The following is a 102,346-nucleotide window of genomic DNA, read 5'->3' on the forward strand; positions in this document are numbered from 1 at the left end:
CGAACTCACGGACCGTGAGATCATGACCGGAGCCGAAGTCGGACGCTTAACCGACTGCGCCACCCAAGCGCCCCTCGGGTACTTTTCTAAGACTTTGGTTCTCATTCTTGCATGTCCCTATGTGGTAGCTACTATCATAATTCTCATCCTCATTTTATAGTTGAGGGAACTGAAGCACCAGTCAGCGAAATAACCTTGCCCAAGTTTACAAGGTTGAGCTGCCTTGAGCTCCGAGTCTGGGTCCTGTGAAACTCACACACGACTGCCATAGTACTGCCACTGGGTGTCAGCACACCAGAGTGAAGGAGCAGCAGTCTTTCAGGGGAAGTAAGGAAACAGCATTGACTGAGGGCCTTCTCAGTCTAGAAAACACTTATGCAGACATTTCCTAATTTAATCTGAGAGATGAATAAACTTTTTAGAGAACAGAGTATGCAATATTTAGTTAATGGAGTGACTGATTTGCATCAGAGGCGCTTTTGTCCATATTTTTTCAATTGAAAAAACAACACTAGACTTGGAAGTTAAGAGGCTCAGTCCCCAGATTCTTTGTTAACAAAGGGCTCTTTCCAGCTATACGCACCTTATCACACAATGAAACCATTATTAGAAGCACTTCAGGGATGAATGTGTTCTGGATGCTCTCTCCCTCTGCAAAAATCAGCCAGAGACAAGCATTTGCTATAAAATGATCTGGTTTAATCGCTATCAACATCAGAACTGTACTGCATTAGAGTACAAAACCTGTATGTACAATTACACATACAAAAAAATGTTCTTTGTGAGGAGCAATTTTCAGCAAATCTGACAAACAGCAAGAGTCATTCCTATTTTGGGTTTGAAAAGAGAACTGGAAGCTTCCAAGATGTTCCCCGCCTCCCTCTGGCTCCCATGACCCTGCGAACATCAATCCGCAGAGGCCCGAGGTAGGAAGGGCGGGGTTAACACTATCAGGCACACGTTCTCCTCTCTCAGGGAAGGGGTGCATTTTTAGGAAACATCCCCCATCATTTATTATACTGATGTTCCATCCATCTGCATCACTAGGTTCAGCGGTTACCATGACAATATGATGCCTATAGCAATCTAACTTGATAGCCAGATGCCAGAATGTGAAAAAATAGGACCAGCTAAGAAAGTGAGAGAAATATAATTAATCTGAAGCACATAAAAATGTGCACAAAACTAGGACCAAGAGGGAAACTGCTGAAATGTCACTGTGGAGGGAATTATGACAGGAAGCAATAATCAAGTTTCAGTATAAAAGCTCTGCTAACTAGAGGCACGAATCGGTCCATAACTAAGACTGAGGAACCAAAGTTAGTTGCGAATATTGCTCTGAGAGCCTCCCCCAAATAATTTCCTGCCTCAGAGCCCAGTGGGTTCTCATTGATTCCAGCCAAGGGGTTCTTAAGCTTGACTTTCCTGAAGATCTGAAGCCACCATCTTGAATCTCCCCCATGGCATTCTGCTCACCTCCGGTCTGCTATTCTACCCGACTACTCTCCATCATTCTGAAGCCAATGTTAAGAGACTGGACTGAGCTGTGTCCTAGAAGACCCTGTCCTCTTGCCTTCTTCGTGACAGGGGAGGCAATAGGCCAGCACAACCCTCTTGGGGACCCCAATATGGCAGAGGGGCTGGAGATCAAGGAAGGAGACCAGCTTGGAACGGGTGTGGTTTTCATCACGGCTGGGTTGGATAGCGGCGCTGGGCTAGGCGATTCGGCCGGTTCAAGCTAGTAGCTATGGAGAGCTGGAAAGGAATAAACGTCACATGAGATTATAGCCCCAAGCAGGACTCCATCCAGGGCTGGCTAGCAGGACTGAGCTAGGGGATCCTGAACACGCGAGCTGTATGTGGCTTCCTTTTGTCATAATCTAATTAGTTACTTTCACCCAACATCTCTTGGATGTGGCAGAAGAAATTCAATTTTATGAAGGGGGGAGGCCAACTCGGCACATTAGAGGGTCGGTCTTCCCCAGGTCCCTGAAGAGCAGGAAGTTTAGCTTCTCTCAAAGGTTGCAATGATCCCCTCACCCCCCCCCATTGGAGTAATGGTATTTCCATACCACTGGTACCAACACCAATGTGTCTCTCAAAGTCTCAAGACCTGTGAAAGGTCAAGAGTCGTATCACTAATAACTAACGACACTGATTGACCATTCTCTGTGTGCGGTCCTTCACATACATGCTCCCATTTAATCCTCACACCTACCCTGCAAGGTAGCTACTACCAACCCCACTTTATAGATGCAGAAACTGAGGCTTACAGAGGGCAAGTAAGGCATTGCCCAAGAACTCACACATAGTAAGAGGCAAACTAGGATTATAAACCTGGATCACCTTCATCCAAAATTTGTGCTCCTAACCCGTCTCCTTCTGGGCTTCCTTACCTGGGGCACCTGAGATGGGTTGTAGAGAGGAACACCTCCTTTCAAGGGGGGTGGGGGGAGCAGGACACCAGGGTTGTAGAAAAACTCAGAGGAAACACCCTGTGATGGAAATCAATAGAAAATCCTATCAATCACCATTTCTGATTCCAGAAAATCAAGGGCTTCCCTGCACATCAACTTTGGTCAAGAGATGCAGATAGAAAGGGATTCTTGCTAGAACTCAGGTAATTCAAGCAAACAGCCATCACCCACGTGGGCACAGCCAACCCTGGATGTAATGTCATATTCTCTGAGAGGCCTAAAATACTACAAGAGTGCTCTAACCCAACCACAGGAAATAAAAATGGTTTCCTGGCAATTAGCATGAAATTTGTACCGTGTGCAAGATTTATCAAGAATTTACAGCCCTCATTAAAAAAAAAAAAAAAAAAAAAAAAAAGCAGGGGGTGGGGGAGCACCTGGATGGCTCAGTCAGTTAACCATCCAACTTCAGCTCAGGTCATGATCTTGTGGTTCGTGGGTTTGAGCCCTGCATCGAGCTCTGTGCTGACAGCTCAGAGCCTGGATCCTGCTTTGGATTCTGTGTCTCCCTCTTTCTCTTCCCCTCGCTTGCTCGGGTTCAGCCTCTCTCTCTCTCTCTCTCTCTCAAAAATAAACATTAAAAAAAAAAAGAATTGTGTACAGCCCTTGCCAAAGACACTAATGAGCTCTGGGGAAGGGAAAGAGGCAGTTCTCTAGATCTCACCTGAGGAAGTTGATATGGGAAGTTGATATTGCGTCCCCCTGAAACTTCGTGTGTTGAAATTCTAACCCTCCCAGTACTTCAGAATGTATTTGGAAGCACTGTCTTTTTTTTTTTTTTTTTTTAGGTTTATTTGTTTACTTTGAGAGAGACAGAGTCCAAGTGCAGGAGGGGCAGAGAGAGAAAAATCCCAAGCAGGCTCCACGTGTCAACACAGAGCCCCCAACAAGGGGCTCAAACCCACAAAACTATGAGATCGTGACCTGAGCCGAAATCAAGAATCAGACGCTTAGCTGACTGAGCTACCCAGGTGCCCTGAGGTAGTGTCTTTAAAGAGGTGATTAAGGGAGTGCCTGGCTGGCTCAGGTGGTAGATCATCTGACTCTTGATCTTGGGGTTGTGGGTTCAAGCCCCACCATGGGTGTAGAGATTATTTAAAAATAAAACCTTTAAAGGGGACCTGGGTGGCTCATTGGTTAAGCGTCTGACCTCCGTTCAGGTCATGATCTCATGGCTCGTGAGTTCGAGCCTTCCATCAGGCTCTGTGCTGACAGCTCAGAGCCTGGAGCCTGCTTCAGATTCTGTGTCTCCCTCTCTCTCTGCCCCTCCCCCACTCACATTCTGTTTCTCTCTCTCTCAAAAATAAATAAACATTAACTTTTTTTTTAAATAAATCTTTAAAGGGGCACCTGGGTGGCTCAGTCGGTTAAGTGTCTGCCTTCAGCTCAGGTCATGATCTCACAGTTCATGGGTTCGTGGGTTCGTGGAGCCTGCTAAGGATTCTGTGTGTCTGCCTCGCTCTCTGCCCCTTCCCCACTCATGCTCTGTGTCTGTCTCAAAAATTAAGAAACATTAAAAAAAGTCTAATAAAACCTTTAAAAAATTAAAAATAAAATTAAAAAATAGGTGATTAAGGTAAGATGAGGTCATTAGGGTGGGCCCTGAGTCAGTATGATGGGTGTCCTTATAAGAAGAGAAAATCTGGACACCAACACACACAGAAGAGCCACCATGTGAAACCACTGCCATCTAACAAGCTGAGAAAGAGGTCTCCGGAGAAACCACCTCTGCCCACACCTCCATCTCAGACTTGCAGCCTCCAGAACCGTGAGGAAGTAACTGTTTAAGCTGCTCAGTCCGGGACATTTGTTACGGTGGCCCTAGCAAACTGGTGCAGAAGTTCTCTCTGATTCCCCAAGTCAGACCCTCACAAGATGGCGCCTCCAGCCCACCCCGAGTGTGCAGTCCTCACGCAGGCATCTGGTGGGGCCCCAGGCTCCAGCCCCAAGACGGCTCACCTCAGGCCCAGACCAGCCTCCACTGCCCGTGCCCTCGGCCGCTCCCTCACCGGACGCGGGTCCTTGCACTCCGCCCTCGCCTAGAAGACAACGAGTGGGAGCTGTGTCCACTGCCCAGGGCTGAGGAGTCCCTCTGCCAGAGGCACCCCCAATGGCCAAGGAGCGCAGAGAGCCCACAGACAGCCCAGAGGGCATGCGGTTGGCGGTACCTGTGGCCCCAGAGAAGGGGCCTCCTGGCAGAGACTGGGGCTCAGGGAGAGATGTCAGTGAGAGGCCAGGCCCGGCCTGAGGGGGAGAAGATTCTCCGGAGGTCTCCTGTTTAGTGGAGAAAGAAAGGCAGTGTTGGTGATGCCAGTGGTTAACAAATTCATGCCGGTGGCTGTATCCCCGCCATGCCCTCAACAGCGGCCTCAACCTGTGACCTGCGGCCGGGCACTCACCCCAAAACTCCACTTTCTTCCTGCCACTGCTCTGTTCAATGATCAGACAACCACTGGCCCCCTAAAGTTAATATTCTTCGTCCTAATTTTTAAGACCCTTCATCATCTGCCTTTGCCAATTGCCAGATGAGACCTCCGGGCCTCAGAGGTTCTGAGGAAACTTCCTCCAAAGGGCAGAAGCGTCCCTGCCCTCACACCCTCATGCTCACCTCAGAGTCGGGACTGTCGGACGAGTCTTCTCCAGAAGGGGATGCGTTGCTTCTGGGCTTCGAGCGAAACCAGCTGAACCAGCCAAACCCTGAGCTCTGGAAGGGAAGGGGGGAGATTTAAGGCCTGTGGTGCGCTCCTCCAGCCGAATAGATTAGCCGACCCCAGTCTGATGGTGGGTTGTCAGAGGCCCGGCCAAAGCCCAGATTCCCAGCCCTGCCCCCCAGTTGGGGGTGGGGGGAATGATGGCAACAGGACAAGACCGCCACCTTTGTGTTCTCTTTCACATCTCCTAGCTTTTCTGTCTGTGCTGGATTTGGGGAGGATTTTTTATCTGCCTCATCGGAGGATTCCTCCTCATCCTCCTTGGCTGAAACGGTGGAACTCTCAGAAACGTTTCGTGATCTGGGAATCAGCGGCACCTAGAATTAAAGAAGATAAGAACTAATATTTTCATAGCACTTGACAGGCTACAAAGGCAAATCACCAGCCCCGCTCAGTACATCAGCAGGCAGGCCTTCCAGGATCACACCTGACTGATGAGGACACACACAGGGCTGAGAAATGGTTTGCGGAAGGTCTTAGGACAAGGCCAGAGCCCAATCCCAGTCCCCGTGATGTCCCTAACTGGACGGGCTTTTGGTGGCCATGCTACCTCCCCACATCAGATTCCCACAACGATGCCGAGGCCTGGAGCAGAAGATATGGAATGCTACCGCTGGAGATGAAGAGAACAGGAAACCCCCCGTGGGGACCCACACACCCAAGAGGACAGAGACTGTAATACATTGGCCCTAACTCATCCTAGAGCTCATTCCTGGCAGACTTGCTCAAGATCAACCGTGAACAAATGCACCAGAGGGCAGCAAAACGTGTCCATGCGCCTTTCTATTTGTGTGCGTGGTAAAATATAAAATATACACAGCATGAAGTTTACCAATTTAAGTCTTTTTAAGCATACAATTCAGTGACGTTAGTACATTCACACAATGTTGGCTAGCCACCACCAATAGCCATTTCCAGAACATCGGATCAACCTCAACAGAAACTCTGTGCCCATTAAACACTCCTCACTCTCTCCTCCCCCAATCCGCTAATAGCCTCTACTCTTTTTGTCCATTAATTTGCTTGTTCTAAGTACCTCATGTAAGTAGAACCATATGATGTTTGTCCCTTTGTGTTATATTTACATTTCGTATTCAAAAAAAGGCATAGCTGGTACAACCTTTGGAAAATGCTTTGGCAAATCTAGAAAAAGCTTCATTTTTTAATTCTGAATATAGAATTTACTGTGTAGTAAATACTGTTTCTAAGCACTTTACATACAGTGATTCATTTAATCCTTACAATTGTCCCACGAGGTGGGTACTATTGTTATCATCCCCTTTATATAGGAGAAAACTAAGACACAGAAAGATTAAGCAACCTAAGGCCACAGAGCTAGCAATTTGCAGAGCAAGGATTCCAACCTAAGCAGCCTCTCTTTTTAGAAATTTCTCCTGACTGAATAATTCAAGAAATAGACCAGGCTTACACGTCCATCACTAGAATGTCCACCGCTCTGTTTGATATGTGAAGGGAAGGGAAGGGAAGGCAATATGCCGTGAGAGAGAGAGGAGGAAAGAAAGAAAAGGAAGAGACACACACTTGAAATGTTTAACAATGCGGGAGTGGTGAGCGAAACTTGGGGCTCCTTCCTGTGGCCTGCAAAGCCGTGTTGGTCTGGCCTCTATTGCCCTGGCCTTGCTTCTCAGCCCCTTGCTCCTCACTGTCTACACACAGTGAGTCCCTTGCTCCTTCCTTCACCTACCAAGCGAGTCCCATTTGACTTGCTACTCCCTCTTCCTTGAAGGATCATTCCCTAGACACCTCCCTGGCTCAGGTCGGCCCCCCATTCTGACCTGCTCCAGGCCTCCCCAGAGGTACCCTTGCTGGACACCCCATCTCAGGTAAAATCCATTACGCATACAGCGTTCATCTGCAGTCACCTCCACTAAACTGAAAGTAGGATTTGTCTGGTTCCCTGCGTCTCCCCAACCCTGTGATAGTGCTACAGATACGACAGGATCTCGGGATTTGTGAACAAAGGAACCAATGAACGACGGTGCTTTCACACAATGGACTTTATCATACCAATATTAGAAATCATTTATGGGTGCTTGAGTTGGTTAAGCATCCGACTCTTGATTTTGGCTCAGGTTATGATCCATGAACCATGAGTTCAAGCCCTGCATCAGGCTCTCTGCTGACATTGTGGAGCCTGCTTGAGATTCTCTCTCCCTCTCTCTCAATCCCTCCCTCACTCATACTTTCCCTCTCTCTCAAAATAAATAAATAAATAAAACTTTAAAAATTATTTATGAATGACATGGAAAACCTCATTTTATAGTATTAAATAACAAATAGGAAATAAAACTTCATATACACATTTAAGAACACATGAGCGATATTTGGTTATTTGTATGATACTTTCTCTTTATTTTTCAAGTTTTCTGTAACAATAATGTACTACTTTTTCAGTCAGGAAAAAAAAAGTAAAGCATAGAAGTTTTTCAGTCCTGTGGCCAAGTACCTAGTTGAGACATTTTTAGGTATAACCACTACGTATATGCTCAAACGTATACAATGTAAGCCTCCAACCAGGCAAAGCTGAAGAACATCTTAAGTTTGGGACCAGCCATGGCCATTGTTGGGGGAAGGGCACATTCGACAGCTAGATAGACATGGCCACCTCCAAGACCTCCCAGCCTAACTGAAGAGAAAAGACACAGCTGACAAAGGTCCCTCTTGGGGAAAAAAGCAAGGTAAACATTATAATAAAGAAATAAACATCAGGGGCGCCTGGGTGGCTCAGTCAGTTGAGTGTCCAACTTCCGCTCAGGTCATGATCTCACAGTCTTTGAGTTTGAGCCCCGCATCGGACTCTGTGCTGACAGCTCGGAGCCTGGAGCCTGCTTTGGATTCTGTGTCTCCTTCTCTCTCTGCCCCTAACCCACCCCACTCGCATTCTGTCTCTGTCCCTCTCAAAAATAAATAAACATTAAAAAAAAAATTTAAAGAAATAAGCATCAGAGTCTCCCATGACAGGGCAGGGCGTGGTGAGTGTGTGGTGGGACAGTGAGGGAGGTGTCAGAGATCTCAGAGGCCAAAACTAAACTCAGCCCTGCCACCCCTCCCCCCCGTGGACACCGGTTGGCAGGATTGAACAGAAACAAGAACACGGCCCTCCTTCCCACCGCTAGGATTTGGTATAGCAAGAAACAAGGAGAAACAAGTTGCATTGTGGAAGGGAGAGCTGGGGCCAGGCAGAAGAAGGAGTTTGCACATGGCTAAGAAATCTGGGCAAATGGAAAAAACCTGAAGCATTAGAAGCATTAGAGGAGGGAGGCGTCAGCATCTCCTGTGCTTTGTCCTCTCACCTGGGGTTTGGAAACAGCCTTTTGACCATCCAGATGCTGGAAACTTCCTTGAGATACTATATTCTCTGTCATGGCACAAAACACAAACATAGTGATGTGAACTTGTACTTTTCCCATCTAATCTGAAGAAGGAACGTGGCTGCTGTCGGCTTTTCTAACTGCAAAGCAGCTGGAGGTCCCAGCCTATCCAGTCCAAACCAATTGGACCGCGTAAATGCGAATCCACGGGCACAACCCTCTTCCAGCTGCCCCAGGACATGCTGGTCACCTGACCTCTACCCCGAACCAAGGCTGTTCCTTAGGAATCCTGGAAACCTGGGTCACGTGGAGCTAGCTCACAGGGTTCCTCCCTGACCTTCCCCTCCGTTTGAGTCTCCTGTTTTGGACAGGACCTTATCTTAGAAGGTCTACGATGTAATCCCCCTGTCTGGCTGCCAGCATTCGCTTGGTGGCTCAGCACTGCTCACCACGCTTGGGTGCAAGTGGCATTTTCCTCCCTTCTCCACCCTGCAGCCTCTCTCTTAGGAACTCTGCATCCAAGGGGAGGGCAGGAGTGACCGCTGTGAGCCTCACTATGCTTGTCCAGTGGAGAAGCAGGCTGCAATGGAAGGGCAAGCCCTCGGAGGCAGGCAGAGTCCCAGCCCCAGGGCTACCACAGAGCAGGCCCTCAGTCAGGTGCACACCCACCCTTCAGGGCTTGATCAGCTCTGACCCCACCTCTGACCCCGCCCACCTCCATCATCTGCTTCCTCCCCTTCGACACTCCTCACCCCAGGCCTCCAGCCTGGCCGGCAGGTCTTACCAGGAGGTGGATATATCTGCTGGGTTTCTTCCCAGGCTTCTCCTCCAGGAGGGCCTGTCACGGCCATACAGCCACCAGTCCCTGGCAGACAGACCTCAGGAACCGAGTAAAGAGGCACGGGGACCCCCATCTGCCCCACACCTCCTCCTGCTGGACAGGAACTGGGCTGGTGGGGAATGGGGTGTTGTGAGCTGGGCTGGCCTGGCCCCATCTGCTCCGGTGTTGGCCACAAGGCTCTGCGGTCCCCAAGGGCTTCTGAGTGGCTCTGACGTCCTAAAAGATCATGGTAGAAAGTGTTTCCTAAGGACATAGGGCAAAGAAGAAGGACTGAGACCTGCAATGTGACATTAGCATGGACCCATCACACCAGGGTCATTCCTGCCATGTCCTCTTTGGAAAGCAGTCACAAGGACAGGCCGCTTGATGTGGCTGCCATTAATGTGATGACAAATACAACACAGCAGTGATTGTAACACCTGTCACTGCTTGTGACTTAGAGTTTACAAAATTATTTCCCTCACTGCCTTGTATGATCTCTGAGCCTTGAACCAGCACATCAGGAGGATAGAAATTACCTTCCTTGTTTCACTCCACACTTTTTTATTTGGGGGTAAACTTTCTCCTTTAAGGATTTCCTAATGGACTTGGGTGTTTGAAGCTTAGAAAGTTTCCATTAAAACCCAAATCAGAACCACAGAAATGAACCAGAGCATCGGTCCCGGAAGCGAGTGTGGGGGGATTCCTTCTGGCTCTCCCACTTTGCTAATGAGATGGGCTGTGGTGTGGATGACTGGCTGATGGTCACGGGGCCAGTGGGGCTGCTGACCCACATGCTCAATTGGGTGACAAGGGACAGGGCTGCTTGGCGGCGGAAGCAGCACTCAAGAAGCCCTGGCCTGGTTCCCCTCCAGGCCTCTGCCTGGAAGGTGCTGGAATACAGCAGCAAAGCTGAGAAACAGAAAGCAGGGCCCGCTTTCCTCGCCTTCCCCCAGGTCATCCTCTGTGAGGAAGACGCCCGCGGGTGGGAAACGGCTGGAAATCAAGAGATGACACCCTGTCCTGACCCCACCACAGGGCGGAGGGCTGTGGTCACTTGGGGAAAGGGCCCAGAGCTAACTGGGGGTAATAATGCTGGCTGGACCCAGCCCTCAGGGGCATCCTGAGGGGAAAGGAGGGATGTGCTGGCAACATTTTGAAACATTTGTCACATGTCTATAGCAATTGTTAGCTCAAAAATCAAAACCGATAGCTCAAAAAAATCTTCCTATGTTTCCAACACCTACATGAAACACAGACAGTCCACCCTCCCTGGCCTCAAGAAACTCATCAGCTGGGGAGAAGGTACGGAGGCAGGTGAAACTATGAGATCACGATACAACATGGTGAGTATTAAAACCTGAATGTGAGGCAGGAACTCTAAACATGTGGGAACTTAAAAGTGTCAGGATGGCTGTGGCCAGACAGAGCTGTGGGGACAAGGTCAGATTTGTACAGGCAAGGAAGTACCCCCCAGGAAGGGCCAGGCGAATATTTTCTAAGTTCTGTTATCTCTACGATCAGGCCCAGAGAGTCAGCCATTTGCACTCAGGTCATCAGCGAGGATACCTGTTGGTCCTCCGACTCCAGAAGCATCTGAGTGAGCAGGACAAAGATCCCCAGTGTCTCCTGTGACCTTCTGCTATTAAACACAAAGTAAAATCTTTTTAAACTACACAAAGAAAAGCAAGAACAGGGAACAATGGTTTAAAATTAAGTCAAGGGGCTCCTGGGTGGCTCAGTCCGTTAAACGTCCAACTTTGGCTCAGGTTTGTGAGTTTGAGCCCCACATTGGGCTCTGTGCTGACAGCACAGAGACTGGAGCCTGTTTCAAATACTGTGTCTCCCTCTCTCTCTCTCTCTCTCTCTCTCTCTCTCTGCCCCTCCCCTGCTCACTCTCTGTCTCTCAAAAATAAATATTTAAAAAAATTTTTTAAATAAAAAAATAAAAATTAAGTCAAAAAGAAACTTCAGAGGGAGTGACGAGGTGTGAGAATCTGGACCGGATGCTGAGGGCTGATGGGGGAGGGGCAAGGGCAAGGCCTCAGCCCTGCATCTCTCCTGGGTGTGCTCAGAGCAGGCGGGGACCAGGAGACCAGCATCTCCCAGCGTCTCCCCACAGAAGGGGCAACGGGAAGGGCCCCAGGGCCCCGTGCGTGCAGCCCATGGGAGTCAGGGCTGTGTGTGCCTTGAAAAATCCACCCTCTCCCGTCGTTATAGAGATTGGAAGAAAGAAAATGGAGGCAGCCCTGTTCGAATTACTGGTACAATTACTACCAGCAGCTTCTGCAGTTGTCAGAACAAAAAGGAAAGGTCCGGAAATCTTTTAAGCAATTGCCCTACATTACATGAAAGTGACACGAGTCCACTGTGATCCATTGTTCCTAACAGAGAGATGAAAGCTTTAATGCTCATAAATGTAGCTTCTAGGACCAAAGACAAGGGTGATTGGCAAGAGGGCCTCAGGGCCTCACAGGCAAACCCAGGAGACCATCTCTGCCCGAGGGACAGGCAACAGCTGGGGGGCTGAGCGCCACCCCCTCCCAGGTCAACCTGTGTCTCGCGGATGGCCCTCCGTGGGGTCGGGGACTTGTCAAGGTCAGTGCTCTGTTCCAGGGGAACGGAGAGAGAAACAGAGGTCTCACCACCGTCCCGGCTCCAACCCCGCTCACCGCCAGCTCCTTGAGCCGCCTCCGAAGCTGCACCAGCCAGTCTGGCTCCAGGTCCCGGTCTCTGCGTCTGTCTACAACCAAGGGATCTGACAGCTTCAGTTTCTCCGCTAGCTGTGCCCGGTTCCCAGCCGGGTCGGGGGCGAAGGTAAGAGAGGGGAAAGCGGACATAGATGATGGGGAAAGAGGCAACAGGGGAATAGGAGAAAGACAGTCTTAACTCCCTTGCAAATTAGATTACCAAGAATAATTGATTAGCAAATCCAGCAGATACCTTCCTGAAGCTGCAACATAAATGAACAATTAACCCATCTTGGTGTTAGATATGCAATAAAATATAAGAAGAAACTGTTACCCAGCTTTGTGTCTCTGCAAAGTTGTCTCCTCTAGTACTGCTTCTCAAGTACTGCACTTGGGTGCTCCTAGGAATCACCTGGACTGTTGCTAAAATGCTAATTCCAATCCCAGAATTCCATGGGGTGGGGCCAGCACCTCCATTCTGAGTCCCTGAGCGCCCTACATTTTTCAGGGGCAGGGGGCTCAGCACCACGGATTTTATTGGCTGCTGAATCCAACAGTTGGACCTTGTCTAAAGCAAAGCAAAAATTGACAACTGGGTGTCTTTTTACTCTCCAGCTAATGGATTTTTCTTCAATTAATTGGCACTATTTGCCCGATCATTTTCTTCCCCTGGAACTAAACGTTGATATGTTATGTTGTCGTTTTTAAACGTACCCCACATGTGATAAAGTATTCCATGCATTTAAGAGCATTTTAATAAGGCTCATTTCCTGTTTTAATCACTAAAATATATACTCTAAGTCCAGCATTTATAATTAGAACGGCTGACCGGAACATGTGGTTTTACTGTCCCAGAAAAGCGGATGCAAGAATAAATTCCTGGCACAGCACACGCCTGCTTTCCAGCCCCCCCGATCCCACAACCCCCGCCCACTGCCTGCTTCTTTGTGTGGTGTCAGGACTCTGCTTATCATGCCTGGGCATGCGTACGTGGTCCAAGACAGCCATGGGCTCCAATTTTCCAGCATGTTCAAAGGAGATGGGCTGTGGAGTCGAAGCTGCTTTCACAATAGCTTTCTCTGAACACCGAAGATAAAACACCTGCAGAGAACCCTTTGAGAAACTCACCTTGATGAGTTCCACTAATAGCACAGGGTGATCGCTCTCTCCTTGGCTAAGGAGGGCCGTGCCAATGGCTTCGCAGTAATGCAAGGCCGGGGACGCAAGGCCATAATCTGCCAGACGGGAAGCATAAAGGAGCTTATACACCTGTGGAGAGAGCGGGGCCAGTGACTAGTCCATCTGGGCAGGATAGAAGGAGAGACATGTAGATAAAAGTCAGCTGACTGCCAGCTTCCGCTAACTCTGCCATCCAAAATATCAAGGAGGGCCTCGTGCCATTTGGTTTACTCTGTCTGCCTAGGGGCACAGTTGCAAATCCAGCCTGCAGGTCACACATCGCTGAGAAAGGGATGGGAGTCACATCAGTTCAGTCTCTGGAGACCGAGTCACCACGGGAATGCACCAGACTAGTTACTTCCGATAAGCAAGCCCACGTAATCTGGAAAGCCTGGCATTTGTGGAGCATAGGACCAGGCACCGGGGGAGACATAGGAAAGAAGAAGAAATGACTCTGACGCAGGCAGACAGCTATTTACAGAAGCATGAGGGGCACAGCAAGGTAGAGCCATGAGGGTTTGGAAATCAGACAGGCCCAACTTCAAATACCAGCTCTACACTGGGGGCGCCACATTGCGCTGGTTACCGCACCTCCCTGTGCCTCAGTTTCCTCACTACAGCACGGGGACAATACTGTTCACCCCTTGGTTGTTGTAAAGATTAAACGAGACAATCCATGTGAAGTTCTCAGAACAAATGGCAGGCAAGAGCTAGGAGCCCACAGCATGTGACTCCTCTCTTCAGTTTCCGGTTTGGCAAAAGGAAGGGAGTCATGCCCACCTCGCGGGGTTAGAAACAATAACTCAAAGCACAACAGCGCCCTGCTGGCACATAGAACACACGCGCTAAAGCTAACTTCCTTCCTGTCTGCCCAAAGGTGACTGAAAGGTGGGATGAGCAAAGAAGAGAGAGAGAGAGAGAGAGAGAAGAGAGACCTGTTCCCAAAGGAGCTCATCTGCTGGGCTTTGCTGGGGAGGGAGAGTCTTCGGAAAAACAATGAAGGAAGCTGCTATACATGAAGGCGGTCATTTTTGAGCATTTTTGTGCTTTTTGTGTTGTGGGCTGTGAGTGTGCGTGCGCGTGTTGTGTTGCCAGGCACACTCTCCACATGGGCACTGAAGGAGTCCTGATGAATTGGAGGTGTAACATCAGGTCATCAAGCAGAGAAGCTGAGAGAAGAGTAGAACCTGCAGGGCCCTCGCCCGACCCCCCCCCCCCACCACAGCGGAAGCCCCCGAGGGGAAGACAGAAGGGTGAGGGCAGGGACGGAGCGGGAAGGAACTTGCGCAGCTAGGAGACTCAAAGAGATGGGAGGAGCACGTCGGAAGGAGGGAGCAGGCTGGGCAAACCCCCCTGGGCTGGGCCTTCCCGCTCCCCGCCCCCCCCCCCCAACAGGCCGCATGGCCAGAGGGGAGGAGGAGAAGGGAGAGCTGTTTGCAGAGAGCGGAGAGCGGCACTTGCTGCGGAGCAGGTGCGACAGGACGCGGGCCAATTTCCATTTGTTCGGGGCAAGGCAGGAGCCTCCAGCAACAGGGGCTGCTGCATTGATTTGCTTTCGTATCTTGAAATGCAGACTTTTAGGGGACCTAGAAAGAAATCCTAACTCCTCCCACGCTCAAGCTAACGAGGAAAAGTGCTGTAGATGACTTCGCCCAGCTACCCTGTGCCAAACAGCAACTCTGGAAACCCAGCCGCTCGCGGCCATGTGACGCAGCTAAGGCGGTGCCCTCGGGTGGGTTCAGTTACCTGGAAAGAAGGGATGAAGGATTTGGGGCGGCCCAGCATCTGACAATACTCGAAGATTTCCGTCCTCTGGATAGCCTCAGTTGTTGCAAATTTCAAAAACTCTTGACTACAGCCAGGGAATAACAATAAAAGAAATTGAGGGGGGATTGGGAGGGAGGAACTTAAATCCTAGTAGACAAGCACCAGCTGCATCCGAACAAGGTAGATAGAGTTCCTGCCCTGGGCTGATCCCTGGGGCGACTCCAAGACGAGAAGAGACTGGGGACCTCCGGAGTGAATGTTTTGCCTCCTCTTTCTCCTCCTTCTTGGGGCTGGGGAAGGAACAGAGCAGAGCCCTGCACCAGAAGTGCAGAAAGGGGGGTCCTCCACCTTCTTTGCTGGAGGGTCACCTAAGGCAAACTGACCTTCCTCCTCCTCAGAAGGGCACTAGGCGCTGCTCTTTAACATGCTGAGAGCTCACCTTAGTACCCTGAAGGCCTAGAATGTGCATCTATGCAAGGCCACTCCTGGCCCCAACAAAACAGCATAAGAGGGTGCTCTCGAGAGCACCCAGAAAAGAAGGCATGGCCAAGAATGGGGACAACAGCTGAGCCAAAAATCAAAGGACAGTCCCTATGCTGGGTGTTCATTCAGCCAATGAGGCAGTGAGGAAGTGGGCTGGCCAAATGTGATCCCAGGGGCTACCAGACCCCTCCACGGGCCCTGACGGCTTGGCGTGCTTCTTAATCTTGATCACCATAGGTTATCTCCAGAAATGTCCTTGTACCATATAAACATAGGAGGGAGACGAATTAACCCGTGCACATGTATTGTCACATTTGGCACAGGTGGTCTTCTCTGACAAGCCCACTACATGCTGTCAGAGACCACGACCCAGAGAGAGCTGGCCACGGCTGTACATTTCCACAGAGGTAGGCAGTTTTGCCCGACAGTTGAAAGGACTTCACAGCCTCACAGCCTGGATTCCAAGTCCCACGTGACCGCACACTAGCTGTGCTATCTTAGATAAGTTATTTAACCTCTCTGTGCCTTGGTTTCCCTCCTGTATAAAGTTAAGATTAAACATATACTTTATTCATAGGATAAATTTGTACTGATTAAAGGAAATAGTGCAAATAAAATGACTGGCACAATGTAAGAGCTTAGGGTATGTTAAGTATTACGGTGGGGGCGTGGCGGGGGGGGGTGGAGATCCAGAACATGGAGAACTGCTGGGAAGCAAACCGATCTTTTTTGTCCATTTACTCATTGTCTACAGGCTTATTAAGATCCTTCCGTGTGAAAGGGAGTCTGGGAGGCTCAGCTGGTTAAGCGTCCAACTCTTATTTCAGCTCAGGTCATGATCTCGCAATTCCCTGAGTTCGAGCCTTGCATCGGGCTCTGCGTTGATGGTGCGGAGCCTGCTTGAGACGCTCCCTTTCTCTCTGCCCCTCCCCCACTCGCACTCTGTCTCTCTCAAAATAAATAAATAAACTTAAAAAAAAAAAAAGATCCGTCTGTGTGAAAACGCTAACGTTATGGCCAACGAAGAATAAGTAACAGGCTCGACTTTGAGTAGCTTGTGCACCGTCAGTGTAGGGGTGTAAGGAGTAAACATAAACTTCTTGCAATTTCCAATTCTGCCCAGGGCTGACTCTGAGACAAGCCCAGGGCTGCCTAATACAGAACCTCAAGCCACCCCGATCGATCGCACTGACAGTTCTTAAGAGATGATGTCTGGTCATGGAGCCAGGGCGCCACCAAGTGGTCAGAAGGGGGCAATACACCGCAAAGATCCACACGCAGTTTTGGGGAGCAGGGCTGGGGCCTGAGGCCCCCTGGAGATGTGATGCGGCTCCCACCGGGCACACCTCCCTGCCCAGATCTGTGCAGAACAGCCCCAGAGGAGGGGAGCAGCACTAGGTGAACTGCATACAAGAAAATGGAAAGTAGAGCCATGAGACCCAACAAGGCCTCCCTCAAACAATTCCCTGGAAACCGTCCTTCCCGTTCCCTTTCCCCCAGGAGACCCTACCTGTGGCTACTGCCAAGCAAGGCCAGATGATCTGTCTTCACGGTGTAGTGGCCGAAGGGCACGTGAGCCACGAGGTAGCAGAAGTGGGCTGCCTCCACCAGCCCCTTCCCAGCTGCAGGAGGAGGAGAGCAAGGCCCAGTTACGGAACATGGCTGTGTGGGGACCCACCACCGGGGTGGGTGGGAGAGAGATGGCAGAGGGGGCTCGGGGTCCGAGGGGAGAATCCTAGGGGGAGGGAAGGCCAGAGTCGCTGGCCCTAAACCACACTGTCCCCTCCCACCAGCATTTTTGGCTTCGGACATTACATTTCAATTCTTTTCAGCCAGAATACATCACTGATTCGTGTTTTCCTAGTATATTCGTGATTAGGAATTTTCTAAGCATTTTAAGTCCTTCCTGAGGGTGAAAAGAGAGCAGATGCCTACACCTGAGCAAAGAAGTAGCTGTTTTTAAATTAGACTCCTCGGGGGCACTAATGCTTCCTCTGCTAAAATCAAACAATAGAAAACTTTTCGCAGGGCTCATAAAAACTACCAATAATGACCAGCCTGTTCCCATTTTCAGAATGTTCTCCCATACATTTTCCATTACCTCAAAATTGAATTAATTCAAGTAGGTGACATACTCAGCACAGGGCCAGGTGCCCAGGAAGGACTAAACAAAACCCGCCTCCCTTTCTAACCATCGGCCGCTGACCCACCTGCCGTCTGACTTGGTGCTACCTTGCACATCGCTCTTTTCCGTGTAACAGAGCAATATTTCACAAAGTTAACAAAGAGTATCATGATTTCTAGGCATTCAGCCCCTTGACCAAATTTGAGAACCTCCGGTCTGGAACATTCTGTAACCCTTAGTGTTTATAAGGCAACGTTCACTGAGAGATAATAAAGGTAAAGCCTACACAATTACTCAGGGTAGCTCAGGCAAAAACAGAAGTTCCTCTCCGGCTGAGCTGGGTCGCCGTGCGGCTAACCATAACAAGAGGCGAGGTTCCCTGTGTGTTAGCTCCATCCTGGGGGGATTCTGACCAGGGATAGAAAACCAGCTGCTGAGGGGAGCCTCCGCAGCAGCCCAGCCCGAGTCTCAGGGGCCTGGACTGCATTGCAGCAGAAAATCTGGGAAACGGAGAGACAAGAACGACACTCCTTTCTCTGGAGTTTCCGACCCCCAAACACTGAGGCCCCTGGGTCAGAGGAAAGCCTGAGGCACAGCCGCAGGCCCTGCCCAGAACCTAAAAGCCTGAGGATAGACGTGTAAAGTGGCCTGGACACAGCCTAGAGGAGAGGAGGGGGCAGGGCTGGCTTCTGCTTACCCAGAGTGTCCCCCATGGTGACAATTGTGCGCTGATGCAGCTCCAGGTCCCCGCTCTGATTTGACAGAATCACGGCCAAGTGAGGCCTCCAGTCTCCCCACTGCTTGTCCCCACAGCACTGGAAGGCAGCAGACAAAATGGAAGATTTACTGGCTGAAGGATCACGGGCCACAACGTGGATGGAGAGCGTTGTTGTCTGTCTCCTGGTTTCGAGGAGTTCGGGGAAGGCCGGCTTCCGCCACCTGCATTGCTGCCAGTCACTGATTTCCAGATCTCCTTTTAAAAAGCAAGACTTGGGGCTCCTGGGTGGCTCAGTCGGTTAAGCATCTGACTCCTGACGTCAGCTCAGGTCATGATCTCACGGTTCATGAGTTCAAACCCTGCTTGGGTTCTGCACTCACAGGGCAGAGCCTGCTTGGGATTCTCTCTCCCTCTCTCTCTCTCTGCCCCTCCTCTGCTCTCTCTCAAAATAAATAAATAAGTAAACTTAAAACAAACAAACAAACAAACAAAAAGACAAGACTGCTGGAAGGATGGGCAGGCAGACAGACACGGACGCATACATGCATTCGTAGGAACCTTAGGCGATAGGTAAATAAAATGACACTTTTGATCACTTACTGATTTTCATATTTCTTCCTGGTACCCCTGACCCCAACAGCTAGGGACAAATCCAGAAAAAGAAAACAAAACAAACCCTGATGTTTCAGTGGGAGAAGGAAGACCAAACATCCTTGGCTCATATGAAGAATCCACATTAGCCTGTTAGAAGTCAGGGCAACACTAGGCCCCTTAATACCTTACCAAATGGCTTGTGTTTTCTGGTTTTACAAAGGCCTTTCACACACATGACCTCAGTTAATTTTCACAACCCTATTAAGTTGAATTCCCATGGCTGGAGAAAAGCAGGCCAAGTGGCCCAGCCCCACACGCAGTCCCTGTTCATCTTGCTCCCAGCTGTGGGCTCTGCCCGCTCCCTCTGGTGACAATGCAGGGGCAGCAGAGCTCCACCAGGGGGCAGCAGGGTGCACACAGAACCCTGGAAGTGGGGAAATGCCCCACACAAATGGTGGGGCTTGGGCTTCCCTTCTCCCGAATGAAGGGAATTTTAGGACAGGAAATATCTATAAAGAAGCAATATAACATCACAGAAACAACCCAGGCCCTGGATTCAACTGGCATCCCACCTTTTTACTAGCTGTGTGACCTTGAGCACGTTTCTCAAAACCTTTTTTCCTCATCTCTTAAGTGGAGATCATAATATGAGTTATATTCTACATAACAGTTATTGTTGATAATGAAATAAGATAGCTAGGTAAAGCACATAGCATAGTGCTTTGCACTTTGTTTGCCCTTTATAAATTATACATAGGTGCATATACACAGATGTACACACACACACACACACACACACACACACACACACGGAAGCCCAGCAAAAGGAAGGAGGTGATTTGTAGACCAGTCCATCTTCCAGTTTGTTATTGGAATGGGTAGAGCAAGAGATTGATAGTAAGAGCTAAGATTTGGAAGTCAAAACAATCCCTAATTATTTGGTCTTTGTAGTTATCCCCAGGAACAAAAGATGCTTTATCCAACTCCATTTTATAGTTACTCTTTGTTTATCTGGGCGATGCAGTGTGAATGAGGGTGATGATGATGATAAATCACAAGAAGAGCAGTTCTTACTCACTGCACTCTGGCCGTGAACCATACCCGCTGCTAGGCGTTTCTCCTAGAACGGTCACACGCATTGGGTACTATTATTATCCCCGCATAAGCCAGGCCCTTTCTCGCTCTAACGAAAGGAACGCGCAAAAGAAAAATCCTTGCTGAAAAGAACAAACATTTAGAAGTCATTCTTCTATCTCTTCCCTAGGTGATTTGAAAAAAATCACTGTAAAGCAGACGTATGGAGAGAAAGAGTGTGCAAGAGAGAGCATACACCTGACTAACTTCAATGGGTCAAGCATGGTCGTTGATCTGTTCAGATATCCTCTCTCCTTTACTCTTCACAATAACTCTCTTGGTTAGGCATCAAAATGCCCACAAAGAGGAAAACCTGAGGCTCTGAGATTAGGTAACAAAGCCAAGCTCACAGAGCAGCAAGGAGCAGGCTCTGGTTAGACTTGTGATAGAAGCCTACATCTGGGTTTTCTGGCTGCCGTGTCTTTTCCACTCATTCCAAGTAACTAACAGCCAGCCTTTTCCTGGGTGCCAGATGCTAGGTCACTCTCAAACACTGAGATCAAATACCGCCTTGGCACATCACCTCCTGCTCCTCGGTTTTCTCACCTAAACACAGGGAACATTTAGTTAACTCTACCACTGCAGTGAGACCCAGTGGACCATACGCTGATTACATAATTTCCTGCATTTAGTGCTTTGTGACATGATGCACCGTCATGGCGGTGCGTGGCATTCCGCTGAACTGTGAGCACTCCATGTTCCAGTATAGCCAGTGGGTTTGATGATGGGGCATGAAAGTCATCATCTCTCTTTTCCTTTCTAGGAATCGTCCCCAAGCAATAAGAAGAACAGAAAAGCAAAAATGTGAAGTCCATTTTCATTAAAACTGGGTGACAGCAAAAACCCAAACTTCAAAATATAAGAAAAGGCTGCCAAAGGTAGTGGAAATTGAACAGAGTGCAGGAGGGAGCAGAGAGAGAATTCCAGAAGGAGAGGATCCCACAGCCATCTCTGCCAATTTAGGAGAAGGAAAGGCTACACAGATACCCACAGAAAACTCCAGATCGTGTGGGAAATGCCAGATAGCTTGCAATGTGGCCCTGGCCCCTCCCCAGCACAAACCTACCAGAAACTACTGGCCCAGGGAAGACTCAACTCCTGTCAAGGAACAAGCACAAAATCTGTACAAATACACTGTAAAGATAGAAGGAAGGAAGTAATATGAAAAACTAATGGACGGTAGAAAGGACATTCACTGGGAAAATGTTACCACAAAACAAAGAGATATCACCAAACATTTCATCACGAATTTAAGTAAAATCACGAAACAATTTCTTCTATGAAGCAAGGGCATTATCACTAATGCTAAGTGATAAGAGCTCAGGAAGAAGACAATGAACAACAGGAAGAGGCCAATGTGACCCGCAGAGCTCAGGGAAGAAGTGAGAGAAAAATCAGAGACATCAAGGTAAAACTCGCACCAAAATTAAGAGACAGTGTCTCTTTCATCAATATGGAAACACAGGAAGGGACACATAGGATGGCAATGAGAAGAGCAAAAAAAAAAAAAAAAAAAAGAAGAAGAAGAAGAGGAGGAAGAAGAAAAAGAAGAAAAGGAAGGAAGGATGGAAAGAAAGAAAGAAATTTTAATTAAAGAGAATATAATCTGTACATGTATATGTATATAGTTCGTATCTATATGAAATGTGCACATATGGAATTCCTGAAAAAAAAATAATAATGGAACAAAACAAATATCGAAGGATATAACGCAAGAAAACTTCCTTGAACGGTAAAATATGAATACACGTATTAAAACAGTATGCTGTGTCCCAAGAAAAAAAAACAAAACAAAACTGCCCTGACAGCACCAATACATCCTGGTAAAGTTACTAGACTTCAAAGGTAAAGAAGGATACTTTGGGGGAAAAAAGATATTTCATAGGGAACTATCAAGCTGGCCTCAGACTTGAGCCATCTCCAACTCTAGACAGCATGTAAGACCAAATATGTCCAACTTTGCAGGATGGATGTGCAGTGGGGGGAAAGAACGGTGGCCTTACTGCAGGAAGCCTGGGGACAGTCTGGCTCTCTCGCTATTCACGCACACTGAGCAGGCAGCTATGGTATTGTGAAAATGACAAGGTTTTTGGAATCAGACAGACGGAGCCAATCCTGGCTCCACTGCTCCTCGCTCAGTGATCTATGGTCATATGACACCTTTGCACCTTAGTTCCCACCTCTGTAAAACGGGGGTAGGAATTCCTTCCTCTGTGTATTAAATGAAATCATATGAATGAATTGGGCCAGGTGCAATTACCACTTATTTTTAATCTTTAAAGTCATCACCTCGTTCCTGAGCTGTCCCCACCGCCCCCCCCCAACCCTTAGGACACTGGGGTATTGAAGGAGGTCTGTCACAAAGAATACCGTGGCTGCCTGTGGGATCCTCCCCGACATGAACTGGAAGAGGGTCTGCAGTGGGTCATTGGACGCCAGCGTGCTGGTAAAGCTGCGGAGAGAGACGACCGTTAGTGGGGACCAAGCCGAGAGAGCCTTTGACCCATTGCCAGCGGGGCAAACCCCCCGTAGATCTCTATTTGACTTCAGCAGCCTCTTTCGGAACATGAACTTCTCTTTGCTTTTCTGCCGCGCCTCTGCTTGGCTCCCACTTTGGGGGGATCGTCAGGATCTTGATTCCACCCCAGATGGGGCTCTCTGTTGGGGGGTATTTTCTGCACTTTGGCACTGATGCCCCAACTCTCCAGTAACCATTTCTATGGGTCTTCTTTGTCACGGAAATGCCCCACATCTCAGAGATCCCTAGAGAGCCCCAGCAGTTAACCCGAACATCTTCTCTGCGGGCCCCTCCTACCCAGTCACCCTCAACTTCCAGTCCCCTGGAGCAGTTCCCCTGGTGCCACGCCCACAGCCTCCAGGGCTGGTTTTCTGGCTCGTGACTAGCCTGGGTCTTTTACTCACATGCACTAAATAGCCCTTTTCAGTAACCAAAGAGGCGTAGAACAGGGACCAGAAATGATCTTCCTGATGACAAACCGTGGGATATGCTTAACAAGGATATAATAAGCTCTAGAGCTGATTTGAGATTTAAGCATACTCAGTAAGAGATATTTTTCACAATTCACTGGGCCCCATCAAAAATCAATGGCCCAAGGCAAAAATCTGTCGCAGAGATGTATGCTACAATGTGGGATTGTGGGATGTTCATTTCCAAAACCCAGAGGAAAATCGTCCCTCGGAACAGGCTTTATAGGACGGGGGAAGAACGCGGTCTTTTATTTAATAGCACCCTTGCCTCGGGAGCTCAGAGCGCTTATCATAATAAAACTCCAGGGTTCCTCACCATCCTGAACATAATGAAGTGCACAGAGGTGTTACCAGTCCCTGGGAAGACTGAGGGTTAGAGTAGAAGAGAGACTCCACGGAGGCCGTGGTGGAGAAGGGTAGTGTGGCAGCCTTGAAGGGAGGTACCATCTTCTCAGCCATCTGCCCGACAGCCAATTTACGGCCAATTTAAACTTAAGTCAAGCTGAGAGGCTCACAGCTTCACAGCTTCGGCTAACACAGGAAGATGAACATTTTGAGGGAGCATCCTTCTCACGGTCTGATCCAAGCCTGCCCCTTATGGGAGGGCCCCCCGGCCCTCCCCACCCCTACCACATGTCTATCCCTGCCAACCCACAGATCTGGCTGCAGCTGGAGGGGCTTACTCAGGAACCCTTCTCCAGCACCCCCCCCCCCCATTTATTCCCCTCATTCCAAACTCCTGGCTATGTGGTCAGCCTCCATTCCTGTCTCATCCTGGTTTGGGCATTCTTCCCGGTCTCGGTGTGCTGGCATGATCTCTGACTAAACACATTCCTTCAGTCTCGTCATGTCCCCTGCCCTAGATGAAGACTTCTGCTTGTAATCCCCCGTCCTATAAAGCCTGTTCCTAGCACAGCTCCTGCTCCCCCATATCCCGACCTTCCTCTCAGCGCCCACATCCCCCACTGCAAGACTCAGTGGTAGACAGCTACTAACTCTCAGACCCAAAGCTCTGTCAGTTAACCCTAAGTGGTCACCTATTCCCTCACTGATGGAACTATCTAGAACAGCCCCTCCCAAAGAGAACTACCGGATTGCAGAAACCCATGCAATTTTTGGAAACTCAGACCCTGAGAAATATTACTAAACTGAATATTTAACATAGCAGGTATAAAGAATGTGTCCATGTCTAGGTTGTAAGAATCTGGAAAAGTGATAATGCTAGGTCCAGGTCAGAAGAGAAAAACTGGAAGGATGCTTGATGCGTGGGGCTTCCCAGCACATCCTGCATTTGCCTCCCAACACTCCCTCCCTTGGCGGGCCTCTCTCTGCTCTCTGCTCCTTAGGTCTTCTTTGCCAGTGGCCTGCTCACCCACTCATAACCCAGCTGTAGGTCCTTGGGTCCATCTTGCTGGCGAGGAACAAAGCGTGGCCCCACAAGTGGTTCTTCATGGCCCACTCCAAGGCTTCCTGAAAACAAAAGCACGTCACAGTCAGCATGGCCCTATTCACCTTCCTACAAACAACAAATGTCGATGGTTGGGTACTGCTGCCCTTGAGCTGTACAAGCTGGGCTCCCAGGAAGGCTCGGAGCCTCATCTGTGAGAGGGACAAAGGAAGAGCGGGTGCCTATTTCTCTCTAAGATGACCCTTCTCCAGCCTTCACTTTATCAAATACATTCTGCTATTTCATCATCTGCCCCTCAAACGTAGCTTCCAGTCAGCCTTAGCTCTTTAGCAGAAGTCACATGATACTTTTACGAACCTAAGCACCGAACACGAGAGAAGCACCGCACCCCAAGGACTGAGTCTCAAAGTACAGGTAGCAAGATGACATTCATGGGGGCGTGTTACAGGAACGGTTTCTTTTTTAACAACTGTGGCAGAGACTGTTAGCTCCCCGCCAAAAGCCATTGCCCCCTTCCTGGGCAAAGAACTGCACCGCATTTTCCCGCCTCCCATGCACCTAGAAGTGACTGAGTTCCAGGCTCTACAATGGCAACAGAAATGGTTATATTGCATCCAGATCTGGTGCATAGAAGTCCTGTGCCCGGTCCCCCATGCCCTTTTCCCCATCTGGCTGGCTGGAATGAAGATTGGCTTCTCATTCCACATGGACTATATGCTCAGATGGTACAGCCTCCTCCATGCCTTGAACTACTTTGGGAAGAAGGGCTGACCCACCGTTCTGCTCACCTGCCCAGGATGCCCACATGAATAGAAAGTAGCTGCTACCATGTTTGAGCCAGTTTGCATAGCAGTCGACCTGCCCCACCTAATATTATAACTAATTGCTCGTTAACTGTCAAGTGCTTGTTATCTATCAACTTCATGTGCCAAATTAATGACACCGTTAACTTGGTGAGATGGGTTAGAGGCTGTAAGTTTTAACACACACACACTCACACTCATCTTTTCATTCAATTTTCAGAATTATATACTTGAGGTTTTGACCTGGTATTAATAATTTCTTTAGTGCCCTCAAATAATGCGATTTTTTGGACAGGAAGTCACTAATGAGGTAACTCCACTTCCAAGCACAAATTTCCTTGATCATCCTGACATCTCCCATGCTATCTTATTTGAAAAGGGAGAGAACAAATTTAAACAACCACCATTAGGAAATTCAACTTCACGTCCACTACAAGCAAAAATGACATGAGTTACTCTTTACATAGGTTAAACTAATTCACAACAGTATTTTTTTTTATAAATATAGCTTTTCTATTTTTTCAATTTATTTTTGAGAGAGAGAAAGTGTGAGTGAGCAAGGGGCAGAGGGAAAGAGAGAGGATCCCACAAGGGGCAGAGAGAGGGAGAGAGAAGGAGAGACAGAACATCCCCAAAGAGGGCTCCAGCTCACCCAATATGGGACTCGAACTCACAAACTGTGAGACCATGACCTGAGCTGAAGTCGGATACTCAACCTACTGAGCCACCAGGTGCCCCCACAACAGTATTTTTTTAAGGGAATTACTAATAATTGGTTGGGAATCACCACTTTGCTCAAAAATTTGCATCTCCCGAAATATAATTTAGGAATAAGTGGACTGAGAACTTACATTGAGGATATTAATCTGACACAGTGCCAGAAATGAGACCCCAGTCAATATTAATACAGGTTTTAAAGACATTTTGGTCTCCAGTTCCTCATGAACCACTCTGAGCCTCCAGAGTACTCCTTCTATCCCCTGCTCACCTCTGGGGCTATAGGTATGGCAGGTGGTGCAGTGGATGGTCAGAAGCCCAAGTTCAGACATCAGGCTGCCTAGATCTGAACCCTGGTTTTGTTACTTACTAACTCTCCTCATTTGTCAGTACATAAAACAAGAATAGAACGTAACCCACAGGGCTTCTATGAAGATAAATGAGACAATGCATGTAAGATGTTAAGTAAGTGCCTGGTACATAGAAAGTATTTTTTAAATACTTGCTTTTGGGGCGCCTGGGTGGCTCAGTCAGTTAAGTGTCCGACTTCGGCTCAGGTCACAATCTCGCGGTTTGTGGGTTTGAGCCCCGCGTCGGGCTCTGTGCTGACAGCTCAGAGCCGGGAGCCTGCTTCGGATTCTGTGTCTCCCTCTCTTTCTGCCCTTCCCCCATTCACACTCTGTCTCTCTCTCTCAAAAATGAATAAACATTAACAAATAATAATGATAAATAAATAAATAAATATTTGCTTTTGTTATTGTTATTGCTATGGTCATTACTTAATCTTTCTTAAGGAAAGAGATTTTTACTGATTTATTTCTGTATCCCCCACAGGATTCAATGCCTTAGAAGTTGTGGCTGTTTGACAAATGTTTACCGAATAAATAAATTGTGAAACTCCAGCTCCCTACTATATAGTGAACAGGGGGATGGTTATCATATGATCCCACTAATTTTCACTGAATATCATGTCTACCACTCATTTAAAATATAATATCACATGAATGCAGGGTATTATATGTATAAGTGATTAATTACTGGGTTCTTTTCCTGAAGCCAATATTACACTGAATGCTAACTGACTAGAATTAAAAAAATTTTTTTTCAACGTTTATTTATTTTTGGGACAGAGAGAGACAGAGCATGAACGGGGGAGGGGCAGAGAGAGAGGGAGACACAGAATCGGAAACAGGCTCCAGGCTCCGAGCCATCAGCCCAGAGCCTGACGCGGGGCTCGAACTCACGGACTGCGAGATCGTGACCTGGCTGAAGTCGGACGCTTAACCGACTGCGCCACCCAGGCGCCCCAAGAATTTAAATAAAATTTTGGAAAAAATAAAATAAAATATAACATCATATACAGATAAACAGAGATTAAAGATTCAAATGTAAAGGTGAAGTCACAAAAGTATTTGAACCTTATTTTCATAAATTAGTTTTAAAGTAGGAAAGCCTTTCTAAATATCACCCCACAAAAGTAATTTTGTACAGAAAGTCCTTAAAAAGTAAAGAGCTCTTACAAATCAATAAATAGAGATCAAACACCCAACAGAACAACGTAGAAGATCCATGACAAAATAATTCACAGATTAGGGGCACCTGGGTGGCTCAGCCAGTTAAGTGGTTAAGCGTCCGACTTCAGCTCAGGTCATGATCTCACAGTTCATGGGTTTGGGTCCCCCATCAGGGTCTGTGCTGACAGCTCAGAACCTGGATCCTGCTTCAGATTCTGTGTCTCTGTCTCTCTCTGCCCCTCCCCCACTCACACGCACGTGCATACTCTCTCTCTCTCCAAAATAAATAAATATTTAAAAAATTTTTAATTCACAGATTAAAACATATTCAACTTCATTTATTTTTTTTTAATTTTTTTTTCAACGTTTATTTATTTTTGGGACAGAGAGAGACAGAGCATGAACGGGGGAGGGGCAGAGAGAGAGGGAGACACAGAATCGGAAACAGGCTCCAGGCTCCGAGCCATCAGCCCAGAGCCCGACGCGGGGCTCGAACTCACGGACCGCGAGATCGTGACCTGGCTGAAGTCGGGCGCTTAACCGACTGCGCCACCCAGGCGCCCCTCAACTTCATTTATAACAAGAGAAAAGGAACAACTCCACTAAATTTTATATATGTGTATATATATATATATGTATATATTTTTTTTTTTAACCTTTCAGATTGGCACATATGAAAAGCTTAGAAACACTAAATTGGTAAGAGTAGAGAAACAGGAACTCTCATATATTGTTCATTGAGTAATTGGTACAACCTCTAAAAAAGGCAATTTGTTGATATTTCTCAAAATTTCCAGCCATGTACCCTTTGACTCAACACTTCCATTTCCAGAAGCTATTCTAGAAATCATATGTATATTCTCCTACACGGCAAACGACATTGGTCCTTATCACAGTGCTATTTGTAGTAGCAAAAGACTGTTAATAATCTGTCAATCTATCGGGGTTTTATTAAATAAATTATGATTTATCTTTAGAAATCTATGCAGCCATAAAAATAAGGAGGAAGACATTTATATATTATAAAGAACAGGGTTCAGAAAAATGTGACCTGAAGGCCAAATTCAGCCCACTGCCCATTTTGGTACAGCCCACAAACTAAGAATAACTTTTCACATTTTTAAATGATTGGTAAAAAATTAAAGAAATGATAACACTGGGGCACTTGGATGGCTCAGTCAGTTAAGCGTCAGATTCTTGATTTCGGATCAGGTCATGATCTCACGGTTGGTAAGTTGAGCCCCCCGCCCCCCCATTAGCACAGAGCCTGCTTACGATTCTCTTCCTCTCCCTCTCTCTCTGCCCCTCCCCCATGTGCCCTCTCTCTCTCTCTCTCTCTCTCTCTCTGAAGATAAACTTAAAAAAAAAAAGGATAACACCTCATTACACATGAAAATTATGTATAACTCAAATGTCTATGTATATAAATAAAGCACAGCCACACCCATTCATTTACATATTGTCTGTGGCTGCTTTTATCAGACAATAGCAGATATGAGTAGTGGCAACAGAGACCCCATGGCCTGCAAAACCTAATATACTTACTGTCTGTCCTTTTACAGAAAACAACTGCAACCATGTTATAGAGTGTTTTCTAGGATATTTTGTTAAATGGAAAAAGGAAGGTGAAGAAATGGTATACGGGAGCGCCTGGCTGGTTCAGTCACTAGAGTGTTTGACTCTTGATCTCAGGATTGTTAAGTGTGAGCCCCATGCTGGGAGTAGAGCTTACTTAAAATAAACTCTTTATTTTTTTATTTTTTAAACTAAAATATTAAAAAAAAGAAATAATATATGGTAAGCTATAAGGAACAAAAGGAGAACATAATCTTACATGCAGAAAACATCTCTGGATATTTTAGAGACAGCCTGTTTTAGAGACAGGCTGAGAGGGTGGGGGCATCATCTCTTCTCTTACATGCCTTTTATCTTTTGAGTTTTGAATCATAGTGATTCAAATTGATTTCAATTATATATTCCAGTATTTAAACTCTCTTTAAGACTTCTGTAAAATGTGAGTTCAGCTTCAAAATTAAACAAGGCATAAAAAAATAGGTAAGTATATGAGGTGATTAATGTTATTCACTCCATGGGGAAAATCGTTTTACAATGTATTTGTACATCAAATCATCGCATTGTGCACTTTAAATATCTTGCAATTTTGTCACATATACCTCAATTAAATTTTTTGAATAAATAACATAAGAATAAAAATCATCTAATTTACATATCAAAAAAACAAGGCATCTCTTCATCTGTTGAATTAAAGTATTCAATATTGGGAGGCATACCTGAGATATAGCTGGTGAGGATAACGTTTATAAACAGACTTTCTGGAAACTAATTTAGTGTATATGTGAAGAAGCTTTTAAAAGTGCGTACCCTTTAACTTATAGTTCCATTCTAGGAATCTATCCTAAAAAAATAAGAAGATAATCCAAAGATTTATATAACAAGATGTTCAAATTGTGTAATTTATAATGGGTGACAAAATTATAAATAGCCTATATATTCAAAAACAGTGAATTAGATCAAAAAAATATTTAAAATTCATATCATAGAATATTGTCCATTTGTTAAAATGGTATGTTTTAATACCAGGGGAATATTATACCATATAATCTTAACTGAAAAAGTAGAAATAATGCATATGTAATTTAATTCTATCTTTAATATATGTGCATAGAAAAATGCTAGAATTAAGTATATCAAGATGTTAACAGACTTTTTTTTTTTAATGTTTATTTACTTTTGAGAGAGAGCAAGGGAGGGGCAGGGAGAGAGGGGGACAGAGGATCCAAAGCAGGCTCTGTGCTGAGAGCAGACAGCCAGATGTGGGGCTTGAACTCATGACCTGTGAGATCATGACCTGAGCCGAAGTCGACCACTTAACCAACTGAGCCACCCAGGCGCCCCCAGATGTTAGCTTTTAATGGTAAGGCTATATAATTTTTTTCTTTGCACCTTTCTGAGCTTCTTAGGTGCTATAAAATGAGTATAAATTACTCCTATGATTGGAGGAGGGGTGAGTGATGGGGGCGTAGTTACTTTTTAAAAACAAGCATGGAGGGACACCTGGGTGGCGCAGTCGGTTAAGCGTCCGACTTCAGCCAGGTCACGATCTCGCGGTCTGTGAGTTCGAGCCCCGCGTCAGGCTCTGGGATGATGGCTCAGAGCCTGGAGCCTGTTTCCGATTCTGTGTCTCCCTCTCTCTCTGCCCCTCCCCCGTTCATGCTCTGTCTCTCTCTGTCCCAAAAATAAATAAACGTTGAAAAAAAAAAATTAAAAAAAAAAAAAAAACAAACAAGCATGGAAGGGCCACACCTGCCTTCTTCCTGCCGTAGTAGAGCAGTTTAGTGAATTTCTCTACGATCTGTGCAGGCGTCTCCACGCTGGGGGGAATCTCCCCGGTGAGCAGGTTCGGGGTCCCTGAGCTCAGCACCGGCCAGTCCTCGTCGGTCAGGTTGATGAGGTTGGCCACTGGCGGCTGCCTCTTGTACTTCTCCAGCTTCTTACAGTCTTGCATCAGCAGCTCCGCGATGTCAGATCCCACCATGGACTGCGAGGCAAAGAGGGTCATCCTGAGGGAGAAGCCTATTGTCCTCGGGCCGGCAGCCCCTGCTGAAGAAGGAGGGCACCAGAGCACCTGCCGTCTTCATGAGGAGGTCAACTTCCAAACACAAGACAGCCCTTTCTTGGACTATTGTATTTCACACTTCAGCTTCACTCTCTCATGGTGATTTTCTGCCTGTCAGAGCCACCAAGATTACCAGAAATAGGCCCACTCTTACAGTTGTATTATGTGGTTGGTGCAGTAACCCCAGGCCAGGGAGAAGGGCAGAGAAAAGACCATCTTTAGCAAACTGCGTTGACATCTGAGCAATTTTTTCCCACTTAGGGCCATTTGTTGCTTCTTTAATATTATCTTTTATAATCATGTCATAAGCCGAATCCTCTCTATCCCTGAAAGACTTAAATTTCAATCCGGCCTGCACCTGCTCACCCGTCGGAGTGATAATACTTTACCCCATTCTGTCGACAAAGGAGAACCAACAACTGCCACAGTAGAGCTGAGTCTCTGCTCCTCTGTGTCTCAGATTTTCGGCTCTGAGCTGCTTTCTGCTGGCAAAATGTCATGATGTCCACCTTGTGTACGTCTTCCCTATGGAGAGATTTCAGGGAGCAAAGGGTGAGGGGCAGACTCTTTCGCTGCACAGCACTGCAGGCTCCTTGTAGGAGGGAGGGTGCTAGCAGAGGGTGGGGGGACTGAGATAGAAGCCTGACAACCCAGGGTTGGGGTACTGAGTCCGTAGTTTCCTTGATGAACAGAAAGGGACTTCAGAAATTCTCTCACACACCCTCCCCATTTTACAGATGAGGAAACTGAGGCCCACAGGGTACCTGCCCAGGGTAGCAGGCAAGGGCACAGACTTTGGAGTCAGACCACCTTGCGTTTAAATCTAGCCTGCCACGTCTCACCTTATAAAACTACCTCCATATAAAAGGAATTAACAACGTATATTAAGTGCTCAATAAATGGGCAATGTTATTTGCTGCAGGTCGTCCAAATAAAATCAATCAAATTGGGACCAGCACCCCCAGTGTCCACACAGCCAGCTCAACGTTCTATCCCCCATCTGTATACCTGTGTGTAAGAAATAGATTTGACACTCACTTTTACTTGAAGGAACCGTCAAAATACTGTGGGCTTTTCTTGGAGGGGGAAGCTTCAGGATAAGTTTATAGAATAGCGATGATGATACATAAAGGGCTTCCATATGCATTATCTCACTTGTGTCTCAAAGCCACCACTTAAAGTAGGCACAACCAGTGTTACATCATTTCCGAAAGAGAAAACTAAGGCTCAAAGAAGATTAGCTGATCTGTCTGCCTGAGACCTCTAGTTAGTAGGATGCGTGGGCCAAGGACCCAGCTCCTCTTGACTCCAGCCAGGACTCTCTCCACCAGAGTGCCCTAAATATTTATCAGAAACTTGACTAAGAATTTAAAAGCAGTTCTAGCTCAGTCCTGCAGAGGGCAGACTTGCACACTGTCCAATAACTCAACACAGACTATGCTAGTCCTCTCTAGAAAAAGGCAAGAATTTTTTTTTCCACTGTGATCCACTTGTCTATGATTTCCCAGGCTGTGCTCCACTTTTCTGCCAGTACCTGTTAAGTGCGGAGAATGTTAAAACCTCCTACCACGTAGCTCCTGCAAAATAGAACTGTTTTCAGATTTTTAATCTTAATTTTTCTTTCTGCCCTTCAGCTAGCAAATTGTTTGTCAAAATGGCCCAGGCCACATTTGTCTCAATCTTGTTGCACAGAGTATTCTACTCCAAGGGGGATAGGCATTTTCTTTTAAGGAAGCCAAGAACAAATCCCCCAAGTGCTGATCTGGGCAGGCAGATTTTGTAAGTTCAAAAGCCCTACTTGGCAGCTCATAAGATAATTTACCTGATCAGGGGTCCTGAGAAAGTCCTCATCTCTTCTTGTTCTTCAGAGTCACTAAGAATAATCTGGAACAAAAAAAAAATCCTATTTGGTGTCCCAGACTATATCCACCCAAAGCCCCTGTCAGTCAAGTCCAATATCAGAACCCAAGGCTATGGCCCTGGGCTGTGGCTCAGTGCCTTGTAGAGAACACAGGAGGACAAAAGCGAGTTCTCCAGTTGTCGAAAATGAGCCAATAGCATCTCAGGAAAAACACAAATCTCGCATCACTCCTTTGAGAGAAGATCCCTACCTTTCTTTCACAAAACCACGGAATGCCTGATTCAGTTCCCCACAAGGGCACCCCATTCCTGGAGATGTCCAGACTCAGGTCAAGGAAAGCAGAAGGCAGAATGCCAGCTTTCCGGGACACAGAATCTCGTTTACCTCCATGCTGTGCAGTTCAACAAGGGCCGTCTGTCCATCACTGGGAGAGCTGGGACCCACGCGCACCAGCTGACCTCCTGGCCCAAAGCTCACAGGCACATGAGAGATGTAGAACTTCATGGGTGCCTTGGGACCAGCTGCTGAGACAGCCTCTGACCGACAAACACAGGTGGACACTGTTAGCATTACTGCTGCTGCTTTACTTTAGAAGTACACCACCGACTTATTTCTCTCCAAATTCCACCTGGGCCAGGATAAGACTCAGGGCAGGTGACATAATTAGAAGAAGCCCAGGCGGGGGCATCTGGGTGGCTCAGTCAGTTGAGCGTCCGACTTCAGCTCAGGTCATGATCTCATAGGTCATGAGTTCAAGCCCTGCATAAAGCTGTCTGCTGTCAGCACAGAGCCTGCTTTGGATCCTCTGTCTCTCTCTCTCTCTCTCTCTCTCTCTCTCTGCCCCTCCCTACTCACACTCTCTTTCAAAAATGAATAAACATTTACTTAAGAAGAAGAAGAAGAAGAAGAAGCCCATGCTACAAGTCAGATTTAAGCCTCTCAGAATATGTCAGAATATAATGTAAAAATCTGCTGGTTTGGTCCAAATGGCAAAACACCAGGCCCCGACTCCCAGCGATGGCGAGAGGCTGGGGACTCTGGCTCTCATAGTCGAATACTCATGACATGTATCCTACATCCAGACAAAGCAACTATGCTTTGTGGCCTGCCCTTGCTTTACCAAACTGACTCTTGCCTTCACTTTCTTCACGTGTTATACAAAAGTACATCTGGGCGCCTCCCCACCCAGCCTGATCCTGATGCCTTTAAGCCGGGTTCCCTTCCAAGAATCAGCTATGATGCAATCTCCAGTACAAGAGAAAAGGTGAGAAATGGAGCCACAGTGGCCTCTCTGCCCAGGAGAAACTACATAAGTAAACGGGGCAGCCGCAGTCCACTCTTGGAAGTACAGGGGAAGGGTGACTTTCCAAGAGGTTGTCACCCAGCCCTCTTCTCACAAGACTCAACCAGTTGCTTAGATCATGGCAGTACCCACCAGCCTGAATTGGACTCCAAGCTGCCGACGCCACGGGATCGTAGGGCTCCGAGTCAGCTCCCATGTACTGACTGAGTTCGTAGGCGCTAGAGCTGAGACCAGACTCATGCTGCCGGAGAAGGCTGGACTCATTGGCCAGCGATGGCTGGAAGTTAAAGATAATAAAAACACACAGGAAGGATCAGAAGCACTTTCAGAGAAATGGTCCTCTCGAGTGTTCCTTCAAAGCAACAAAATTGAAACTTTCAAATAAATACACCGCATGGTGGATGTGTTGAAAGGAAAAAAAAGTGATCATTTAATTGACAGGTGTTGGCTAAAAAAAATGAATTAAGGCCTAGTGGGAAGAGTGTAGGCCCTGAGGCCACGGGACCTGAATTCAAATCTCAGTTTTGTCGGGACGCCTGGCTGGTTCAGTTGGTAGAGCATAAGACTCCTGATCTTGGGGTTGTGAATTCAAGCCGCACTCTGCATGTGTCTAGATTACTTAAAAATAAAAAAATAGGGGTGCCTGGGTGGCTTGGTTGGTTAAGCGTCCGACTTCGGCTCAGGTCAAGATCTCACGGTCCGTGAGTTCGAGCCCCGCGTCGGGCTCTGTGCTGACTGCTCAGAGCCTGGAGCCTGTTTCAGATTCTGTGTCTCCCTCTCTCTCTGACCCTCCCCCATTCATGCTCTGTCTCTGTCTCAAAAATAAATAAACGTTAAAAAAAATTCTTTAAAAAAAATAAATAAAAAATAAAAAAATAAATCTTCAAATCCGTTTTATCGATACCTAGCTGCTGTGACCTTGGACAAATGATTTAGGCTCTCTGATGATACCATGGGCATATATCACATAGGCTGTACCCTGCACTGGTAAGCCTTAGGTATACAGGAGAAAATGTTCTCAAAAATCATACATATCTAATCGTGGAAAAAAAATTGATATAAGACTGTCAAAAATCAATAGCTTGTCTCTGCAGTATCTTTGCAACTTTTCCAAAAATCTAAAATTATTCTAAAATTAAAAGTTTGTTTTTAAAATATATAAGAACGCCATTGTGTGGCCCAGCTGGTATAGGCAGTAAGATTTCAGAAGCGAGCCCTGGAAGAGTCAAGAGAGGTTTCAAGCTCTGCTTTTCAGACCGGAATTCGGAGAGTCTAGCAACTCCCCACTTGCTGGGTAAACCAAATTGCCAGTCCACTGGGGTACCGGTGACAGCCTCTCCTCTTTGCCAGCACCTCAAAGTGACCTGGGTGACATTTCCTGATCCAGCCACACACACACACACACACACACACACACACACACACGCCAAAGGGTCAGATCAGGGCCCCAGGAAGGCAAGGAAAGGAGGAGGTATGAGTGGAGGCTCCGTAGAGAGGGGACGATGTCACCGCTCAGACCTCTGGCCACTGGCCACCCCCACTCCCAAGGGCCCTGCCCTGCCCCTATTTCATTGTCTGGTATGATGCACTGTCACAGTCCACCAGCCCCCGTGTCCCTTCAGATTACCTCATTCTTCTGCGTTCCCGTTAGCAGACTCTCCGGAAACAGGTCCCCAGGCCTCTCCGGCCTAGTGTTAGAAGCAGGACTGTCTTTATGGGAGTTCCGACTCTTGGATCTACAGAAAATCACAGGAGCAGGTGAGGGGGGTCCTGGGCAAGCCAGCCAGAGTGAGCTACAGACTTCGGCTGCAGAGCGTGGGCAGTGTCAGGTGGCCTGTGTGCCATAGGGAAGAGCATTGTCCTCCCTCGGCCACCCCAATCTATCAATACCAGAGAAACGGGAGCTCCTGGGTTCCACAGGGCAGTTACTGGAAGTAACCCAAACGCTGTGGAGAAGGGCTGGCCTCTGCAGCCTGACACCCTGCAATGACTCAAAGCAGAGCAGCTGGGTTGGTGAGTTGGTCAGACACGGTCAAGGCACCGGGCCGAAGGACACCAGAACAGGTGTTTGTGTAAAATGCTCTTCTCTGCTCACTCCTTCCCAGGGGCTATCCCATTCTCCGCGCACAGGAGTGGGCAGAGGAGAAACAGCCCAGCCTCGGGCAGGACCCGATTTTGCAAACTTCGGCCAAGCCGCATCTGTTCTGAGGCCAATAAGGAATCCAGCCTCTCGTGTAGGGTGGACCTCAAGTAACCTCGCAGGACTCAGCTGACCCCAAGTTTGGGAGCTGCCTCTCAGAATTAAGACTCCACTGACAGCTGGCCTGGGCCACCCTGGGCTACTCCCACAACCCCGTGGCCAGAGTAGAAGCAGACGGGGGTTCTGGAGACGGAGACGAGCACCCGATTCCATAGACTTGCCTAACATAGTGTGAGTTTGGCTGGATCGTGTTGAGCTGGCCTCTCCTTTCACACTTACAGACTATTCTGGTTTTCGTGATGATGCTCACTGAGGTACTTTTGATCTCGGTGATCTTCCTGCCACATGTAAGGACTCTCTCGCCTTGGCACTGCACCCTCAGAGAAAACAAGATCAAGACAGGTCATTTCCCATTCCTAAAAGTTTAGGAAGACAGCAGCGAGCTGTGAGGCTGAGTCACCGGAGCACCAGAGACATAAAAACACGTTTGCCAAATTGAATAAAATTGAGACGTGAGCGCTAACACTGGGAGTCAACAGAACGCTCCTCAGTCCTTCCTGAATCAACCACCTTGGCTCCATACAATTGTATCATCGTGGGGATCATGTGTGCGCGTTTTCAGTTTTGAAACAGATTTCTCTTTGCAGGCAGGTCAGAAGCTGCCATCGACACATACCTAAAGCCTCAGTATCGGCAGAGTATAAATTCCTGTGGGTGCATATCGGCCACCCTCAAGGTAAATGACGGTCAGACTCATCCCAGCCCAGCCACACACTTGACAACGTCATTGTTAAGAACTGACTTCACTGTTACTTGGTCAGAGACTGTAATCGTGGCTGTAACGAGGAGTGGAGGAAAAAACGCGGACGAAGTACAAACTAGCCATAATACTGGTAACGTAATGATAGTTTCAGGGCTATCACTGACACATACAAAGGAAAATGACTCCTTTCTGTCTCTTCCCCTCAAGACATCTAGCAGTAGTGTCTTTGCTGGGGCCTCATCTGGCCAAGGAAGAAGTGGGTGAGGACAGGGGTTCTACCTCAGCCAAGTAGGATGGCCAAGACTAGCCTCTGAGCACGCTCTGTCTACCAGATCAGCTGCACCACCCCAAAGGCTCTTCGGAGATTATTCCATACCTCTTTCTTCCTGTAGCTGCTGCGGGGGTCTGTGGTAGTAATAATCTCCGTAAGCATATTCTTCCCTCAGGGTTGGAGAATGATAGCTCTGATACGGATCCTCAATGCCTGGCCTAAAATATCACAAAGGTCAGTCATTCAAGGATGAGTGTGGTAAAAAGAGAAACCAATGGAGGACTTGACAAACTAAATAACTTCAGAGGACAAATCTGTGACCTCAGTCTAGAACCCGCTTTAAAATGGCAGTTAATTCTAGATCCTATAAACAGAAGATCCAGCATCAGCAGGAGGAGGGCCTTTATTTCAGAACAAGGCTGGGATTTTTAGAGCAAAATCAAGTGTCTCATTCTCTTTGATTTCCCCTACTCCTCAAATACATACATCCAACAATACATGATGTTATTTTAGAAAACCCTGCCCTGAAATTATCTTAGAATACCCCTTCCTGCGGCACCTGGGTGGCTCAGTCAGTTAAGCCTCTGACTCTTGATTTTTGCTTGGGTCACAACCTCGCGGTTCCTGAGTTCGAGCCCCATGTCAGGCTCTGTGCTGTCAGTGTGGAGCCTGCTTGGGATTCTGTCTCTCTCCCTCCCTCTCTCCACCCCTCCCCCATGTGTTCTCTCTCTCTCTCTCTCTGTCCCTCTATATATCTGTCTCTGTCTCTTTCTCTCTCTCTCAAAATAAATAAATATGCTTTAAAAGAAAAAAAGAATATCCTTTCCTGAGATGACTGTGTAGGTACCCAACACACCATTGTAAGTCCCATGCATATTACAGATGGAAATGAGATGAAGAAGTCACATTGGACTCTCTTAAATCTGACTGCTTTCATTGCCTCTGTCCTCGACATACCTTCTTTGAGAAGTCAACAATACAAAACAGATTGAGGAAAGAATGTCACATTGTTAGTCTTTTTATTAACTAATAATTCTTTAATATTTCATGGAGCAAAGGCTTACAGTAATCGTCATAATTTCAACCCGAAATCTGTAGGCAGGTAAATACCACTCCACCTGGAAAAGCTGAAGTAAAAGATACATGACTTCCAATATTCCATAAAATATTAAATCCTATGTTATCAATCAGGATTCACGAACAGGAATTCCAGATTCTCCTAGCATTACCTCACGGGGACCTCTTCATTCTGAACTTGGAGACTACAAGCTTCTACCTGCTTTCTCTCAGGTCAATTTCATTTTTTAAAATGTTCCCATTTATTCATCCCATGCATATTTTTTCTGTATGCCAGTCACACCCTGAGTACTGCTCTAGGCACTGAGTCTCTTCTTGGTGCTGGTGGTGTCAGTGCAAACAACACTGAGAAGTGTTTACAAGGAACTCTAAGACGAACTTTTCCATAATCTACCAATATTGCCTTTTGCCATCCCCGAGTCAAAGGGTCTCATCTGCTATCTTGGATCCACGATTCTCTCTACTTTCAGCCCTGGCCCCAACACCCAGTCACGCTGTGATTGCCTCTTTAAGAAGCCCCACCAGAGAACAAAAAGGAGGGAAGTACTATTTCCAGTTACCTAAATCCAATTTGGGAGGGGAAAGTGTTTGGCAAAGTCAATGTAACAGGGTGGAGAAGGAAAAAGAAGAAAAAGAGGAAGAGTAAAAGGAAAAGGAAGAAGGAAGAGAACGATCTACTGAGAAGCACGTAGGAGAGCTGGGTGAACTCCAAGCGTGAGAGCCATACCTTGAATACAACTGACGGGGATAACCACCTTCATAATAGTCAACTCCCAAAACAGGCTGACGCCTTTCCCCAGGCCTGGATGCATAATGGGGCTGCTGGTGGTCCGTCCTGGGGTCCTGCTGCGGCTGGGGGCTCCTGTGCGTGTCTTGCCACTGATGGTACCTCTCTCCATTGTACCAAGAGCAAGGAACGGGCCGATGGTTTCCATCTCTCTGAAGCCCTCGGTCTGGATCCTTTGATGGTGCTGTGGGCCTCCCCCATGGCTGAGGTGGCCACTGAGGAGCCCAAAATTCCATCCTTGACCCTCAGAATTTCCCTCGTGTTTTTATTCAGTTATGTAATTATTTTCTGTTCCTGCAGACAAAAAAAAAAAAAAAATCATCATTTTAGGCTTATATCCAAACATGATGATTGATTAGGTTTTCTGAATAAAGCATCTACAGTCCTCAAAATCTTTTATCTGAAACAAAACACCTGGGCAGTGATATAGAGATATCTGGGGGAAAATCTCAAGCAGACACATGAAATAAATAACAGGCTAGACAATTATACTGATGTTGCTTTAAAAATTAAAAAGAGGGGCGCCTGGGTGGCTCAGTCGGTTGGGCGTCCGACTTCAGCTCAGGTCACAATCTCGCGGTCCGTGAGTTCGAGCCCCGCGTCGGGCTCTGGGCTGATGGCTCAGAGCCTGGAACCTGTTTCCGATTCTGTGTCTCCCTCTGTCTCTGCCCCTCCCCCGTTCATGCTCTGTCTCTCTCTGTCCCAAAAATAAATAAAAACGTTAAAAAAATTTTTTTTAATAATAAAAAAATAAAAATTAAAAAGAATATTTGGAGCAACAAGAGGTGTAGGAGGCAGGAGAGACAGAGAACAGTCATAGATAAAGCTCCAAAACATCATCAAAGTATCCCAACTAAATACATGTTTGTTCATTTATCCCCACCAGCAATTATTCATTCAACAATTACCGTGGAGGTCCCCTGCTATCAGAGAAATGAGTGCGCATAGAGACAGGCCAGAGTTTAAATCCTAACTCTGCCACCTATTAGCTAGTTCATTTTTTTCAAGCTTCAGTTTCCTTGAGAAATGGAATGGGGACCGTAACGACTCATTTGCAGGGTTACTGTCAGAGTCAGTGACAACTTATGAAAAGTACCCAACACACTGCCTCGTATACAGTAATTGTTCAATGAAACAAGTAGCTAGTGTCTGGTATCAGAGATAACATTAGGGCAGTATGAATGGATGCAGACATTTCCTAAACAAAAAGAAGCTTAAAGGGATCTCAAGAGACATCTTTTCCGAATCCTTAAATTAACCTCTTAGAAGAACTGGGCCCTATGATATGGCCCTGCCTGCCCTTCCTCTCAGGGAGACGAGTTTGGGATTGCTTTCATGGCAAGCCAGAAAGCCATGTCTCAGTGATCTTCCTGGCTGGAGACTTTTAAATCTGGAGGTCTCCTAGCATCAAACTAATTTTCCCAACTTATCCTTCAAAATGAGAAATGGCTCTGAAGACATACTGCCTTCCAAGTTCCTCCACCCCGTGTCACGGAGAAGAACCTGTATCCAGCTGCCTCCAAAGAGAAAGCACGTGTCAGCCCTTACTGGTGACTTGGGGATTCTCTTATGGAAGGAGGATATATTACCTCAATCAGACCTCATTTTTTCTCTCCTGGGAACTGTTTTAGGTTGAAAGACTTGGATCAAATATGGTTAATTTGCTCCCACTCCTGAAACTCCCAGCCTAATATAAAAAAAAAAAAAATCATATCGGAACAAAAGGTCAAAGGGTATATGTTGAAATCAAGATATCGCTCTGCTTGAATGCCATGGAGCCAGGGTCCACAGCTCTGAGCCAAGAGCTGTAAGCAGAACATACCAGAAGAGCAAGGCACAGAAGTGCCTTCCACCTCAGACCTATCACAGCTCAGAAAAACTCCCACCTTCCTTCCTAAAGTGTCAGCCCCCTCCCTTGAAAACAGTCAGGTGCAATGAAAGCTTTTTCCAAAAAATCCCAGCAAAATCCAAGTGTCCCAACACAGTGAAAGGGCACCTGGGTCCTCCCTGAAGGTTTATAGAACTCAATACTATTTGGACACAAGTAAACTCGACAAGAGGAAAGCCTCTTTCGCCTGTCTTGTCCCCAGATATTTTCACTAGACAGCCCTTCTCCAACCACGAAGGCACAAAACCCAATCTCTTCACTGAAATCACATCATTCTATTATTGAGGTATCAACTCCCATAGGTTAGACCTCAGGTTATAATTATGGACACCAAATGAGGGGCGCCTGGGTGGCTCAGTCAGTTGGGCATCTGACTCTGACTCAGGTCATGATCTCACAGTTCGTGGGTTCGAACCCCGCTTCAGGCTCTGTGCTGACAGCTCAGAGCCTGGAGCCTGCTTCGGATTCTGTGTCTCCCTCCCTCTCTTTCTGCCCCTCCCCTGCTCACGCTCTCTCTTTCTCAAAAATAAAATAAACATTAAAAAAAAAAAAAAACAAAGGACTCCAAATGAAAGGCACCCAAGGTTCTCAAAGTGAAGGCATCACATCTCCAGTGACAAGCCACACTTCCACATTCACATAAGTGACCCTCCTGGCCCCAGTAAGGGTGATATTGACTTTCCCATTCTGACAGTACAGCTGAGCCAAGAGAAAGAAAGCAAGGGAGCGAGCATCCCCACACACCTGCTCAGACGGCTTCCCACCTTCCGTCAGCGTGGCTTCCTTCAGCTCTCTCCAGGCCCGCAAGTGTCTCTCTCCTCTTGGAGAATGTCAAAGTCCAGGCGCCACATCTACCAAGACTTACCTGGCCTTCAGACCTACAGCCAGTCAGTTATCTGTTGCAACCACCTGGCCTCCATGGAGCTGATTCACTAGGGCAAAGTACAGCCCGGATACCCCAGCCTAGGACAGGCCTGACTTGGCGTATTTGCTCGGAACCCTGTCGGAGGCTGGTGCTTCTGTTTGCCTGGTCATGGGCTGAGCCAGACTGACTTACATCCAAATCCCAGAGCAAACAAGGAACCGAGAAAGCAGGGAGAGGAAATCCAGAAAGCCTGAGGGCGCCTGGCCTGTGAGAAGAGCACCACCTTTGGGGCATTGACTCATGGCGCTGCAACTGTCGGCCCTAATGCTCGACCTCTCGGAGTCTCAGTTTCTTCCTCTCTAAAAGGGAAATAACCATACTTAGCTTGTGGGAGTCACTATGAGGATTAAATATTAGTAAAGTGGCACCTGATAGAGAAATATATATGCTTTATCAATGAGTATGATCTTTTCCTTCCAAAACACATGAGCTGGGGTACCCGGGTGGCTCAGTCAGTTGAGTGTCGAGTCTTGATTTTGACTCAGGCCACGATCCCAGGGTTGTGGGGTGGAGCCCCACGTTGGGCTCTGTGCTGAGCGTGGAACCCGTTTACGATTCTCTCTCTCTTCCTCTCCCACTCGTGGTCTCTCACTCTCTCTCCAAAATTAAAAAACAAAAATTTTTTTAATGAAAAAAATAAGCTAATTCCACTGGTTGAGGCAGGCAGACACTCACTGGTGGGTAGTAAACAGCTGGTTTGTCTGGTTTGGGTTTTTCTCATTCATGTTTCTCCCTGTCGGGTTCTGCTTGTGTAATCACTTGTGTTGTCCGATGGAAGGAAAATGCATCGAACTGAAGGCACCGGTCAGTTTTCTATTACAAAAAGAAAACAATTTTTTGTCTTTAAAAAATGCATTTCTTGGGGCGCCTGGGTGGCGCAGTCGGTTAAGCGTCCGACTTCAGCCAGGTCACGATCTCGCGGTCCGTGAGTTCGAGCCCCGCGTCGGCCTCTGGGCTGATGGCTCAGAGCCTGGAGCCTGTTTCCCATTCTGTGTCTCCCTCTCTCTCTGCCCCTCCCCCATTCATGCTCTGTCTCTCTCTGTCCCAAAAATAAATAAACGTTGAAAAAAAAATTAAAAAAAAAAAAAAAGAAAAGAAAAAAAAATGCATTTCTTCAGGCAGACACGGAGAAGCTCACATCCACTTGTGAATTACTATTTTATTTATTTATTTATTTTTTAATTTTTTTTTTCAACATTTATTTATTTTTGGGAGAGACAGAGCATGAACGGGGGAGGGGCAGAGAGAGAGGGAGACACAGAATCGGAAACAGGCTCCAGGCTCTGAGCCATCAGCCCAGAGCCCGACGCGGGGCTCGAACTCACGGACCGCGAGATCGTGACCTGGCTGAAGTCGGACGCTTAACCGACTGCGCCACCCAGGCGCCCCAAGTGAATTACTATTTTAAAATTCAGCAAATCATCATGTTATACACCTTAAGGTTACATAGTGTTATATTTCAATTACGTCTCAATAAAGCTGGGGAAAAATTTTTAAAAATTCAGAATTTGTTCTAAAAGCCTCAAATCTCTTATTCTTTCTTTCAACAAATACTTACTGGGGCCCTGTTATGTACCAGGACTTGAGACACTTAACTACGAAACACACAGGCCTTGACTTCAAAAAGCAAGAGCAGGTTAACCTCTCCTGTTGTTAGTCTAGGGAAGACCACCTGGGTGGATCTCACGGTCAGATAAGGCAATCAATGTCCCTAAACTATACGATTTTGTCCCAGACCCTCAGCCGACTCCTAGGGCCTGCCGACGAACTGGGTGTAGAATTCTCTGACCCTGGTAATGGTTTCTTACTCCCACTGGTGAGCTGTTGTCTGTACTGCCATTTTTAACCCTCCTAAAAAGAAATACTAGCGAAGGACATACACATTAACAGCAGGAAGCGGAAGAGGTTTGATTATGACACAGACCCAGGTATCAAATTATGTGTTCCAGCACATCACAATAGCATTCATGAAAATCTGATGTAACTCTTTTGGCTTATGACACGATGGTAGTCCTACCTTTAACACCAGCTACATTACTGGAATGCCAACTCTGGAAGGGACCTTGAGGTTATTTTAGTGACTTCACTTTACTGATAATAAAACTAAGATCCTGAGAAGTGAACTGATTTACCCAAGATCACAAAGCTAACTGGACTGCTCGGTCAGGATTACAATGGTCTGTTGGGCGTTCCCTTGCACCAGGCTTCCAAGAGCTGATTCTTAAATATTCAGGAATTGTGTGAGCCAGTAGTTAAACCGTTGGTAATCTGGAGTCCACCCTGGTGGGAAGTTTTACACAGAAACCCCCAAATGCTACAAAGCAAGGTGGTTGCTGTTGATTTCAGAGAGCCAGTTTAACAGCGTACGGAGAACAGCCCCCAAGTCCTCCTTCCTGATTCAGTGTTCTTCCAACCACAGAATTATCATTCTGTTACTAGTTTTCATTGCACATCTCTGGTTTAAACATCTAGCCCAGTTATTCCAAATGCTCCTTTTGTGACATCCCAAAGCATCTCTAATTATCTCAAGAGTTATTATGAAACTCTTCAAACACTCACCAACCAAAATTAATTTTAATTAGCTTTAATTATTTTATATCGACATATGGCACATAACAGCTATATGGGTCATAGAATGAAATAGATCATAGAATGAAATAGATCTCACCGCTCCAAAGGTTTGGGATTTATCAATCCCTGCTTTTACCAGCCCCACATATCTACAGTTACTAAGTCTCTCAACCTGGCTGCTCAATTCCTCCTGGTTTCTAACCAGATTTGTCCAGCTTGACAGTACATTAGCATCTCGTCCCCACCAGGAGGTGGGCTAAAATTAGTCCTGACACCCCAAGTCCTTGGCAACGCCCTTGCATCATCCCGTAGTCTTCCTCATGCTGGAACAGCTACAGATTTCACATTACCCCTTCCCCACATGTCCTGTCCTCATGTCTGATTCCTGCTCTTCATTCCTACTATCCACTGGAATTGGAGCCCGGGCTGCTTGCTAATTTATGTGAATTTCCTTTCCCAGTCTCTGTTCCCCATTCCAAATGCCAGACCACTGATGAAAATCTTGCTTTTCACAGGAATAACTACCCTGGTTTGACATCTAACAAAAGTATCATCACTGCTAATAATGCTGTTAATCTCTACCCACCAGATTAGTGCTGATGGATGTCAACACCCACCTAGATCCAGGTCAGGTTTGCCACGAAGCTGTGTACACTATGATTTAATTACTGCTTACTCTTGCACGGGACAACTCAGTGGCTGAGACATGCCTCAGGCTTGACCCAATTTCTTTACTCAAAGTGAAAATTTAGAAAACAAACTGAGAGGTCCTATGTCAACAGATTAACAGTAACTGTTTGTCTGGATAATGGAATTGTGGATGATGTTCTTTTTCTCTTCTAACTTTTCTACAATAAACATGCTATTTTTAAGGAAAAAAATCAACTAACATTATTTTTAATCAGTGCTATGCCCAAATGTGTCACTGTAATGTCAGCAATAATTATGCACCCCTATGCAACAGTTACACTAAAATGGGGCAGTGTCCAAGTTTGGTTAACTGTGCTCAGTCTTCTCTTCTGGAAAGAAAATTCCAGAAGTCATTCATTCACTACACAAATGTTTATTAAACATCCACTATATGTTCAGCATTGTCATATTCATAGGAGATAAAGGTAAATAACATACAATCCCTGCCCTATAGAAGCTTTCAGTTCAGTGGAGCAGTAGACATCCAAACATGGAGAAGAGGAGAGAAATACAATATATATACATATATATGTATTTATATTTATAAAATAGAATCAACATGAAATGATACTCTGTTGAACATATGAAATGAAGAAAGAGAAGTAAAGGACGATTCCAAGTTTCTAGGCCATAGAGAGGGGACCACACTGTCTTTTGGGGGGGGGATAATAATCTTGGAAGAGGAGCCAGCTTGGTAAGGAGATGATGACTTCAGTGTCGGACTTGCTAACTGAGGGGCCCGTGGGCAGAGGTAATCAGTGGTCAAGAACTAGTAGACACTAAGAGTCTAGAGCTCAAGAGAGAGGTCTGAGGAGGGAGACATGGTGATTGAAGCCATAGGCATGGGTAGTATTGCCTTAAAAATTCTTAGAATTAGAAGACAGGTCCTAGAAAGGAGCTCTGAGGAACACCAACCCCCACAGCTGGATACAGAAGAGGAGCCCATGAAGAAGAATAAGGAGGGTCAGAACGGTAGGCAGACAGCCAGGGGTAGATGGTGTCTCAGGAGCCAGGGGAGGGGATGGCTTCAAAAGTAGGAGAGCGGTCGACAATGCCAAACTTCAGGGAAATGTGGAAAAAGGCAACAGGCGGAAGTGTTCTTGGCATCAGTGGATTTAACCAGGAGATTTGATGATCATAACACGGCCAACTTCGGTAGAACTCTGGTCAAGGGAGTGAGGTATTCGACACAGAAGTCACTCATACAGAGAGTGGAGAGTAAGAAGAAGGAGACTGAAAGTCAAATCAGCGTATGTAGAAGACTGGATGCGAAGAAAAGGTGCAAAAGCTGGGGTTGCTGTGGGCACTCAGCTCTGAAGAGCTGTTGTAGTGTGGACAAGACCAAAGAGAGTTATATGCTGATTCCCATAGAGACAGAGAAAGGAAACACGCTTTCTAAAGGAATAAATCCCCAAAGAGGCTGCTCATATGGGATCCAGAGTATAGGAGCACAAAGTGAACTCGCTAAGAGGAAGGACACCTCTTCCTTGAGAAAGGGATAGGGGGGTGGAGATGGGCACACATGGGGAGAGGCTTGTGCATAAAGGCACCAGATATGGAGAATTCTCTGTGGAATGGACTGCCAAGTTCCATTGGCTGGAGATCAGGGAGGATTTGGTAACAGACTCGAGAAACATTAGGAGGGTTTGCATCAGCCAGTGTGGAAAGTGGGAGTGGGCTTTAACAGGGACATGGGCTCAGAGGAACAAGCGCATTGGAAATGCAGCTGTCATTAGACCTGAAGCTCCATGGGCATACCGACCAGCTGTGCTCCATTCCACGTGACAATCCACGTGCCTAGCATGGTGCCTGACACATGACACGAGCTCAGTCAAGAGTTTCTTTGTATATGAGTGGACACCTTAAACCGACGACAGCAGTAGTCTAACCATCAGATTCCACCCAGTAGTTTCCACCTCCTGAATAGAGGACTAAACTCTGGGACAGGCTTTCTAGAGAAAGGAAAAGAGAACGTTGAGGCAGTGAGTTAAGGGGACTGACCAGAGAGTGGTTAAAGGGCTGGCATGTGGGACACAAAGGAGACAGAAACCGATGCCAATCATCTGCACGCCTTGTTAAAATGAGGTCCCCGCAGATGCTTAAGAGACGTGCTCCAAGTGGGAGGTGGAAAAAAAAAAAGAAGAACATTAAATCACAATAATAAAAACAAACAAAAAACCCTCTTCGTAACAGCGGGAATAACTGGATAATGTCCACACCTGCATCCCCAACAACACCTAAGACGCCGAGGCTCTCCTCGCAGGCATCTCCTGGCTGTGACTCTAAGAATGAGTCCAGGGGCGAAGGTTGGACACAGAGCAGCCCCCTGACTGCGGCAAAGCTACCGCCTGGAGCCAGCCTTGGAGATGTGGGCCTCGTGGCCGCGGCCGGTCATTGGCTGCCAAGGCTTTGACCCCTTCCTTCAGCACAGCACGTGCCAGTCAGCAGTTCCAGTTACCAGGAAGGCCGCGTGCCAGGAAAGCGTGGTCCGAGGGCCAGAGACAATTAGCCTGGCACGGGCACCGTGAGCCACCTGCCAACCCCGGGACTGTTGCTGTTGCTCTTACCACAAGGGAAGTGAAGGTTTGGGCACAAAGCAGATTTCCTACAGGAGCGAGGAACACCGTGTACAAGAGCTCCTTTAAATGCCACCTGCCCGGCTGCCTGCAAACTGGCCCTCCCTACATCCACCTCCGCTGCCAAGAGCCAAGAAGTACATCACGCAAGAAAAAGAATGACTCCATTCTTCCCTATGAGCCTGGGCTGGCGGGGGTGGTCCACCTTCCCCTCTCTCCAACCCTCCACCCAGTTTTGTTGATGCCCCCAATCCCAGGGGGCAGATGGATCTGTGACTGCTGACCTCACACCAAGTGCCAACAGGCTGAGGTGACTCACACAGCCACTAACGAGAAGAAAGGGCTGTAATATGCTCAGGGTGTTCTCCGAGCCAGCAAGGCTAACAGGACCCGAATACCCCAGAGGAGCAGGACAACTTATTCCGGTGACCCCAGAATAACAAGCCTGCCTGGGAAGTGAATCTCAGCTCCAGCTCCCCTACCTCCTGGCTGCGTGAACTCAGCAAGTTATTCTGTCTCCTTTTCATCATTTGTGAGACGGGGATAATAACAGAAGCTATCTCACAGAGGTATTATAAGGGTTTGATGAGATTAAAACCTACAAAATGTTTGGCGTATAGTAAATGCTCAATAAATGTTATTTTCCTGGAAATGCTGTAAAGTGCCTAGGAACTGTTATGCACAAATCATTAGTAAGGGATTAACTGAGTATCTATTACCACTGGGAAATCTACAGGTTCTTAATCCAGTGCCCCCCCCCCCCATTGAGCCAGGAGATCAGGGGAAAATAGAGAAATGATGTCAAATACTGCATAGGACAAAAGGAATGAGTTAAAGCAAGATCATGAGAATTAGAAACTTCAACAATGTACAGCCCAGTGCTTCTCACACCGCAGCACAGTACTTGCAGCCCCAGCGACGGTGCAGGATGCCACAGGATAAGCACCAATTTAAAGTTATAAGCCATTTTAAAATATATCTTAGAGGCACCTGGGTGGCTCAGTCAGTTTCATCCGACTTCAGCTCAGATCACGATTTCACAGTTCGTGGGTTCGAGCCCTGCGTCTGGCTCTGTGCTGACAGCTCGGAGCCTGGAGGCTGCTTCGGATTCTGTGTCTCCCTCTCTCTCTCTCTGTACCTCCCTTGCTCGCGCTGTCTCTCTCTCTCTCTCAAAAATAAATAAACATTAAAAAAATGTTTTAATAAAATAAAGTGTATTTTTAAGTTTGAGCAAATACAAATATTGTATTATTGAATATCAAGGAATAAAACTCACATTTGTATTACTTTTTACTATGAAGCATGAGACTCCAAAGAAATTTCACACTTGCAGTAGGACAAATAGACACATGCACGCACGCTCACACATTTCCATGCACATGCCCTGCACCCCCAGATCGCTCCCTGCCATTTACTGGAAACGTTTGAGAGACACATTCTGAACAAGAACAGACATCCAGACACACACTGATGAGCTGGAAAGAATCTCTAGAAAGCATCCATCCCTGCAGGTGAAGCAGTATCCAAGTCCTCACTCACAGCGCAGACCCTTGGCCCCCCCAAGCTCCATGGCTGGATTCAGATTCTCTACCACATAAGACTCTATAGGGTGCCCAGGAGTTCCGTGACTCTCTCGGTTTACCTGGGGCAGGAAGAGTTGGCTCTCCCATGAAGGTGGGTCCTCAGGCTCCTTATGGAAACACACCCCCAATATTTCAGAGTCAAGATGCCCTTTCTGATGTAGAACACACATGTGTGATTCAAACTCTCCTTTGAACTCTTTGAACCAGGGAAAGCAGTCATGCCGCTCAGCCCCCTTCTCCCCTCCAGGTTACACAGCCCCAGTCCCACTGATGTTTCCTGATTAAATTTCCTTCCCTCAATCATTTTGAGTAGCAAAGGCCCAGCGGAAAGAAAATAGGAATTGAAATTTGGATTTAGGTTTAATTATGCCAGTTCCCAGCCATGTGTCTCAGGGGGGGAAAAATCACTGATTATCTATGAGACCCAGTTTCCTCATCTTTAAAATGAAGTCTAGAAAGTACATCACAGGGCTGTAATGTGCATGAAATGAAATGAACTATGGACAGACACCAAAGTGACTGTTAAAGGGGGAAGTGGGTTTTCAAAAGATCTTTGCCTTTCCCTTTTCCAGGTTCCTTACATTTGTTAAAGGTGTGACATGCCATGCTTATGACTATGGTGCAGTCAAGAGCCCAGGCTTTGTGGTCAGAGTTGGGTTTGAGTCCCAAAACCTCCATGACTCGCTGGAAGACGTCAAGCCAATTACTTAACCTCTCAGGCTAAGCATCCTCATTTGTTAAATGATTGCATAATAATAGATATCTTCACAAGGTTGTGGTGGACTAAATGAGATAATGTACAGTCCACTGTATGTCATAGGTGTTCAATTAATATTTGATGAATAAATACATGCATGATCTAGGAAAAGCACTTAGCGCAGCACCTACATGTATGAAGCGTTCAACAAATGCTTGTTGTTAATGTCATTGTTTCAGAGAGCACATCAGTAGAGTTAGTCTCTACGCTCTTCAGGGTATATGTTCTTACTGAGTCTTCATTACTGCAGTTCATATTTAGTTTTTTATCTTAATTGTTCTTTATTATTGGCTTAGAATCGAATCTGAGACTATTGGTTTCTATTTGTATTCCTCCCTCTCTCTCTCACCGTAATTACCCATTACATTCATAACGTGTTTTCCCCAGAGATGCCCATCTTTGGTTCATTGTTTTCATTACCCAGTGGCATCAGTAGAGAGTCTGTTGGTTTGAGGACAATAAAAGCAAAACCAGAAAGTGTAGGAGATTTCACCAAACTCACATAGTGTGAGCACATCATCAAGTGGAGGAAAATCAACCACAGGACTTCTAGTCAAAGTTTTGCTCGGGGAAGCATACTGGTTAGAGGGCGCCTGGGTGGCTCAGTTGGTCAAGAATCCAACTCTTGATTTCGGCTCAGGTTATGATCTCATGGTTTGTGGGTTCGAGGCCCACATCTGCACTGAGAGCGCAGAGCCTCTGCTTGGGATTCTGTCTCTCCCTCCCTCTCTTCCCCTCCCCTGTTCATTCTTGCTCATGCTCTCTCTCTAAATAAACAAATAAACATTTTTTTTAAATGAAAAGCATTCTGGTTAGGAACAGCCTTGTGACATATTTAACACAAAAATGCAATTATTCAGAAATCTATTCCATGGAAATACAATGATTACAATCTTCAAAGCTATCTATCCGTGTAAATAGGTTCATTCAACCTGTTATAGATATAGTCATAAAAATAAGAACTCAAAGATTAATTCCTGTATTTTCTCCTCGTCCCATTTGTTAGTCAGCAAAGGTGCATAACACTTTGCTGGTTCTCCTCCTCTGCCCACTGTTCCATGGACAGAAATAGCCTCTGCCTGTACAGAGCGTGAGTGCACGCACGTGTTTTGGTGGCGCTCATGTCCCTGTTCTCTCAGTTTGGAATAAGTGACTGCAGATACAGCAAAGATCCCCAGGAGTGCTGTTCTAATGCTCAATTTAGCACATCAGGGCAATTTCCAGAGGAGCCACTTATGATGCCAAAAAACAAAGTTCAAACTTCAGTTTCTGGAGGGCATTGAAGGGCATGTCAAGATGATGGAGAATTTTCTTTGCTAAGCATAAATGTCTGCAGGTATCACAAGGGAGATGGCCAAAGTTCATTATTTTCTGGGAGGATCCCATAAATGAGCATTAGAGAGTCTTGGCGTGCTGAGTAAATACTTACTGCCTTTCCCGACATTGTTTCTGTGATGTAGTTTCTGTACAAGCTTCCTGAGACTATTTCCTTTCTCACTAAAGATGCAAACACCATGACATTGACAGTATGACACCATGACCTCATGCTGGTCCCCGTGGCATTTGTTGAATGAATGATGTCATTAAATGAAACTGACTGGAGTATATAGCCTTACCCCTAGAGTGAAAATAATTATTTCCATCATTCAACAAATAATATGTGAGACAAATACGAGTTCATTATTTATTGTAATAAAAATGTTTTTTCCTATATCAGCCGACTCTACATAGTTTCTCTAATAAAACAGAAGGACTAGGCCAAAGGAACCCCAAAGAGTCCCTGCTCCTATTTAATAACCAGGAAATGGGTGAGAAACTGAGTACATTAGCCTGGAAGTAGGGGAAGGAGAGCAAGAGAGAATGTGTTCCCCACAGAAGGAGGGATATTAAAATGGCTCCGAGACAAAGGAGGGCCTGTGTCTTCAGCATATCATCGGTGGGTTTTATGTGTCGTGTGGTTGGAGCCTAGAATACAAAAATAAGTTGCTGGGGACTATGCCTGTGTCTTCCCAAAATTCGTATGTTGAAACCTAATCCCCAGTGAGATGGTATTAGGAGGTAGAGGCTTGGAGGTGATTAGGCCACAGGATAAAGCTCTCTTGACTGGGATTAGGATTCTTCTAAAAGAAGCCCCAGAGAGCTCCCTGGCCCCTTCTGCCATGTGAAGACACAGTGCACACAAAGACTCAGAGGACCCAGGTCGCCTATGAACCAGGAAACAGACCCTCACCAGACACCGAATCTGCCAGCACCTTGATCTTAGTTTTCCCAGCCTCCAAAACTGTGAGGAATAATTTCCCATTGTTCATAACCCACCCATATGTTTATAATCCGCCATCTAATGGTGGAGCAGACTAAGACAGCAGTAATACGAGCTGAGACTGAAGAGACTCTCTAAGCTGCCTCAGCCAGCCACATGGAGCAAAGTGTAGCCCCAGCTCTCCCCAATACCTAGACTGTCTGCACACAATATGGCGAACATGGGCTGTACCTGCCAAGCATCCTATCCTCTGGCTTCTGGTAATAAATCATCAGTTTTTCTGTGATGAACTTCCCTGCCTCTATCAGTTTATATAGCATGTATGGGACTGACCATATCCCTCTCTCTAACAATGAACAAAATTCATACCTAGATAGTAAGAGTCTTGCCTGCTCACCTGGCTACAGTGATTAATTCAGCAATTAGCACATGCCCAGGGACACATCCAAGAAGCATCCTCCCCAAACTTACACTTGGACTATTGAGAAAGAAATGTGTTTCCCATTGAGTTGACTGAGATAATAGAATATCAGCTTAAAGCCACAGACAGCCATCTGTCCACCATTCATTCATTCAATAATAGTTTACTGAAGAACAATTATGTGCCTCATGCTGTTGTAGGCATTAGGGATACAGAAATAAGACACAATTCTATTTCTTAGATTTCTACCGTCAACTGAACAGGCAAATGAAGTAAATTAATCACTTTAATAAAATATGATAATTGTTACAAAAGTTATTATATGATCCGGGAAAGACAGCCAACTCAGGCAAGGCTTCCTGAGATAGAAACACTCACGGAACCTTAATGGATAATTAGCACTTAACAGGGTGAATTGGGGCATGGGGGTGGTTCCAGAAGAGGAATCAGTAGGTACAAGGACATGGAGGGGATGTTCAGCTGGGCAGGCTCTGGTGACCCACCATATTCAATCGGACTAGAGGGTAATGCCTATTCAGGAAAATGGGAGAAAGGAGTCCGTATGGCCAAGCTGGGAATGAGTCATGAAGGTCTGGGATTTTTTGCTGAATAGTATGAGGAGCATTTTTAAAAAATCACACAAGTCACAATGTAAAGAATGGTTTGGGGAGCGCCAGACTGAAGGCAGGGTGAGCCTTAAGAGGCAGTTGCCAACATCCTTCTTTTTAAAGTCCATACAAGCCAAACTAAAGCGCTGGTGGAAAGGCATGTGTGAGCAGGGGTGGGTGTCAGATTCGAGAGAGAATGAGGAAGCAGAATAAATGAATTTTAGAGGTTAGTTGAATTTACACAGCTCTGGCTTGGTGATGTCCCTGATGAAGACTGAAATGTATTTAACTGGAAGAAGCAGGTTTTGGGTGGAAAGGAAAGTTGAGGTGGCCATGGCAAGTGGAGCTGCCCGCCGGACAATGTCCTCGAGGTGTTTCAGGCAGTGAATGAGTCAGGAGCTCCTGAGAGAAGTCTGCAGGAACTCACATTTGTGGTGGGTGAGATTTGTTTGTTTGTATGTTTCTTCTTTCCTAAAGATTTGTCTGTGCTTTGATTTAGGTGTTATCAGCACCCAAGTCATAATTAAAATCATGGATATGGATGAGATTGTTGAGGAAGAGCACAGATTTCAAATAATAATGATAATAATAATAATAATAATAATAATAATAATAATAACTTAAGGTAAAATCAGAGAAAAAGAAGTCCATGTGGACTGAGAAGATATAAGTTAGAACAGCATCAAGAAAATCAAGGAAGGATAGCATGTCAAGAAAGAGGAAGAGGTAAAGAGAAAAAATGCAGTAAGAGATCAAGTTCTATAAGAACTTGAAAGCATTCCCTGGATTCCATAGGGTGGGCAGAATGGTCTGAAAAGGGTAGACGGTGAGGAGAAACCCTGAGGGGTTGTTCACTGGGCTGATTGGTTGGATGGTTGGTATAAAATGGGAGACACTATAGTGGAAAGCCAATTAGACAAGAGACAGAAGAGATGGGGTAATAAAGGGAATGACTGATGGATGTGGTCCCCCAGGAGGCCAATGGGTATGGAGTTCATAGCCCAAGAGAAGGGATTACTCAGGGGTCAGGAAGTATACTTACGCCACTGAGGAGAGAGAGGGCAGTGAGGGACATAAGAATGAGCATGTGGCTAATTTTGTGAGTGAGGCTAGGCAAAGCTGATGGGGGCGGGGGGGGGGGAGTATGCATACTAATTATATCAAAGAAATTGATTTTTTAAAAAAAGAAATTGATGTTATCCATCATTCTATTAAAACATGCTAATGAAACTCCCACAACTTCCAAGGCCAAAACTGACTGAGCTGATGGTGATAGATTTCAGGAAGCCAAGGATGCACTGCATAGTCACCAATGGTGGATATTTTCTATTTTTTTCTTTCTTCTTTTTTTTTAATGGTATTTTTTCTATTTTATTTGAAACCACAGCCTGGCTTATTTTTCACTCAGTTTAATTTCTTTCAAGCTGTAGCCTGTGAATCACACCTATTTCAAGCAGTTTTCGTTTTCCTTCGTGTCAGGCTTTTGTGTCTTTTCCCCCTCAAAGATCAGCAGCAGTTGAAAAGGTAACCGGTCCCGATCAATAACCATTTGAAAATAGAAACTCAGATATTTAAGATGAATCTGTATGGAATTGCTACCTTTAGGACTTCTTTCTTGGAAGCAACCTTTCCTCCTACCAATATCACATCGTAAGTGGGCCCATCCAGGAGGCTCCTTCAAGTTTCTATTACATAACAATCACAATCTGATAAAGCCTGGTTGCTGATAAGTGAGGCCTGTTTCATAAATAAAGGCCCTCCCAGCCCTGTTCCCAAATTAGATGTGGAGCAAATTTAAGGCCGTGTGAAAATCTGTTCAGCAAGGGAAAACTCACACTAGGTGAGGAATCAGTTACTGAAGAGGTTATCCTTTCCAGCCCACTCATTTTATAGTGCACAAACTGAAGCCCAGAGTGCCATATGGTTAATTGGGATCGAGGCCAGGACCCGATTCCAGGTCTCCTGACTCCCCACCCACTATTCCTTTGTCCTCTCCTAACATCTGTTTCTCCTGCTGGGCAGCAAACTCCGCAGGGCCAGGAACCTCTTTCACATAGTTCACTTAGATATCCCCAACAGAGAGGTGACAAGCAAAACTGTGTTAGTCAGGTAGCCACACTCAGCGTGGATCGCTGTTGGTCATCTGTGAGATATGCAGAGGTCATGCAGAGATAAACGTCAGAGTAAAAGGTCTCAACAGAACAGAAAGAAAAAAAAAATCACCAACCCATAAACACATGGTTTATGAACTCTGCAAATACCAGAGATTCTGGACACGCCTTCCAGGGTGGAAGCCTTGGGAACAGCAACTGTAGAGCCACTCCTTGCTAAGGGGTCCATGCCAGGGTTTCATTTGTCATTGGGTTGGCAGACACCCCACCCCAAGTCATCTATAGAGCTTGAGAACAGAAGTTTCCACATTGCGTCCAAGTCAGCCCTAACCAACCTGAATCCTCCTTAAAATATTTAACAGGCTCCCTTCTCTGCCCCAAACACTGTAACTGCTGAGGGCTCCTTCCATCTTCCCACAATCAAACCTGCCTAAAACTTTTATGCAAGTTGAAATCCCGTGTTCTCTTTGCACATTAGCAATGCATGCCATCCCACAGGGGACAGCCCCTGCGGCAGTATGCAGGCACTTTAAGGAGTTTGAAAGCAGCGTTAGCCACAGTTGAAGTTTGTTTTGTAAGACAAGACCCTGTGAGGTTCTTCATTTTGCTGAAAACCATGTGCCAGCTTGATGCCTTTCTACTCTGGTTGAGACCAAATGCTTCTCAAATGAATCTGCCGGAAGAGTCTCTCGTGGGAATTGTATTCCCCCTTAGCATTCTTCAGTTTGAGTTTGGTTTGGTTAATGGTGAAAATAAGTACTTACATCTCTTGCCCCTAAACCAGGAGCGGCTGCTGTTGCTGCTTCTGCCATATCCCATCAAGACAGCCTGCTGTTACTCACAGCTGGCAGACAGTGTGAACTGATGCCACGTCAGCCGCCCAGAACCTTTCTGCTTCAGCAGCAGTTTCCCAACGGAATGATTTTCTATGTAGATCCTGAGGCTGGAAACATGATCTGACCACCATATTGAGAAGGTCTTCGTAAAAGACGCCACTACCTGAAATCAGAGAAAGTGCTCCTTCGTGCGTCTAAATATTAGGTTGACCTTCTAAACACTCGTGAAAGCGAGTTCATCACTGACAAAAAAAAAAAAAAAAAATCAGGATTAGAAACTGAAAAAGTAAAATTTAGAGACTTTGAATCAGTATTATAGAGTCTAGTTCGTTTAAACATCATGAGCTTGGAGTGAAGTGAATTTCATTTCAAAAAAATGAAAAAGTGAATGCTCATCAATAGGGAAATGGTTGAATATATGATGAAACACTTATGTCATGGCCTATTAGGATATCTAGTAACAAATAAGTTAGAGATACAGCAGTTGACTTGGAGGGGTTTCTATGGCATTTTAACCAAGCAAAAAAAAAGTATATATTATCCCATTTCGAGTTGTTATGACATCTTTGAGATGATATTATCCCATATGCTATCACTGAATCTCCCTTCCCGGGACCATATATATATATATATATATATATATATATATATATATATAAGTATTTGTGTATCTGCATAGATAAAAGTATATAAAAGACACATATTGGGCAGTTAAAACATTTCCTTTGCTTGAGGGAGAGAATTTGCATGGGCAATGGATGAGGGCGCAAGTAACTTTTTGCAAGCCTTCACAATAAACAGCATTTGTTACATCCCATTCCTATAAAATTATCTGTATGCGAATGGTGTGTGTGCTTAAAGAGAAGCACATGTTAAGTTTACGGAAGTGTTCATTAGATGTCTCCAGGTGCTGGAATGCCATCTGACTTTGATTTTTATTCTCCATCATTTTATGTATGCTTCAACTTTTTTCAAGGAAACATTTTTATTTACGTAACCAAAAGAAACAATAAAGCTGTTTCTATTATGTAAAAATTATTGACAAGTGGTGACTTGCCTGGACTGTTATGCTTCTGAACCCCTGTGCTGAATCTTAAACAGATTTTATTTTTTCCTCTGTGTGTTCCCAAAACACTTCAGAATTCTAAAGATGTTCTCGGGCTTATGTGGAACAGACAAGCCATGCCAAAGAGAAATGTAAAACACTTTTCAAGCCCAGACCTCACACAGCCCTCCTGTCCTTGAGGTTGGCGTCAGAGGCGGGTCACTTCTTCACCCTTCTGTGATGTGCAGAGGAAAGACCCCACAGCAATGTTGCCAAGAAGGCAGTAATCCATCGTGTCTCAGATGGCGACTGAGGGTGACCACAGATCACTTGGGGAAATGCCAATCGGGGAAAAGAGAGAAGTTGGAAGCCACCAACCAATCCCTACACTCCAGCAACAGAGCCTAAAATTGGGAAATTAGCTCTCATTGATCAGTGACCCAGTAACCAACACAATCTACATAATTAAAACACAGGAAAGGTCACTGTGTATTCCCTGACCACATTTTCTGAATTGAAATGAAGTGAGATAGATGAATACACTTGGACGTTAACTTATCTTAATTATGTAAACAACAAGATGGAAGTTTTTTTGAACTGGGGCAATCATAAAAAATTCACGACGTCCCATCACCATAAGGGCTGTGTATCAAGCAGATATGTGTATTAATCAGAAGGCATATATTGTATGTGTTTATTCATTACCCTGGAAGTGGGGAAGGTCCTGATTTTAAACTTAAATGAGGAAAAGGACTGATTAGGTAAAATTTCTGAATTATAGAACTGTCTTAAAAACAACTTTTTAAAAAGAAGTGTTGTTCTTTTAGTTGAAAAACTACAAAAATAATCCAAAGTAAAGTCCAAAATTTTTTAATTCTAAAAGGATTTTTAATTCAACCGATCATTTTAGATAGAAACAGAGATTTGGAGAGGTTAAAAAAAACTTGCCCAAAGACATACAGGTAGAATTTAGGGCTTTGGCTCTCAGAGACCATCCCACAACATTGTGCTGTAAATATTAAGAATAGATCCTGCGTGGGTGGCTCAGTTGGTTAAGCGTCTGACTTTGGCTCAGGTTCATGAGTTCAAGCCCCATGTCTGGAGCCTGCTTCAGATTCTGTGTCTCCCGTTCTCACTCTACCCCTCCCCTGCTCACACTCTGTCTCTCTCTCTCTCTCTCTTTCCAAAATAAATAAACACTAAAAAAAGATTTTAAAAAAGGATAGATCCTGCCTAATTGACTTGTAATAACTAGAAAAGACACTCCTAATGATGTTCTTGCTTTGTATGCAAAGATCACCTCCTTAGATTTATGCAAAGAATAGTTAAATATGAACTGCATTTGCTATCTTGCCTGATGATTAGTTTACTCTCTTTCATCTTGATAGTAATCACTCAACTAGACAAAATGAAGGATACATATAAACGTCCACAAAAAGCAGAATGTAAATAAATGCCAAATGCGGAATGCCAGTAATAAATGTTATAACAGATCAGGAGAGGAAGAGGCAAATATGGTAATTTTGAAAAATTACCATGGTAAAAGTGATGGAAGAAAATATTCAAAATACAAGCCTTCTTACTTGAGAATACTTATACTATTCAGGCTGTTATTGACAATATTGGGCCTTAACTGACATGGGACTCACGACCCTGATCTGAAGACAATCTTGTAGTCTCATTTTCCCTTACTTAAAAAAGACACGTTTGGAAAATGTGCGAAAAGCATACATCCATATATTCATAAACCTGCATTTTGCTTAGCTCAGACATCTTGGAGAAATTGGGGAAGTTCTAGACTTACCTGTATGTAACTAAACAACTAATAAAAAGTGGAAAATGCAAAGATTGTTAGGCTCCCGAATACAGACCTTCTGGCTCTCATAGGCACATTCATTCAAATATCATCAGCAGATTGGAGGTATTGGCTCAGTTTGCTGAGCCAAAATTCATGGCCAAAAACAAGTACAAATGTTTCTCCTTGAAAGAATTACAAGCTCCACCCCTTCAACGAAATTACTTACAAACAGCAGACCAAAATTCTCATGTTGACCCACCAGAAGACTGAGTCAAGTGATGGAAAAGCATCTTGAATTCCCCAAGAGACACACAGGGCAAAAAGACTGAGCAAAGGTGATATATCACAATGGTTATGTGTGTGGGCTCTGGGACCACACCACCAGGCTGGGGTCCTGGCTTGGCCATTCTCTGGATCCATTGATGTCAGATAAATCACTGAATCTCCCTTCCCTCGACTTCAGTTTCTATACCTGTAAAACAGAGGTAATAGTAACTACCTCTAGGATTGTCGTGAAGAGTACAGTAGGACTTTGAAGAACATGGATGGGGGTTGCAGCAACCACTCCCCAGCCCCCCATGTAGTCGAAAATCCCTGTGTAACTTTGGACTCCCCCAAAATACTTAACTACTAATAGCCTACCATTGACCAGAAACCTTACTGATAGCATAGTCAATTAACATGTATTCTGTATGGTATATGTATTGTATACTGTTCTCTTACAATAAAGTAAGCTAGAAAAAGAAACTCATAAGGAAAATACATTTATAGTACTATACTGTATTTATCTAAAAATCCACATACAAGTGAACTCATGCAGTTCAAACTCATGTTCAAGAGTCAACTGTAATTGAATCATTACAGGTAAAGCACTTAGAAGAGTGCTTCAGGCCATAGTTTATACCTGTACCCTAATAATATTTATTATTATTATTATTATTATTATTATTATTATTATTCCATGCCCTCTCCCTGTATGCCACTCTCCTTGTATCTCTACATGTTCACCAACCAAGAAGATCCTCTCCTCTTTACAAATAAGCAAACCAAAGCCCAGAGAGAGTGAGTGATGCACTTTAAACCTCACGGCTAGCAAGAGTCAAATCAGACACTTGTATGGCTCAGTTGGTTGAGTGTCTGACTTCGGCTCAGATCATGATCTCATAGTTCACGAGTTCGAGTCCCACATTGGGCTCACTGATCTCAGCACAGAGCCAGCTTTGGATCCTTTGTCTCATCTCTCTCTGCCTCTCCCCCACTCATGCTCTCTCTTGCTCTCTCACAAAACATGAAACATTAAAAAAAAAAAATACGCAACACAGACCTATCCCTTTGTTCATTCATTCATGCATTCATTCACTCATTCATTCACTGTCAGCTTACTGTGCACCAGGCACTGTACCTGGTGTTGGGGATTCAGATGCGAACTAGGCAGACCAGAAGGGAACTGCCTTCATAAAGCCTGCGTGCTTGTGGGGGAGACAGAGAAGCAAACAAAAATAAATCCATCACTTAATATCAGACTGTGGTAAGTGCTGTAAAGAAAATACGAAGGAATCAGAGGATGGAGTGTCAGGGTGGAGGTGGGAGGCGTATTTTAGGTAGATGAGTCAGGGAATACTCCCTGAGAAGCTAAGATAAATCCAGGGAGGGGTGTTCTATGGAAAGATCCAGGGAAAAGTGTGGAAGGCACAGCGAACTGTAAGTGCAAATGTCTTGAGACAGGAACAAGGTCAGCCTAAAGAAAGAGTGAGAAGGCTGGATACTGGAGGGAGCTGGTTTGGAGACAGAAGGTGCAAAAGAGCCTCTTCAAAACAGGGAAGCTGTTAACTAGGGAAATGAGGGCAGGGTTGCCGGGCAGCACTGAGAGTCCACTTGAGCTCTGAGTTCATAAAATTAAGACCAGGAAGCCTGCTGTGTATTGTTATCCAGCCGCTTTTGGAGGTTTGGTGCTTGGATGCAGACATGAGCAGGTGAGTAGAGAGTGTTGTCAGATCTGGGGACTCACCAGGTAAAGGCAGGAGAGGGGAGAGGGGCAAGGGAGCCTGCTCCATGGACTCAGGTGAGTGAGGTGGAAGGCAAGGCCCTTGAGGGCCATGATGGACAGTGACAAGGTACAGGGATGATGGCCTGGTGGACCTAGTGAAACCAAACAATGGCTGGAGTGGGGTTCCGGCGGGAGTGAGCCGGAAGTGAGAAGGTAGTGGCCACAGAGGGGTGCCAGAAATCGACAAGTATTAGTACAAGGGTTAATCATGAGGAACACAGCGTTACTGTTAGGCTAGTCGGCTGAGGTGGGAGAATGACCTGGGGAGCTATTAAAACATACACAAGCCTCCAATCCTCTCATTCAGGCTCCATGGGTTGGGAGAGTGGGGAAGGGTTAGAAGTGCCTGAGCTTTTTAAGTTTCCCAGGGGCACCTGGGTGGCTCAGTTGGCTGGGTATCCTACTCTTGATTTCAGCTCGGGCCATGATCTCATGGTTTGTGGGTTTGAGCCCCGTGTCAGAGGCTCTTCCCTGGTGGTACAGAGCCTGCTAAGGATTCTCTCTCTCCCTCTCTCTGTCCCTCCCCGACTTGTGCACTCTCTTTCTCTCTCTAAATAAACGTTTAAACATAAAAGTTTCCCAAATAATTTTATTTTTTAAATTTTTTAAAATGTTTATTTATTTTTGAGAGAGAAAGACAGACAGAACACGAGCGGGTGAGAGGCAGAGAGAGAGGGAGACACAGAATCTGACGCAGGCTCCAGGCTGAGCTGTCTGCACAGAGCCTGACCCAGAGCTCCAACTCATGAGCCATGAGATCATGCCCCGAGCCGGAAGTCAGAGGCTTAACTGACTGAGCCACCCAGGTGCCCCACCCCGAATAATTTTAAAGTGCAGCCAGGGCTGGGACTGACCGATCTAATCAGGCCAACCAGCAAGAGTGAGGACAGGAGAGGTGAAAAGCCGGGACGTGAGCCAGCAGGGTCCTGGGCTGCACTGGAGGAGTGACTGCTTGTCAGTGGCTGACCCAGCATGGGAGGTTTATGGAGAATGGATGGCCTGTCCTTCAGAGCTGCCGGGGAAGGGTCAGGGAGGAACAATGGGCTGAAAGTGGCCATGAGGAGCAAAGCAGACACCTACCCCACCATCAGGCCCTGGGGCTCTTGCAGGGTATCTCCATCCTCAGGAGTGAGTCAGGTATCAGAGCAGAATGGTGTGGAGGACATTTAGAGAAGTGGCTGAGGACAGAGGGTGGGAGATAAAGTCAAATATGGATAGGACAGCGCTGTGTGGAGGAGGAGGCCCAGGGGTGTTAAACTGAGGGAGTCACAAGAGTAATCACAAGGCATGATGGGATTAGTACCAAGGCCTTTCAGGGGAAGATGCGTAATTGATTGTAATTAAAGCCTCCCTTCTGTATTGTATTTAGACTCTAAGGCAGTGTGTTAGTTTCCTGAGGCTGCCATAACAACTTGTCACAAACTTGGTGGCTTAAAGTAACAGGAATTTACGGGGCGCCTGGGTGGCTCGGTCGGTTAAGCATCTGACTTCGGCTCAGGTCATGATCTTGTGGTCCGTGAGTTCGAGCCCCGTGTCAGGCTCTGTGCTGACAGCTCAGAGCCTGGAGCCTGTTTCAGATTCTGTGTCTCCCTCTCTCTGACCCTCCCCCATTCATGCTCTGTCTCTCTCTGTCTCAAAAATAAATAAACGTTAAAACAAAAAAAATTAAAAAAAAAAAGTAACAGGAGTTTATTTTCTCATAGTTCTGAAGGCTGCAGTCTGAAATCAAGTTGTCAGCAGGGCCACGCACCCTCTGAAGACTCTAGGGGAGAATCCTTCCCTGCCTTTTCCCAGGTCCTGGTGGCTCCCTCCATCCCAGGCGTCCTTTGGCTTGTGGCTGCATCAACCCAATTTCTGTGCCTGTCTTCACATGGCAATCCTCCTCTATGCCCAAATCTCTCTCTACTTATTAGGGTGACAGTCATTGGATTAGGGCCATCCTAATCCAGTCTGACCTCGTCTTAACTTGATTACATTTACAAAGACCCCAGCTCCAAATAAGGTCACAGTCGTGGGTACTGAAAGCTAGGATTTCAACATACCTTTTTGTTGGGGGAACACAACTCAACCCACAACCATTCATGGGGTAATCTGTGGAGGTGATGTGACAGCCAGGGCACTGTTGTCACCCAGAGAATACAGGCATTTGGGACTGCTATTAAATCTACTGAAAGCCAGTCACTGCAGAAGAAGGCAAGCTATAGGCCTGCTTTAGAGACCTCAGTTCCAGGACAGGGAAAGGGAGGTCTCACCAGGCACATAGTGGGCTGTCCTCAATCCTGCCTAAGTGAGAAAACAAAGCTGACTTAGTGGAAACCTATCCTCACAGTGGATAAGCAATTCAAATCAACTTTGTGTTCATGGCAGGTCAGCAATATCTTGAACACATGAATAGCACATATTTGATGAGAAGCTACAAATTGACAAGATAATGAAAGCCTAAAAGATTTCCTACTCTGTCACCATTAGCATTAGGCAGTGAAACTGGAGAGATAAAGACAAAGAAAATAACCTCTATTGTGCTACAGAACTCAAATTTAGTAAGATGGGTAATATACTCTATCAATCAATTATCAGGGATTAAGTGCCTAGTATTGAAACATTGACAAGAGAAAAATAAAAAGGCGCCATCCTGCAAAGAACCTACCCACCAGCTGAGGATTGAAAACACACATTAAAGACAAGGTATAGTTAACTGTTGAATTCTATAGTGTAGATAGAGTCAATAATACAGAAATCCAAAAATAGGAGAGATTAATGATTCCAGGATTACTAAAAATGGGCTTTCTGGAGTTTGATAAGTATTTCCTTGGGGCCTGCCTGTTCTGTGTACCACAGTCACTGAGCTGGGCCCGAAGCCTTCAACTTTCCCTCTATGAGATCATTAGCATCTGGGTTTTCCAGAGGAAGAAACCAAGGTCCACACACATAAAGTGACCTGCCCAAGGTCACTGGCTTGAAGGTTTCCAAGCTAGGAATTGAACCCAAGTCTTTTATCCTCAAGTCCATGGCTTTTTGTACAGTGCCTTGAAGGGTGAGTAGGGTTTGGATAGGCAAGGAAAAACAAGGAGAGTGTTTTATGTGTGGGAAATAGGATTAATATTTTATTATTACATTTAGCTAATTGGCTCCTGAGAGCCAGCCTATGTCCCCAGATGAGAGGCTGCTGTCAGTCCTCCAGCTCTTAAAATATCTGGGTCAGTGAGAAGAGGATCACAAGGTCTCCTTATGGTTATTTTTAACTTAAAAATAACCTTTAAAGAAAAGGAGAGGATAAAAATGAAAACATATCAGAAATTTTGCAAGCTGAAGTCAAAAGGGAACTATTCAATGGGAACAGCTAGGTTACTGACCCTCACTTGGAAGCTGGAAGCTGCAGCAAGGGGGTCCCCGGTGGACCACCGTGGTTCCTGACTCCATGAGAACCGAGAAAGGTGGCCTGAATCTACATCAGAGAGTGAGCCTAAGACGTGAGCAGAAACCGAAGACGGGAGACAAGGACGCGCGAGTGCTACTTCCCCACACCTGCCTTCAAAAAGACATCGCCCTTGATCCTTTCTTCAGAGAAGTAATGGAGAAAGAAACTCAGTAGACCTGGTCCAGCTTCCGCCACTGGCGTTTGCATATTGCAGAACAAAAGGAAAGGAAGAGGAATCTTTCAATCACCTGCAATGTGAAATTGGCACCGATTGACACGCGAATGCTGTTCTCAAGAGGAAAAAAAACATCCTGAGTATCGCTTTACGTTTTTTTGAGACAAATGAGCAGTAATCCAAACCCCCTGCACAGCTTTCCCATCAACTCGAGACACCAGGCATGAAGAAACTGCAATTACCAGAAAATATGTCTCCCAGGACCTCAAAAGGAGAGGTTCCTGCAAAGCGTTCCCACTGTGTCATGTGTCCAGAGCAGCAGATGAGAACAGCAAGATGGATGCTGTCCTACACCGGGTCCCCTGTCAGATATAGGCCCTGAGACTAAGGAACTTGTTCCCTAGTTGCATCTCTAACCCAAGGCCATGATCATAGCAAATGTTCACTAAATTGTTGAATGTCGTTGAAGGCTAAGCCTAATATATACAAATGCAACAGACGACTCTGCAAATCCATGGCTCTCTAAGGGCTGAACTGTGTGCTATGGGAATTCCTACGAGAGTGAGATCAATCCGAGCTGGTTTCACAGAGGAAATGAGCCTTCAGCGGGCCCTGAATGGATATAACTTGCACAGAAAAGGAATGACGGTGCTTGGTGCAGAGAAATTCACAATGCACACCCGGTTCCCGCATTCACAGAGCTCATTATCTAGCAATCCATCTCCTTAGAGTAGAAGGTACTAATGGGTCATGACAGAGGCCGACATTTATTTAGGGCCCATGAAGTGCCAGGCACTATGCTAAGTGCTTCACAAATATAACCTCATTTTGACCTCATTGCAACTCAAGGACAAGGGGGTTACTATTAGCACCATTTTATGGACTAGAAGCAGAGCCCACAGCTAATTAGTGCCGAGGCCACAATTCAAATCGTTGGCTGTCTTGGCTAGTGGACCATTCTCCTTTCACTCTTCTCCATGGGACATGAGGTCAGGGGAAGTTGTACGGTGGGGTGCTTGGAAGCCTGGCAAAGCCGTTCATATTTGCTATGGAGGAAATAAAAAGCTATTTGTCATCAGTCCTCTCTTCCTGCTGTTCCTGGATGTCCTCTGGTGAGGTTGGATTCCTTAGGGATACACGTCATATTCAGAGTGTGTCCAGGCAAGACACATTCTTTCCCTCCAGATCTCCATCGGCTTTCCAGCATAGCAAACTGCAGTGGCCATCTTGAAAGGAAATTTCAGTCATATTTTTGTCTCTCCCTTAAATCCCAAACCTATAGATGCCATTAAGAAACCAATCCCAGGGCGGCACCTGGGTGACTCAGTCGGTTAAGTGTCCAACTTCGGCTCAGGTCACGATCTCCCAGTCCATGGGTTCGAGCCCTGCATCGGGCTCTGTGCTGACAGTTCAGAGCCTGGAGCCTGCTTCGGATTCTGTGTCTCCCTCTCTTTCTGCCCTCTTCTGCTCGTGCTCTGTCTCTGTCTCTCTCTCTCTCAAAAATAAATAAACATTAAAAAAAAAAAAGAAAAAAACCAATCCCCGTGGTTTTTCCTCCTCCAGCCCTCTACCCACCTTTTTTAGTTTTCCTAAGATCTGTGAGAACCCTTGAAGTTGCCCAGAGACCAGAATACCCCAGGTTTTGGGTGGCATCTCATCACCCAAAACATCCAAAGAAGAGAGATGCTTTCAAAGTTCTTATCTTTTTTAAATAATGTTTGTTTGAGAGAGAGAGAGAGAGAGAGAGAGAGAGAGAGAGCGTGTTTGCGTGTGTGAGCAGGAGAGGGGCGGAGAGAGAATCCCAAGCAGCCTCCACATTCAGTGTGGAGCCCAACTCAGGGTGGATCCCATGACTGCAAGATCATGAGATCACAACCTGAGCTGATATCGAGAGTCAGATGCTAGGAGCACCTGGGTCGTTCAGTCAGTTAAGCATCTCTCTGCCCCTCCCCCCCCACCCTTCATTCTCTCTCTCTCTCTCTCTCTCTCAAAATAAATAAACATTAAAAAAAGACAGAGACAGAGTCGGACACTTAACTGACTGACCCAGGCACCCCTCTCCTTACCTCCTCACCTTTATTTCTCTACCTTCGCAAGGAAGAACAAGGGATGAAAGAAGAGACGTCTGCATTCTCTCTACCTCCCTCCCTAGAGGACCAGGGAGTGTCCCTATCCTCAGTGTTCTCCTTCATTTCTGAGCTGGCAAATATTGCTCTCCAGCAAGGCCAGGATCAGGAAGGACAAGGTGAAGGTCAACCCACCTAAAGGAAATAGAATTGGAAATGCAACAATAAAAGTGGCAATTCTCATGCTCCTACGGCTAAGATGTTTACCAACTACAAAACACTGCCACAGACATCCCTTCAGTTGAATCTCTTACAATAGTGCAGCAGGTTTTAATGTTGATATGACCTTTTTTTCTTCTTTTTGCAGATGAGGAAATGGAGGTACATAAAAAAGAAGTGATTCCCGGGGCGCCTGGGTGGCTCAGTTGGTTAAGCGTATGACTTCGGCTCAGGTCACAACCTCGCAGTTTGGGGGTTTGAGCCCCGCGAGCCCCGCGTCGGGCTCTGTGCTGACAGCTCAGAGCCTGGAGCCTGCTTCACATTCTGTGTCTCTCCATCTCTCAGCCCCTCCCCTGCTCATGCTCTATGTCTCTCTGTCTCTCAATAATAAATAAACGTTAAATAAATAAATAAATAAATAAATAAAAATAAATAAAGTAAATAAAAAGAAGTGATTCCCGAGAGTCACTTGCAGCCAGGCCCTCTGAGCTCAAATTCTGTGCTCTGTCGTCTCCGGCACATCCACTCGGGAATCTCGATCTGGACAAGGATGCCAGATGGAAACAGGAAAGCTTTATGGCCACTCTCCATGGTGCCACAGTCCAAAACTGGGGAGACTTACCCAAACTGTTTTTAATTTCATTTTATAATCCATGAATCTATCTTCCAGAAATACATGTCTTTCTCTTATAATATTTGATTTTGGTCCTAGCAATCTTTGAGAGTTGTAAGTTCCATGTGCTTAGTATTCCTGTGTAAAGAAGTACTATTTTTACTTTGCCCTAAAGCTATTTCTTTAAAATGATAAAGTTGTCCCTAGTTCTTGTGCTCTGGGATTTAATAGGTTCGTATTTTTATCCTATGATTTTCATTATTTTACAAATTTCAATCATATTCCCCTCTCAGCCTGTGTCTTTCCAGAATGAAGAGCCCCGATTCTTTCATCATCCCTCACAAAAGAACCCCCTCTGCCCTCTGGATCAATTTAGGTGTCCTTCTTTAGACCTTGTCTGGTTCTGTATGTCTTTGAGGTACGTCGGATCATGGGGCTGCCATCGCTTTGTCCATTATTCCGTATAAAAGAGCACAATGACTTCAGCTACAATAGAGTGTAGAAATACTTGAGAGACACTTTTAAAAATCAAACAATTCCTTTGCTCCATATCAGCCCAGCAGATGCCAAAAAAATACACATTTTTGCTCCACTCTGAAATGAACTTGAACCCACTGGTGCTAGACGACCTCATAATCTATTACGAAAACGACAATTAGAAAGTGCATTCACACATTATCATACATTATCTCATTTGACCCTCACAGGAACCACGCAAGGTAGAAAACACATATTATGATCTTCATTGTTTTACCTGAGAAAATTAAAAAGAGGAGTCTAGCCCAAGGCTGAACAGCTGGACTTAACAGCCCCAGTCGCTGGTCCTCTACTGAGAGAATGGTGCTTTATTCCCTGTGCAATACAGCCTTCCTGATAACCTCTTGTGGTTCATGTGAAATCACCAAACTATCCCTGTCCAAGTCTCTCTGTGTGGTCCACAGAGCAGTCACGATATTCTACAGTCCTACGGAGAGGAAAGATGTTTACAGTCAGTCTAGACCCTCTTCCCTTCTCTCTCCGTGCTGTCTCTACAATCTCATCACAGGTACCAATGGTACCTCCAAGCAAATGACGCCCAAATTCGTATCTCTAGTCCACACCTCTCTTCTGAGCATGAGACAGGTACAGAGAACTGCACAGCTCACATCTCCTGGATGTCTCAATATATGCACAACCTCACCTTGTGCACCTAACCCCATCATATCCCCTGCCACCACCAAAACTCGGTTCTCTTCTGATGTTCCTCCTCTCAAATACCTATCCAGGAAGCTAGGAGACATCTTGACATTTCCCTCCCTCCCCCTCCACCAACCCTGCCTGTTCTTTTGCTTTTACTTCCCGCAGAGCTCTCTGTCCTGTCGATTTCTCTCCCTTCCCATCATCACCACCTTAGTCCCAGATACCCTCCTCTCCCATTGGGATTTTCATGGACTCCTCGTTGTTCTGTTCATCTCTAAAACTTTCTCCCACTATAGCTAGGAGGATTCTTCCAAAAATGCTGTGCTGCTCATGCCGCCCCCCCCCCCCTCCCTAGAGCACCTCATGGCATCCCATCCTTTTAAGGTAAGGGCACAAACCATACCTGGCCCACAGGTCCTCGCCTAATCTGGGCCTGTCTGCAGCCTCATGTTACAACACCTGCCTCCATTGCTCCCCCTCCAGCCCTACTCCTCTTCTCTCAACCCCTCTCACTCACAGACTTTCATTTGCCATGGGGCCCTAGAACATTCCTCCCTTCCTTCCCGATTTAAATCCCTAGAATTCAATGTTCCAGAAGCCTCCATCTTCAGCGTTTCAAGGATCTCTCCTCAGGGAAACCTTTCCTGACCTGCCTGAGTTAGATCCCCCCATTATACTTTATGCGACACTAATTTGGCATGGTTTTGTGGTTTTAATTCACGTCCATCTCCCCCGCTAAATTTGTAAACTTCTGCCCACCATCGTGTATATTCCCTGTGCTGTGCTGAGCTTGTCACACAGAGGCACAGCCACGTGTATCACATCAAGGTGAATAAATGAATAAGCCCACTAATCCTAGCCACTAGACCACCAGGGAGCGGTGCAGAATAAGCCCACTAATAAGGAAGTGGTTGCATATGATACATATCCTCATTTTGGAGCACTAAACAGCTGTTAAAAAGAACGAGATGTCTATTTTACTAATATGGAATGATGTCTATGCCATACTGATTAAAAACAGTACAATACAGAACAGTGTGCATACTATGATCAATTAATTCGTTTATATATTTTGACAGAGAGCGTACGTGTGTGCATGAGCAGGGTGGGGGTGGCAGAGAGAGGGAGGGAGGGAGAGAATCCCAGGCAGGCCCCACACTCCAGCACAGAGCCCGTTGTGGGGCTCAAACTTACAAACTGGGAGATCATGGCCTGAGCTGAAACCAAGAGTCAGACACTTGACCGACTGAGCCACCCAGGTGCCCTGATGATCGGTTATTTTTAAAAACTATGTATGTCTTTATTTAAAAACAAAAACAAAAACAAAACCTCTGTGTGTATGCATCGTGTGTACGTGTTTAAAGGATCTACCAAAGCAGCACCAAACTGCTTACTGTGGTTTCCCTGGAGAAAGGGAGTAAGACAGGCAGGTTAGATGGGGCACCTGGGTGGCTCAGTTGGTTGAGCATCTGACTTCAGCTCAGGTCATGATCTCACAGTTCCTGACTTTAAGCCCCGCATCGGGCTCTGGGCTGACAGCTCAGAGCCTGGAGCCTGCTTCGGGTTCTGTGTCTCCCTCTCTCTCTGCCCCTCCCCTGCTCGCACTCTGTCTCTCTCTCTCTCTCTGTCTCTCAAAAATAAATAAGCATTAAAAAAAAAAAAAAAGGCAGGCAGGTTAGAGAAAAATAGGATAACAACTTCTACTCATAAACTTTTTGCTGCTTTGATTTTTTTCAATGATTGTTTTGTGATCATTTTAACAACACCGTTTTTAAAATAACGAGGCAATTCACTGAAGTTTAAGAAACTATTTCTACATACAGCGAACATTTTTTAAAAATAATCATCACTCTGTATAGGATTTCTCAACAATAGCAAAGTTCCAGAAGTCGGCATCCTTCCACCTCAGGGCTTCCATCTAGCAATAAGCTGTGACAAAGAAGCCAGGGGAAGAGAACAGTTAGACACGCCAGCATTTGTTTCATTTGGGCCTTCCCTTCCCGTGACTTTTATAAACAATAACTATTTTGAAAACTCACTGCTCTTTGGTTCACTTACACAATCCGAGAAGAAAAATGAAGTGGAAGAAATCATAGTGCAAATTTTTCTTCATTTATTTAATTTTGTTGTTGCTGTCGAACACAAGCGACGACGCGAGGACACCTATATTTCTCTTCGCTTGCTACGTAACACATCTTTCGCGGTCTTTGCCACAGCTGCAGAGGAAGGAGCGGGGACAAATATCCTGACGATGTAGAGACAAGGTTATCCCATAGCTAATACCTCACTTGAGTTGTTGAGAGAAGTGTGTGCAGGTGGACAGACCCACCGCTGGTGAAAAAGAAGAGGTAGGTGTGTGGGAGCGATTTCTCCGGCAGCCAGCCGGCGGGGAAGAGCTGGGGAAAATCTTGAATATCGAATAAATACGGTCACTCGGAGCTGCATTGATTCTTTTTTCAGGCTAATGGTTCAGACGCTGGGACGGCCAAACAGTGCCTAAAATATGAGTCAAATGCTTTCAAATCAAATCATCCCAAAGAAGCAGGAACACGGCGAACAGGGAGCAGGTCATTAGGGCTTCTAACCAATACTTGTTCAACCTGAAGAAACTCGCTCTCTTTAACGACTGCCTCTTTCAAGCTAAGTCATTTTGACGTGAGTGAGCTGAGGGCAATCGATCTTTATTACTGGTGACACCTACTGATCAGCTCTGAACAGAAGGAAAGGTAGCTCCCCGCTGGGCTTGCACACTTTTCCCAACCCTGATCTTTCGTGCTTCTCTCTGCCAAGCAAGTCTTTGATTATCCCAAAGGGTGACAGGAAATTTTTTTAATTAGCCTCAAAGTTGGTGTCTTGATATTTTTGAAGACCAACTGTCATTTAAATACAAACTAGCTCAGGTTAAGAAGTAAGGTTGGGAGCGCCTGGGTGGCTCAGTCAGTTGAGTGCCTGACTTGGGCTCAGGTTGTGATCTTTCGGTTTTGTGAGTTCTAGCCCCACATGGGGCTCCCTGCTGTCAGCACAGAGCCTGCTTCAGATCCTCTGTCCTGCCCCCCCCTCCCGCCCCTCCCCTGCTTGCAGGAAGAGGTGCAGCGTGGGCTCTGGCCCTCACAGAAGCACCACAAGGTCCCACAACAGACACAGGGGTGGCTTCCCTGACACCCGCCCCGCCCACCTTCTGGTACTTTCTCGGTTTTCAATTCTTTCCCCAAATGTTCACTCCCGATTTTTACAATTCAGTCCTTCCAAAAACCTTTTTAGGTGAGGAGATCCTGAGAAGATAGGTGTTTCCAAATGGCCTGAAGGACTTATCAGAAAACAAAGCCTCTTACCGCATTTATTGGAACAAATAAAAGTGCTTATTCTCCTCAAGAATGAGTAAAAGTACCCCCATCCCTGTGGTGTCAGGCGTCTGTTTTACCCCCACCCCACCACTCACTTTTTTGGGAATTATCACTCATGGAGTAGGATGAGTAGAGAACAAGAAACAAATGTAGAGGACCTCGCCCCGCAGACCGGCCATGGGCAGAGACTGGAGCTCACATCAACCTAAGCTGGGCACTCAACTCACACTCTGCTCTCTTCTCTGCATGGATTCACTTAGATGTGAGGTAATATGTTGTGGGGCTTTTTGTGGGTTTTTTTTTTTTTTTTTTACATTTTTTGTTGTAGTAAAACATACGTAACATAAAATTCATCATGGTAACCGTTTTTACATGTACGGTTCGGTGACATTATATTCTTCATTGTTGGGCAACCACCACCACTATCTATCCCTCAAACGTTTTCATCTTCCCAAACTGAAACTCTGTACTCACTAAACAATAACCCCCCCCCCAGTCTGTCCTCCCCCCAGCCCCTGGCAACCACCATTCTACTTCCTATCTCTATGAATTTGACTACCCTCGGTGCTTCCTAGGAGTGGGATCACACCATGTCTGTCCTCTTGTGACTGGCTTATGTCACTTAGCATAACGTCTTCAAGGTTCATCATGTGGCAGCATGGGTCGGAATTTCATTCCTTTTTAAGGCTGGATGATATTCCTGTTGTGTGTATACACCACATTTTTTCTACCCATTCATCTGTTGATGGACATTTGGTTTGTTTCCAGACTGGCGCATTTTTAACTTGCTCCCACAATTTAAGACTTGTAGACAATTTAAAATCAATTCCATGTATGGCGTATTTACTACTCATTGTGATAGGAATTGTGGGAGGTACAAAGGTGCATCAGACATGGTACCCGCTTTCAAAAAACTTATGCTACCTTGGGAAAGGAGGAAAGAAAGAAGTAAAAGTAACGAGCATTTGCTAATAGCTCACCACGCACCGGATAATTTGCCCAATTGCTGCATGTGTTGCCCACGACAACGTTGTGAGGTAGACATTGTAATATGAGAAAATGGAGGCTCACAGACCTTAAGTAACCACCTCCGAAGTGGTGAGACCAGGATGTGAACCCACATCTTAGATTCAGAATCCTGTGTTCATTCTACTAGACATGCTGCTCCCTCTGGTGCCAGGCAGAATGTGACAAATCCCAAGGCAAAAGCTACAGGAAGGTAGAAGGGAAGAAATGACCAGCCTCCTGAGGGGGCAGGCTCATGGCAGAGGTCGGTCTTGGAAGTCAGAAAGGTTCGGGTTTGACAGGGACAAGGGAGCAGAGGAAACTGCTTGAGCAGAGGAAAGGGGGGTTGGCAGGAAATCTAAGTACACGTGGAGGGACCGGAGGCGTTGTGTAACTTGAGGCTGCAGAGCAGAGCATGGCAAGGCCACGGACACAAAGAAACGCTAGCTTGAGGAGTCTGGACTCCACCATGTAGACCAAGGGGAGCCATTGCAGGTTTTCTGAGGAGACACAGTCACAGCTGTACTTTAGGAAGGTCACCATGGCAACAATGCATAACAGGGACGGAGGGGTGGGGGACGTTTAAAGGTTGCAAAGCCAGTCAGAAAGTTACTGGAATTAGCAGATGAAACATAATTGGTTGGAGTGGAAAAGAGGATACGGAGGTGAGAGAGATCTTGAGAGGTGGGGATGACAGAACCCGGCCACTGAGGCATTGTGAACAGAAGGGCCATACATCCTGCTTTGCCTGGGACACCTTGCTTGCCTGGTGTAATTACTAACAGCCTCCTTTCCCTCTCCAATACGGACAAACTAGGACCATACAGTATGTGTCACACTATTTACTAGGAATAAGAAAACAGAATCGAAGATGCCTCTAAACGATTCTGAACCTGGATTAATCAGGAAAGCGGTCACACCTTTAGAAACACTGGAGGTAAAGGAGGTTTTTTGGAAAGATGAGGAGCTTAGATTTGGACATGCTGAATTTGCTGCTGAGGTGAGGGTTTATTTCAGGGAGATAAGCACCTTGCCCATGGATTTGCGCTGTATCACATGAAGGAAGGCATCATTGACCTAAAAAAATTCAAAAATATATGGTCACGGTTGCATATTTCAATAAGCATTCTCTGGTAGGTCGAGTCTTAAAATAGCTAAAATATTAAGACGTATCTCCAATGAACTGTATACAACTAACTATGCAATACTAGCTGAACAATCACCATAAACTGAAAGGAAAATAATAATATTTAAGAATAACCCAACTTCAGAATTTTTCTGTCCAAACTAACAATTTTCAACGTCGTCAGATAAGTGACAGCAGGTAAAAAGTCCTCAGGCTGCTCCATACTCTATTGTAATATTTCTGTGTGTTCTAGCTCTTGAAAGAATGCAGCCACTGCCAGAAGAATCAATAGTTTAATATTTTACAATTTTTATCTTCTTAAAATTGTCCTGTTCCAGTGTAACCAAAATTGCAATCTATCTCAAATCCTATTTTTTTTAGAAGTACAAGGCTATAAAACATAAATTAAAAATCAGCCACAGTAATAAAAACAGTGCGATACTGGCGAGAGAATAAGTGCATCAACGGAACACACGAGAGCCCAAAACAGGCCCACACGAAGACAGTCAACTGAGCCTTAACAAAGGAGCAAAGCAAACTCAGTGCAGAGGGGACGGTCGTTTCAAGAAATGGCACGAGCGGGATGCCTGGGTGGCTCCGTCAGTTAAGCGTCCACCTTTGGCTCAGGTCATGATCTCGCGGTCCGTGGGACGAAGCCCCGCGTCGGGCTCTGTGCTGACAGTGCGGAGCCTACTTGGGATTTCCCTTCACTCTCCCTCTGCTACCCTCCCTCATGCTTGCTCTGTCTCTCTCTTCTTCTTCCTCTCAAAAATAAATAAACATTTAAAAAAATTAAGAAGAAGAAATGAGCTATCAAGCCACGAAAAGACATGGGAGAACATTAAATGCATATTGGGTTTTTTTTAAAAAATTTTTTAATGTTTATTTATTTTTGAGAGAGAGAGAGAGAGACAGAGTGTGAGTAGGGGTGGGGAGGGGCAGAGAGAGAGGAAGACACAGAACTCGAAGCAGGCTCCAGGCTCTGAGTTGTCAGCACAGAGCCAGACGCAGGGCTCGAACTCACGCACTGTGAGACCATGACCTGAACCAGAGTAGGATGCTTAACTGACTGAGTCACCCAGGCGCCCCTAAATGCATATTGTTAAGTAAGAGAAGCCAGTCTCAAAAGTCTGCATACTATATGATTCCAACCACATGACATTCTGTAAAAGCTAAAACTGTAGAGACAGTAAGAATATCCGTGGCTGTCAGGGGTTGGGGTTGGGAGCAGGGGTGACTACATGGAGCCCAGGGGATTCTTTAGAGCAGTGAAGCTGTTCTGTATGATACTGTAATGATGGATACATGACAGTATACATTCGTTTTGGTAAAACGTATAGACATGTACAGCACAAGAGTGATCCCTAATGTAAACCATGGACTTCAGTTAATAATAATGTATCAACATCGGCTTATCACTTGTAGCAAATGTACCACACCAATGCAATATGTTAATACTAGTGGAAACTGGGTGGTGGGAGAAGGAATATATGTGAATGCTACACACTTTCTGTGGAATTTTTCTGTAAACCTAAAACTGCTGAAAAAGTAAGTAAAGTCTACTGATTTTTAATAAAATAAATAACAAATGCACAAAATTAAAAGTGAAAAAAGCAAACAGTAGAAGATAATAGAAGTGTCATTATTTGCATAGAATGTAATAATCTACATAGAAAAGCTAATCAAAGCAACAGATAAGCAAATGAGAAAGGCCAGCATATTGTGAGATAGAGATCAGCTAACAAAAATTATTGACATCTGGGGCACCTGGGTGGTGCAGTCGGTTAAGCGTCCGACTTCAGCCAGGTCACGATCTCGCGGTCCGTGAGTTCGAGCCCCACGTCGGGCTCTGGGCTGATGGCTCAGAGCCTGGAGCCTGTTTCCGATTCTGTGTCTCCCTCTCTCTCTGCCCCTCCCCCGTTCATGCTCTGTCTCTCTCTGTCCCAAAAATAAATAAACGTTGAAAAAATTTAAAAAAAAAAAATTACTGACATCTATATAAAAAATAATCAAGTAGGAAATATAACAGAAATAAAATAGTGTTCTCAAAGGCAACAAAAGCAGTAAAGTACTTATAATTAACATAATTAAGAACGACCCACAGACTTTATGGAGAAAAACTTTGAAATCTATTTACAAACATGAAACATCTGAATAAATGGCAATATATCCCTCTTCACAAATGAGACAACATTGTAAAAACATCAGTACCTCTCCCAAATTAATCTATAATGTCGATGCAACTCCAATGTCAGTCAGATATTTTTCAGGAACTAAACAAATCTATTCCAAAATTTACCTAAAAGGATAAAGATTCACAAAGAATCTTTAGGAGTTTAAGAAAGAACAAAGGTTGGAATAGTGGCCCTTCAGATAGGAAAACATACTTCACAACTCTAAAGACAACAACAGTATGATACTGTTATAGGAACAGCTATCTGAACCAAGGGAATAGAAGAGAAAACAGAGTATATCTGGGAACTTGAAATAAGATGAAGGTAGCAACATAAATCAATGGAGAAACAATGAACTATTTGGTCTGGGAAAACTAGGTCACTGTAAGTAGAAAAATAAAAATTGCTTACCTAACGTATACCCAATACAGAGGTGACTTCAGATGGATTAAAAGCATGAAATAGTGTGAAATAAAAGTACAAAGTTAGTAGAGAAAAATAGAGAAGATCACTGTGACCCAGATATAACAAAGGACTTTTTAAATACGTCCCAAATAGCACTAACCCACAAGGCAAAATATTGATGTTTGATTACATTAAATCTAGACAAAGATGACAGAGCAATGACAAATTTGGAGAGACAGACTTCTGCAAAGTCTCAAATTAGCATCTAGAACCTTGCTACTCACAGGGTGGTTCAAGGACCTGAGGCTTCTGTATCATCTGGGAGCTTATTAGAAATGCACCATCTTGAGCCCTTTCCTACCTTGACTGAATCATAATCTGCATCTTAACAAGATCCCCAGGTGATTCATACTCACATTAAAATTTGAGAACTGCAGATTACGCAAGGAAATTTTGCAAATTAGTAAGAAAGAGACAGGAAGCCCTGCAGAAAATCGCATGAAGGGCTTAAAATGCTACTCAAAGAAGTGGAAACCTGAATGTTTACCAAATCTATAAAGAGATGCTTACATTGATTAGAAATCAGGGAGATGCAAATTAAAATAATAAGATGCCACTTTACACCCGTCAGTTTGGCAAAAATCAGAAAGTAGGACAATGCTACATATCAATGGGCTGGCGAAAGAAGAACCCACGTGCACTGCTGGCGAGGGCCTGAACCAGTTGAGTCATCCTGGAGAGCGGTTTGCTGTCATACATCCTATGACCCAACAACCCTACTCCTGGGAAAATGCTCCCAAAGCAACATTGCACAGTCCCGACTGTGAGACCGTGTGACTATGTATTATAGTGCTGATTATGGTGGCAGGGAATCAGGTCAAGGCCAGAGTGCATCACTAGGAAGCCGGTCTGTAAACTATGGCAGGTGCACACCGCTCTCTTCTAGGCAGCAGTGAGAAGCAATGAACCGGGTACAGCACCAGCAACATCGGTGGCGCTTAAAAAGACAGCACTGGGGCGCCTGGGTGGCGCAGTCGGTTAAGCGTCCGACTTCGGCCAGGTCACGATCTCGCGGTCCGTGAGTTCGAGCCCCGCGTCCGGCTCTGGGCTGATGGCTCAGAGCCTGGAGCCTGTTTCCGATTCTGTGTCTCCCTCTCTCTCTGCCCCTCCCCTGTTCATGCTCTGTCTGTCTCTGTCCCAAAAATAAATAAACGTTGAAAAAAAAAAATTAAACAAACAAACAAACAAAAAGACAGCACTGAGTGAAAAATGGAGAAATGGAACAAGGTCTACCGCACAACCTTATGCTGTTAGGTATTTGTGTCACTTGAAAATCAACTAACACACAAAAAATTGTATGTTTTACAAGGAAATATAATCCAAGCATACGTGTCAAACACATTATAGAGACTGACTCTGAGGAGGGAAACAAGAGTAGAGAACAGTAGTGGGCAACGAGAATAAAGGGAATAAGTAAATACAGATATCCAGAAATACACAGACCTAAAAGCAGAAGACGGCCCAACAATGAAAACGTGCTTTGATTTTTTTGGGATGAGCACTGGGTGTTGTATGTAAGCCAATTCGACAATAAGTCATATTCATTAAAAAAATAAAATGTAAAAAAAAATAAAAATAGTAATAAAAAGAAACTGGGCTTTGAAATGAGGAATATGAATATAGCCAACCTTCCCACGGAAACTCTTCCCAAAAAGCATAGAAAAAAATAAGCAGAAAAACAAATCAATCCATCAAACAAATCAATTCTCTGCAGCATGAAATCTCTGGTTTCAAAAACATCTGTCTTGCAGGGCTTTGTGCCTTACAGAGACCTTTCCAATCCACGTAAATTTAGACATACTCAAAGGAGGTAGAAAAGGTAGAAGAGGTCTAAGACACGTGTTTTGAAACATGCATCCCTGCCCTGTCGATCACTCAGAGGTACAGCTCCAGGCGACTTACAGCTGTATCTCACCGTCGGTTTGAAGCTGCCTGTTCCCGGAGATCTGTCTCAGCCCAAAGATAGGAAATACTCCGAAAGCAAGCACGATTCGAGATAGCGATACCTCTTTTACTGGCTCCCTAGAGAAATGAGGAATCTCCTACAGATTAATGTTGACATACAAAGAAAGTTGTCTGTTTAAGTTGTCCGTTTAAACAAGCTAAAGCTTGTTTTTAATCACTTGGCTTATGTATGTATGTATAGAACTGTAGCACATATTTACCTAACTTCTTTAAAAGATAATATTGGTGGGAAACACAAACTTTTTGTTCCGTGATTTGGGGATCTCATAATTTTGAACATCTGTGATTTTCCCTTCTGTTTTTCTGGGCTTCTATGTCCATTTGCCACTTCTGCTGTGATTGAAGCTACTTCTAAGAATAATCCAACTCTGTCTCCTTTCTACCTTCTGGTTTCTATCCAGGCAACCAGTGGTGTTCCGGACTGGATGCTCAGAGTGTGATAAGGCTCTGAGTGAGAAACTAAGAGGGAAAGTGCGTGGCATCAGACCAGACTCTTTTGATAGCTAATTCAGATGCCTGGGGACATTTTCCCTCTGTATTCTACAGGCTGCCCCCAGAGAGGGAGGCTGTTCCATACCGCTCCCTACATAGACACCCAGGCTGTTCCCAGAACCCTCCCTCGCACAGGGTGAAGCCATAATTAAATCTGTCTCTGGAGATATGCAACTCAGAATAATATGGGGGCAGGGTGAGGATATTGCTTTTGTCTTAGGTTCTGCTCTTAGAATTTTTAATTAGCTTATCAAGCACGAATAATCAAAATAAGCTATAGTTCCCTAAATATATCATGCTGATTCATACCTCCTTAGAATCCAGCTCTTTCCCCCTATTGTAACCCTGTCCTGAGATCTTCCCAACAAAACAAACGCCTAAAGTCTGTTTTTATTGACTGGCATACACACGGTACCCAGTGAATGCTGACGAAGAAAATAAACTCATGAGTGAATGACCATATCTAGGACTGAGTGGGATTGTTTTCAAAAGGTAAAAATGCTTAGTTGGTGATATGTCATCAGAGTTGCATTATACTCCTCATGTCATTGCTCTAATACATGTTCATCTGAATCATCTTTTAAAAGTCAGCCGATACATTTTACCAAAAAAGAGGTAGATGACAAATGAGCATGTGAAAACATACTCAAGATCAAGAGAGCAATGCAAATTACACCCACAGTCAGATACCACTATAAACCTACCGGGACGGCCACCATTAAAGAAAACAGGTGACAATACAAAGTTCTGGCAGATGGCAAACAACTAGACTCTCCCATATTGTTGGTGGGAATGCAAAAGAATACAACCATTCTCATAAACGGTTGGTCATTTATTAAAAGTTAAACATAGGGGAGCCTGGGTGGTGCAGTCAGTTAAGCATCTGACTTCGGTTCAGGTCACGATCTCACGGTTCGTGAGTTAGAGCCCCGTGTTGGGCTCTGTGCTGACAGCTCAGAGCCTGGAGGTTGCTTCGGATTCTGTGTCCCCCTCTCTCTCTGCCCCACTCCTGGTTGCACTCTGTCTCTCTCTGTCTCTCAAAAATGAATAAATGTTAAAAAAAATTTTTTTAAAACTTAAAGAGTAATTTAATTTTTATGAATATTCCACAGATATGGGGCACCTGGGTGGCTCAGTTGGTTAAGTGTAAAACTCTTGGTTTCAGCTCAGGTCATGCTCTCACAGTTCATGAGTTCGAGCCCCACATCACACGGGCGGTGTGGAGCCTGCTCAGGATTCTTTCTCTCTCCTTTTCGCTCTGGCCCTCCACTGCTCATGCTCTCTCTCTCACTCTCTCCCTCTCTCTCTCTCTCTCAAAATTAACAAATAATAAAAAAAAAAGAATATCCCACAGATAGGAGTGTCTGGGTGGCTCAGTCTGTTAAGCATCCAACTCTTGATCTCAGCTCAGGTCTTGATCTCAGGGTTGTGAGTTCAAGCCCCATGTTGGGATCTGTGCTGGGCATGAAAGTCTACCTTAAAATAAAAAAGAATATTCCACACATACACTCAGGAAACTTCAAGTAAACAATTTCTATCTATCAAATCTATTCATGTAGTAACCTCACCTGACCTTGGTATAATAATCAAGCTCAGATCTCCAGGGTTTACATATTGTCTAGTTGAGATGTGTGTGAGCTTCTCCCTACAGAACACAGACTTGGCACATCTAAATAAGGCCATCCTCTGAACAGATCACGGGACACATTCATGGCCCACCCATCACGGCACGGGTGCAACCCTTCAGCAAATAATACATCCTAGTTAAAATTCAAAATCTAAAGGCTGTGTCTCTAATCCTGCCCATGAAATGTCAACATATGTGTTACAGTTCATGGGACGTGAAAAAGTTCAACCCTAACCATTTTATGATGGCGAGGTATTTTGCCTTAAACAATATATTAAGAGTTTGCTATGTGCTTTTACACGTGTTATCTTATGTGATCTTCATAACCACCTTAGTATGTAGAGTATATTGCTGCCCCTATCACGCATGAGGAAACTAAGGCACAGAGATGTGAGTAATTTGCCCACAGGCAGTTAAGTGGTAGGGCCAGGATCTGAACTCAGGTGGTCTAACCCCATAGCCCCCTCCTCTCAGTCAGTCATTCAACAGATACATGAGTGCCTGCCAGAATCTGGAGACAAAGAGATGCATGGCCCCTGCCCACATGGAGTTCACAGTCTATAGGAATGACAAACACCGAGTAATTACGAGTAGATGAACAAAAAGCACAGAGGGCTACAGAAGTTCATACCCATGCCCACTAAAAAGACTATGGTACAAAGTATGTGGTCACATTAATATCAACTACCAAGGTCAAATCTATAAGCCCACATATTCAGGAGAAAACACAAACTAGGAAACACTAGCATCTCTGATATTACATGTGTATACTGGTGTATATGCGTACAGAGGTCATTTTCCAAGCCCAGACAGGTTCTGATAAGTTTTTTTCTAATACATTAACTGGTTTACATAAAAAATATTGCCCAGGCTTTACAGTTAAGTCAAATTAACAACATACATTCATTTAATCATCTTCATTTTAAAAGAATAAAACCTGAGTTCCTGGGTGGCTCAGTTGGTTCAATGTCTGACTCTTGGTTTCAGCTCAGGTGGTGATCTCCCAGTTTGTGGGATCGAGCCCTGATTTGGGCTCTGTGCTGACAGGGCAGAACCTGCTTGAGATTCTCTTTCTCCCTCTCTCTGCCTCTCCCCAACTCACATTCTTTCACTCTCTCTCAAAATAAATTTAAAAAGTAAATTAAATTAAATTAAAAAAAAAAAAAACCTAAAATCTATAAATTCCGGTACCGCTTGGAAAAATCCAAGATTCCTGGTTGTTTTAACTATAAGATAGCTCTTTCACATAATAATTCTCTGATAGATGAACAAACTTTATACTCTAGAATAGGTTTCTAAGAAGCAACTTCCTCGTTTGTATGAGGAAAGGGTCTGCCTTAGCCATAAGGAGCCCAGAATCTGGCTTCAAACCAACCTGGACTGGATTCCAGGTCTGTCACTTACTATATAATATCGAGCAGGTTTCTTAGCTCCTACAAGTCTTGATTTCTTCATCTGCAAAACGTGATAAAAATGGCTCACACGTCAAGGGAGCATCACAAAGATGAAATGAGAAAATACATGTAAAAGTGTTTAGCACCGTTCTTGACCCATAGTATACACCTAACCTACGGGAGCTGCCATTATTATATTATTACTGTCCCTCCATGTGGTTTGAATATTGAAAAAAAGAGACAGAGAAAGAGAAGAAATAGTACAGGGACGGTGTGTGAATGAAACGCTTGAAATTGTTAGGGAGAATGGTCTCAGAGGGCCCGGTGATAGCAGGAAGGTCAGCAGTGTGGGAAGAATCCGAAAAACCCTACACGCGGAGCCCTCATTGGAGAGGAGAGGACAAGCTGACAGGAGGGTAGTAATTAGATAGCCAATCTGTGTTTAAGGGAAGAGAGAACTTCGGGCACGTGGGGGGCTCAGTCAGTTAAGTGTCTGATTCTCAGTTTCAGTTCAGGTCACGATCTCAAGTTTTGTGGCTTCAAACCCCACATCCGGCTCTGTGCTGACAGTGCGGAGCCTGCTTGGGATTCTCTCTCTCTCCCCCTGTCTCTGCGCCTCCCCTGCTCGCTCTCTGTCTCTCTCAAAATAAATAAGTAAACTTTTAAAAAAGAGAGAACAGAGGGGCACGTGGGTGGCGCATTCGGTTAAGCATCTGACTTCAGCTCAGGTCATGATCGCACAGTTTGTGGGTTCGAGCCCCATGTCGAGCTCTGTGCCGACAACTTGGAGCCTGGAGCCTGCTTCAGATTCTGTGTCTCCCTCTCTGCCCCTTCCCCGCTAGCACTCTATCTCCCAAAAATAAGTAAACATTAAAAAAATTTTTTTTAATTAAAAAAAAGAACAGAGAGCTTCAGGGTGAGCGATTAAAACAACAATCCAACTCTGGTTTTCTCTCATGCCTGAGCAGCACTTAGAACACGTCAGTGGAGAGAAGAGACTGTTTAAACTAGCAAGTGTTTCCGTACCTGTCCTAACCGTCCTCATCTATCGACAGGTATACATGAGCTTTAGGTAAAGCCAACCTCGGTTCACAGGCACATGATAAAAGTCACAAGACGGAAGGGGACTCAGCAATTCTGGAAACTGGTGGTTTGCAAGTCTTTTAAGCCACAGAACCTTTTAACACAAGAAACAGATGAACAAAAAGGTAAAAATGTGCAGCTACTCAGACCCCAGCAGAGATGGGGTCCCAGAGGCCAGGCAGCTCGGGTCACCTGCCCACCCCCGCACACTGCCGCCCCTGAAGTACATAACCTGCTGCAGAGGCGTGGAGACTGATGGTCGGAGGGCAGAGGAGACTTCCACGAAGGAGTAACTGAAGGCACAGGTGGAAACGGAATCCGACCAGTTTTCCCGTGGCCAGTCAGGTTCTCTTTTTACCACCGAATGCTACCCTCTTGACTGACGTACCAAACAGGAGAAGAAGAAAGTAAACCATGTTTGAGAAGAATATGCCCCAGCATAGGAAAAAAATAAAAATAAAGATGGAAGGCTGGTGAGCAGTAAAGTCTGGCACTGACAGCTTGGGCTCAACTAATCCGCACGGGAACAAAACGCTGCCCCATCCAGGGCCGACTCAAGCTACCAAAACAGTTTTTTGAATGTTGAAACAAATTAAGCCAAAAAAAAAAAAAAAAAGGAAAAGAAAAGGCTTCGCAGTGAATTCACAGTGAATACCTAACAGATTCACATTTACAACTATATTGCATATGCATGCACACAATTACAGGGGAGGAAGTCTAAGCCACATTAATGGGACTGAGGGGGAATGAAAGAAGGGAGTGAACAGCCAACAAAATTAACTACAGTGACTAATGGATGAATTACAGTCTTATGATGCTGGGCATGATACAGTGTTTTGTTCTCAGAACCTCGGCTTAGATCATCTGGTTGTACTTTAAAGCGTCTGTATGCTAAAATCAAAGGTCAAGTTAAATGCTTGCTTCTTAGACTTGTAAGTTGTGGAGTTCAGAGTTCATTTAAACACGGGTAAATGATTTTCTAAAGCACCATCACTTCCCCCTGTTTAAGAAACCCATGACATACATACAGTCTCAATATCCAGCTTCTTCATGGCCTGCGCAAATTCGGTTTCCCAGGTGGCTCACTAGGCCCGAAGCTACGGCCGTACAAACCAGAAGACAGGGAGAAATCCTGTGGCCCTGCAGCCCGTGAGACTCCATTATTCTGCATTGCATTTTCACCTTTTCATTGCATAAAAGGAGGATTTATGGGCTCCAGAGAGAAACTACCCAGTCGTTCGACACAGATTATGGGCTGGCATTAGGCACATCACATCCCTTAAAAGCATCTCACCTCCTCCAGCTTAAAAACCGCTCCGATGTGTGGCTGGATGCGCCCTTGCTGGCAGTACTGAAGAGCAGAGGACAGGATTCTGGAGAAGACGGGAAAGTTCTGCTCTTTGTATCGGCCCCAGTACAGCCCCATAGCAGAGACATTCTTCAGGAGCAGAAGGTTGGCCGGCACAGAAGCAATGGTTCCTCCAGCAAAACCCACCACCACAATCCTGCCCTCCCAGGCCAGGCTGAGGGAAGAAAAGAGAAGAAGAAGAAATTATACAAAGCAATGTATATTCACATTCATTGGAATGGCTACTATAAACAACAACAACAACAACAACAGGAAATAACAAGTGTTAGCAAGGATGTCGAGAAACTGGAACCCTCATGTACTGTGGGTGGGACTGTGAAATGGTTCAAGTGGAAAACAGTATGGAGGTTCCTCAGATACCTAAAAATGGAACTTACCATACAATCAGGCAATGCCATTCTGGGTCTCTATCCAAAATAACCGAAAACAGGGTCTTTTTCTTAAACGTTTTTTTAAAGTTTAGTTATTTACTAGAGAGAAAGAGAGAGCACAAGCGGGGGAGGGACAGAGAGAGGGAGACGCAGAATCTAAAACAGGCTCTAGGCTCTAAGCTGTCAGCACAGAGCCCGACGCGGGGCTTGAACTCACGAAATCCGAGATCATGACCTGAATCGAACTTGGACACTTAAATGACTGAGCCACCAGGCACCTTGAAAATAGGATCTTGAAGAGATAGTTTTACTCCCACATTCATAGCAGCACTATCTACAATAGCCAAGAGGTAGAAACAACCCAAATGTCCCTGAACTGATGGATGGATAAACAAAATGTGTTATATACATACAATAGAATAGTATTCAGCTTTAAAAAGGAAGGAAATCCTGGGGCACCTGGGTGGCTCAGTCGGTTGGGTGTCCAACTTCGGCTCAGGTCACGATCTCGTAGTTTGTGAGTTCGAGCCCCACGTCGGGCTCTGTGCTGACAGCTCAGAGCCTGGAGCCTGCTTTCGATTCTGTGTCTCCCTCTCTCTCTGCCCCTCCCCTACTCACACTCTGTCTCTCTCTTTCTTTCTCTCTCTCAAAAATAAATAAACATTAAAAAAATTAAAAAAAAAAAAAAGGAAGGAAATCCTGTCACATGCTATGTCATAGATGAACCTTGAGGACATCATGCTAAATGAGATAAGCGAGTTACAGAAAGACAAATACTGTAGGCTTCCACTATTTTGAGGGATCTAAAGTAGTCAAAGTCATAAAAACAGAAAATAAAGTGGTGGTTACCAGGGGCTGGGTGGAGGGAGAAATAGGAATTGTTTAATGGGTAAAGAATTTCAGATTTGCAAGATGAAAAAAATTGTGGAGATCTACCTCGCAACAATATAAATATACTTTACGCTATGGGACTATATACTTAAAAATGGTTAATATAAAAAACATCTACTATAGCAAATTTTATGTTATGTATTTTTTTTTAGCCACAGTAAAAAGTGTAGAATGAAAAAAACAAGCAATCTACATTAATTCATAGAGATAAAAAGTAGAAGTTATCAGGGAGGTGGGGGGAGGGGGAGAAGGGCAGTTATTATTTAACAGGTATAGAGTATTAGTTGGGGACAGTTACACAACATTGGGAGCATACTTAATGTCACTGAATTGTACATTTACAAGTGTTTAAAATGATAAGTACTAAGTTCTGTATATTTTACCACAACTTAAAAAAGCAGCATGCATTAAACCCCCAGCTAGGAATTCCTCTTAACTTTACAAACTGGCAGAGGTGACCCGCCCTGTATCACTCTGCATTCTTCAGTAGAAACCATAAAAATAAGTCATAAGCAAGACAGTAGGAGGCCAGAGGAATGAGCCAGTTTTATAAGAGGACCAACTTTAGAATTAAGGCTAGGGGAGCATATAGGTGGCTCAGTCAGTTGAGGGTCTGACTTCAGCTCAGGTCATGATCTCACAGTTCCTGGGTTCGAGCCTTACGTCGGGCCCTGTGCTGATAGTTTGGAGCCTGGAGCCTGCTTCTGATTCTGTGTTTCCCTCTCTTTCTGTCCCTCCCCTGCTCATCCTCTAACTCTCAAAAAAAAAAAAAAAATTAAAAAAAAAAAAAGAATTAAGGCTATCTATTTAACTACTCCTCTACTTCATAGAAGGAAACATTCTATATGCTATACTTCAAGACAACTCAGGGATGTCTGGGTGGCTCAGTCAGTTAAGCGTCTGACTCTTGATTTCTGCTCAGGTCACGATCTCACAGTTCATGGGATCGAGTCCCACCTCTGGCTCTACACTGTCAGCATAGAGCCTGCTGGGGATTCTCTCTCTCCCTCCCTCTCTACCTCTTCCCTGCTTGCTTGCTTTCTCTCAAATAAAAATAAATAAATTAATTAATAATAATAAAAAATAAAAAAGACAACTCAGTTTGAAGATTTTGAACTTAAGAACAGGAATAAAAAGATAGGTACCTTAATGAAACATCATTCATTTGCTTTGTAAAAAAGAAAACTTACTTTAGGAGTCCTTTAAGTTATGTGCTTCTCTAGAGAATTTTGAATAATCTATAAAAATTCACACAAGTTTTCTGCAGCCCATTCTGAGAAGCACGATACAGTTTCACACTAAGCAAGAAGTTATAAAAATGCATTTTATAAACATCTTTGATCCAAAATGCATATATATTTGTTTGGCTTTTGCTTTTTGCTTTTCTTCATTAGAGGGAAGTAAGAAGTCATTGGCACAACACTTTTACCCATTACCTAGAAGGCAAGAGAAAGGTAAGAGTTAGGAGCTCTCTGTCCTGGCTCTCCATTGAGTCAACACACCCCTGCCTTTGCTTCTGTAAGCACAGTACCCAGCACAGTGCAGTGATGCTCAGGGGCTATAGAACCAACTGGTTCCCTTCTGCGGGTAAGGTATTCTCTCTGCTTCTGTTTCCTCAACTTTAAAATGAGATAAACCAGGCCCGGGTGCCTCAGTTAGTTGAGCGTCCAACTTAGGCTCAGGTCGTGATCTCACAGTCCGTGAGTTCGAGCCCAGCATCGGGTTCTGTGCTGACAGCTCAGAGCCTAAAGCCTGCTTTGGATTCTGTGTCTCCCTCTCTCTCTGTCCCTCCCCTGCTCACACTCTGTCTCTCTCTCTCAAAATTAAACATTAAAATAATAATAATAATAAAATAAATAAAAACAGAAGGACAATTGGTGTGGATACAACAGTCCCACTTTAACTCCAATGATTTTCTTTTAATAAAACAAGCCAAGGGGCGCCTGGGTGGCTTGGTCGGTTAAGCGGCTGACTTCAGCTCAGGTCATGATCTCGCGGTCCGTGAGTTGGAGCCCCGCGTTGGGCTCTGTGCTGACAGCTCAGAGCCTGGAGCCTGTTTCAGATTCTGTGTCTCCCTCTCTCTCTGCCTCTCCCCTGTTCATGCTCTGTCTCTCTCTGTCTCAAAAACAAAAACAAAAACAAAAACAACAAAAAAAAGAAGTTTAAAAAAAAACAGAAAAACAAGCCAAGGAGACACCTAAACTGCTGGCTGCTTCTGAAACCAGTGAGATCAAAAGTGTCTACACTTGGGTGCACAGATAGCTAGGGAACGGCCACGCCAGTCATTCTAACATCTGAATGATGATCTCAAGAATTACCCACACTATGTATATAAAGTAGTTAATGGGGGCCGGCATAGCTGAATTTAACACATGAATAATTTCTAAAGCATTCGATATTGCTAACTAGAGAGTCTACAGTCATTTTTTGGATATTTTCCAGTTGGATATCTTGTTTTTCTATATTTAAGCATTTCCTGATTTTCCCTCTGCTTCTATTGCTTTTCACCCTCCCACTCAGCTGTTCTCGTTGATGCCAATGCCTATAGGAAAAGTGAGCAGCAAAAATGGAAGAGAAGCAAGGCCAGAAGGAAGACGGGTCTAGAAAGGTTTCAGCAGATCCCCAGGTCCAGCCCCCTCTGGGAAGACCACTACATGCACCTGCGGAGAGCCTCCAGGAAGACATCTCCTCCCACAGCGTCGATGACCACGTTCACCCCATCACTGCCCACCAGCTTCCTCACTGCCTCCTTCAGGCTGCCCTGACTATAGTTCACGATGGACTGTGCACCCTTCCGCATCGCCAGCCTGCACTTCTCGTCACTTCCGGCTGCAGCTATTACCTGCAGAAAGAATACAAAGCTTTCGACGATCCAGAATATGTATCAAAAGGGGTTCACCCCACCCACCCAGCCTCCAACCACAAAGAGTACTAAACAAGGAAGCCAACGTCACCTTGCTACGCTAGCATCAGCCTCAATCCCACACGTCAGGGCCAACAGACAGCACCATCACACTGGCCCCTCTGTCCCCCCCACCCCCACTGGCCATGGGATCCACATTTCGGGGAATCCTGGAACGCCAATGAGTCTGGCTAGGAGACGGTTCAGGGGACACTCAGAAAGTCTTACCCAATGGGGCGCCTGGGTGGCTCAGTAGGTTAAGCGTCCAACTCTTGATTTCAGCTCAGGTCACGATCTCACGGTTCATGAGTTGCAGCCCCATATCGGACTCATGCAGACAGTGCGGACCCTTCTTGGGATTCTCTCTCTCCCTCCCTCTCTCTCCCCACCCGCCCTCACGTGCTCTATCTCAAAAAAAAAAAAAAAGTCTGAAAGTCTTCTCCAAATATGAATTAAACCACCTTTTAATGAATACCTACTATGAGTCAAGTAATAAAGATACCCAAGCTTAGAGTCAAGGTAGCAAGATAAAGCAGTATGATGATGGGAAAGTACAGACAGCTTCAGAAGTGCAGAGGAGAGGTATCCAATCTAGATCTAGATCACGAAAGGCTTCCCAGAGAGTAAAACATGACTCAGTGGAAAGATCTTGAAGTTGGAAAGACCTGAATTCAAATCCTGACTCTGCTACTAACTAGCAGTGTTACCTAAGACAAATTACTTAGCAAGAAATAATACTTACTTAATGTTACTATGTGCCAGGTACTATCCTAAACGCTTTATGTATATTAATAACTCACTTAGTCTTATCTTAATAGCCCAATGATACACACGCTATTAGCACCCCCATTTTAGAGATAAAGAAACAAAGGCAAAAGAAGTTCAGTAACTTGCCCAAGGTCACAGAGTTAATGGGAGGCAGAACTGGAATCCAACCCCAAGTAATCCATCTCCAGAGTTCATGCTTTTAACCTCTATTCTGTCCACCAGCTTCCCTAAACTTACCCCATCTATAAAACAAGATTTATTTTTAAAATCAAATGGGGGGCATCCGAGTGGCTCAGTCGGTTAAGGGTCCGACTTCGGCTCAGGTCATGATCTCACGGCTCAGGCCATGATCTCACGACTCGTGAGTTTGAGCCCCACGTCAGGCTCTGCGCTGACAGCTCAGAGCCTGGAGCCTGTTTCAAGTTCTGTTGTCTCCCTCTCTCTCTCTGCCCCTCCCCTGCTCATGCTCTGTCTCTCTCTCAAAAATAAATAAACATTAAAAAGAGTTTTTAATCAAATGGAATACTGTACATAAAGCACTTGGAAAACAAAGTGTTAGATAAATTGACTCTATTGTTACACATACACAATCACTTATTCTATTTAAACCTCATAAGAACATTACGGGGGAGGTATAATTCCTCCCATTCTATAGATGGAGACCCAGATCTAGAGGTTGAGTAATTAACCCAGAATTAGCCAGGCGGTTAAGTGGTAGAACAATTATGCAAACCCAATGCTGCCTGCCTCCAAAGCCCACGCTTTTCCACTCCACCACTCTGGGAGAAAGCCATGCTGAAAGCCTGGCAAAGATGGCCATGGGCCACACTGTGAGGAGGCTGGGGTTTGAAAGTCTCCAGAAGTACTTCTAACACGTAAGTACTGCCTAAAAGTGCCTCATCACTGGATAGCACCCACCAGCCTGAGCAGTTTGGCCCCAAGGTGACATCCAGAACATGCATTCAAACACACAAGGACATCAATGCCCTTAAGATATTTCACACTCGCCCATGACTCTTTGAAACTAAAAGCTACGCTCAGATACTCCCCAGGGGAACTCTCAAGTAGCTGCAAATTCACTGACGGTCATCAGCACACAGTGCCACAGAGGGCTGACACCAGCCTAGGGTCTGGGACTTGAGGCCAATCTCGCTTCTCACAAGGTGCCAGGGAGGCCTGACACGAATCATGGTCTCCCCTGGTGGCTCACCTTCTTTATCTGTGAAATAGGGGTAATAAACACATTACCCATCTCCCAGGGGTGTGTTAGGATCCAAGGAAAGATAATTGGTGTGGAGGCACTTTGAAAGCAACATGAAATGCTGTGAATGGAAGGTGTTCTCAAAACAACCCGTTAGAAGTAGGTGGCCTGACGAGATTTCTAAAGTTGTTTTTATTATTTTGCTGTTGTTTGCATTTGCTTAAAACAGTTATGGCTGCTAAAGAAAATACAGCTTGGGTTAATTTTAATATCTGAATCAAAATGAGTTTTTCTCTCTACTTAACCTACTATAATGATCTAAAACAAATGGTGCAATTTTACCTTCCAAGAAATGTTAAATAGTCAGTGGTTCTAGACAATGAGACTAATTTTGGTCTCCCCACTGAGAGGTGCTAAAAGCCCTAGCTTTGACATGAAATGTGTTAATATTCCATGGAGAGCCTCCTGGTACCTAAGATTGCTTTCAGAACTCACATGTGCTTCCCCAAAAGAACTTAATGCGAGAAAGGAGAGGGGCGACCAGAAGAAATTCCAAGGCAATCCAGTTATCTCCAAACCTGTGTATCTTGGTGCCCTCTGGATACCCCAACTGCACGTTCCACAGAAACCTCACACTTAATGCCTCCAAACCTGAGCTCACCAGTTCCTCCTGTCTTCTCAACTGCAATAAATGGCAAATCCACACGTTAACCTAGTTTGCTCCTTCCCACTCAATGTCTAATAATAACCGGATCCCTTTTTAAGAGATTCTCACCGACATGCCGTGCCCTCTAATAGGCGTGCTGCACGTGTAATTTCAATATTCCCACAACGACCCTATGAGGAAAGCTTTATTTTACCAATGAGGAAACTGAAGCAATTAAGCGAGAGGCAGAGTTGGAATTTGAACCTAGGTCAGACTAATTTCAAAGTCCTTGTTCCCTCAACTGTATTAGGGAATGCTCTCCCGGCATCAAACTCTATTCTTTTCTACTTCAATATCTCTAAACTCATTGCTTCCAGTGCCTCGGTTCCAGTATCATCACCTGTGGCTTGGATCACCCCCAAGAGGCTGCTCTACATGCCTCCAGACCACCCCTGACTTTGCCGCATTCCTCATCCCCCCTGCTACCAGAATGAACTTTGCAAAATGCAAATACAATCATGGTACTTCCTAGTTCAAAGTCTTTAATAGCTCTCGATGGCTTCCAATAAATGTTCAAATTCTTCAGCGGTGCATGATCTGGTCTCTGCCCACCTCCCTGGAGTCACCTCCCACCATTCCCCACACAGACCCTTTGTTCCACAGATGCTACCAGCAATTCCCTGAATGCGACATGTGACATTCCATGTCTCTGTCCTCTGATCTGCCCTTCCACCACTAAAATGGTCCTCACTTCCCTTCTTCCTCCGTTCAACTGCTTACCAGTCCTTCAAAAGTCAGCTTAAATGTCTACTCTCTCCAAGAAATCCTCCTTATCTGATACCCACAGCCTCAGAGTGATACCCCTACAGGGACTTGGGTCTTTCTTTCCTTTGTTTATTCTTTCATTTAAGAAATAGTTATTCGGGGCGCCTGGGTGGCTCAGTTGGTTACGTGGCTGACTCTCCATTTCAGCGCAGGTCTTGATCTCAAGGTGGTAAGATCAAGTGTGTCAGGCTCAGTGCTAAGCGTAAAGCCTGCTTAATATTCTCTCTCTCCCTCTCTCTCTCTGACCCTTCCATGTGCACTCATGTGGTCACTTGCTCTCTCTCAAAAAAAAAATTATAGGGGCGCCTGGGTGGCTCGTTCGGTTAAGCGTCCAACTTTGGCTCAGGTCATGATCTCACGGTCCATGAGTTCGAGCCTGGTGTCGGGCTCTGTGCTGACCGCTCAGAGACTGGAGCCTGTTTCAGATTCTGTGTCTCCCTCTCTCTCTGACCCTCCCCCATTCATGCCCTGTCTCTCTCTGTCTCAAAAATAAACGTTAAAAAAAAATTTTTTTTTTAAATATGTAAGAAATAGCTATTGAGTGCCTGCTATGGTCTAGGTACCATGCCAGGTGCTAGGACTACAATAATGAGCCAAAAAGACACTATTCCTGCCTTCATGGGGATTACAGTCAAGTAGGAAGGAGGCACTAATCCAAAAATGACAAAAGTAAAGGCTAGACCACACACTGAGTGTACCATGAAAGAGACGTACAGGATGCTATGAGACCATATACAAACAGCCAGGGGCTGGGATGTGGGGACAGATTACCATCTCCTGAGGGACAAAGAATACTTCCCTGAAAATATGACATCTGAGTTTAAATTTGAAGTGCGGGGGCAGACAGTTCAGAAGAGCATTACAGGTAGAGGAAATGGAATCTGTAGAAGCCACGAAGCAAGTCAGGCCTTGCCAGGTTTTGGTAACCAGAAGGAAGAGTGATCTACTCCAAGGTCCCCTCATCAGTCTGCAGGCAAACAGATGGCAAGACCCTAATCTGGGTTACTTTATCTCCTCAGTGCCTTGCGCGTGATACTCATGAATGAACGAATGAATAGATTCTATCTAGGTTTGAAAACTGGAGGAATGATTTTTTTTTTTTTTAAGTTTATTCATTTCTCGAGAGAGAGCGTGGAAGCAGGAGAGTGGCAGAGAGAGAGGGAGACACAGAGTCGGAAGCAGGCTCCGGGCTCTGAGCTGTCAGCCCAGAGCCCGACGCGGGGCTCAAACTCACGGACCGCGAGATCGTGACCTGAGTGGAAGTTGGACACTTAACCCACTGAGCCACCCAGGCGCCCCAGGGATGACTTTTTTTTTTTTTTTAACAGAGAATCTAACATGCAAATACCTTAGCCTGAAGAACGTTTGTTGCCACATCTATCACTGCAAGGCCTGTGGCTCCAGCTGCTGCTGTCACTAAAACAGTTTCTCTGCCAGAGAAAGATGAATATTACTTCGGAAAGCTTCAAAAATCATGCAACCGTATGATTTCATGAACATTTTAGAGCCAGAAGAGAACTTCGAGGCCATTTCACTCAACCCTTCACGGACACCCACTCTCCAGACTTTGGAGACGGGTTATGTATGTGACTGCTTGACCTGTGCGAATTTGGTCTGGTTGAAGGCTTCCCAGGAAAAATATTCCTTAATCTCTCTAGAGGTTTCTGCTCCAGAAATTCTGCCCTAGAATCATTCTCACGTTAAACGTTGCTGAATGTTAGAAGGCGTCGATCATGTAATGGTCACTGCTCAATTCAATGCTCAGGCTCTCTAAAAAGGGCAAGAGGCATATTATTTCAGGTAAAGTGAAATAAATTCTGTACGTTTGAGTCTGAAATACCCCAGGTAGGCACACACAACCAAGCTTCACAGAAACAAATGCCACAGGACTCTGTTAAAACCAGACTGGAGCGAGTTTACATAAACCAACTCTAAAATTTAAGGTTTGCTAGGAGGTGATCTCAAGTGGCCAGGTTTGAAAGACAGATCTCTCCCAATTCCTATTGGCCAAGTTCACAGTCTACCATTCCATCTCAGACAAAAGGATATCCCCACTACCAACAGACCCTTCTCTTGGGTCACTACCTTCCTTTGGCCCTTCCTCACATAGACTGGACAGGGAGCAGAGAGGAAGGGGCAAGGCCTTGGTGGGCACTTCTCACATCAGACAGAGACACCACCTAGCCCTCTGTTGTCTACGTAGTCTCTTACCCAGGCCGAGTACAGGCCCGATGCTCCAAGGCCAAAATAGCAGTGACATAAGATACAGGCAAGGTAGCAGCTTCTCGGAGGGGGACCCCTTCTGGAATCTGCCACAGTGTCTATAAAAAGAGATAACAGTAACTTAGGGATTAAGCACATGTACCTGTTCACAGAGGCTTCTCAGTAAATATTATGATCTGATTGGCTGACTGATTTGCAAGGAAACCAAGCTTGTCAGGAACCATGCCCAGGGTAGAAGTTAAAACCAAGCAAGCTGCGACAGAGTTCAGAACTTGGGTGTACGAGTCTTCAAAGATCCTAAGGCTGGCATCTGGCTCAGGAAGGAACCCACTTTCAAAGAATGGAACCACACTGTCATGGGGATGAACTGGAAGGTTCTATACAAATTTTACCTGAATAAAGCTGTGAAAAAAAGTGTATGCTATTCACCACTAGGGGCCACCGTTCCCATCCTGTACAACCCTACCCCTCCACCCTGGCTGGCTCCATGCCCAGGACTCTTTCACAAGCTTCACGCAGGGGAGAAAGCTATTGTATCAAGCTCAATGCCTCAAACCAGTTTTTCTACCCAAACTACCTATGGTCCGATTGGACAGCCAACCAGCTGCTCCAGGCAGGCCTCAGAAAACAAAATGCCCCTCTTCCTTACACCACTCCACACAAACAAAACTCTGTGCAAGGGTTGTCACACCAATATAGAAAATGGGTTTAGCATTTGAAAGAAAGAAGTGCTTGGCTGAGAAACAAATACAAATACAAAAGAGAATACAAATATAAAAAAGAGGGAAAGAAGGCCAACAAGAAATGAGAGCTAGGTGGAAATTAAAGAGAAGAAAGGAGGAAAAAAATCTCCAAACATGAATATTGAGAGGTGCGGATACCTTGTGATCAATGATGCATTCTTCAGCCATACCATTAAAGCGACTCACGCCAATAACTCGATCTCCCTGAAGAGAAAATACCATTAAGGGTGCGTTCAAATGCACGGCCTTGCCATTACCTCTTCCCAAATGCACCAAAACAAAAAAGAAAATCTTTCTTTCTGACCCCATAAGACACAGATTTGCCTTAATCATCTATTCAGAGTTAATGTTTAGTAAATAATTCAGCCACCTCCTCAATATCCCCACTAGGATGCCGAGACAATAGGAGCACATTTTGAACAATGACAGGACAGTGTAAGGAAAAAGTTGATAGGAATTAGCATCCCAGGGTTATTTTCTTTTTTTTTTTTTCCACAAGAGGCTGAAACTTGAGAATTTTCTCTCCTCTCAGTAACTGAAGCCTGAGGTGCTGCCTTCTTTAGTAATAAAAAGTTTTACGAAGCCAGGAACTTCCACTGGCTTCCTGCCTCCAATTCAGAATTCGCTTCTTCCCCCTCCATCTCATTTTCGCTTTGGTGTCTGTTGGCAAAGGCCAAGAGAAGCAAGACCCTTCAGCTACAAATGAGGTTAGCACGTTTCTCACAGCTACACACACATCAATTCCCTGGATTTCAACTTATTTACCTCTTTCACTGTGCTGACATCTGTGCCTGTCTCCAATACTGTCCCCGAAAACTCCATTCCTAAGACAAATTGTTTAAACACTAGGTTATCTATAAAGCCTGGCACCATGGAGATGAAAAAAACGTGATCAACAGGCCATCCTGTCAGCTTTCTAGAGCTGAGAGGGCTTAAGTGTTCCCCCACCACCCAGGCTACAGGGGAAGAGCTTCATACCCAAGGCACAGGAAAGTGAACTTAAGATTTCATGATCACAACCTGAAAAGCTATGGCAGTCCTATTCTTACCAGACACAAACGAAAATTTCAAGAATGGGCAAAAGCACAGAGAATCACAGGTACACAAGTACTTTTTTTCTTTTTAACATTTAGGGGCATCTAGTGGCTCAGTCGGTTAAGCGTTTTCTTCGGCTCAGGTCATGATCTTGCGGTTTGTGAGCTCAAGCCCCGCGCCGGGCTCTGTGCTGACACCTCGGAGCCTGGAGCCAGCTTTGGAATCTGTGACCCCCTCTCTCTCTGCCCCTCCCTGGCTAATGCTCTGTCTCTGTCTCTCAAAAAACAAATAAACCTTAAAAAATTTTTTTTTAACATTTATTCGTTTTTTGAGAGACAGAGTGAGTGGGGGAGGGGCAGAGCGAGAGGGAGACACAGCATGTAAAGCAGGCTCCAGGCTCTGAGCTGTCAGCACAGAACCTGACACGGGGCTCGAAACCATGAACTGTGAGATCATGACCTGAGCTGAAGTCGGACACCTAACCGACTGAGCCACCCAGGTGCCTCTAGCACACAAGAACTTTTGATCCTGCTCACTGGGGCTTTGGGCTCCCTACAGCACCCCCCTTACAATGTTCATCAGATTGTATTTATCTGTTTCCAGTTCTCCTCTTGAGGGCGATGAGGACATGAACTATATTTATTCATAAGTACTTGGCTCAATTTGGATGAACTGATGTAGTCTGCTCTTTCCTCTTCCACCTCCAAAATTTCTGAATTTAATGATCACATATTTCCCACTTGAGCTTCAAGAGGAATAACTCAGTTGAGTATGACATTCCCCACCCCCATCCAGCATGTCAGCAAATGCAAACAGAGGGAAATGGTTCCAAATGTTGAGACACAACCAAACACCCCAAGGCCAAAACACAGCAACTATTTTGCAATCGCTGTATCCTTAACAGTATATGTCTATATAAAATATACATGTACTCTATACACAGTGAGTTATACTTCTATCTCTTTAAATAAATTTCAACAACAAAAAGCAGTCATTTGTCCACATATTCAGGATCTAAATGTAATCAGATTGGGCGTAATTAAAATCAGACAGTGGACTGCTAGAAATGTATAAACTCTTTTTCTTATTTCCGATTCTTTGATACTAGATTTCTTTAGGAATGTGTTTGTGAGGACTGAGAGCTTTAGCTGCAAACAGATGTTTATGATCCTTCAGTGAAAAAACAGACGCACTAACAAGGAATGAAAGGGAATGATGAGGGCCAGTGAGGATTCTGATCAGAATTCTGGTGGACATGGTATGTAAAACCTCATTTGTTCATTTTTTCATTTTTAACTTTTTTATTGAGGATCTACAATGAGCCAGGCACAATGCTAAAAACAGGGATATGGGGCACCTGGGTGGCTCAGTCGGTTAAGCATCCGACTTCGGCTCAGGTCATGATCTCGCGGTCCGTGAGTTCGAGCCCCGCGTCAGGCTCTGTGCTGACAGCTCGGAGCCTGGAGCCTGTTTCGGATTCTGTGTCTCCCTCTCTCTCTGACCCTCCCCCATTCATGCTCTGTCTCTCCCTGTCTCAAAAATAAATAAATATTAAAAAAAATAAAAAAATAAAAAATAAAAAATAAAAATAAATAAATAAATAAAAACAGGGATATAACTGGGGGGCAAAACAGGTATAGAACCTTCCCTCAAGGAGCTCACTATCCAGAGCTCCTTTTTTTTTTTTTTTTAATGTTTATTTATTTTTGAGAGAGAGAGAGAGCACATGCACTGGAGGGGCAGAGAGAGAGGGACAGAGGATCTGACAGCGCAGAGCCCGATGAGGGGCTCAAACTCACAAAATGAGGTCATGGCCTGAGCCAAAGTCAGATAATTAACCGTCTGAGGCACCCAGGTGCCCCCAGAGCTTCTTAATTAGTGGTGAGGCTGACATATCAGAGGCATCACTGCCGTCAGGCAAGCACCACCGGGGGTCGTACCCGAGATGAAGCACATGGTTCTGAAAACTCTGTATCTTCTTTCCCAACCGGTCACTTGGTCCCTTCAGACTCACCAGGTGTGAAGGGAAGTTGAGGCTTTTCCTGATACTGACCACGGCAGACCAAAATATCAGCAAAATTAACTCCACAGAAATGGACGTCCACTCTGACCTACAAAGGAAACGCAGCGGCAAAGTGGAGCGGTGTGCATCCATGGAGACAGAGTTCGGTCAATTACACCAAAATATCTTCAGAATGTCTACTGTATGCCAAGAATATATGCGAAGTGCCAGTGTGCAATCATGAGACAACCCGGACAAGGGTCTTGCCTTCGTGGAGCTAGGAGTATGGTAGAGAAGACAGATATCAAACAAATAATTGTGATGATTTATTTGCTAAATTACAACTCCTAGAAAAAAAATGTTATAGAAACATATGGTGCTATGAAAATGCATCATGGTGTGGTTTGACCTTTTGGAGACGTCAGGAAAAACATCTCTGAGTAAGTAACGCTGGAACTAGGAACAGCTAAGAGTTAACCATTCAAAAGAGGAGAGGGAAAGCCTGACACGACCAAAAGCGACGGCATGTGCAAAGGCCCTGTGATGGGAACAAAAGAAAAACCAGTGAGCTTAGAGCACAAAGAAGAGACAGAGATGGGGCTACAGAGCAGGGACCACACACACCATCCAAGGGTCCACAGTCTTTACTGAGGATCTTAGTCTTCACAGTAGGAGCAGTGGGCAGCCATTAAAGGATTTGAAGCGGAAGGATAACATGACCAGCTGTTGTGGGGATCAGCAATGACCCTGGAGGCTGGTTCTAGATCCCCAGCTTCTGTGTTTCATGACCGTGCTAGAGCAGAGGCAGGCCTGAAGCAGTGTAGCCCACACTCTTGTAAGCCGGCGGTTCTCCAAGTCTGGTTCCGGAACCACCAGCTTTACTGCTACCTGGGAACTTCGAAATTCAAATTCTCAAGCCTCACCCCAACCTAGGGAATCAGCAACTCTGGGGACAAAGCCTAGCAATCTGCTTTAACAAGTCCCAGGTGATTTTGACACCGGCTGAAGTTAGAGAACAGGGCCAAGAAACAGGAGGAAACGAAGGCTGTGAGACAGAATCGCTGACATCCGTCTACATGCTTGCTTCCATTTCCAGTTTAGTGCAGAGGTGGCCATGTTGGTGAGAAGGCGTCTCTATGGGCAAAATGCATCCATTCAACAATGTGTTGAGCGCCTGCCGTGTGCCAGGCACCATTCCAGAGTATGAGGATTTAACGGTGAGTAAACTCACATAGACCCAACTCTCATGAGCTAATTCCTTCCCAGGCAGTGTCTGGGCAAATAACAGAACAAAGGAGCCCAGCCTTCAGCCCGCCCACACTGCGTGCATGACACATCAGTTGTTGACATGCATGCCACACGTAGGTCCTCAAGCCACTCCACCTTGCTTCGGGGATGAGTCAAGAATAAATGTCTTTCAGCACCCAAATCCCAGGGAGCAGGCTGCCATCACACACCCGCCCAAATAATCCATTTGGCAACAGGGTCCCTGTTAGTGATGCTTCTGGGCTGCAGCCGCATTTCTGCCTCTCACCAGGGATCCCTGACAGTAAGGCTCACTGTCTGCTCCACCTTGTCAGAGGTTCTCATTCTCCATTAGAGATGACACTGTGTCACCAGAGTGGTCACCGTGGTCACCCGGCAGGGCCAAAGTGACTTCCACATTTCGCCGGTAACGCCCACAATCCTAAACTAACCCCACCCCAAATCACTGCGCTACACCGAAGGAGGGGACAAGGCACATATTTAGGAAGAATTATAGGACAGATGTTACCGGACTGGTCTGGGGGAGGAGAAAGGACAGATCAGGAAATGCTTAACGCTGAAGAGGAAGCCATTGATGGGGTCCTTTTATGTTTGTTAAACCAATAACCTGATGCGGTCATGAAAAGTCGTGTGCAAATCAGAATTGTCTCTTTCTAAGGCAACAGCTCTGGAGCCTTCGGAAAGAGGCCTGCGTTTGAATTTGGGGGAGCAATCTTCCTTCAGCACTTGTGGCCTTTTTGTGAACCCTGAAAGGGCCCTTTCCGCCCAGGACAGAGTTGCGCTCCAGTCTCCAGGCCTCCCCCTAGCTGAGCACTTGGGAACTCCATTCAGGACGGAAGCCTGCGGAGCGTGTGGTGGCTGCCAAGCGGAGAGCGAAAGTGGGTGTCAGGCATCCCGGGGACAGGCCAGTCACCATCCTACCTCGTGAGGCCGGACGGGGCGGGAGGCGACCTCCTCGATGGCCAGGGGGTGCTTCAGCTCGGCGCAGAGCGCGGCGCGGTAGTGGCGGCCGCAGCCAGGCCCGGTCCTCCTGCAACACAGAGCGAGGGTCGGTTACTGCCCACCCCCCCGCCCCTGGCTGTCTGACTTTCGGAGCGCAGGGGGAAGTCGGGGCACCACCTGAGAAGCCACACCCGAGGGAGGCACCGTCCCCAAGCCACGGCCGCCATGGCCCGGAGCGGAGAGGCGCGGAGGGGTGGCCCGGGGTGGCAGGAAGCGCGGGACAGCGCCGGCCCCGCCCTGACCCCCGGGATCGCGCGAGAGCGTCCCACCCGGCTGACCCCTGTGGCCGGAACCGCGCCCGGGCCACCCCACCCGCGGGACGCCGTGCGTCCCCAAGTGTCTGAGCGGGGTGCGCGGACCCCGGGCGCCCGAGTCCCTAAGGCCCCTGGATCCCTGGTGGTGGAGCCCGCTGGAGAGGAAAGAAAACAGTAAAAGCAATAGATCATCCGACCTTAAGCTATTGTTCACATTTTGCTAGCAAATTTGGGAGACTTTTAAAACCACACTTGGTGACATTTAAATAGCGGTTGTTGGGTCCTCTGCACTTGGGAAATCCTAAATGCGCAGGTAAAGGCTTTAATGTCTGCATCAGCACTTTACTGGAGTTCAATTCTTGTTACTAATTTTCTCACACTTGCACGACTATTAACATAAAACTGTATGGTTAGTAGTTGATCCATTGTTGAATGATCATACACAGATCCAAGAAATATTTTTGATTAAAGTCAGGCCCAAAGCTGGTCGTTTTTTTATATTCCTGATGCCTGCATTATGCCTGGCACATAGATGGTCAATAATTGACCCAGTGACTACAGAATTCCTAAGTGAACAGGAATACTCTGGAAAAACTGAAAACTTAACAACATGATTGGTGAACTATTATAAAACTGGGTAGATTTCTAACAGTAACCAAATAGCAAGAGAAGCACGTTTTCCTGGGAAGAATATTTCATTTGACAGGTGGCTTTTAAACACAGCTCGATGTCTTTCGAAGAGATCTGGTCAAGGAACACAGCCTCTCAGTTTCAAGCCCGGCTCTAGCACCTGTCTGTGGTCTCATGCCACCTTTGGCAGGACACCTGATGGCTGTGGGCCCCAGTATCCTCCGCTACGAAGGGAAAGCATGGGACCGGATAATTCCCAAATTCCTAAATCCTCTTTCTATGTTTTGGTGAAAATAATGGTCCAAGATAGCAAATGACCTGGAAGGAATGATCAGGAATGGAATAAAGGGAAAATAGCCAACATGAAGTAGCAATGAACTTCTGAGATTATGGCCTAG

General features: G+C 45.5%; 2 protein-coding genes across 28 annotated transcripts; both read right to left on the bottom strand.

Annotated features, from left to right (window-relative positions):
* Positions 1–677: 677 nt before the first annotated feature.
* SEC16B (SEC16 homolog B, endoplasmic reticulum export factor) lies at positions 678–57,179 on the bottom strand. 7 transcript variants are annotated; one of them, XM_045048653.1, is made up of 28 exons: positions 56,514–57,178; positions 42,848–42,985; positions 41,992–42,471; positions 39,300–39,653; positions 37,601–37,713; positions 36,741–36,831; positions 35,889–35,997; positions 34,394–34,538; positions 33,343–33,494; positions 32,920–32,981; positions 31,487–31,622; positions 30,789–31,019; positions 24,391–24,488; positions 22,401–22,482; positions 18,282–18,399; positions 16,970–17,081; positions 14,956–15,061; positions 13,159–13,299; positions 12,013–12,123; positions 10,910–10,979; positions 9,305–9,577; positions 8,503–8,567; positions 5,353–5,505; positions 5,086–5,181; positions 4,646–4,751; positions 4,437–4,516; positions 2,397–2,495; positions 678–1,755 (listed from the first exon to the last, which is right to left on the bottom strand). In XM_045048653.1, exons 4-28 carry the CDS (start codon positions 39,593–39,595, stop codon positions 1,687–1,689), a joined length of 3,114 nt encoding a protein of 1,037 aa, XP_044904588.1. In that variant the 5' UTR covers positions 39,596–39,653; positions 41,992–42,471; positions 42,848–42,985; positions 56,514–57,178; the 3' UTR covers positions 678–1,686. The 7 variants fall into 7 exon arrangements, with proteins under 7 accessions (XP_044904588.1, XP_044904585.1, XP_023103051.2 ...); XM_045048650.1 differs by having other exon boundaries at positions 10,910–10,982; positions 11,986–12,123; XM_023247283.2 differs by having other exon boundaries at positions 10,910–10,982; positions 56,514–57,177.
* A 14,056-nt stretch (positions 57,180–71,235) lies between these two features.
* On the bottom strand, positions 71,236–101,571 carry LOC101083645 (quinone oxidoreductase-like protein 2). 21 transcript variants are annotated; one of them, XR_006591567.1, is made up of 12 exons: positions 101,182–101,542; positions 100,984–101,092; positions 98,809–98,905; positions 96,525–96,583; positions 95,898–95,963; positions 95,005–95,114; positions 94,142–94,223; positions 89,112–89,293; positions 85,115–85,343; positions 74,524–74,571; positions 73,565–73,698; positions 71,236–71,361 (listed from the first exon to the last, which is right to left on the bottom strand). XR_006591567.1 is itself a non-coding variant. In XM_023247218.2 (11 exons), the coding sequence occupies exons 1-11, from the start codon at positions 101,508–101,510 to the stop codon at positions 71,263–71,265; spliced, it is 1,410 nt and encodes a 469-aa protein (XP_023102986.2). In that variant the 5' UTR covers positions 101,511–101,544; the 3' UTR covers positions 71,236–71,262. The 21 variants fall into 21 exon arrangements, 9 of the variants coding, with proteins under 9 accessions (XP_023102986.2, XP_044904468.1, XP_044904472.1 ...); XR_891280.4 differs by lacking the exon at positions 73,565–73,698 and adding an exon at positions 83,764–84,199 and having other exon boundaries at positions 101,182–101,530; XR_006591566.1 differs by having other exon boundaries at positions 71,312–71,641.
* Between the last annotated feature and the right edge of the window lie 775 nt (positions 101,572–102,346).

Source organism: Felis catus, chromosome F1 (assembly GCF_018350175.1).
Source record: "Felis catus isolate Fca126 chromosome F1, F.catus_Fca126_mat1.0, whole genome shotgun sequence".
Taxonomy (NCBI): Eukaryota; Metazoa; Chordata; class Mammalia; order Carnivora; family Felidae; genus Felis; species Felis catus.

Bases quoted from the DNA above. Each gene is read 5' to 3' on its own strand.
- SEC16B (XM_045048652.1), bottom strand. From the start codon at position 39,595: ATGGAATTTTGGGCTCCTCAGTGGCCACCTCAGCCATGGGGGAGGCCC. The intron at 32,982-33,342 runs GTAAACGAGATT...TTTTTGTTCCAG, and splicing joins TTGAACTGCACAGCATGGAG to ATTATTCTTAGTGACTCTGA. The intron at 5,182-5,352 runs GTGGCGGTCTTG...CTTCCCTTCCAG, and splicing joins ATGTGAAAGAGAACACAAAG to AGCTCAGGGTTTGGCTGGTT.
- LOC101083645 (XM_023247218.2), bottom strand. From the start codon at position 101,510: ATGATCTATTGCTTTTACTGTTTTCTTTCCTCTCCAGCGGGCTCCACC. The intron at 95,115-95,897 runs GTATCCGCACCT...CTCTTTTTATAG, and splicing joins AATGCATCATTGATCACAAG to ACACTGTGGCAGATTCCAGA. The intron at 85,344-89,111 runs GTGCATGTAGTG...TTCTTCCCTCAG, and splicing joins TTCCTGGAGGCTCTCCGCAG to CCTGGCCTGGGAGGGCAGGA.